At 46.8% G+C, this 126,398-nt stretch overlaps 1 protein-coding gene and 1 non-coding gene across 7 annotated transcripts; one reads left to right on the forward strand and one right to left on the reverse strand.

Annotated features, from left to right (window-relative positions):
* Positions 1-2,804: 2,804 nt before the first annotated feature.
* Positions 2,805-96,058, reverse strand: SUSD6 (sushi domain containing 6). 6 transcript variants are annotated; one of them, XM_028125052.2, is made up of 6 exons: positions 95,808-96,058; positions 53,327-53,531; positions 14,083-14,280; positions 12,947-13,085; positions 9,033-9,457; positions 2,805-6,879 (listed from the first exon to the last, which is right to left on the reverse strand). In XM_028125052.2, the coding sequence occupies exons 2-6, from the start codon at positions 53,445-53,447 to the stop codon at positions 6,854-6,856; spliced, it is 909 nt and encodes a 302-aa protein (XP_027980853.1). In that variant the 5' UTR covers positions 53,448-53,531; positions 95,808-96,058; the 3' UTR covers positions 2,805-6,853. The 6 variants fall into 6 exon arrangements, with proteins under 6 accessions (XP_027980853.1, XP_087880688.1, XP_027980934.1 ...); XM_088024562.1 differs by lacking the exon at positions 95,808-96,058 and adding an exon at positions 93,396-93,521; XM_028125133.2 differs by lacking the exon at positions 95,808-96,058 and adding an exon at positions 68,314-68,406.
* On the forward strand, positions 64,176-64,282 carry LOC114209015 (U6 spliceosomal RNA). The gene has a single exon (XR_003609219.1). It is a non-coding gene; the product is annotated as a U6 spliceosomal RNA (small nuclear RNA).
* Positions 96,059-126,398: the final 30,340 nt, after the last annotated feature.

The following is a 126,398-nucleotide window of genomic DNA, read 5'->3' on the forward strand; positions in this document are numbered from 1 at the left end:
AATCCAACACCAGGCTTTGTATAAAGTAGATTTAGATCTTTAAAAAAAAAAGTTTGTTGAATGAATGAACAAATAAATGCTTGGAGCAGGAGTGGGGATGGCCTTCCATCCCATAGACAGGCTAAGGCACCAAAAGTCCCTATGTCTTTGGAAACTTCAAGGCTTCAGGACCACCCCAGAAGTCACAGCAGCCCTCATGCGTGGTGTTTGCGTTGAGTCATAGTCCTTCCTTCACACACCCCAAATCACCCCAGACGTTCAACCCTGGCCCACAGGCTTAACCTGCAAACAGGCTGCCTTTGCTGAAGGCAGGTTACTTGCTCCTCCAGGGAAGCTGTATGTGGGGAAGTCCATCCTTGCCAAACCCTCGCAGTGCCCTGCCAGGTTGAGAGTCATCTACTACCCCAGGCTCAGGAACAGTTCAAGCTGCCCCAGATGGGCTGCTCAGGACATGCCTAGGTTGTGAAATTTTCTTTGCTGGGGGCACTGGAGTATCATGGGAAATGGGAAATGCCCAATAGCTGCTCACCTCTTGGCATGCGATGGGAGGAGGGTCCCTGAGATGTTCCTCTACCACCAGGGAGCTGACAGGAGTGAACTAGCTATGTATCTATGTATCCATCTATCATGCATTATTTAATTATACAGGAGAAATTACAGTTTTGACTTTTCATCTCAAACATGGACATCTTGAACACCCAACTTGCACAATTTTCAATATGTCTTTTTGTTATAAAGGGTAGACAAACCATACTTCCAAAACTCAGCTTCAGGAATAATGACACAAGTGTGAATCAAAACAATACCATTTTCTTCCAACTGGCATATTTAAAGAAAATGGTAATTCCCCACGCTGGTGGGGCTGTGGGAATGAGAGTATGATTTGGAACAACCTTCTCCTACATTCCTTTTCTCTCCTCCCATCCACCTGTCCCCACCTGAGGCAAAAGCACTTCAAAGCTAGCCCTCCCCGCCCAGCATTGTTCCTTCACACCGCCCCCATCTGTCTTCAAGAGAAAGGTAACAACCCCATGGGTGACCCCACGTGGACAAGGCTGCCTTCCCCAGCATTTCTTACCTGATGGGACACACTTCTGTCCATTCTCCAGCAACAAAGAAGATGTACCTATCACAGAAGGAAGCAGTTTCTCCTTTTTACGTATTTTTTTTTTCTTGTGGCGGAGCAACTCCTGCTGCTTTGTGAACTTTTTTCCGATCACGGTCTGCGTAGCTGAAATGCCTCCTCCCCCACCCCGCGCCGGTCACTCCTCAGTCTTTGGGATGCGTGTCTATCGTGTGTCCCCCAGTGAACGGTGTGTCATTTCCCTGCCATGACCTTGCTTTTCCCTCCGCTTGAAGCTCACTGGTTGGAACAGAGATTGAAAGGCAGAGGGAGGGCGGTGAGGGCCTTGGGAGGCAGGCCGAGTCTGGCTGCTGGGCTGGGAACGGCACACGGAGGAGATCACTTCCGCAGAACTGCCTGGGTTTGAGTTCAGTCTCGGCCCCGCCTCAGGCAAGTTAATCCACTTCTTTGTGCTTCAGTTTCAGTATATGCGCGCTGGAGCTCGGAGCGATAATGCACGTGCCTTGTACAGCCCGCGATGTGGCTCCGTGGGTTCACACACTCAAGAGCGCGCAGAACTCTGCCCGGTACCGGGTGAGCGCTTGCACGTAGCCGCTACTCTCACCGCAACTTTGAGAAGTTGGCGAAACGCTCGTCCCCTCGCCTCCTTGCAGCGAAGGGCAGTGATGTTTGTGCAGACTCGACCTGAGGACTGGGGCTTAGTTACTAAGGTGGAGACTCGGCGCGGATGCTCCTAAAACATTTTCCCACTTGACCCGAAGTACTAGAGAAACACACCCTGGCCATTAATTATCCCCAGAGCAACTTCAAGAGCGGCCCGATTTTTTACCCCAAGTTCGCCATCTTCCCTCTTCTCGCACCCTTACCACCTGTTGCAGCTGCTCAGATACGGTCGGCCTCTCCTACGTGGGGATGGCGTCTCCACCTCTGTGTGCTCTGCCCTCTGGTCCGAGAACTCCCTCATTTCCCCCCGCAAACCATGCCTTCCGTCTCCCCAGCTCAGAGAGGGGCTTGCTAGCTGCTCACACTGCCTTCCTCCTGAGACCGACAATTTCCTACGTGCTCTCCGGTAGTGTTTTATTGCCCTGAACATCCCTCTTAAGAGATGGGGAGAGCTTCGCCCCAGAAAAGGGGAGCTCACCAAGTCACTGTTGCTCAAAGCACTTCCAGCCACGCAGAAGATGAAGTCAAACCTCCCCACTCCTCACTCGGAGGGCCCAGAGGGCCAGGGCCACCCAGCCTCTGCTGCTACCCCCTCCTCAGCCCTGACACCCACTCCTCTTCCTCCCCCACTGCACCTGCTTTCGGCACATGTGTGGCGTCCCGCCCCTTAGCCTGGCTGTGCGGGCCCTCTGCATCCCAGCTTACTTGCCATCCATCTAAAGGATGTTTGCTGACCGACCCCCGGCATAGCTTCCCGGATCATCGAGGCATGCTGTTGGAACCATCCGCCTTCCTGGCACGGGAGAGATTCCGCACAGTCCCAGTGCAGCACAGTGGCTGCCATACTGAGGACCTCTGAGGAGACATGAATCTACTTCCACCAAGGCCTGTGCTTTCTCTTCCCCGAATGGCACACTCCCTGTCCCGTCCGCTCCTGCTAGGCACCCCACCCTAGAGCTGGCGCTTCATCCCATCATGAGCTCCCACCACATGCACTCTTTTCGATCTCGGGTTTCTGCAAAAACTTTCTGGAAGGATCACATCTCTCACAACCGCCTTCATAAGAACCTTTTTTTAATTATTTAGAAATGCAGTTATATACATAGAACAATTAAAATTAAATTAAACTTTGTACAAATATTAAAATACTATCTTCACACCCACTGCAATGTACAGGATACCAAAAAATATATATATAAAATAAAGCAAACCCAAACTGATTGAGTGACATCCTGCACAGAGTCAATGATGCATGTGTCGTTTGAAACCATTATATAGGAGTACCATTCTGCAAAGGATTCCATAGTGGTGTGATAAGAAGCCAGGGCAGGGTGTGGTGGGCTGCCATGCAACCCAAGTCCATCTCTCCTCCTGCTTGGCAATCTGAGTGCTTGGCCCCTACATGCCCTCCAGTTAGCTCTGCTGCCCGACGGAGGGGCTCAACCTGGGGGTTTTCATTCAAAATTCTATTAGGTTTTCAACTGGAGATTAAGAGGAGCTGCTTCCCAGCAAAGCTGAGCCTGCTGCCTTTCCCTGTCCAGGAAACCAGCTACTCTACCACTCGGTCCATTCTTCTGCCAAGCATAATCTCTTGCAGCCCCTCCCCGGGCACCGGGAGCGACTGGCCCTCTACTGAGAGCCAGGGCCCCAAGCAGCACCCCCCGAGAGAAGCCCCCAGCATCACTGTCCTCAGCAAGCACATCCGGAATTGCACTATAAAGCCTGTGTACCACTTCCCTTCTGGGTCCTTTATTCTCTTTAAGGAGGAAAGGCAAGGATGTAGAAGTGTTTGCAGCATATCCCATTTTCTATGTGACGGTGTTCCCTGTGAACGGAAGAGACATTGCTCTGTGGCAAGCAGGTGGTTTGAGAGCTCAGGCAGAACCAGGAGGGGAGAGGCCGAGTGCCTGTGGATCCCTGTGCCATCACTAAAGAAGCAGGAAAAGTCTACCTTTGTCTGTCTTGCCATCAGGCTTCTCCAAAGAACTTGAAAGTTGGGGGGGGGGAGTAGGAGGAAGGGATGAATGGGGAAGACAACATGAGCTTAAGTTCTGTTTGCAAATGGAGTGTTAGTAGAATGCACATTGAAATGCCATGTAAAGCCAAAAGAACTTGCAAAGTGGCTAGGATTCAGCCCATTTCACAGTTCACACCAGTGAAACAGGAACACAGCACACAAAATTCAGAAATAGCAAAACAGAGAGCCTATCTGCTAAACTAAGGCATTGAAAGGGACAGAAATCTTAAGCGATTTTCACCACATACTGGCCCTTGAAAGTCGCTGGCATGTGACTGCAAGTCACCAGGATATAAAACCTGCACTGAGTCAGCTCATGTGTGCAAAAAGACACTTTTTAGTCCTTTGGTTCGGGCCATTCTCCTGGACAAGCCCTCTGCTGGACTCCCCTAGAGGTGAGCCCTGGAAAGCCAGGCCCTGGGCGTTTCTCCCACCGGCTCTAGGCTCCTTTGGCAGCCTCCCGCCTAACGACCTGTTCCCTGCCACGGCCCTTGTCTCCCGGCCCTTGTCTTCCCCACCGGGCTCCACCGCAAGGCAGCTGTGGAGTCCCTAATCCCTTAAAAGGGACAAAGCCCAGAAGCCCTAGAAACAGCAGCACCTGGCTGATGGCTAAGAAACTGCTCCAGGGAAGTCCGAGGTGAATGGGAGGCCCAGGGGGCTCCCGGGACAGGGGCATGGGAGGGGGGGCCTCAGCAAAGCCAATGACGCAGAGGGGGGAGAGAGGGGGTAAGGGAGTGTGTGCGCACTAGGTTCCCACTTATCCAGACTTTCTTTCCTAACCAGGTAGGCAAGTCTGGGCTTGTGATCCCCAGGATGGTGTTAACGGTGGGCGAGGTGGAAGAAGGCTTCAGAAGAAAGGCTTTTCTTTTTTTTTTTTCCCCCAAGGGCTAAGCCGGTCACCTATGTGGCTGAACAAACCCAAAACAAATAGTGCAGTCTCTTAGGGGGGAAAACCCAGAGTAATGGTATAAAAAGGGGTAAGATTTTCCATTTTAAAAAATATTCTAGGCTGCAAGCCCAACAGTGAGACTTTGGATCCCTCCACCATTTGTCCCTGCTTTCTTTTCTGGAGGAAGACAAGGGCACTCCCCCGTGCGTGAAGAGGCAACTCGGGTCCATAGGGACCCCACCCTCCAGATGGGCCCAGTGCTAGCGACTGCTGGAGGCACGTCTCCAGAAATGGCCTCTTCGGAGGCCAAGGCCAGGCTCCCCAGTCATCTGCAGGTCTCTCGGAGGCTTGTGTTCCAGCATCTCCGTCACCCTGCTCCATATGGAACCAGCCGGCTCCTGGAGGGAGGAAGGGGGTTGCCCACAGGCCCAGCAGGCACTGCCCTTACCCTGAGCGAAGGAAGCCTACAGTGGTGCCAGGAGGCTGGGAAGGAGCGGGCGGTAAAGTGCGTGAGAGAGTGACGCAGGAGGCCGAAAGGAGGCCATTCCCCTAATCTTAGCGGCCGCCCACGCCTGGAGTTACCCTGTTAGGTCAGGTACTGAAAATAAACTGGGTTCTTTATTGTTCTCACCACCCCAAACAGAGCAGCCTGGGCAGGAGCAGAGGTGCCGGCAGGGTCAGCGACAAGTCTCCCAGGCCCAGTGCTTCAAAAACAAAACAGAAATAAGCATTCCTCAATGCCACATCTTTTGAGGATGGCAGTAGCCTGGCTGAGCCCTGCCACCCCAGCCTTGGCCAGCACCCACAGGTGGCAGAGCGAGAGCCCCCCCAGAAGCATCGGGGAGCGTGGAGCCCACCCCCTTCGACGGCAGGGCTTCTGGGGCCAGGCTGCTTGGCGAGCTTTCACCCACTGCAGACCAGCGAGGTGGGGTGTCGGGGGCTGTCAGCCCCTCGCCCAGGTGCCGGGGGGAGCAGGGAGTCCTGTGTCCGCTGTGACATGTGGGAGGGGGGCCGGGGAAACACAAGGAAGGAAAGCAGCGGTGCGGCGAGCAGCAGCATGCTTCTGGGCGCAGTTACTAAGGCACGTGACTGTGGTGACGAGGACCCTCAAGACCGGGGCTGGAGCCGCCTGCAGCTGCCTGGGGACTCGGTCTGTGCCTCTCAGGCTCCCCTGCGTCACCACAAACCCAGAACGGGGCAACCTGCCCTGAATGCCGGTGGCCACACGGGCATTCCGCGGCACCTCAGCAACCCTCCTGTCCCAGCGATGATTCACCTCAGGCCCTGTGGGCAGCAAGGAAGCGGAGGTTGCCAAGGATTCAGCCCAGGAGGCAGCAGGCCACTTCCCCTTACACTCCAGTGAAACAGAGAAAACTACGGCCAGGAAGGCCAATGCTGGACGTAGGAAGTGAGGACTCGCATATCAGGAAGACAACCATTATCAGCCACCTTCCTTCCCTCTCTCGGGATCTTCTCCATGCTTCTTGGGAACTCAACAGGGCCAGGAGCCAGCACCTCGGAGCCAGACAGCTGGGTGCTGGCATAGCTTTGGCATGGTTTTCCCCACATCCTCCATCTTCAGCCAAAGAAATGTGCCACCGGTGTCAACTAAGGGCAGGCCCAGGGACCCACATTCTTGCCCTAATTAGAGCCACCCTTGGATCTGCCCCTGCTAAGGGCAGCAGTGCCAGCCCTCCGAGGTAAGAGGCCAGCCCCAGCCCCAGCCCCCTGTGTGGCAGAGGCCACGGGGCAGCCACTAAGGCTTGTAGGACAGCCACAAGCCCACCTGACAGGGGAACTGGAGGGGCTGGGGGGAAGGCACAAGTAAACACAGCGGCTCTCAGGCCCGCACAGGCTGGTGGGGTCTGCCGCCAGAGAGCTGGCTGGGGGGGACCCAGAGGGCCCTGGGAAAGGAAGAGTTCAGTCCAGCGCATTCAAATATGTCCCCGACACAGATGGGAAGGCCAGGCTAGGCAAAAGGCCAGTTCCTCCAGCTGTCCAGCAGGCAGATGGCGAGACTCTTCCTCGAGCTTCCAGCAAGGCAGGCCTGGAGGCCCTCGGACATACAGAGATACACAGATACACAGGTGGCAGCTCAGGTATCCGGGTAGGGTGGCTGGAGTACAGGGCACTCAAAACCCCAGGAGAGGGCAGAAGGACAGAGAGGACCGTCGCAGAGAGGAGAGGCCCGTGACAGCGCTCATGCTTCTTTCAACAGTGGGATATCTGCAGGAAGAGAAGACAGGAAAGCACAGTGGTTACTCTGCTGGAGCTCTCTCTGCAGCACAGCTGACCCCACTTCAGGGTCCCCATGCAGGCCCTGGTCTGAAGAAATAAAATGCCTCACTCAGGGGCGCCTGAGTGGCTCACTCGGCTAAGCGTCCGACTCTTGATTTTGGCTCAGGTCATGATCTCAGGGTCATGAGATCGAGCCCCACATGGGACTCCACGCGCAACGAGGAGTCTGCTTCTTCCCCCGTCTCTCCCTCTTCCTCTGCCCCTCCCCCCACTCACGTTCTCTTTCTAAAATCAATAAATTAATTAAAAAAAAAAGCCTCACTCATACCCTTCTAACGAGTCTAAACCCCTCAGCCCTTTCTTCAGGCCTTCCTTGTTCATCTCTCCCTCTACGTTTGTGATAAAATCTGAATGTTCAGTCTAGTATTCGAATCCCCTCTGGTTCCACTACCTTGGACCTCCTCTCTGCCTTGACTCCGCTGGTCTAGTTGCTTCTCTTTCTAGCCTTAATCTCACGTTATAAGGCTGCGGAGCCCTGCTTAGGTCCCACCTCCACCTTACGGCCATCCACCAGCTGTGTGATACTGAGTAACTCACTTCCCCTCTCTGGGTCTTGGTCTCCTTTTATGTCCACCTGGTTGCCTCGAGGTCCTGACTTCCTACCGGGCCATCAGGTGCAGACGGCTCAGTCAGTCGGCAACGAGCTGGAGAAACTGTATCTTTTCTGTGCCCCTCACTCTGACATGGACCCTACAACTTCTGGTTCCATTATTTCTCAAATATAGGCCTGATCTTCCCAAATGACTGACCATCCATGCAGGCAGACAGCAGGTTTCAAATTACCTTCTATCCCCCCAGAAACCTAACTAGCACCAGGCACAAGATGGGTTCTCAAAACTGCTTGTTCAATAAACAGAACAAAGCAAGGTAGCAAGGAGAAGAAGGGAGAAGAGCAGGTGCCATCAAGGCTCCTGAGGAAAGGTAAGGGCCGAGAAGTGCACTTGGGACAGGTGTCAGTAAGTGCAGACACTTAATACATATAGCTGGCTATCCACGGGGTCACTGGCTTCCACCTTTAGACCTGGGTCAACTGTGTAGCGACCCCTTCCTAGCTCCCTATCCCACCAAAAGAAGGCATGCTGTTGATTTCAGGAAACTCCTAAATGTGATCTGCATTCAAGAATTTCCAACTTCTTTGCTTTTAGATACTCTAAGCCTCAGACATTAACTGGGTCCAGGACTCCCAGGGCACACACTGATTCCTCGCTGGCTTTCCAAGGAGCCTGGTTAGTGCAGAAGCCTCCCTGTCCAAAGCGAAACAGCTAGGTTTAGGCTGCATCCTGAACCACACTGGGGTTTCATGTAAAGATACTGTTTAAAGTGACTGGGTCAATCCCGATATTCAACTCTCCAGGCTCCAGAAAAGGCAGACAGGTCAGGAAGTGGCAATTTCCTTCTACAGCTGGCCTGCCACGGAGAACCCGAAGTCACCTGCGAGGCAGCATGGCACTGTGGGTTATAAACAGGCTTCAGAGCCAGATCCATCTGGCTTCAAATCCCAGCTCAGGCACTTACAAATGGGCAAGTGACATACGTTCTGGCCTCAGTTTCCTCATCTGTAAAGCAGGAATGGTAATAACACCTACTTCTCAGGATCACTGTGAGGTTTAACTGAGATAATGCAAGAGAACCGACTACACAGGAGTGGCACACCCCTGTTTCAAATGAAACTGCTAAATGCCCTGGAAGAGAGACCAGCTCGTTTTCTCTGTAATGTGACCCCGTACCTCCTTGTCACTCCTATCCTTTCAGGAACATAAAAATTATACAGGAGAACAGACCCCGCTCCCGCCTCCAACCAGCTGTCCTCCCTTTGATTTAGCACAGCTCTGTGGCCACAAATAGTTTTGGAAACTCCAAACTATCAAGATTCACAGACAACAGTCAAACGTCTCCTATACAGAGCCCGAAGCACCCCCCAGGAGCTCAGGGTGAGACCTTACTTTGTAGGCTAATCCCCCAGGTATTATCTTCCTTTGCCCCCCAATACCCAATTATTAGAGAGGCTCACAGTCCTTCCTCACTCCCTGCAAGGCCACCAAGTAGCAGCTCATAATTCATGCTCAGTGCAGACCACCTACCATCTGTGTAGTCCTCCGATGTGAGGGATAAAAGGCTTTGTATGTCACTGTTCTCCGAATCTGGGGCTTCTTTGTATGCCACTTGGCTGTTCCCTGAGCCGGCCACCCAGGAAGAGGTGGTTGCCTGATGCACCATCACTGTCTCTGAGCTCTGAGGGCCCCAGGCTTCACATAGTCCAGACTGGCCTGGGGCCTCCTCTCCACCTGCAGAGGAACAGGCCCCCTGGTCCTGCAACTGCTGCTCCCTTGGCCCGTTCCTCCCACTGGGCCCAGACCCTTCTGACAGCACGATCTGCACCCTGGGGTCAGCAGGTGGCACACAGTGACCAGAACTGCCATACACAGCTTCCTCATAGGACGGGAGCGCAACCTGGACTCCGTCCACCATGATGGACACCTGGTCGCCAGATATCCCCTGGTCGCGCCTGCAGCCAAAGGAGGAAAAGACAGAGGAAGAATTAAAATACACACACAAATAAATACCACAACACCAACAATACCGACCATTTTTGAGCACTTACAATGTGCCGGGCACAACACTAAGCGCTTTATCCCACTGAACCCTCACCTGAGCCCTTTCGGGTACAGATTCACCAGAAGTGCAGATGAGGCTCAGAGAAGTCAAGTAACCTGCCCAGTCACACAGCTGATCAGGGAGGAAGCTGGGATGTGAATCCAGTTCCGTCTGCCTCCAGAGACTCTGTTCTTACCCTCTGGGTACACAGGCACCCAGGCCCTCTCTCATCCTGCGCAAAAACTAGGAACCTAGAGACCTAAAAATAATGCCATCATTCAGGTAGGAAGTAAGCACAGGTAGGAAGTAAGAGCATAATGCTTGCACATATCTGTGAATATATTGTCCGAATACTTTTAGTGGATACACTCTATGGTATGTGAATTAAATCTCCATAAAGCGGTTTTTAAAAAAAAAAGGAGGGAGAAGCAGCACTGTGGTCTTGAAATGAGACACTGGAGTTGAAATCTAAGGAATTTTGTTCTTTTGACTCAGCTACTTTTTCTTAACTTAAAAAATTATATGTAAATTATAACACAAACAACACACAAAAATAGAAAAATGTACAGCTTGTTTTATCCCAAAGGTAACCGCAGTGTAACACCTACTGAGGTCAAGACAGAGAATGCTGCCGGCACCCCTGACACCCTTGTTCCTGTCGCTATGATCTCCTACTCCCTCACAGCCAAAGTAACCACTATCCCAACTTTCATGAACATCATTCCTGGGGCACCTGGGGGGCTCAGATGTTAGGCGTCTGCCTTCAGCTCAGGGTCCTGGGATCGAGCCCCGCATCGGGCTCCCTGCTCGGCGGGAAGCCTGCTTCTCCCTCTGCCACTCCCCCTGCTTGTGTTCCCTCTCTCGCTCTCTCTCTCTGTCAAATAAATAAAATCCTTAAAAAAAAAAAAAGGAAAGAAAGAAAATCATTCCTTTGCTTTCTATTTCAATAGTTTTACTGCCTAAACATGAACCCTTCAACACCACAATTGAGTTTTGCATATTTTTTATCTTGATACGAATGGGATATACAATGAATGTATGTATGTGTGTACATGTATCTGGCTTCTTTTATTCAACTTTATGTGTGTGAGATTTATTCATGCAAGCACTTTTGAGATCACTTTTTGATACACACACATACACACACACACTTTTTTTCCTGAATCATTTTGAAAGTAAGTTATCTTTTTGCTACAAAAAACATTATTTGGCACAGTCCTCCCAAGAACCTCCTCTCCTATACAACCGCAACATCATTACATCCCTGAAATTGAACAATGGTGTAAGACTGTAATACAAATTTTCCCAACTACCCCAAAAGAGATCTGTTTCAGCTGTTGTCTGTTTTCCTTGAGGATCCAATTATGGATCATGCATTGCAGTTAGTCCTATTTTATCTCCTTTCCCCTAGGACAGTCCACTATAGAGTTTCCTTCACGACACTGACATTTTTTGTAGAGTCCAGGCTGGTCATCTCCTAGAATGTCCCACAATCTGGACTGAATTGTTTCCTTGGGATAAAGATCCCAAGTCACTGTTTGCCTGGAACACTGTGTCATCTGTGCTGTGTGCCCTCAGTGCCTCACGTCAGAGACACAGAAGGTCGAGGACTGGACTGCTGTTATTAGCTCTCAAGTTCCTCATCTGTACCTGCAGATAAAATCTGTGTCGCCCAATTCAAATAGCACAGACAATGACAATGAGGATGACAGAAGTGGTACTCAGAAATGCATGGAGAGGGCGCCTGGGTGGCTCAGAGGGTTAAGTGTCTGCTTTCAGCTCAGGTCATGATCCCAGGGTCCTGAGATCGAGTCCCGCATCGGGCTCCCTGCTCTGTGGGAGGCCTGCTTCTCCCTCTGCTTCTGGCTCTCTCTCTCTGTCTCTCATGAATAAATAAATAAAATCTTTCAAAAAAAAGAAATGCATGGAGGTTTCTGGAAGGAAGGGAAACTGACAGCAAGGGAGCATAGAAAGCAGTGTGCATTCTGGTATGTGTTTAACTTGTTACTCAAAACGCTTTTTGTTTGTTTGTTTAAAACGTAGTATGTGCACACAGAAGAAAATTTAAACAGAGCCCATATTAAAAACCAAATCGTTCTTCCATTCAAATCAGGAAAAATCAGCCCATTACTTTTAACACATTTACCAGATAACTACAAGAGAAAAATACTCCCTAATTTGGATGAAATGACTAGATCAGTTTGACTTTATGTGGAAACAGCATAAGTAAACAGTCCCCTCCAGATCCTCTTTATTCTACTAATTGTTTAACGACCTTCAAAAAAATAGCTGCAACCTGCTCCCCCAAACAAAAAATAAAAAGGAGACAGAAAAATCACACCTAGTACGTCAGGATTCAACTTAGCCTGGGCCTTGTCTGTAAATTCCAGACCAGGAAGCATTTTATTTAACACAGTTTTGTTTGTTCCTCCACGCCTGTGGATGGCAACGGTGACTGATGAAGGGCTGTGAGTGCACACAAACCATTCTCAGGAGAAAGAGGGGCCGCCGGGCCAAGCCAAGCAACCACAGAGGCGGGACAGACCTGGAGCGGAGTCCCTCCTAAGGGATACACGCGGGGCCAGCCCCCAACCATCTGCTCCCCGACCCCCCCACCTCATCTACCCAGTCTGGGATGACTTGTGGCTAACGCATTCAACTGCAAAAAGGAAAGTGACAAAGGCAGGCAAAACCCCTACTTCTTCTGTTTCTAGTGCAGTACAGAGCAGTGGCTGCCGATCCTAGCTGCATCGGGGAAGTTTTTTAAGAAACACTAATGCCAGGCTTCCACTCCAAACCAAATTAATCAGAGTATCTGGGCATGGAGGTCCAGGTGCTGGTATGTGTGGTTAACTCCCAGCAGACGCCTCTATGTGCAGCAGGCCTGGGAACCAGAGGGAGAGGGCAGAGGCTCGCAAACGTGAGCCTGCATCAGAATCCCCTGGAGGACTTCAGAAACTAAGTCACTAGGCCTCAGCCCCAGAGTTTCTCATTCAGTTGGTCTGGGGTAGGGCCTGAAAATTCCCATTCCTAACAAGTCCCCGGGTGATGCTGACGCTGTTGGAACCACACTTAGAGAACCACCAATGTAGGGCAAATGACATGGCTCAGGGGCTGGACATATTTAGGTTTAAATCTCCAGGCGGTCATCCTCTAGAGGGATGACCTTGACTTAACCTTTCTGAACCTCAGCTTCCTTATCTGCAATGCTCCTGTGAGGATTAAGCTACTGTGTGCAAAGTGATAAGCACAGGGCCAGGCACATCCAGGAGTGAACACACAGGAGCGCCCCCCCACCCCGCTTCCCCTGGGCACACACACAATAGGCTGCCGGGCTCACCAGCAACCCCTGTGCTGTCAGAGGCCAGCCCCCCCAGTACCCCCCCCCCAACGGGCTCACCTGCTGTGATGGAACGACTTCAGCTTCGGCTGCAGCAGCACAAAGAGCACTACAAGGAGGAGAATGAGAGCCACGGAGCTGGCAGTGGAAGCCACTATGGACAGCGTGGGGACCCCGAGGGACGTGCGGGCATCTTTGTCTACAGAAATAAACCATTGTCAGAAGTGTGTCATACCCGGACCTGGAACACGTGAGCCCCACGGCTGATCTCGTCCAAGCTTCCTTGCCCAGTGCCACGGCCGGGGCCACCTGGAAGTCGATGTGTGGAGCAGTGTTTACATACAAGGAAAGGAGCCGTTTCCCTATCCTGTTCCCAAATCTAAAATTCACTTCAGCCCTGTGAGGGCCATCTCACTCCTAACCTCACCGACCCCTAGAGATCTGACCTGTACGAACCCCTTCTGACGCTGCCCTCAGTAGCGGGTTGGTGGACATCGGCCACTTCCCTGGCCGCGGCATTCCACCATCCGAGGTCCTGCCCATGTTTCCCCCATGTGGCAGGGAAACTGGTAAGAACCAAGCTGTAATAACCCCCTGTTCTAAGATCCTATAGCTTCAGTTGTAAATCTCAGGCCAGTCCCCAGCCTTCCCTGGGTTGCCATGGTCTTGGAGCCCGAGTGTGAAGCACAAAGACGGCTGTATGACACACGCTTTCCTGCAGGCAGTTGGATTTTCCTGTCATGCACAACAGGAGGGGGTAGGAGGGGGTGAGGGCAAGGTCTTCTGTCCAGCTGGACTGTAGCTCTATAACAAAATAGTCCATTTCCATTCAAAGAAAAATAATATAAAAGAGACACTCCAGAAGGTGTTAGGAGAACACGGTCAAAGGTCACCAGCACTTGGCTGGGCAAACAGGAGATGCTGAGCATCAAAGGGACTTTACATAGCAGAACAGATGCCTCAGTAAAGCTACCGAGCCCCTTGGTGGCTCAGCTGAATTGCAGTGGGACACGCACCAGCAACCCCAGACGTCTTGCACAAAGACCTGAAATCCCAAAGGAAGGGAGGCCGCAGGGCATCAAAGGAACTATACTGCCCCACGGCACAGGTGCTCTGGAGGAAGTGGGCACCACTGCCCGTCAGTTGAAAGGAAACAGAACCCCAGCAGCCCCCGCTTTCCCATCTGTCAGACTGACCCTCGTTGAGACGACAGCTGATCTCCATGGCTGGCTTCCACTCTCCATTCTTACAGGTCAGGTACTTGTAATCGCCCTTCAACATGTAGCCTTCGGCACACAGGTACTCAATGACGCTGCCCGCGTTCAGGGGGTCTCTGCAAGGCCGGGGGTGGCAGATGTAGCCACCATTCTCTGGCTCCGGGGGCAGGGAGCACACTGCAAAGACAGACAGTTAATGGTGCTACAGTGCTGGGGTTTTCCAGTGGGAATCCTGTCCATGACGCTGAGCAGGATGCTTCTGCAGGTCTCAACAGGTAACACAGGAGGAAGCAAGAGCCATTCCCTTGGAAAGGCTATTGGCCAAACTCTGGAAATTCAGGTTGCCAATGACAGAGGGAAGCACACTAGCCACACGGAAAATCTGGCTGCTTGCAACACTGCCCCTCTCCTCGGCACGTGCCTTGAGAGGACTGAATTCATAAGGGAGTGACAGACTCTGACAAAGTCGTGAACTCACAGAGATCTAGCACATAATACGGTTTTGATAAAACCTACTGAGACACACAATGAATCAGAGTGAAAGGTGGTAAAAATACTGTCAGCCTGGGCAGGAGACACATCAGCCCTGTTTCCAACATCAATACCAGCAAGGACTCCACTGTGTGATGAAAATGTGCCTTCATGGCCTGGCAGGGGATTTCTGATGGATTCACAGGCCCCCTCTCCAGCCCCTACCTCCTGAGTGGAGTGGTCATTGCCAGCGCTTGTCTCTATCCCATAGAAAGCCTGCATTTTTCAGGTAGGACTGTTTAGCTTTAAAAGCACCTTCACCTCCTATCTTATTTACGCTGACAGCTCCAGGAGATAGGTATCATGACTGCCCTTTGTCGATGAGGACACTGGCCCACAGAAGTTCAATGACTTGTAGCCAAGCGTAAGGCGGCATAAAGGGCAGACCTCCCTGGTGGACTCTTCTGATTCTAAGACCTGTGCCCTTTCCACCCACAGACACTGCTTCTACCCCATGAGCTGAGCGGGCCTTTGAGAAGTGTGAATGTCAAGGTTACCTCCCTTTCAAACAGGTCAGTCAGGGGATTGGCAAACGGAGCCCAACTGTGATGGGAACCCTGGTATAGATAAGTTGTAGTAATAAATCAGACGAGCAGCAAGGTCTGAGCAGCCCGAGGAGAAGGGGGACTCCGACGCCACGGCCCGCCCTTCCAATCCCGGACAGACACTGCAGGATGGACCGTGCAGTGGGCCTCGCCGTGAGAGGCGGGGCACAGCAGGGGCACGAAAGGAACTGCTGTTTGGAAGGCTGGGCTCGGGGAGAAGACACGCTGGCAGGATGGCCAGGTACCACGAACTTCAACTTTCCAAAAGCCATCCTAATACAAGAAAGATAAAAGTCTCCAAAGGACATCTGATTTTGCTGACAGATACCCTGCCCCTATCCTATCACAAGAACATCAGTATGAAAATAAGAACTGTTGGGGTTTTTTTTTGTTGTTCCACTTCTTCTAAAAGACCTGGAGTCTGATTGTGCCCTCTCCCGTTCACGGGCCTGCCCACCACTCCCTCGCATACAGATGCCCTTACAGTCTCTCACCAAATACCACTTCCCTTCAACCTGCAAACTGCTAGTAAGCAAGCTGCCAGCCAGCCAGGCGGCGGGGGAGGGGTGGGGGTCATGTCAAAAAAGAGATGACGGCTCCCTGCCTACAAGCTGCTTATTGCTGAGGTGGGGAGAAAAGACTCAATTGCAAAGATTTATTAGAAGACAATGCCAGGGTGGGTGCCCCAGGGATCCACAGGGGAGGTCTGGGCAACTTCTCTGAGACTAACAGATGAGCCCAAATAAGCCCCCTAGTCCCCTATAGGGATATGCCTTCTCCAGATTCTTCCCACGCCACCCACCTCATCCAAAGTCTTGAACAGGAGGGGACAGACCCACCGCACTCCTTTCTGGTGCCTCCTGCAACTTGGGCCAACTAGTTCAAAGAGTTGGCCAGCTGGATTTCCAAAGAAACCTCTACAAACGGCTTTACTCTTTACACTTTCCTTCTTTTGTTCAGGGCAACAAGACTGCCACAGATCCCCCAGCTCTCCTAGGACTGTGTCTAATTGGGGCATTTCCGAGGCATAATTAACGCTGAGTACTCCAGGGCAGCTCCAGAAAGCAGGCAGGACCCACTCACAGGTCCAGTGTGCTGGGAAAGATGGTCTCAGAGGAAGAGCTGCAGATTCTAAAGCCACTCCCGCTTTGCTGGTATCCCTGCCCAGAAAGCACACATCTGCATGGAATCTATGAGAGGAACCCTGGAGATCACCCAGCATTCATTTGATCAGTGAAAAAGACTGAGGTCTACAAAGAAGTGACTTGCAATTTCATTTCATTTCAATTCAACTAATATTTATTGATTATTATGTAGGAGTCATTGTGCTCTGCTCTGAAAAAGGATAAAGATAAGCACTTCAGGTACTTGGAGCTAAAGACGGCTATGACAAGTATACACATATGTTTTAAAAGTTGTTTTCTTCATGGCTTCTGGGCTTTGTGTCTTAAGGACATTTCTCTGGAGTTATAAACGTACCCTCTGAGGTGATAAACGTACTCCCCAATGTTTTCTAGAGTGGATCTTTGTTATGTAAATAATACTTTTACTGAAAAAAAAAAAAAACCATAGGATATATATACACATGATATAAAACTCAAAAAGAAGGGTGTACAGTGAAAAGTAAACCCTCTCCTGTTCCTGAGTCACTCAATTCCTCTCTTCAAAGGCACTGCACCCATTTCTTTCATATTCTTCCAAAGATACTCCACACATAGACATTCTAATACACCTCAAAGAACGTGATTAGTGCTACAAGACAGGGAGCACAAAGCAGGAGAGACCACATCTTGAGTGGGAGAGACCAGGCAAGGTTCATGAGGGGGCGGCATTTCAAGTGGGGGCTTTATCTCATCAGAAGAAGGTTTAAGCAAATGCAGAGATAGGAAAGCGCAAGTAAAGCCTAGAAAAGATCAAGCAGCCCCAGCTAGCTGGGTTGCATAATACAGTAAGGAAAATTCAGAAAAAAGTGCCGAGCAATGAAACCATCTTGCAGAGGGCCTTGACTGCCACAGAAGATGTTTGTACTATGTTCAAAGGACAAGGGGAGCTTTTGAGGGGTCTCGAGAAGGGCAGAATTACAAGAGGAGCTGAATCTGATCAAAGATGGACAGGTTGGAGGGAGCCCTAGAGTATGTCAGCAGCACAGCAATGCCAGCCTGGTGAGATAAGTGCACACGGGTTATGTTATGTTATGTTACCTAGGACGGTCAGGCAAAGGGGACAAGCTAAATACATCGGGCTCAGCGTTGCAAAGAGGTTGCCCCGGGTCCAAGGAAGTAAGGAGGCTGTAGAAATAAAAACAAAAAGGGGGGTGGGTGGGTGGAGGCAAGGTCATTTTAAGACACCAGGAACACACACACACACACAAAAATATGGCTCTGTTGCCCAAACAGCAGAGTGGGAGAGTCATGGCAAAGAGCAGGTGTTTGAGAGGACCCTCTCAGTGACGCCTGGGTTAACAAGAAAGGGAAGAACATCAGGAAGAGCAAATAATCATCCAGAGGCTTCTGGAAGCCACCCTTCTGGGCAGGAGGCTCACTTAATCTGTGCATTGGGCTCTCTCTCTGACAACCCTAGGTCCGAGAGTTTCGAGCTCTGTTCTCAACCTCAAGACGACAATGAACTCATCTGATTTGGCAAACCTGCATAATTTTAAAAAAAGAGGGAGAAAGCCAGAAGATAGAAATTTTATAGGAAAAAAATCAATTAATTCTCCTTAGCTTCCTTCTCTGCTTTCCATGATCTCCTACAGCCCCTTAGGTCTCCACTGCACGCAGGACGCAGCGAGGCAGTTCTTCAGGGGCCGCAGAGTGACTGGTGCACGGTAGTCATTCAGCGAAAGGCCATCCAACCAGCTGGGAGCGGACAGATGGGGGTAGAAGATGCAAAATAAGCTGGCTGATCCTTCCACCTCCAAGTCACTGCAGCCTAAAACCCTCAGTAGAAAACAAGAACCCTTGATCGGCCCTTCTAAATGGGTTTTGCTTTTGCTGTTTTGGGGACCAGCCTTTTAGGAGAAAGAGGCAATAAACAAAACAAACTTTGTACGATTCCGTAACAAGCAAATCAAAGGGAGCTCCAGGAAGGGGCCCAGGATCAAACTGTTCAGTTTAAAAAACTGAAGAAGCACTTGAGCCCCTGCAGAATCAGGTGTGGGGAGTAGGGAGTTCTAAGGCCAGCCTGAGGAGGGGAAAGAGACGTTTAAATACCTGGTGCATTTTTTTTAAAGATTTTTATTTATTTATTTGACAGAGAGAGATACAGCGAGAGAGGGAACACAAGCAGGGGGAGCGGGAGAGGGAGAAGCAGGCTTCCCAAGGAGCAGGGAGCCCGATGCGGGGCTCGATCCCAGGACTCCGGGACCATGACCTGAGCCGAAGGCAGACGCTTAACGACTGAGCCACCCAGGTGCCCCTACCTGGTGCGTTTTAAAAAGACTCAACAAAAGAGGTTTCTGGCTGAGTTGGTTATCAAGAAAACCATACTTCCAAACAGGGACTGAAGGCTTAAGAAACTGTCAGTGTTCACTCCCAGGTTTGAAATAATGCTTTAGACTAAATCAGAGGAGTAACATTTAGAACACAACTGAGCACAGAGAAGTGGTGTTTAATCAAGGCATCCAAAGAAAGGATGGCCAGAGAAAAGAATTCCTGGGAATTCAGGGGCCAGGAGAGAAGAAAAAGGCTCCCCCAAACCCAGCACACAAACCCAGCAGGTGCAATCACCAGGGACACCACTGGAGGCAGTACTGGAAACGTCCCTATTTGGTTGTAATTCCATCGAAGGATTCGAGCTCGCCTCTCCCCACCAGCCACCCTAGGAGGGCCATAAATGTCCATGTGACAGGACCGGGCCCACCAAAAGCTTAACAATTTAGAGAGGACAGACTCACATGCATGCAACTCTAATGTAAATCAAAGAAGGAGGTGGTAAAAGGTTAGCTTTTCTATTAGCCTGGGCTGTCCTTGTCCGAGACCTCTTATTCATCTGAGCACTGGTGGCAACTGGTGGAAGGTGAGACCCCGGGGCAAAGAAGAGAAACAGAATCAAAAAAATAAGGAGGGGGGAAGGAACAGATGGACATCACATATCTAGCACAGCACTGTCCAAGAGAAATATAATGTAGCCACACAGGTAATTTTAAATTTTCTAGTAGCCACACTGAAAAAGTAAAAGGAAACACATGAAATTAATTTTAATAATCTATTTAAGCTACTATATGTAAAATACATTAGTGATTACATCTCAACATGTAATCGATACACAAATTTATTAATGAGATATTTGATTTTTTTTTTCATTAGTAAGTCTACACTTACAGCACATCTCAAGTCAGACGAGCCACACTTCAAGCTCTCAGTAGCCATATGGGGCTTGGAGCCACTGTCCTGGACAGCACAGAATGTGGGGAAGAATCCGTGTCTGAGTGCCAGAGGAGGCCTCTGGGGATCAGAAAGCAGCGGAGAGGGTTCAGAGCCACAGCCCAGGGCAGGAGATACAAGGAAAAGCAGCAGATGTGGACAAAGGTAGCCCTGGGCACTGAGGAGCCCTGCAGGTTGCTTTAAAAGGCACAGTTGCCATGCTTTCAAAATTCCTTTTTTTTTTTTTAAAGATTTTATTTATTTATTTGACAGAGAAAGAAAGCACAAGTAGGCAGAGTGGCAGGCAGAGGGAGAGGGAGAAGCAGGCTCTTCGCTGAGCAGGGAGCCTGATGTGGGGCTCGATCCCAGGACCCTGAGCCAAAGGCAGCTACTTAACCAACTGAGCCACCCAGGCACCCCTCAAAATTCCTTCTTGATATGTGAAGGTCCAATTCCACTTCTAGCCCTCAAGGGTTAGGAGCAGAGCCAGAGAAAAAGCAAGGTAAAAACAGACAAAAAGGGTATTCAAATCTACAGTTTGGTGTTTTGGTTTGGGTTTTTTTTTTTTTTTTTTACATAAAACAAGGAAAGTAGTAATTACTGCAAATAGACAGCATATTACATGTGCCAGGCACTCTCGTGAGCTCTCTCTTAACATGAAGCAGGTACTATATTTTCTCCTAAGAACAATGAGGCTCAGCTGAGTTGAGAAATTTGCCACAAATCACACATTTGTAAATGACGATGCTGGAGTCAATAGGCACTCTGGCTCCTAGGCTCCATTCTGTGGCTCATCCCCTGATACACGAGGCCTGGAGCTTTTGGAACATCTAGCTACTCTGTATGTGAAAGGACAAGTCATACTATAGCGTGAAAAGGCTAGCTCAAATAGGAGGTGATTCTCTCATGAAAACCTCCCAAGAAAGTTGGGAGTGGACATTCCAGACAAATGTAAAGAGGCAGGAGTGGGGGGGGGGGTAGTGATCACATCTGACTACAGACAAAAGATTTCTTCTGAGGCCGCCTTTAAAAATCTCAGTATTAACATTTATTGACCAACTACTAAATGCCAAGCACCAGTCCAAGCACTTGACATGTGTAACTCATTTAAGTTTCACAAAGACCCTGTAAGAAACGTATTACTACAACATTATACAGATGCGCAAATTGAGTGAAGAGAAGTTAAGAAACTTCCTCAAGGGCACCAAGCAGGAAAGGGGCAGAGTTAGGATTTGAACCCAGGAAGGCTGACTTCCCTCTCCACGACACCAGGCAGTAACAGAGGGTCTCTGAGCCCACTTTCTCCTCCCCTACCCACATCCTGGAAAGGGAGCCCAGTGACAGACAGTCTGGGTACTGCCTGTGGACAGTGTCTCTCTGACACGAACCAGGTGACCTCTGAGGTTTCTTCTCACATTTGCAAATTTGTCTTAAGTTGGTTGAGTGGCTGGCCTCACCACCTCCTCACAGTTCCTTCATCAAAGTTCTACAGCCATGGTGGTTTTAAATAGAGGACAAGGTGTGAGGCACTTGAGGAGAAGCAGGCTGTCTGTGCAGAAACTCCCGCATCCCTCTGGGCAGATTCCTGCCTCAGCTGTGTAGTGGGAACAGGTAAACAGCAAGAGGAGTTCACTTACTCAGGGATACCCAAGAGCTGCTTCTGTCCCTGGCTCTCCCTGGCTTTCGGCCTTCCTGACCCCCCACTCAAATAGTCAAAAGTCTCAAACGGGAGGCAGTGAGAGGGAAGAGACAATTTCTCATGCCATTTGCAACCTTCCTCTTCTCTAAGACAAACCTTCCCAGCACTCAGACAGGAAGCCATTGTCCAGCTGGGATCCCTTTTCTCATGAGAACTTCCCACGCGTTGGGGGAGGGTGACTGCCACAGCTCAAGCCTTTCCCAGGGTGTGGCCCTGGGGCTGGGGTGGAGAAAGAAGGGGGAACCCACCACCCATAGTTTAGGCTGCCATACTGCTCCTCCCAGGCCCCCACCCCCATTTTCCCTGAGAGAGGCCTAGGGGAAGCCCTGCACTAGGAGACAGATGGGTAACTCAAAAGTGGGACTGGCTTCAGAGCCTGTCAGTCTTATCTTGGGTCTGGGTCCCTCCTTCCCTCCCTCCACCTCGCAGGAAAGGGGAAATGCAAGCCATGGCTTCAGAGCCAATGAGGAGGAACATCTTCACTGCACCTTGCTGCAGATCTGAAACTCCTAGCACCTGGAAGCAGCCAGCAAAGCCCTCAGTTGTTCTGAAAGAAGAAGTGCTATTTCTCTCCTCTGCCGGGACCCCTGACCTGAAAGCACATGTGTCAGCTGGAACCCCACCCATCGCTGGAGATTCAGTCCCAAGGTCACCCGCTCCAGAAAAACCATTCCAAAAAGCACTGCCAGGGAGAACAAAGCAGCACAGGGTAACGCTCACCAGCATGGGTCTAGAATGAGAGCAGGGGAGTCACACTGCCAACGGTTACCCCCCGTGTGGGCTTGGGCACATCTTCCGATTCCTCAGTTCCCTTGCTTGTAAAATAGGGATCCTAAAGTACAGGTGTCTACCTACAGGGTGGTTGTGCAGATTAATCACAAGTCCACAGGTAAAGCACCTGGTACTGGGTCTGTGACACATTAAGTGTTCAATAAACAGTAGCTTTATTATTCCTTTGTTCCCAGAATGTCTTCATTCTTCTCTATAAACTATCACCATATTGTTGGTTCTGCAACAATCACTTCCTCATAGGTCAGTCCTTTCCCCACCTGCCCACTAACCCCACCCACCCACCCGGGCCCCAGGGCAAGTATGTGTTCTGCTCATTCTTTTTATCCCCAGATCTTGGCATTGAATCTGGCGGACAGTAGATGCTTACTAGAAAACTACTCTGACTTGCAAAATTCTGCCCACATTTCAAGGTACTGTCATGTTTTTTAAACGCAAAGGGCCATATGGTTTCTGATTTGACATGAGGCAAGAGCAGGTAACAGCAGAGAGAATACCTCTGCAAGGTCCATCTCATGTTCTCTGAATCTGGTATATACCATGGAAATGTACTCCTGACCTGACAGGATCAGGGCCAGGACAGGTCAGAGCATGGTCTTGGATGTCAGCCAGATGAATTTAGGTTTGACCCAGGGGCCCGATCTGCAACCTTGTCAACTGCCTGAACTGTTTCGAGCCTTACTCCTTGACAGTCATGCCCACCCACAAGTAGTGTTTTAGAAGAATGACAAAACTGCTTACCTAAAAGATACTCGCATGATGTCTGGCACATATCAGGAACTGATAAACTTTACATTCGTTTTCACATAGCAAACTAGGCCTTGACCTCTGGTTTTTGGAATGGGTTAGGGCAAAGGCTCTGGCAAAGATAAGAAAAAAGGTTGTCGTAGGACTGTCTGGCTATCTGGAGACAGGACAGGCAGAGAACAGAGCAGGGTGGGCACTTCGTTGGGGCGGGAGGTGTCTTTCTTTGCTTCCCCCTTGCTCCAGCTCAGTAACACCAGCCCCTTTCCCTATTTGCCTTCTCAGCAGAGCAGCCTGGGCTGCTCTCTTGCCTGACAAATGGCCTCCGTATGGCCTGTTCCCCTCTTACGTCCTCCTGTTCTCGCAGCTCAGGACCCAGGGGAACAGGCTGCCAGCTGTGGCGGTACCCCCACCTCTCCCCCTCCTACTATCATGACAGCTAAAAGAAGGGCGGCCAGGAGGACCACTGGCCTTCTTCCTATTCCCTCCAGGCCCGGGTGTCACCCAGTGCAGTGACCTGCAGAGCACAGCCCCCATGACAGCGGGAGGACAGCAAAGCTAGGGAGCCGGGCCACCCCATGTGCATGAACAATGTTTCTATTCACCCCTTGACAGTGGTAGTGATGGAAGGGTTAAGGGAACGCAGATGATGTTTTCTTTTTTTTTTTCAGCAACGGCTACTTCCGGGTCTCACCTCCTTCACCCTATCATCTCACTGAGCTACACCCGTGTTTGTTCTCCCCCCTCAGAGTTCCCCACCTCTGAGAGGATGCAGGCTAGTGCTCTGGAGGAGGGCCCCCGTCTGCTGCCTAGGACACTGTCCAACTCCAGAAGGGTCACTGATAAGCAGGCGATAATTAGCAGTCTGGCTTGGAGTCTGAAGCAGGGCTGGACTCAGGCACAAAGATCAGAGTTGTGGCTTCATTTCCAACACTACTGGTAACTCCTAATGCCAAGGACAGGGCCAAGCACACACAGTAAGCCTTCAAGAAACACAAATTTAAATTTAAGACAAACAATGATTTCTGAGGGCGCCTGGGTGGCTCAGTCATTAAGCGCCTGCCTTCGGCTCGGGTCATGGTCCCGGGGTCCTGGGATCGAGCCCCGCATCGGGCTCCCTGCTCAGCTGGGAGCCTGCTTCTCCCTCTCCCACTCCCCCTGCTTGTGTTCCCTCTCTCGCTGTGCCTCTCTCTGTTAAATAAATAAATAAAATCTTAAAAAAAACACACACAACTTAATGATTTCTGTTGTCCAACAGGGTAGAGGTAGAAGAGAGGAAGAGAATGAATATACATGTATCACCAGATACCACCCTGGGCACTTTAAAGCTGCCGTCCTATTTCATTCTCCTGTACTACCAGGAAGGTGGTAGAATACTCAGTTTGCTCAGATGAAGAAACTGAAGCTTTGAAAAATTTAGTAATGGTCTGAGGTTACCTGGCTACTAAGCATTACGAGTCTGGATTCAAACTCTGGTTTGCCCTTCTCCCTCTTACAGAGAAACTCCTTGATTACAGATGCGAGCAGAAAAATTTATCCCAAGACCTACAAAGGTATGACATGGGGGTGGGGTATGACTGACAAAAGTTGCAGTGACTCCTTTCTGGAGAAGAATGTGAACAGGGGAGTTTACTTGTGCCCAGAGGACTCAGCTCATATCTCAAGTGGGCCCACATTTTTCTGGAGTAGTGGGGAAACAGGCAAGACAGTTTCCTTCACTCATCTCTAAATGCAATAAGCAAGCTATTTAGGGACTGCAGTCACCAAAACTGCAAGAGGAGAAGGTATAGAGGCATTTTCTGCTAAGAATGCAAATCTTCCTAGAAGGATGTGTGAAAGGAAGGTTGTCACTAAACACAGAACGAGGAGGTGGATTAGAATTAGACAGTGGGCTGACTTTCGGCCAGCTCCTGGAACACACAGGGTCACTGGGGCCTCTCTGCCAAAGCCCCAAATAATCAGCCTCTGCCATGTGCCACCAAACAGTGAGTCAGGCAGCAGTCTGCTTCTCTCAGGTGCTCAAAGGACACTGCTACTCACTGAGACCCTACCCAACTTCAAAAGAATGAAAGGAAATAATCGGTATAAACTCTAACTACAGATGGTGACAGAGAGCAGGTGATGAACTAATCCACCAACAAAACACCATAGTTCCCTGAAAAACACTCACCAGTAACTGAGGGGTAAAGATTTGAATGGTCTTTCTGAAGAAAGATGTGACTGGGTTTCCTCGTGACATATAAGGTGTAACTAACTGTGAGTCTGAGGTGTGAAAACTAAGGGAAATCTCACTAAAGTAGACTCAAGACGCTCGAAGGGGAGGATGGAATGGATAGCCCTACCACTCAGTGTCCATTACCAGAAGAACTATCAGTCAAAGACCCCTAGCAGAACATCTCAATGTAAAAAATCATCAATTACAGGCCCCAAAAGGGAAATATGCATATTGCATCTCCTACAAGAAACTGATTACCCCTGCAACTCGGTCAATGAGAAATCGTCATCACCGTGAACTCTTGGTTTTCTCCAATGGACTTTTGTTCAAAACAACCCCTCCCAACTTCCTCCTCCATAAAATAAAGTTCCTCTATTTTGTTTGTTGGACTTGTCTATGGTTTTGCCATAATTTGCATGTCCCAAATTGCAATTCTGTTATTCCTGAGTAAACCCATTTTTGCTGGTAAAATAACGGACTTTTATTTTTAAGGTTAACAAAGGCACACCATGAAGTAAGCCCTGTACATTCTGTGGGGGCTCAAGTCGGGTCTGACTCTACTATAAGACAGGGACAGGAAATATAAAAGGAAAAAGTTTGTTTTGGGGCGCCTGGGTGGCTCAGTCGTTAAGTGTCCGCCTTCGGCTCAGGTCATGATCCCAGGGTCCTGGGATCGAGTCCCACATCGGGCTCCCTGCTCTGCGGGAAGCCTGCTTCTCCCTCTCCCACTCCCCCTACTTGTGTTCCTGCTCTCACTATGTCTCTCTCTGTCAAATAAATAAATAAAATCTTAAAAAAAAAAAGTTTGTTTTGTTGTTGTTATTGTTATTTAGGGAGAGTGGGGGTAATAAAGCTCTTACAACCTTGGCACATGGTGACAATGGGCATATAGGTAGATGGGAATCCGCAGTTACGATCTGGATATTCTTTCTCCTCTCTTGTGGGGGATGGGATTCTCTTCTTGAAACACTGGATCTTAAACCACTCTATCTCACACGGCCACCACAGGAAAAGCAGCTTATCAAGCCTTGCTGATTTCCTTTGTACCTCCTAGAAAGGGAACTTACCACCCTGTGCTACCATCAGTTGATAAGGATAATGAGGAGTTGAACGAGATCTCCCAACGTTTTTTTGTTCTCCACTCTTCGACATTTGGGTCTTTCTAAAGTTTTGAACCAGATGGGGCCACTGCGGTCGATGGAGAGGTTGCCTGCCACAGGGGTACTCCCTTCCTCCTCCCAGGCACAGGAGGTGAATCCTTCCCAATTGCTTTTCTCTGAGGCCGTATTTAAGCCTCTTTGAAGAAACTTTAAAAACAACGGGAATCCACTAAAATCCACTGCGAGGTCAAAAGCAGGGCACATGGCTCTCAAGGTGCTTTTCCACAAGACTAGGACTTGCCTCCCCTTTGATTTAGCCTGTGTATTTACCAGCCTGGCTCTAGCATAGTGTTGAGACTCCTTGATCACTTAAACAGAGCGGCCTCAAAACAGACTAGTGAAGTCTGGGCCAGGTCAGAGTCAGCAGCAGAATCTCAACTGTGCTCTTATTAATCATGCTGAGGCTTCTGCTCCTGTCACTGGCCTCTCCTGGCCTTTGGACCCTTGACTCTGTCTGCCAAGTCATTTCTAACTGACCAGTCCAAGATTCCTGGTCAGAAGATATTGCCTATTGCAGCCTCACCCATTCTATGTGTCAGTAGTTAACTATGTCCAGATGTCACACAGGTGGAAGAGAAAATACCCTTTAACTTTTTGTCTTCCAAAAAAAAAACAAAAAACGGGTTTAATAACTGTCACCCAGAAGAGAGTGAAAAACATTTACAAGTGTTGATTCTTAATCTCCCTGGGTTTCACTTTCCTAATAGGAATTATACTTCAGTAATTTAACAAATATCTATTAAACACATACCTACCAATGTGCCAGGTTGGTGCTAGAAATTCAAGAGTAAGTAATATATGGTTCTGTTCCCGAAGACTTTAGACTCTTTGAGGACATAGATAAGGAGCCCCAACCAGGTGATAGTAAGAGTAATATTTACTCTGCTTATCTCCTAGAGTTCACGTCAGGATTACATTTACCCAGTCATTCTTTCCACAAGTTTTTACTATGTCCCAAAGCACCGTGGCAGGCAAGGGGAGAAGGAGGGTGGAAGAAATGTATAGATGAAAAAGGTACAGGCCCTACTCTCTGGGAGCTTACTGTCTAGTAAGTAACCATAATGGACACACATTAGAAATCAACATGGCATACGACAGGAAGTTCTGAAGAAGGACTTAGATTCTAATGAGGAAGAGATCAGGAAGGATGGAACAAATGGTATCAGAACTCTGACCTTTGCGGGAAGCAGGACCGTGACCATGGGATAAAGGGAGAGCGGGGAGATGACAGCACCGGCACAGGGAGAGAAGCAGAGCTGTGTGTGGGAAGCGGCAAGAGATTCCATGTTTAACAGGAGACAGCTGGACATTTAGAAAATCAGGCTGGCACCAGGACAGGGAAGACCCTGAATACAAGGCTAAGGAATGAAAAATACTGGGTTCCTTTTCCATAAAATGAGATTTTAAGGACCCTTCCCATTCTAAAATGCGAAGTCATGTTGCTAAAAATAAAACAGAAGCCTGTTCTCTAGAACTAATCCAGCGGAAGCAGCCAGCCATATAAATGTGCCTGCCTGCTGTGGAAACTATTTTTCAATGGAGCAGGGTACACTGGTGTGGTGGACTGGGGACAGGGAAGGACAGAGAGGACAACCATGTGAGTTTTCTGGTACAGATTCATCATGCTTCCTAAATTTGCCGGGGGGAGGAGGGGTGCCAGGAAAGAAATGGAGGGATTGGAGCAGAGAAAAGGAACACAAAGATGTCCTTTGGTCAATTTCTTTCCCAGCGTTCACTCGCATGGCAGCAGATGGCCTATCCACAGAGGACTGGGTCTCAGAAGGCAGCTGCTCCCAGGTTCTGGTTCTAACAGCTGGGGTTACAGGACCTCTCTGCACCGGCTGCATGCTAGAAATCAATGGGTTCCATTGTGCCTGCATGCATGCGCTCTCATGTCCAGGCTAATGCCCTACGCCTGCCTGGAACAGAGGACTGGGAAAAATAACACTACACACTTTGGAAGACAGCGCTTGCAAATTAACGGAAAGACACAATATTATAAAGTTCAATTTTATTTAAATTACCTTGACTTTGCTAGGAAACTATTGAGATGCTAATTATTTGAGAGAGAAAGGACTTCCCCATAAAAGGGTCAATGGGTCAATGAGGGGGCAGAGGGGTAAATTAAAAGCAGAGGAAAATCACAACTGCCTCTGACCCTCCTCTTCTTTCTGCCTGAAATGCACGAAGGAATCTGGCTCCACCATACCAACCAAAAAAGCAGGCAGGGTGTTTCATGTATGAGAAAAGGCGATAAAAATCCATAAAACCATGTGTGTGTACACAGAGGAGTGTAAGTGTACGATTACATAATTAGGCACATTAAAGTATTTATGCTGCTGAGACTAAAAGCCCCTACTCAAAGGCATTCCACCAAAGTTGAAAGGGGAGAAAGAAAATAGAAAATAAAGCATCTAATTGCAATCTTCCACAGAGCCAGACATCCCCAGCTGGTGCCACAGCTGAATTCTCTTAATTAACATGTTGTAATGGCAAGTATGAAAGACACTGTATGCCTACCAACTCCATGCCGTGGCCAGCCAGCCATGGGAGAAGCCTGCAACACTGCTATAATTAAAGAGATTTTTCTCCTTCTATTATAGTACCCTGGTGTGGGGTGTCGGTTATTTTTTCTTAAAAACTTAGTTGCTTCAAGCACATACGTACAACTCCACATGCAAAGACGGAGGCTGCAACTGGAGAATACGAAAAAGGTCACAGCCTAGGAGCTAGCTGGTTTACTTTTGGTGGTGGTTTTCTTCTTACCTCCCTGAACTTGGGGCTTTACCAGTTAGAGAAGGCTAGCAATGTTTGAGAAGCCCAGTATTTTAAAACAGAAGCCTACCTGACAGCTTAAAATCATAATGTATCTAAATGGAAAAGAGATGGTAGAAATTAGCATATAAATGAATACAATGCAGGGGATAAAAGCATTAATACATCAGAGAAGTAGGTCAATAGAATGGATTCCCAAGGACGGACTCTCACAGTTCTGGAAGGGCCTTGTGCACTTAAAGAGAGGGTTTCATTTTTGTATAACTCTTAGTTATTCCAGAAACTGGTTATAGGTAGTCCCCCCATTTCCCTGAAAAGGCCCCCAAAGTCAAATAATAGGTTTACGTGTATCATAAGGAAGTCATGTTCTCAAAGCCAGACAGGATTGTAAAATGCCTAATTATACTCTGCCTTTTAGATACGATCTTGGACAATGTAGTTTGTCAATTTGATACTTTATTCTTTAATTGTTTATTCGTCTTCGCAACTGAGCAGGGCTGTTGTCAGCAAGTATTCACCTGACACGAAGGATTTCCTGCTTCCGGCATGCTCACTGAATTTTCGAAATCTTTTCCTCAATTCTATCAACTTTAGAAGAACCACCCTTCTTGAAACTACCATTAGCAATGTCTTCTTTCCATTTTCAACTCCTCCTTGCGAAAGGAAGGTCCCAAACACTCAAGGCCCCGCTCCCGCATATGTGGCCGTGCAGAGGGAGTCAGCGCGCCGCTCAGAGCGAGCTGCGGGCAGGCAGGCAGCCACACCTCGAGGCCGCTCCACAGTTTCTTCCCCAACTGCTGCACAAAAGTCCAAATTCATTACACAAAGGCAACTGGGGTGTCCGTTTACAACATACCAGGGTACATGTTGTGCCGAAGACAAATGTTTAAAAGCTGGCGGCTCTGTGTTGCTTCAGAACCACCTCACAAGGCATCAAATTTGGATTCCTTGCCTCCTTGTTCCCCTGGCCCCAGAGGCCCACAATTGTTTCGGTGAACTCAGAGACAATAAATTCTGAGGTAGGCCTAGATACAAATTCAGAATGTGTCTAGGATCAAGGATCTCTGGGCCCAGCACCCCCCCGCCCCCCCACCTGCATTCTACACAGAAGCCAGGGCTGCATCCAGGGCTGCAGCCTGCACCGCACCAAGGGAAGTCACACTAGGCAGCACCTGCCACAAGCCTGTTCCTCAGGATGATAGCTCATCCTTGGTTTCCCCAGCCTCTATGCCTTGTTGATAGAAAAGGCTTGTCACACGTGCAATCAAGGAGTCGGTAGAATCTTGGCAGATGTCTCCTGCCAGACCCTGCAGTGGAGTAAGTTAGTAGAACAATGGTTCCTTCCCCAACTGGGAGCAACTTGGCCTATGGGAAATGGAATCAGTGTGCCTCACAATCTCCATGCCAGTGGGTATTGTCCTCTGGTGCTAGCCCACGTGTATTTGCAGCCCTTCTGCAGAATCAAATGAAACCATACACCCCCCAAACTGCACAAAGGTTGCAGAGCAATTGATTCTGAACTCTGGGCCTGCTGCCTTCTCCCCCCTACCCGTCTCCCTCAATCTTTCCATCTTGCCTCACCTCTCAGAGAGACAGAGAAAAACAAACATAAGGACCACTAGACTCTCCACAAATGTGGGGCAGGGCCCCTAAAAGTCAAGTCCTGGTTTAGGGAGCACCCTCTCCCCCATCTATAATGAAGTGATTACTCAGAATGGTTTTAGCAGTTTATCTACCAGCAATCCAGAGCAGAGTACCTGGGGAAAACAGGAAGAAAGCACTGGTCTTTAAAGACAGTAATATGAGGTGGCAGCTGAAGACTCAAGGCTCCAGCCAAGTGTTCCCCCCAGTATCTGTTCTGGGCCAGAGGCCCAAACCCCTAGGCAGAGAGAACCAAGGCTGGCAGTGGAACCCCAGCCTGGCAACAGGCTGGGGTGATCCTCAAAGAGGAATTGCTTGCTGCCCAGGGCTGCAAACACAATGTCTACACTGGCCATGCGGTGGGTCTGTGCCAGGGAGCTTGGGGTGGGTTGGCTGGGAGGGGCAGGCCCAGCCCAGGCCCAGCAGCTGGTATGGAAACTGTCATTCATTGCCTGACTTAAGAGAACTGGGCAGTACCTCCCTTGGCAACCATTCACTTTTCCCTCCCACTGGAAATTAATAGATCTTGGCGATAAGCATAACATGTTTATGCTTATTTGTCCTCAACTGCTACAATCTCTCAACAAAAATTTATTTTCCCAAGTTCCTTTTTTATTAAGAGCAACTACTAGATAGATACTCTATTAAGAAGAGCACATTTTGACTGGTCTTCTTTGATTTTACTTATAATCCAAAGTTACCCAAATTCCTTATTTAAAATTGTTAAGGGGGTACAGGCACAGGGGAAGATAACAGTATTTAACACTGGCAAGGGTTTTGGAAATAGCACTTTTACTGCTGATTAGGCATGAGGTGACTGGCGTCAACTGGACCTGAGCAGTAATCCCTAGTAAATCACATTCTACAATGATGCTGGAGGCTTGGAACCTGCTGCACATTATGCCTGGTCCCATGGGGCCCATCAGGGGACACTGCTTCTACACTGAGCAGGGCCTGGTTGGTCAAAGCTTTACTCAGGGTGGCACTCAACAGCTGGTCCTACTTACTCAGCCAGCAACAACCTTATGGCCTGAGTTGCTGTGCCCTGCTGGGGGAGGTGCAGAGGGCCATCGGCATAGGCCCCTGGGACCATGCTCATGAGAGCCAGAAGAAGCCTTCTACCAGGCCATTCCTCCCCCTCCAGTACCTAACAGCATGACTTCATTCCAAGAAGTATGAATAGAGTTGGGAATCCCTCCTACTGCCCACCGGGAGGCACACTCCAATTTACTCTAGTAGGCTAATCGTCCCCCCTCCCAAAAAAACAAAAACTCATATTTTTCCAATGCTTTCTTCTTAGAATCTTCGAAAGCCTGCCAATTTCTTTCTTTATGTATAAATGTTTCTGCTGGATATGCAAGGCTCTCCACAAAGGGACTCGTCCCATTTCTCCAATGCCGAGTCCCACTAGGGTACCTGCACTGGCCTTACTCACCCATGACCATGGCCTCAGATCAGCCCTCTGGCTCTTCTCAACTTCCCCTCTCCTCACTATCCACTTTCCCTCCATCAATTCAAACCCAACCTGCTGTGCATGGATGATCTTAATGCTCCCTTCTATAGGAATTTCCTTCCTCTGAGCTAAAACATCCATGGCCACACAACCTAACACACAGTTACATACCATCTCTGAGTTGGTACTGCCCCTCCAAGGTACCGTGAGCATCTCAAAAGGGCAGAGAATCTGCCTTTACCTGCCTGGGCATATTTAAGGCACTGAAAAAACACCTGATGGAGCCTGTATCTGGAATGGCTGAGACCTCTTACAACATGGATTGATTAATTGCTTTAAGAGACCCCAGCTCTTGCTTCCCTGAGAGTCTCTCCTGCCCACACCCCACTCCTGGACCCAGTCCTGGCAAACTGAGACTTCTGCCTGCAAACAGCCAGTATTCCGGCTTGCATCAAAGCTTCGAACAAAGGATTTCACAACATGCCCACCCCCTTCAGGCTCCAAAGCTCTTCAAGGGCACCCTGTTTAAACAAGAGGTGCGATATATTTTTGGGAAATGATGAAGCAACTTCCCATAAGGGAAAAGAAAAAATTCCCCAAGTGCAAAAAGGCTTCTTGGAAAACAAACAGAACAGCATTCTTGCCAGGACAGAAAGGATTTGACATCTAGGCTCTTCATGCTTGGCAAAGGAGCCTGTTGCACAGTGAACAGGAGAAACTGCAGGGAGAAAAAGGAGGCAGATCCTAATGGGCAGAGGTAGGACTCAGCACAGTGTTCAGAGCTGGAGGCTCAAGCTAATTATTCGCTTGATACGGCCTGAGGTGCCACCGGGAGCTCCCCTACCTCCTCTTTCCCTCACGTGCCTTCAACACCAAATGTGATCCTACAGTGCTGGGTGTGAATGCAACCATATTTTAGATCCACCAGAAACACCTGCTATTTGAAAACAACGTGACAGTGACACCTTTGGTGGTTGGCAAAGTCTTTTGGCAATAACTACTTTGGATGGGGGTGGGGGGTGGTGATTTTATATTTCATACATTTGGTTTGTTTATATAAGGATTGTTTTCTTACATATTCCAGAGTGCCTGGGTTTCGGGCAAGGGGGCATGGACAAACTAGGGTAGAAGGAGACCATCCCTATCATTTTGTTTGATCTGCAAGGCTTATCTAAGGTACTCTTCATATTCCACTTTTGTAACTACTACCCCTCAAACATGACTGCTCCTCAAGTAAGAAGAAAGAAAAGCATTACCCACAACGGAAACTTCTTAGGTCCATGTCCATATGAAGACCTAGTGTTTCCATAGCTAGCAACACAGCATTGGTGAGCATTCACACCTCACTCCTGTGGTATAAGCCCCTTCTCCTGAACTTGAGAATTCATATCCACCTAGCCTGTCTGCATAAATTAGAAGGCAGTGTGCAACGGAGCAAATCCTAGCTTTGCCCTTATCAGCAACATAACCCAAGGAACAATAACTCTTCCCCTTGTGCTATCTTAATTTCCCCACTTAATCTAGTGACCACTCTCTAGAACTAACAAAAGGGCTATAAACTATAAACAAATTGCCAAAGAAAGTCAACTTCTTTCAGATACAGTAACATGAAGAAGGTTCCTGCGACCTGCCAGCCTCTGCCTTGAGCTCCCCCTGCAGGGCCTTCCCAGTCTCAACCCCCCACCCCCCACCTCATACCCCCAACCCTCTTCTAGCAAGGCCACTCAGGCTGGCAGTCTTTCAAAGCAGAAGGAACCCCTTTTCTCGGTACCTTGTGGACTCCTGCCATAAAGCTCTTTCAGAAAATAAAAAGTTAATCTCCCTAATTTGCATCTCTAACAGATTTCCAGGGTTCATGAAATTTTATTTTTTAGGCTGTCCAAGGGGGAGGTAGGAGGCTGGCTGTGGCTAAATGGGAAAAATAGCACCACCCAGCATCATCTCTGAGCATAGCCCTTCTGCCAGCAGCATTAACACGTACATGCAATTCATGTACCACTTTTTAAGTATACCAGTCAATTTAAAATAAATGTCAATTTATTATATTTCAAAAAAGCAACGGCTGGGGCGCCTGGGTGGCTCAGCTGGTTAAGCGACTGCCTTCAGCTCAGGTCATGATCCCAGGGTTTTGGGATCAAGCTCCCTGCTTGGCAGGGAGTCTGCTTCTCCCTCTCCCTTTGCCATTCTGCACCTCCACCCCCCACCCGCCTCATGTGCTCTCTGGCTCTATCTCTGTGAAGTAAATAAATAAAATCCTCAAAAGAAAAAAAAGCAATGGCTGAACTGGTGGTAGGAAAAGTGAAGGACTAGGTGTTTCCATCCTCTGTTCAGTGCATCCTCTTCATGTAGGCAGGATGTGCTGGATGATTTATTAGGAAGTCTGCGGTGGCTACTTAACACAAAAGAAATCCCCTTCTCTTGCAGCTACTAAACAACTGGACTGCAAAATGACAGGGGTCAATCTTCAAAATAGAATTTATGGGGAAGGAACTTATGGGGAAGGGATGGAGACATAGCAGCTGTGCCTTAACAAAGCCACAAGTGAAACAGAGACTTAACAGAAATTAACCTCAAGTCTTCATTTTATTGGAAAGACTGAGTCAGTGGGGAGACGAAGATGAAAACAAAAGCATCCTCTCAGAATTCATACTTGTGAGTTTTGTGTGGTCTGAGAGTCAAACAGGCTCTCCTCCAACACACAAATGGAGAGCAACACTTGAGATGGAGGGAACAGCGCAAGGCACCTCGGGCACATTCTATGGTGTATTATGGGAATGACGAAGTGCAGGACAGAGCACAGGACAGGGAAGTGGCTAGAGAGAAAGCTGAAAGCACAGATGAGAATTATGTTGCTAAGGAGTATGAACCTTAATGTACGTCTTCGAGTGAGCCCTTCGAGGGTTTGACTTCTTTTGTTTTAAGAAGAGAAGGCTGGTTCTAAGTCTGAAATTTTGAGAGTTACTCTGGCAGCAGGGTAGAAGACAGACTGGTGGGGAGGGAGGTGGGGAAGGCAGTGGAGACAGAGAAACCAGTAGGAATCTGGAGAGAGACGATGAGGCCCTGGATGTTAGCAGTGTTTTCTGCTGTAAGGGGCCATCATTTACAGCCCAGACTACAGCTAACGCACCAGCTGCCGGCCCACCCACCCAGCACAGACACAAGCAGGATGAAGAGCTCTGGTGCTTCTATGCTAACACAAACTCACGTGTCTCCAGTGGACAGTGGGGGCTTTTGAAAGGAGGTATGCTTCTAGAATCCCTGTCACTGGTAAGTTCTGGTCCTCTGGGCAGCAAGCTACAATGAACTAATGAACACAAGGATCCAAAATGAAGAGTGTACACCATCTCAATGATCTGCAAAATGCTAGGAGACTCTCTTGAATGAAAGGGATCTGAAGAAGGTGCCTAAATCCCTGCCAATCCTTCCCCCATCCCCCCCCAGAAAAAAAAAAATCTCAAAAAAATTCCATTGTGAGGATCTACGTGGAAAATGTTCTATTCAACCTATGTAAATGCTTCTGAAGAGAGTGTGAAATTTAAAAACTATTCCTAGTGGCTGGGAAATGGCAGATGCCACTCACAAAAATACATTCCAAAACTTCTAGAAGAATATATAAGAGCCCATCTTTATGAAAATTGGAAACAATTTCTTAAATAAGTTTTAAAAAACCCCACCACATTCCAGAAGGGTAAAAATTATTAATAAAGTTGACATTGTAAAGAAAGCAGCAATGGTTCTCAAACTCTTTGCTTATAAGCCCCTTTACACTATTAAAAATTGAGGACCTCCCCAAAGATTTGTCTATGTGCTACATCTATCAATATATATCATAGTTGAAAATGAAACTAAAAAAAAATTGTATTGCGCATTCATAAATTCATTTTTTTAAAAGATCTTATCTATCTATTTGACAGAGAGAGCTACAGTGAGAGAGGGAACACAAGTGGGGGAGAGGGAAAAGCAGGCTTCCCGCCGAGCAGGTCCTTGATCTCAGGACCCTGGGATCACGACCCGAGCCAAAGACAGATGCTTAATGACTGAGCCACCCAGGCGCCCCCATAAATTCATTTAAAAAATAACAGCAAAAAGCATCGCAGGAATCATGTTAACACATGTCGTGTAGCCTCCAGAAACTCTACCCCACACCTATGAAAGAACGAGTACAAAAATGGCAAACAGCATCTTAGTATTACTACAGAAACAGTTTCAACCTTGTCAACCTCCTGAAAGGATCTTAAGGACCCTCGAGAACCACTGCTATAGAGAAAGTGAGGGGCCTGGCTGGCTCAGTCAATACAGCATGTGACTCTTGATCTTGGTGGTGTAAGTTTGAACCTCACGTTAATAAAATCTTAAAAAAAAAAAAAATCTACAAATTGGGACAAGGTAATCAAGGAAATACAAAATCCAAGCCACATGGGGATTTCATTTTATGTCCATCAATTGGCAAAAATTATATCTAACAATACCAGGTATTGCAAAGCACATGGAGAACTAAGAATGTTCTTATACATCAGTAGCGGTGTAAATGGACACAACTACTTTGGAGAGCCATGTGGTAATATGTAGAAAGCTGCAGTTGTGCACCTCTATTAATCCAGCAGCCCTGCTGCTAGATATATGTATGCTAAAGAAATCTTATGTACACGCTTATGACACATGTACAAGAATGCTCCTTGCAGTAGTGTTCCTAACGGTGAAAAACTGAAGTCACCTATATATCCATCAATATGAGGATGGTTACAAATATTTTGGTATATTAACACAATACAACGGCATGCTGCAGGTAAAACCCACGTATCAACATGGCTAAATCTCAAAAACAATGCTGAGTGAATGGGGTGGGGGGCCTATGGGAAATTAAAAACATACAAAACAATATTCTATACTGCTTAGGAATCCAAGTATAAATATGCAAAACCTGTATATGTAATATACAAAACACATGTAAATACACATGTAAGTATGTAAAAACATACAAACATGGTTGGAAGGATACATATGAATTTTGGACACTTCTAAAGCAAATATGGCAAAATAATACATCTGGGCATTAAGTCCCCACATATGATATTGGTCTCCATATTTTTTTAATGTTTTTAACGTTTCAAAATTTTCACTGAAACAAATGAAAATGGGATAATAGATTTAAAGTGGCTACTACCTGGAACCTACTGCACATATAAGTGTCAATACTTTTCACTATACTGTAGGTATTTTACAACATCCCCAAACTAAGGCATATATATATCATTTCTTAACAGGGTATTTTGCTAACTTGGTAACTTTTCTAATCTTCCTAACCACCTTAGGTCCCATTTGGTCCCAAAATACAGACAGAAATCCCAGGATTCACCAAGACTGCTATATCCTACGGAAGACCTGGGATTACCTTTTCCTGGGCTCTTAACGTACAGGACCCCAAATCCCAGACCTGTTTCCACCCGCTGACCCCTGACCGCCACCCCCAATCCCAACACACTCATCTGAAAGCTACGTTTCCAAATAGCACCTGCAAAAATGCTTTTTTCAACAGCCAGAGGAACATGCAGTAACCCTGAGCATGGACTTCATTTTCAAGCGACTCAGCCTCAATGGCCCCATTCCCTGTCTTCAAGTCAAGGGAGAAGCCAGACTGCCTCAGCTGCTGTTTAGAGTCAAATTACATCATTTAACCTCCACTCCTCACATTCTTCCTTACTTTATCCTAAGAGTGGGACCTCTATGACGTCCAAACCCAGGTCCCCTTCCTACAACACGGAAGGCATGAGCACGCCCTTAGGGTACAGTGTTTCTCAAAGTGTGGGCCACCCTTCCCACCTGCAACAGAACTATGGGGGCAACTGGTTAAACAGCTTCTGCCTCTAGAAGGGAAATAATGAAACAAATACGTACCCTTGGTTTCCTCTCCTCAGGGAGGGGAAATCAAGGGCTAGAAGACTTGTTTGTCTTGTGGAAAAACTCTTAAAGAATGCAGACTGGAGGGCTGCACCCCAGAACAACCACATGATTTTTTGTGGGCACAGGGTACGCAAATCAGATTTTAAAAGTACAGTAACATTGGAAAAGCATCACCCCAGCGGATGTTGGTTTCCTAAGTCTGATAAAGGGACCAAAACCTCACCATGTTCTCTCTACCCCAGAGTCTCAGGCAGCCAAATACCAACCAAACTGCCCTTCCCAGCTCTCCCTTCCCACCAGGCCCAGTGGAAGCCCCAGCTCTTCTAGGATCCTTCCTAGACAATGTCAGCATGAATTCTCTTCTTTTTAATAGCACTCAGTACCTGAATGTATTGTCTTACACCTTTCCCCTCAATTAGATGTGAGGGCCTCAGTTCCTGGCAGAGGGCCCAGTGTATATATAATAGCTTCTTAAAACTTAAGTGGCTGAAGTAATGCTAAAGACAATGGCATGGGGAAGTCAGTACTAAAACACACACACGCACACAAAACCAGTACAAAAAGTATCTGATTTACAATGGGAGGACCTGGGTTCAGATCCCAGCTTTATCCTTGACTGGCTATGAGCAGTCTGTTACTGTGAGGACACCAACATGACATAATATACAAGAAAGTGCTTTACACGTTGTCACCTGCCAACAGTGGTAAGCTCTTACAACTACTGCCACCCTTTATTTCTCTGATCTCAAGAAGTGATTTATTCCTCTTTACAGCCCACAAAGGAAAAGCACAGAAATAGGGATTGCAACCATAAAAATACAAAGAACTAAAGCCTCAGAAACCACAGCTCCCAAGGTCTGCAGGCAACCTCACCTACTTAGGCCTCTGCACCTCCACCAGGGCAGGGAGGAGGTGCCAGGGAAACTCTCAGTAACCAGAACTGGCACACCAAAGGAGGTCTACAAGGCTGAGTGATGAAAAGTTTGCATCTACTCCCTGGGATGACAGGCCACGGGGACTCCATCCTATCTGTACACCAAGAACTAAGTAAAATATCATAGGAGCAGGTGAGCAAGACTGAGGCCCCCAAGTGGTTGTGAGCCACAGTCTCGACTTCTGGAAGTACTGTCAAAGGCTGTCATTAAAATCGTCTTCAAACCACTCCTCCAGCAAATGAAAAAGCAGAGTGCGGTATCCAGCTGCCTCAGATTAAAGCAGGGCAGTCGGGGGAAATGAGAAACAGAGTCAAGATTTCCAATTACCACTAACGAGGGTTTTCAGAAGGGAGGAAATTAATGGAATCGTCAAAAGGCTGATGATTTTACTTAAAATGAATTAAATCAATCTCAATCTTTCCCTGTTTCAATGAAAACCTTGGGCTGTTCAGTTGAGCTTCCTGAAAGCTACCCAGGCAGGATCAGAGGGGCTAAGTGACAATTAGCCAAGGCTGGGAAATCTTCTGTTTGCCCCTGCAGACAGGCTGGAGAGACCGGGTCAGACAATAGTTCTGAGGCAGACGAGCTAATTCTTTCCAAGCCAGGAGTCCTTTAGCCTGCCAATACAAACAGCAGGAAATAAAGGCGGAAAATGGGGTCAAACTCAATCTGAAGAAGAGCAAATTCCCCCTAGGATGGAGAAAACATTCTGTAACTTTTAGCTACCCCAGAAAAATGGGCAAAGAGAACAGGGAAAAGGAAAAGACAGGGGAGCTCGGGAGGTGCCCCTCACACAGATGGCTTGAAGGGACTTTTGTGATCTCCTCCGGCACACCCAACCCCCACCACACTCAATACACAAACAGGGCAGGCTAGCTCTGCCAGCTTGCAGGTGAGGTAAAACGAGTACAGAGGAAGGAAAGGGGGGAGGGCAAAGGAGGACAATTATGCCAAGCTGGAAGAAGGAAGGAAGAAACTGAAGGAAAGGAAAAGAGGTACAGGGATACACGCCTCTATGCCGTCCACCCAGCAAATATTTACCCAGGCCTACCACGAGCACCAGGCCTGACAGTGGAGGACACAGAGCAACAATTCGGAGCACCCTGGAAACGAGACCGGAACAGAAAGCCTGTGAAACCTTGCAGTCAAGTGTGACGATGTGCAGTAAAGGGACTGGGACCCGCCAAGAATGCTAAGTCATTCCTCTCTGGACACAGGCTGTATGGAAGCAGCATAACGGCACAGGCCAGAGACTCTCTAGAAAGAAAAGTTACTCCAATTCCCAAACTTTTCTCTGGTTTCACTTTCGGCAAGGCAGTCTCTGGACGGGATTCTGATCAGTACTGCTTATCAACAGAAGTTTTCACACAGGTAAAACATAAAAAACAGATAACAAGTAAGCAAAAGTTCCTGACCATGGGAGGGGGAGCTGTCAGAAGAGGCATTAGAGAATCCCAGATATCAGAGCTCAAAGGACCCTGGAAAGCTAGTCCAACTCTCACATCACCACTGAGCAAAATGAGGGGCCTCCAGTCACTGCTCTGTAGAAGCAGTGCTGGTGCTGATGCCTGGGATCCCCGACTCAGGGCTCTGCTCTTCGGACCCCAGGCCTCGAGCTGTGGAAAGGCTTCCTAAATGCAGACTTCCAGAGCTCACCGCTGCCTAAGAGGGCAGAATAAGAAGTGGGTGGGGGGAGGGTGCCCAGGGTGACCTAGCCAAGAGGCTCGCCAGGTCTACCCTGCACCCCCTCCCGTGCTCTCTCTGCAGGATAGTGGGCAAGGACCAGAACCAGCCCACAGAAGGTCAGAGACAGAACTATGAGCTTCCTCCCTTATTTAACTTTTTCCCAGTTTCCAAATTACGTGGACCTGCCTGCAACATCCTGTTTCTGAACCACTTCTCCCCACAGTAGGTTCAAGACCTCTCTATCCCTCTTACCAAAAATTGCTCTGAAAAGGATCAGATGGGTTTGTTCACCCCAAGTGTAAACTGGTGGTTTCCAAAATATGGTCCCCAGATCACCAGCAGCAGCATGCAAGAACTTAGCAGAAATGCAAATTCTTGGGCCTGCTGAATCAGAAATTCTGGATGCAAGCCCAGCAATCTGGGCCCTCCAGGGGATTCTAATGCATGCTCAAATTTGAGACCCAATGGAGCATATAACCTGTAAGGTTCAACCTGTTGCTTTTCTCACAAGTATGTGACTCTTAACTGACACACCTGAATGACCTCTAGAATCTCAAGCCTAGGAGCCCAGTAGCTGCCACTGGAAGAAGGAGAAGCTTCCCAACTCAGCATATTCTTCTCTTGCTTCCAGCATTCAAGACCTTACGCAAGAAAGTACATCAACTGTCCTTTAAGGCTTGACCAGAGGCAGGAAAGCATGGGCATGGGGAGAAAGGTAACCCTGCACTGTGAACTGTAAAACAGAACCTCTTTTCACCAGCTCCCGACTAGTGAGACCTTTCAGAAGGGAGAAAGGTGGCTCAGTGGGCCTAGGCCTCTCCCTGACCGCAGCACTGACCTGGGGGTGATCTGCCCAGATGCCGTCCCGCCAAATGCAGGCTGCAGGTACTTGTTTCTGCAGTAAAACTGGCCTGGGCCAGACACTCAGGGAAGTTTCTGAAGCCCCTCCATGGGGTTTCACCCTGAGACCTACAGCAAGCACCTGCTATGTGTCCCTCGACACTCCCTGGGACACGATGGAGCAGCAAGTGAGGTTCCAGTGGTGTGTGTCAGACTCTGGCACTTCAGGTACTGCCAACCACAGCCTAAACAAAACAGAACTAAGAACCCTGCCAGCCCCCTCTCTGCTTTCCTTGTTCCAAACCTACACTGATTAGCCTTCTGCTTCTCTGGCTTATCCCAGGGCCTTATTCTCAACAGGGGCTCTGTGGTTCTTAGAGAAAAATGGATGTCAGACTTCCACATCTCTCAAAAATACTGACTATGGCAACCTTGTCTGACTGGACTGGTTGTCTGTGAAGAAAAACAACAACAAAAATTTTTTTAAATGTTTCCCTTTCTCCTTCCACCTTCTTTTATTCCCAGAAATGAGCCATCATCACATTCTGAGATCCAAGCTTTAGATTTAGACTCCATAGATTTGGGCTTCAAAGTAAAGATTTGGGGCTCTGTTGGAAACTTTAGTTTGATCTTGTATACAAAGGGGGCCACTAAATGCCAGCCTCCCACCCAGGGATAAGTGAAGGATTAACCAGTTAGTGTTAACCAAGTACTTTGAGCAATTCAGAAAAGAGATGCCAACTAAAAAAAGGAGCCTTATAATAATCCCTTCCATTAGAATAGACTTTTATTGTTTACCCAGCACTTTTACATATATTACCTCATCTAATCCTATTATTCACAATGGCCAGGGTCTGCCATTACCGCTAACAGAATTTCTAAATGCCAGGGAGAGGGACCTCGAAACCTCTGAACTGCCTAACCACAAAGAACAGAGAACAAGAGCGTGGAGAATGAGTTCCTCTGCTGAGAGCCACTCTAAAGAAACCCGAGACGTATCTCTGCTGGCAGTCACAAGAGTTCTCTACACCCCCAAACACACCAAATCACAGACGGTCCTCACCCTGACATATCCAATTACCCCAGCTCCGATCCAAGCTGAAGACTCCTGGAATGTGTCCGCACACCCCAGAAGCCAGCTGCTCCTCTCGTCTCCCGTCCTAATCAATTAGGAGCCTCCCGTGGGGTTCCGACGTAAGCCAGACTCCCGTGGGACCCTGTGCTGTGAGGCAGACTGGCTAAGGAGTCCCTGTCAGACACGCCTCCCATGGGCTGGCTGGGCACAGGCAGAGCACGAGAGGTCTGTCCTGAGTGACCCCCACCCCTCCAGCAGGCTGGAAGGGGCCTCACTTAGCCGGTCACTTCCGGTTCCCACAGGCAAACAGGGGCACAACTACCAATCTTCTCAGCCCCAACCTTTCCTACAACTTGTACCAAAACCAACACCCTCCCCCAGCCCTCTTTATTTCCCTGTTTAGACTCATTCAACCCTGAATCCATTAGCTGGTGTTTGTTTTCTCTTTTCACCCTTTGATCCTTAAGACACTCTGGCTCAGACCTTGTTTCCCTCCCTCCTACTCCCTCTCCTCTTCCTCCTCAACTGCAACAAGTGGGACAACTCAGCAGGAGAAGCACTGGCTCCATCAGCAGTGTCTCGCCTCCCAGATGCTTCCCCCAAACTGTGCTGCTGGTGATGTTCAGCCCAATCTCTGAGCTCTCAGACTAAGGCTGGACTTTATTTCTGTTTTGAAACCTCAGCTTCCAATCCTACTCCACCAGGATAGAGACCAACCCTTTATCCAGCACAGCGAGAGACACACCAGTTTAGGGGACAGAGTGTATCGGCTGGACTTCCTGGGTTTCAACAGAAGTGGCCGAGCAGGGTCCAAAGGAAGAGTCAAGGAAGCAGAGCAGACACCATACTTGACTCTCTCCCTGTCCTCCCTACACTTGCCCCCACCATGCTGTCTGTCCCTGCCACTGGTGAGGTGCCACATAACAACAATGATGGGAACACCGTGCCCCTATATGGGCACGGTGTTATCATCCCAATCTCACACACAGGAAAACCGAAGGACATCAACTTTGAGAAACTTGCTCAAAGTGATCTACATGTTAGTGGCAGAGCCAGGATTCAAACCAGCCTGTCTGGCCCCAAAGCCTGCATTCTTAACCCTACTATGCCATCTCATCTCCCCTACTCACAGGATCCTATTTACCTCCAGCTCTGGGTATAGACTTCCCTCCCTCAGAAAAGGCTACTGGGGCCCTCCCAATCCGAGTCAGGAACCCCTCTTCCGTGCATTCCCGTAGCGCAGTGACTGCCCTGACCACAGCCTGCACCACGCCGGACTGCGGCAGGCACAGCCCTGGCACGCAGCAGGAGCGTCGGCAAGGCACTGTGAGTACATCAGCGTGCCCAACCCCTAGCTCTGCGCTCCTCCCAGCACACTGCACTGCCCCTGGCTGCAGCTGCGCTCTCCCACCGGCGTACCACAAGGACCCAAGGACCAGTGAGAACATCCCCCACCATCCAGTCCAGTGCCTGGCCCCAAAAAGCCCTCCATGGTGTTATAGATCTCCTGCTGTCCTCCCTGCCCACCTTACATCAACATGTGCTTGCTAAATGACGCAATGCTGCTTACGAAAATACCAGACCCAGTATGTACCACAGCAACCCTGGCAACCTGGAGTCATTAGGTCTTGGAGCAAGTCTATAGGGTGTGTGTATCATGATCTGCAGAACAAAGGGTTCAGGCTTCCCAAAGCTGTAATTCCGAGTTTTTTTGTTTGTTTGTTTAAGATTTTATTTATTTATTTGAGAGAGAAGAGAGCGCCAGAGAGAAAGCACAAGCTGGGGGGTGGGGGGGCAGACGTACAGAGGCAGAAGCAGACTCCCCGCTGAGCAGGGAGCCCAACTCAGGGCTCAATCCCAGGATCCTGGCATCATGACCTGAGCCAAAGGCAGACGCTTCACCGACTTAGCCACCCAGGTAACCCCTTCAGTTCCCAGAAGTTTTAACAAGCTGTCCAATTCCTTCCAAAGACAGTCAAGGTTCCCAGAACCCAGACTGGAATCCTGTTCATAGGAAAATCTCTGACATCCTCAAGAGAAAGGACTAGGAGCTCCTACTAATTCCACACAAGAAATATACACAAAGCCTACTCTCCTTCCCCCAGATCCTATTAATTCTAGTAGTAAGGTGATTAGTGGTGTCTCCTAGAGGAGGTGACTTTGAATTGGATTTTGAAGGATGAAGAGAGGTTTGGGAGGAAGGGGAAGAGGCAGAATTCCGGCCACAGGAATCTAGCCACTGGAAGAACAATGAGAATAGGCTTTGAAGGTGCTAATGTTCAGGGAAAGGGGAAAAAGGAGTCCCCTTAGCCTTGACTTGAGGGATGAGTAGAGGGAATTATGGGTGGGAAAAGGGGAGCCAAACCCATTCAAGCTTTCCCTCTCCAGCCCCTCCCCAGTGTCAGGATACGTTTCAGAGCCAGCATGCATTCCTCCTCGTGATCTTTCCTGCCTCCCATCACCTAAGGGGATCCACACCCACACTGGGTTCAAAGTTCTTTACCCAGGCTGAAAGTTAGCATACTGCAATGAACTCTTCTAGGCAGCCTTCCCAGTCCCACTCCTTTCTCCTCAGAAGAGCCTCAGCACCTGCATCCCCTAAGGCATAAAGATCCGTTCACATGGTTCTTCAGTTCTCCCCAGAAAGCAGGGGGTGGAATCTTATGGGGAACCATAAATCAGTGCAGAGGCCCACAAGGTGCTGCATCTCAGAGTCGTGCACCTGACTACCTTGTCCTCACCTGCAGGACAAGCCATGATTCTGCACAATCCTGCTGGAAGGGGCCCCTAACCCCATAGAGTACCTTTCCCAGGATGTGCTTGTTGGGTCCACCTGGGATGATCACTGGCCTGATTATAGCAAAGGAGCAACTTTGTCCTTGTCTTCAAGGAGCTTATATGCAAACACATGCCAAGCACTGAGATGGAGAGACATGTACAGGACCTCAGAGATCAGGGACTGAAGGGGTCTACTGTGGAGGGAAGGGTATGAAGCAGAGAGCCACATGGCCTACTGAAGTCACCAGCTAACTTCATAGGCCATTAATCAGCAATTCTGAGCAACCATGCATGGTCATCAGGAGGTTTAGTAGGGCTGCACTGGCTCAAGACACAACTGAGTCCTTTGCAATCTGGCCTCCAAAGTAGTAAGATCAACTGGGAAGCAGAAATAACCAACGCCTCTCTCTCATCTGGTGCCACACCTCACTGTGTCATGACCAGTGCTCAGTAAACATTGCTGGGCTGTTCCTCACGCCCACTCAGTCCTCATCTGGTGGGTGATGAACTCAACAACATTCTCCTGTGCCTCCCATCATAGCCAGAGTCAACAAGGCCCAACTGTCAGAACTTGAGCCAGTGACAATAGACACACAGGTCCTGCCCTCTCCCAAGGAGACATGTGTCTACTACATGTGAAGAACTGACTGTCAGGCCCTTTCATATTTTATAAAGTGTTGCTGGTTACTCAGAATAACAAAAGCTACAGAATTATTTTATAACCCTGTTTGTACTTGGTCATAACTTCCTGAGACACATTTCCCCTCTCGGGTTGAAATGCCTAAAATACTTTTGTGAACTTAAAAAAGAAAAAAAGAAAAAAAAAAAGCTTTGCAAAGAAGAAACCTTGAAGAGAACCTGTTTATCTTCCCTGCCCTACTTCCCAGAATTCTGAATGATTAAACAATTGTACTGTAAGATTTGGTTACTGGCAGAGTTAACAAGTCACAGAAGTTAAACATAGGGAAAATCTCCATCTCAGGGGAAGCAAATGAATCTAGGTAGAAAAAGGCTCTTCAAAGAAGAAATGCTATCAAATAGAGCTAAGAAAAGTAGGAGAAGGCAAAAGGACTCCCAAATGGAGAGAAGACAAGACAGTTCTTATTTTTAACTTCAGACGTATTCTCCCAGATGTGTTTAGGAATCTTTTAAAATCTAATCCTTCAATCAACCACATCACGGTGCTAATGAAACGAAAAATGTCTTTAAAAGAGCAGACCCGGGACACCTGGCTGGCTTAGTCGGTTAAGCGTCTGCCTTCGGCTCAGGTCATGAACTCACGGTCCTGGGATCGAGTCCCAGGAGCTCAGTGAGGGGGCTGCTTCTCCCTCTGCCTCTGCTCCCCCTGCTTGTGCTTCACCCCCAACCTCGGACAAACAAATAAAAGAGCAGACTCTTGGCATTTGAAAAATGACTCCAAAAGTTCCTAACAAACAGCAGCTTTGAGGAACCCTGGCTCTGAAACAACAAGGCAGCTTCTATGAAGGGAATGGCTTACTGTGAGATTACCTAGCTGGCCCCCTTCCCCTCCCCAGCAACAACATCGAGAAGGGGCGCTGCTGCCCTTTCCTCCCTGTCTTCATAGGTAGGATGTCAACATGCACTATTTGAGAATTAGGAACTTACGAATTATGAATAACTCATGCAGTATGTATCCAACTCTACTCAGTATGTATTGGATTGAACCAAACAGAATCCAAGATATGTGGAAGAAACAAGGAGCACCTTCCTACCCTGAGTCTGTCTGAACTAAGCAGCTGTGGCATCAGAAGTGTAGGCTGTAACAAATGATGCTACAATCTCATCTTTCAACCTGGGAACTATTTCTTTGTATGCCAGGCCATGTCCTAAGTGCTTTATATATACAATGGGAGCGAGGGCTGCTCATACTCTCCACAGGCTCACACTCCTGAGTGATGCAGAGGAAAGGAACCTCCCAGAGGGTAAGAGGTGAGGAAAAGAAAACCTGCAAACCTACTAGAATAATTAAGAACTCTGAAAGCAGACTCTGGGTTTTTGTTTTGTTTTTGTTTTTTTGTTTTAAAGCACCCTGTGATCCCTTTTGCAGAAGGAGTTGGGCAGGTAAGGATAACATCCTCGCTCACAAATTATGCCAGGGTAGTGGGGCACCTTTGCTTAGAAGGTGGAATCTGTGTTGACTGAGGGCTTTAACAAAATTCAACCCACTCAGATGTTCAGTTTGGTGGACTCCTGGTTTCTGTTCCTCAAAACTTACAGTGCAAGGCCAATACCATGTGTTTGCAATGTTCTAAACATGGTACAACAATTAGCCTGAGGAGGGTAATTTCTCAACGTCTTTTCGTGATGCCACAGTTCAGCAAGGCCTATAATGACCCATCTAGCCTCCTCCCACAATCCCCAAGTCTTTTTATAGTCACAGGTAATTACACCATGGAGAGATTACATCACCTCATCAGCAGTGTTTACAACTGACAGGAAGATGCTCTGCGGATGTTTTGGGAACTACATCCTCATTTAGCAAACAATTTGCTGTGGTCCCTATTGTTCCTTTCCAAGAATAGAACCGCCTTGGCAAACCTTGTTCCTAAACTGGGAACCAAACAACCAAGGGCCATTGTAGATGAGAACAGAAACTACCACAGAGGCAAACACGGTAACCCAGTGATGACTCCTTCATCCTTTATCCAGGGGAGAAAACACAGATGGTGTCTTTATTTCTCTGTCAAAAGAATCCTCTGAAGGTTGCCCTGAGTGCTCCAATAGGGAGACAGAGAAATGGGTCCAGAGAACCTGCCACTCAGCACAGGCAGTGTGGTTCTCAGCAGACCATGGGCAGCAGAGTTAAGACAGGCTGGGCACAAATCCCAGCAAGCTTCCCCACCGACAAGTGCCTGCCTGAGTAGGTTATGTAACCTCTCTCCGCCTCAGTTTCTCATCTGTAAAATGGTTACATGACCACCCAGTGCACATCCTTTCTGAGAGCTTTAAATGGGATGATACACAGTGAGCCTGACATATAAATGATGCTCTATATGCATCAGCTTCCTGCCTGTCCTCTCCTCTCAGCTCACTGTACATTATCTCTGACCCCAGGTCCCTTCAGAGATGGCAAGGTGAGCCAGGGCCACCCCCAACATCTCCCAGCCACAGCAAAGTCAAGGGCCAAAACCGCATCATACCCCTGAGAGCCATGTTCTCAATATTTTCCATCTTCGATGAACACTAACTGCCAGACTTTCTCACTCTGCTGCATAGAAATGTAGATGGCTGCTTTCCCTGCTATTTTAAAATTGCTTTAGGTGTTTGTGTGATGTTTAACATGGCCTACAGTGTCATGGAAACACTTTAAGGGGGAAAAAAATCAGAAACAGGGGCACCTAGGTGGCTCAGCGGGTTAAACGTCTGCCTCTGGCTCGGGTCATGATCCCAGGATCCTGGGATCAAGCCCCACATCCGGCTCCTTGCTCAGCGGGAAGTGTGCTTCTCCCTCTCCCTCTGCTCCTCCCCCTCACTCATGTGCTCTCTCTCTCTCAAAATAAAATCTTAAAAAAAAAAATCAGAAACAAATAAAATACAGAGGTTTTTTTTTCAGTAAATATCCTCAGGAAAGGGAGAGAATGAACATCAAAAGCTTTTTACATGAGTCAGCAAGTGGCCGGGTTGAGACCATCACACTATGCAAACATGAGCTTTCTGGAAAGCAAAGGGGTTTCCAGAAGTAACCAATCCTTCCTCAACTGGTCAAGTCAGACACCTGGTCCCACTTCCTTATCCTCAACAGAAAAAATGACTTTGCATCTTTAGTTTTGTTTTTTTAAAGACAGCAAAAGATGTCATCTGCATAAAAATTCCTGCCCAGCATGACTCAACAGTGGGTCATGCACCAACTCTGTTGTCATTATATGGGAATTACACCGCACATTTTATGTGCCAAGTGCCCTCCAATCATTTTTATTAGTTTACACAACACCAACCTCACATCCTTAAGGACTTTGTTTCCGTTTTGAAGGAGACACAAAGAGGTCAAGTGATCTGCCTAAGGTTATAAAGCATGTTTCTTTTCTTTTGTTCTTTTCCTTTTCTTTTTTAATAAAGCAAGTTTCTTAAGATCATAGGTAAAGGCGCCTAGGTAGTTCATTCAGCCAGTTAGGCGTCGTCTGCCTTCAGCTCAGGTCATGATCCCAGGGTCTAGGATGGAGCCCCACACTGGGCTCCCTGCTCAGCAGGGAGTCTGCTTCTCCCTCTCCCTCTAACCCTCCTTGCTGCTCATGCTCTCTTTCACAAATAAATAAATATTTTTTAAAAAATCACAGGTAAAAGGAAGGAGTTGTGAGATCTGGGAGAGGCTGCTACACAGTTGGGACCCTAATTCCTCTCTAGCCCAAGAAGAGAGGCATGCTGGGTACTCCGCACATAGATTTTATCTTTATTTCTGATCTTCTGCCTGCATGGTGTGAACCAGGTGTGAAGATAAGATATGCTTCTTATTGCCACGCCCCAAAAGGAAAACCTTCAATAATTTTCTCCATCTCTGTTTAAGGAATGACCAAGAGGGAAGCCGGACCTACTGCCTCTTGAAACCGAGATGGAAAACTAAACCTCGATCATGGCACAACTCTGCACCAGAACTCTCTAGTGCCTGTTCCTACATGATTATTTTCTTCTACACCTGAGCAATTATTACCAAGACTAAGGGTGACTGTGGTATTTATAACCAGAGACGATACAGATGAATTGCCCCCCTACAAGATGCCCACTTAACTATGTCCAGTGGGATTCTCCCAGTCACAAGTGTGCATGCACACACAAGCACAATCAAGGTCTACTAGGGCCCACTGGGTAACAAAGGCTGTGTATTTTACAAGCATCTCCTTTTAAAATGCTTCTGGAGTGGGTGTTCAGGTGCAGCTACAGGAGCAGGTAATATATGCACCAAGAGGAAAAGGGGACTTTTCCTGAACTGAACTGCCTTTCCTCGACCTCAGAGTATCTGCAAGTCTTGGTTTCTTGGCAAGCCTGTCTTGCAAGCTGCTTATGGCAGGCACAGCCATACAGGTGTGCTCAGGTTTCAGGCCAAGGAGTGGGTGCCTCCTTCCCCGAGAAGCCACTTCAGAGAGGGAAACACACACAGCAACATGGTGCGCTGGATCTAAGTAATGGGACCACCCCCTCCCCTGCCTGCATCCTACTCTGTGCCAGCACACGTTTTAGAGGGAGTAGAAAAGACTTGGCGGTGGGGGGGGGGGGGGGGGGAGGGTTGCAGGGGAGGGAGGATTCTGTACAGATGGGGGAGGGGAAAAAAACTACAGAGCCAACTTTTCCATCCTGCTCTGAGCCCACACTAAAGACATACATTTTTCCACACTGGAGAATAATAATCCCTTTATCCAGCCAGTCTGAAACCATCAGTCCCTGATAATTGAATTCAGACCTTGGCTGGAAAGTTGGGAAGGTGTGGGTAGTTGGAAAATAGGGTGGGAGATTGGGGGGAGGCAGGGGTGGAGCCCATAAAAAAGGAGGGTGGCAGTAGGTGGAATGGCTTAATGAAGCTAAAGAGGCTAAAGACTTCAGAAACCAAAGGCAGATGTTCTGCCCTAATATTGCCAGGTCACACAATGGGACAGCTTCCCTAGTGGAGCCTGGGAAAAAGGCGGTCTTGGTAGTGTAGCAGGCACTAAGCCAGGTCCTGGTCCTGGCCCTAGGACCTAGGTAAGTACATGACCTCTAAAATCCTCATTCCATTCATGCACATACTTATTGAGCACCATTTGTTCTGGGCTAGGGGTAGGGTGGCAAACCTCTTGTATAAAGGGCCAAATGTTTTAAAGTCTAACTATTTTAGGCTCTGGGGGCAACAGTCTATGTCACAACTACCCAACACTGCCACTCTAACACAAACACAACCACAGACAAAATATATATGAATGAACAGTGCTATGTTCCAATAAAACTTTATTTATGGACACTGAAACGTGAACTTACAATTTTAATGTATCATGAAATATTTTGATCTTTTTTCTGATCATTTAAAAATATAAAGCCATTCTTGGCTCATGGGCCATACAGGGAGGATTTGGTCCAGGGACTGTAGCTTGCCAACTTCTGCTCTAGAGATACAGTGGTGAACAAGACAGGGTCTTGACATCCTATGGCTCTGTGACTACCACTTCTAGAGACCCCCTCTGGCTGTGGCTCCAAGCCCTGTGAACATAGCCCTGCTTCACCTGGTTGTACGTTGGTGGATTCTGGCCTTCTTTTCCTTTGGAACTTCAAACAGCCACCATGCCCACACTGTGAGGTCCCGATCATTAATGGCCTCCTTGGCTATGCTAGGAGCTCCTCACAGCCAAAGAGGTCTTAGGCTTTATGGGAAAGGTTTAAGTGTCAGAACAGGGTGAAGAGGAGACAGTAGAAGAGGAAATCTGTATGTGGGTGGTGGAGAAGGCTACAATGCAAAAACAAGTGCATAACTATTTCTTCCAGCAGTTCACTGCACCATTATCTGTATGTGTTGGGTAAGTGGGTGGTGGGAGTTGACAGAGAATGAGAGAGAGCACTGAGCTAGGGGGACTCTATACACCGCAATATACCACACTGCCCCCATCCTTCAAGATCCCTCTCCAGGGAACGCTGTCCAAAGAAAACTGCCACCTTATATATCTAATGAAGTCCGGTAGGGGCTGCATTACTGTTGAGTTCAATCATAATAGCTGAAGGGTAAATGTGGCTCAGTCCGACTCTTGATTTCAGCTCAGGTTGTGATCTCAGGGTTGTGGGATCGGGTCCCGCACCGGGCTCCCCACTCAGCACAGAGTCTGCTTGTCCCTGTCCCTCTGCTCTGTCCCCACTTGTGTGCGTGCATGCTCTCTCTCTCAAATAAATACATACATAAAATCTTTTTAAAAAATCATAATCAGGGACGCCTGGGTGGCTCAGTCGTTAAGCGTCTGCCTTCGGCTCAGGTCATGATCTCAGGGTCCTGGGATCGAGTCCCGCATCAGGCTCCCTGCTCAGCAAGGAGCCTGCTTCACCCTCTCCCACTCCCCCTGCTTGTGCTTTCTCTCTCTCTCCCTAATAAATAAATAAAATCTTAAAAAAAAAAATTTTTTTTAAATCATAATCAGTTGAGACCCCTACTGGTGCTCACAGATACAAAGGCTCTATAGAGGTTCTCTAGCATCACCCAGAGGCCTACAGTACACACCCAAATATGCCCCTTCCAAAAGAACGCCAGGTCTAGAGGACCACATGAAGAGAACCTAGAAGGGTCTTCAGAGCACTGTGGAAGGCAATAAGGATCATACAAACTCAAAAAGGCTCACGGTTGCATTTCTAGCTTCTGCTAGGGCTCTTGCAGCTCACCAGCTTCAATCAGAAAGTCCTTAGAGTCATGAAAATACAGACGGAGGGAACTGGATATGACCTTAAAGGTATCCAGGTCAACCCCTTCATTTGATAAATGGAGAAACTGAGCCATGGAATGGCTAAGTGGCTTGCCCAAGATCACGAAGTTTAGAGTGTCAGTGACCAGGTCCTGCTTTCACTAAATCACAAGACCTCAACTCTACTTATTCTGAGAGAAACATAAAAAGACAAGGAACAAACAATAAAAAGCTAACAATCATGAAGCACCTATTGTGTTAGACAATCTTCAGAACCACCCTCCCAGGTAGGTACTAGTATTATCCCATTCTGTGGCTGAGGAAATTAAGGCTTACAGAAATGAGATTTCCTCAGGTCCCAGAGCCAGCAACAGCAGCACTGGACTCAGAACACGGGCAGTCTGATTCCCAAACCTGCACCCTTGCTGCCTATCATGTTCTGAACCCTACAGCTCTATCCTACCTGGTGACTCCAGCTGTGGGGAGAGGGCCGATAACGTCATCCCCAGTATGTTCATACACACCCCTCCCTCCAGCTGGCTCAGGAGGCCCCTTACTGCCACACCCCCAGGACTGGCCCCCCGCTATTCCACAGCACAAAAGCCCACCACCCCTCTCTGCTCTCATTGCAACTGGCCGCTAGATGGGAGAGTCCCCTATCCCGGCTTTGGGATTAACAATGGTACAAGTCTTTTCCCTCCCCCACGCAGAGGCAGGCCCGAACCCACCTGAGGCAAGGCTGTCTCCAAGGAGGGTGCTTAGGATCACCAGTGGAAGGAACACTCCATGTCCCGCGGAGGCCACGGCCAACGCTGCAGTGCTCTTTGGTGCTATCCTGCCATGGCACATCTTTTATCCGTCCAAGTTATTTTAAAAAGAAAAAATTTAAAAGCCAGAAGTAAGAATTCTAAAGTCAGCCACGGGTAGATTTACCTATAAAAAAAAAACAGGACAACAAAAAAACAAAGACATAAGTGAAAACTTCAGCCATAAGTTTGTTGCAAGTAGGCACTTTGGTAAGGAAGCTATAATCACATACAAAGTTGAAAGAATTCTAGTAAATGAATTCCTGCTGCCAAGAAAGGACAGGCACGTAAGTGGCTTTTCAACGTGTATCTGGGGAAATGCCGAGGCCTGCAGCAAGCTGCCATCAGCGTCCACATCCAGGAGCCAGATCCTTGCAACAGGGCAAGGAGACAAGCGCAGGCTCACCTGGAGATCTGTTAGGCACCACAGAGCTTTCAGAAGCTGCCCAGGCTCTGCCCCACCACCTCCAAGCCTCAAACAGAGAGCAGGAGAGAGGCAGCTGTTGACAGAGTACTACACCCCTGAGTCAGGCTTTGCCTTGGCCACTTGGACTCAGAGCGAGTTCAACCGACCAAAGGAAAAAAAAATAGGGAACACGTGTCTTAAAGGGAGAAATACACCGCCTAGAGAAGGAATGCAGCAGCGGGAGCCAAGGGCCCATGGCTAGGCTTGCTCAACTGCCAGAGGCTGGATGAGCCCCTGAGGATGTGACGCTGACTGCACAGCCATGAATCTCAAAAATGGACCAATTAATCCAGGCTCACCTGACACACCTGTGACCCCAGAGGCTACACTTGTTGACGGTACCTGACACCGACTAGGGGGAGGACGGACTGTAATTGTTAACTGCCCCCGCCCCCCCGCCCCCCCACCGCCTCTAGTTCAGACTATGACTTCAGACGACTAGGAACCAGTCTTTTAAAAAAAAAAATCGGGGTCAAGACTTTTAGGGATTATTTTCTACATGCCTTCAGAGAAGTTGAAAATACATTTTGATATAGGCCTATTATATTTTGGTTAACTCATTTGATTTCATTTATCCTTGTTTATAACAGGTATTCAAATAAGATTACAGTACCTTTTTAAATTCCATACACACACCTCCTTCTCCATTAATAAGGCTTTATGTAAATAGATAAGGGAGCCTGCCATCGACAACGCTAATAAAGGGTGCCCCTTCGATTCTGCCAGAGGTATTAACCAGCCCTGCCTTCCATCTGTGTCTGAAGGCTTGACTCAGCCCTGCATCCCCTGCTAAAGAGAGTGACTGCAAACAGCAACATGAGTTGTCTCAGTATGAAGGAAAAGCAGCTATGAAGGTCTTCAATGAGCATGAGCCAGGGGTTCAAGAACAGAGCTAACCTTACTCACTACCCCCAAAGAGCTGTGACTATAGTAGTCTTCTGTCCACAGCTCTTACCCAGGCTCCAACTTGAGCCTTTAAAGCTCTAGAAAAGGGATGGTTCCTGAAGAGGTCTGGGGGTAGATTCTATAAGTGACCCAAAATAGTACACAAAACTGTGTGTGTGTAAATATGTGCAATGTGTATATATTTATGTAGTTAAGAACAGTCGAGTTAGAATGCCAAAATTCAAATCTGTTTCCTCCATTATGACCATGTGACCAAATAATTCTCTTAGCCTCAGCTTCCTCATTTGTAAAATGGGAACAATAACCATATGTCTTCATAGGTTTGATGTAAAGATCAGGATCAGACAACACTTGGCAGTGCCTGGCACTTTGCAAGTCCTCAGTAAACACGGCCTGCTATTGCTGTTGTCATTATTAATAAGGCCTGAGCTTAATAAGACCTTAGAGGTCATTAGGCTTCACCTCCTCCTTCGATAGATGCCAAAACCAAGGTCAGAAGAGGTTAAAGAATATGCCCAGTTAGCAACAGGCCCTTTGGTGCTGCCATTTTGGATTCATTCACAGCAGGTAGCTCTACCAGATAGTCATCATCCCCTCAAGGCAACAAACAGTGGATCACTGAGCATAATACCTGGTTGTGCCACATCACAGCACGTGCACAACAAATATTTCTGCAGTGAATGGATGAGGCTGGATCAGAATGGTGCCTACATGTTCTGTGCACAAGTGAAGGTAATCAGGAAAGACTACCCAGAGGAGATGATGCTGACTGCTAGTGCATATGTTTAGTGAAAAAGGAGGAAAAAAAGAAGGTACCAAATAACAAGTGGAACAGAATAATGGGAGCACAGCACTCTTGGCAGAAGCAGAGTTAAGGGCTAAGCTAAGGAATTTAAACTTTACAGTGAAAACTATGTAGAGCTTACAGGATTATAAACAGAGAAGTTACAAGACCAAATTCATTTAGGAAGATCACTCTGGCAAGGATTTTGGAGGCGGGGCAGGGGGGCACCAAGTGGTAAAGATCTTAAATTTAGTATTTTATAATTAATGTGGAGTTCTTTCAGATACATCTGTCCCCAAAATGCACACATTCTCTAACCTATCAGTTCTGCTTTTAGAACCTGTCCTCAAAAATCACATGAGCAATGATACAGATGTGAGATAGTAAGACAGTCACTGCATGCTTTGTACTGGACAAGGATTGAAGTGACACAAGTTAAACGAGGTGTCATACACACATGCAATGGAATACTATGCCCTGGTTTGAAGAGAACAAGGCAGGTCAGTCTGTACTCATATATGGAATGACTTCCAAAATTAGCACGTGAAGAAAACCATTTGTGAGTACGCATGTATTTTTAAAGGGGATACACATACACACACCCTGTATGCCCGGAAAAATCTCTGGAATGATGCACAAGAATCAGTACCTAACGATTGCCTTCAGGGAGGAGAAGTGAGTGGTTAACAGGAAAAGAACTCAATTTTCACTGTATGTGGTCCCCTTTAATCTCCTTAAGCCTTGTATCTTGTGCATGTATTACCTATTCAAATAGATAAAATTAATGTAGCAAGGTTTTCTTACAGACCGCCTGTCTCCTCCCTCAACAAACTGATTGACATTCAAATAAACCTGATTGCTTCTCCTGCCCGGAATACAGTCACTTTCAGGGCTCAGCACAGGGTCATCTCCTGGAGGAATTCTTTTCTGACACTTCACGCCAGGCCCACCTCCAGTAGGACTAAGAAGGGATTTTTACTCCCAAAGTGTCTTGAGCACCCTGCCATGACTATACCTCTCTAACAGGTTAATACATCTACATGTTTATCTGTCTCACCTCACCAGACTCAACGTTCCTTAAAGTCAGGGACTCTGAATTACTTAACAGAAAAGACAGAGAACAAATGCTTGCCAAACTCATGAATACTGTGGGGAGGAACCAATATAGTATTAGGAAGAAAATGCACACATATGACCTCCTGTTTTGTTTTAAAGAAACAACTGCTGACTCCTCCCTTACTGCTTAAGCTGCTACCTGGGCCAAAGGACCAACAATTCCACCATGAAGCCCAAGAACTGATCAAGTGCAGAACAGATGGGGGTAATGAGGATGGGAACTCTGCAAAGAAGAAAGATGAATAGAGGGTAGCCAGTGGAGTGTTTACATGCAAGGCTAGGCCAAGAGTTAGTGCTTCAGAAGTAATACAGGGATAAGGGAAGCCCTACAACCCCAGGGTATTGCTCAGAATGCGAGAACCCAGCTACTGTGGAGAAAGGGTCACCTATATACATCTCATCATTTTAAGAAGGGATCTGCTTTGAACACAGAATTAAAAAAATAAAATAAAACCTGTTCTTGAATTGTGAGTTTAGACCAAGTGAAAAGAAAAACACTTCAGAACAAATTAACTAGATATTCATTACCCCTAGAGAAACACACAAAAACTTGAAGAAGAAAGAGAAGATGGAGGAGGAGGAGGAGGAGGAGGAGGAGGAGGAGGAGGAGGAGGAGGAGGAGGAGAATCCATTTCGCTTGAGTATCCCTTTGGTACCTTTCTTCCCCAGACAGAAAGTAGATGCTGGTTGTTAGAGGTTGAGGGAGGAAGGAATACGGAGTTCACGCTTAATGAGAACAGAGTTTCGGTTTTGCCAGATGAAGAGTTCTGGAGATGGATGGATCGTGGTGACGGTTGTACAACAATGTGCATGTACTTAATGTCACTGAACTGCACACTTAAAACTGGTTAAGAAGACCAATTTCATTTTACCACAAAAAATTTTGGGAAAAAATTGTGATTAAAGAGGAGCCTGGAACTAAGCCTCATGTTCAAAGCTGGCACTCATCCACCCTCACAAGGCATGTAACATTTAAACTTACGAGGTAAGACGAGAGGAAGTGGGGCTGCAAGTCAGTCCCCTCTCTGCCACCAAACAACTGGCTGGTCATGAAGGCTCCCTGGCTTCCATTTCCACATCTAAAAAAAGGCTCGAAGTTCTCTGTCAGCTAGAGAATTCACCACAACATCCAAGCTTCTCTGCGTATAACACATCTCTTCCCCTCTAAAATATGGGGACCGGAGGAGTCGTGGAAAATCTACATTCATCCTTCTGATATTCCTTCTTGGGACTGGTGCTGCTGCCCCAAGAGTATGTGGTAAAAAGAGACCCCACGAGCTAGAATGTCAAGCCCTCAAGGTCAGCGTCTGGTCTCTCCCACCTCTGTGAACTCAGAACATTAAAAGCTAGATGACTGTGCTCTGCTGAACATCATGAACGCTCATTTCCTTCAGAATAATCCTCTATGAGGATCCATGGCTCTGATTTTGGGGAAGCCACTTACCTCACCTCTGCCTCTATAACCTTATCTATAAAATGGGGCTGTTGCTTGCTTTAACTACCTCCCTACTCTCTAGTGAGGCTCAAAAAGGACAAAATACAAAGGACAGCTCTGTAAACCGGCAAGACTTGGGTCCTTCTATCTACCGTCTTGGCCTAGGAGCCAAGGGCTATCTGAGAAACTGCCCATAAAAAAAATGATGATGAAAACATGACAGGATTCTGGAGTAAAGGGTAACCTGTAACACGAGCCCAAAGTCCACATGGTTTGCTTGCTTATTGTTGCCACAGATGCTTCCAGGTTAACCAAAGAGCCTGAGAAGATTAAGGGAGTCACCTTCAAAAATGGCTCACAGCCTAGGGAAGCAGCAGCAGCAGGTGAGGCCAGCCATGAAACAGCCAGGGCACCCTGCCCCTGAGACAGCTCAGGGCCCAGATCTCCTCAGCCCATGTGCCTGGTTGCCTTGGGGCCTACCCCTGTGGAGAATGTCACGGTCCTGTGGGAGTAGCAGGGTCATGTTACACTCTACTGAGCTCTCTCCTCTGTGGAGACAAGAGTCCTGACTCTGTCAAACTTGGCTCCCAGGTGCAAAGTGGGTTTCTCTACAGTTCTATGAGATCAGCCTCAGTCTACGTGTAATTTTCAGGACAGATTATTTCCTAAACCATGACCCCTCTCTCCGTTAGTTAAGAGAGGGAACTGGATGGGTAAAACCAACATAAATCCTTTTCTTGCTTCAGACTTAGTCCAGAAAGGGGATGGTGGTAGTGGAGAGTCTAGAACAAGAAAGTCTGCTCCTCTGATTATCCATCTTCACCAACCCCAATGCTGTTATGTGAGGGGGAAGACAGCAGTTTGTGAAACGTGACCAGAATTTAACCAGTTAATTACCTTTCGGAGTGTAAAGATAAGAAGTCCTAACTGTGAAGTCCGAAGTCCCCCAGAGGGTGTGATAAGAGAAGTGGCTACCTTGCCAGGAAGGCCTCCCTTACTGCTCCCTTTCTTCCCTTCCACGTCTCCTCCGCTTCCCTCCTGCTCACCCGGAAACAGCTGGGCCACAGCAGCAAAAGCTATCTAAACGGCAATCAGATCTTAATGCCTCCCACTCTTCCCTCCAAAATGAAAAAATGAAGTTACTTCTAGATGTCTTCAGTTTCCTTTGTTCTCCCCCGTGACTCCTTCCAATCTTGTTAACCTTTCTATCTTCCCCTTTCTTTTGTGCCACTAACATGTGAGGGCTTCAACAGGCACAAAACTCTTCTACTGGACTTGGAGATCCCTGACAGCCAGAATGTTACCTTATCCATTTCCTTTTTATCTCCAGCTCCAAAGCCCAAAAGACACAAAGTCAAACTCTTGTTAAAACTCACCTCCTAGAAATCCCAAAATAACCCTCAGCTTTCCTCATAAGCCACCTAAGCCGGAGTAGGGTAGATGTTAGAGGTTGGTTGGTTTGTTTTTAATTGCTTTGATAGTCTTTGTATCTTTGGTTTCCCCAGAACTGCTCCCCACATCCTCCTGTTGTCACACTTTACCCCTACCATACTCCTCGGGCTTCAGACAGCAGAGCAGCAGACACACTACCCCAGCCCCACCCCTAAGCCTCTCTTTTAACAGTCTCCAACATCTCTTCTAAAACCTACCAGCAGGAGGGCTGCAGCATGGACCTAAATGCACAGGACAGCTCTAAGTCCCAGCTCCACCAACCCACAGTGGACTGACCTCAGGCAAGTAAATTATTCTTCCTGGTCCTCAGGGGGTGGGCCTGGATGATCCCCAAATGCCCTTTCAGTTCTAAGGAATCTGGAATGTCTTCTAGGGAATAGGAGGGGCCCAGAAATATTTCCTCTGAAAACATAAGTCGACAAAAGTTCTAACTGGAAGGAAGAAATGTTAAATCCATCCTCTTCGTCCTGCATGAGCAGTCCTCTCCCCCTTCACCTCCCAAGACCCATCTCAGCATCCATCTCCCTCTGCACTGCAGCAAACTCAGGAAGCTCCACTTTCCCATTCAGAGCTTAATCAATCCATCAGCACATTTGTATAGGCCATCCATACACAGTGTTCCTAAAGTGCTTTCCAAAAATAACAAACTTCTAACAAAAAAAAACCCAGCCTCTGTCCGGGTGCGCGCACACGCGCACGCAGGCACACAGATCACTGCAGAGCTGGAGGAGCCCAGAAAGAAAAGCCTCAAGAGAGGAGAGAAGAACAAAACAACACAGACTCAAGACTGGACAGAAAAAAAGGAGAATGAAGGCAGAGTGGCTGGGAGCAGGAACTTGGCTCAGGCCGTAAATTTCCAACCCTGAAGGCAGGAAACCACTTCTTCTCTAGTCCCAGCTTCACCAATGACTGATGGGCTGAACTAGGACAAATCACACCGCCTCCCTGTGCCTCTGTTTCCTCATCAGTAAAATGAAACAGTTCAACTAAAGGTTTCTCAGGGAGGCTGGGATCGTGGAAAGATTCTAGCAGACTGGGCCAAAATCTCTGCTCTCCTTGGATAATATTAGTTAGGTAGTCCAGAGCAAATTATTTTCAGTTCTCATCTACAAACTGGATACCCACACTTCATTGGGTTGTTGTGAGGTGGAAATGAGATAAACGTGAAGGATACAGGATGGCGTATGGGACAGTGGGCACTCAAATTAATGTTGGCTAAGGCCCCTTCCTGCTCTAAAAGGCTGTAACTGAGCACCCACCGGATTCCCGAAGGGCACTGTTTCAGCTGGGCTAGAAACGTATGCCCTAAACTAGGCTCAAAACACAGTCAGTGAACCTCCAAGGTTCTCCCCCATGACGTTCGAAAGATATATTTTTAAAGGAACTTAGCATTCCCTCCCCCCAAGTTAAATAATTATATATGTGACTACACTAAGGCAATACTTGTGTCCAGGGGGACCTAGGAGGTTTTCCAGTCCGAACATGTTGTAGGGAAGGATGAGGCACAGAGCTTACGTGTTTGTTACATATATGTGTACACACACACACACACACACACACACACACACACTCATTACCTCATTAGGTGCCATTACCCCCATTTCACAGATAAATCAAATCCAAGGGGCCGAAATCTATTCTCCTCCTGTTTTCCCACTGCAAAGGGCTTCCTGATCTTCTGTTTTCCAAATACAAGGTCAAGTTTAGTTGCATCTCTTCTGAGAAAACTCCTCAACTCAGCCCACAAGCATGGAAGGCCTTTCTGAACCCAAAGCATTACTGCCTGGACCATGAATGGGACAACCAATCATATCCCTCCCTAGGGCCTGCTCACAGTTACTTAACTGTTATATGCTGCATTTACTGCAGGTAGTAAATTCCTGCAGAGACCACCAACTCTGCCTCGTTCTATGCCCCAAAGTGCTCGACATTTACTTGTTCACTGAAGGGGAAAAAGAGATAAACCCAAAAGACATAATTTGTGTAGGAAATACAAGAAAGCAAAGTCGCAGCAGACATAAAACAGGAGAGGAAAGGGGCATAAATCCTGAAGTAAGGGCCAGGTAGCAAAACACGTGCTTGGCAGAAGGGGCTATAATTGGCTCCTAGACCCCAGAGATATATCTATGTGTCATCACACCTCTCTGCTTGGTTCTCATCAGAGCTGAGTGGAGCAGGCTTCAATACCCACTGGGCAAATAAAGTCTGAGAAGCCGATTTGCTAAATCTGACTTCTTAGGGCTCTGTGTTTGCTGTGACTATCCTGCAATTCAGCAAATATTTACTGGCTGTCTTCAGTGCAAGGCTTGGGTGATCACAGAGATGAAGTGCGGCACACACATGAATTCCTTACTCTCAAGGAATTCACAGTCTACGTGAGAGGAATTCTATGTTTATCTATATAACACCGTGAACATGTTAGGAGGGTCCAATAAAAGGGTTGTTTGTTTGTTTGTATGAAGTGCTATGAGAATGCAGAGGAGATAGGAACAAAGACTGCTGAGTGGGACTAGGGAGAGGTGAAAGAGAAAGGTTGAACCGGACCTTGAAAATCATGCACATACCTAGTGAGCTCTCAGGAGAGATTTGCATGCATAGTGCTAATTACAAAGAAAGAAAAAGAAATGGAGAAAAGCAATTCACCAAAAGGATGGCAGAGAGAAAGGGACCAAAAAAAAAAAAAAAAAAATGGTAATTTTGTCTGCCAGACCCCACTGAATGCTGTGTCTGGTAACGAGAAATAAATATCTGTCTATATACCTTCAATCAAGATGTTTAGGTGCTAGGTTTTGGTTTCCAAAATACTCATAGCTGTGCAGGAAACACCTCCTCCATGTCAAAAATAGCAAACCCAAGAGAACGGGCTAATACACTTATATTTACTTTTTACCATCTCTGTGGAGGCTTCCCAAAGGCCCCCAAATGGGATGGTATAAACAGGTCTGTGTCACTTCCTGGTTCTCAGGCCTTCTGCTACATTCCCAGTCAGTCTGGGAAGGCTGCCTATTTAAAAATAAACTTTAAAAAACTCAACCAAACCCCAACTCTAAACCACCCTTTCCTCTACTTCATTCAATTTCACTAAAATTAAGAGGGATTGAGCAAGAAATGAGACACAAATGACCACAAAGAATGAATTCTCAGCTCAAAACAAAAATATATGCTGAATTTGGGGTCAGGAGATCTGGATTCTACTCATGTTCTGCCTCTAACTGGAAAACATGACCTTGAGCAAGCAAGATAATTCATCTTTCTGCACAACAGCTGCTTCAGCATACCTAACTCCAATGCAGTTATCCAAGCATTCTGGACCTCAGTTTCCTTATCTATAAAATAACACTAATAATAGCTATCTCATGGGTAAGTATTATACTGGGAAACGCATACAAAGCACTTAACATAACATCTGACATTTAGTGAGTCATCAAACATGCTAGGTATTCGAATTATTACCATCTATCATTATTACTATCATTATTTTCTGAATATGTAAGGGTTGAGCTAGATGACCACTCCCTTTAGAGCTTCTCTGGCTCTAAAATCCTATGATTTTAAGTCACCATCTCCTTTTTTATTTAAGGGGCTAGACAGAAAGGAAGGAAAATAAACTTGGCAAAACGTGACAGTCACACTTCCTCAGCATTTATGTCACAAACACTAGGATACAATTAGGAAATCCATCAGTGAATAAAAAGGGGCATATTACCCTCCCCAATGGAAATGTCTTCCCTATTCCTGCATTAAACCCACAGCATGTGGCAAGTTCACCCATGACATACTGCTTCTACTCCCACGAACACCAAGGACAAGGCCCTTTGGGCCAGAACATTCTGACTTCACCCACCTCTTCTTTAACTGTCAGCAGCTCCTTAGAGCAGCCCTAAAAGATAGCACAGTGGCCAATCCAATCCATTCATTTCTTTTTTTTTTTTAAGATTTTATTTATTTATTTGACAGAGAGAGTGCGAGCACAAGCAGGGGGAACAGCAGGCAGAGGGAAAAGCAGGCTCCCCGCTGAGCAAGGAGCCCGACGCAGGACTCCATCCCAGGACTCTGGGATCACGACCTGAGCCAACGGCAGATGCCCAACCAACTGAGCCACCCAGGCACCCCTAATCCATTCATTTCTAATAATGACTAATCCCTCTACAAAGTGTTCCTGTTTTAAAGAAAAAAGTGGCCTCCCCTTAATATAATATGAATGTGGCCAAAAGCAAATGCCCTTCCCAAAAGTCACAGTGAAACCATGGGTATTCAACTTTATCAAAACCAAAGTGCTAGCTAAACCATAATTAAATTCAGATGAAATTAATAAACTTTTCCTCTTATTTATTCATTTGATGTCCATGATGTGCCAAATGCTGTAGAAGATGCCAAAAACTAACAGGATGGGATGAGTGAAAAAAATAGAGAGTGGTGCCGAGGTTTTTGGCCTAAGTGAGAGGGTAAATGGTGAAAGCTACCAAAGGAGAGAAAGAACACAGGTGGACAAGCAGATTTTAGTGAAGAATGTAATCAACTGAGTTCAGGTTATTCTTGGACATGCTGAATTGTAGTTACTTCAAGGATACTCAGATAGAAAGGTCTAGCAGGCAAAACAGAAATGAGTATGGTGCTCACTTTGGCAGCACATATATTAAAACTGGAACAATCCAGAGAAGATTAGCATGGCCCCTGCATAAGAAATGAGTATGAAATTCTGCAGAGCACTTTGAGCTTGGAGTTAGCAGCCTATAAGTGATGGTTGAAATCATGCACAATAGATGGGACTCACCTAAGAGAGTTAGAGTGAGAAGAGAAGAAAGTCACGGACAGAATCCTGGGAAGAGCAATAACTTTTTAAAGGAGCATGTCAAGGAAGGAGAACCCATGAAAGACACTCCAAAAAGTACGAGGAAACCAGGCCCTGTGCATCATAAATGTTAAGGGAGGGAGAGAGACAGTGAAGGAAGATGTAGGGGGAGTTGGCAGTGAAGGTCCAGTAAGATGAAGACTGCTCTGGTCACGAGACCATTAATGACGTAATCAAGAGCAGTTTCATTTGAGTGGTGAGGGTAGATCATATTGATCTTAATATGAATTCAAAGTGAGAAAGTGGACACAATAAAGGCAAAACTATTGGGGGCAGGGGGTTGGAAAAGAAGGGAGAAGAAAGACTGGAGGGCGGCTAGAAGGAATTCATATCTTATAAGCTGTGCCTACTCAGTTAACCCAAGGATTTTAGTTAAGATTCCTGAACTGCCCAGATAGCTTGGAGAGTTGCTCTGAACTGACACTCCCACATGCTGTGGTTGGCCAAACTAGGGAGAAGCTGGGGAGGAATATCAAAAGAGCTACCTGCTTCCTTAGTGTTCAACAGCAACAAAAAACCCTCTCCATCCCATCACCCCTACCCCAAAACTGCTACATCTGTAAGATTCATGAGTGGAAAGAAACAGTCAACCTAGCAGCAGGGCCAGAAGTGACCTTTCCTCGCATCTCTCAGGCCTTAAGATTCTCAATATGGTTCCACTTCCTGCCATTTTCCTCCTTTCTACTCAAATGTCCACCTATTTTCCTCTGAGGTTCTGGTTCAGGCTCAGGATTCTAGGAGCCTGTTCTTTACCTCCATCTCCTGAAGTTTAATAGCAGCAGCCCCAATCAGGTATGCACTTAAGCCAAACAAGACACTGTCTTCTGGTTCCAAGTGTTCTCCTCCATCTTGCGTAAATTCCAAGAAGCCTCTGAATCTATAACCAAACCATGACTCTTCCTGTCCTCTCCCTCGCAAATTACCCAAACTTCCTGTAAGTTGTCAAGGTTGGACTATGAGGCCCCAAGCAAAAACAAGAAACAGGAACTTGCCTATTGTTCCTTCCCCTTTTGATTAGTCCCACGCCTCTGCCTCCACCTATACCCTCCTCCACCAAGGCCTACAAGCTCCAGTTCTAGCTCCAGTTCTAGCTCTAATCATACTTGGTTCTCCAGATGTGGGGCTCTAAATCAGGACCTGAGAAGAAAGGAATCTAATTCACAACAGATACTCCCTTAAATCTCCAAACACACACTCTAAAAGTTACCTCAAATTAGTCAAAGTTCAGGCAGAGGTACCAAACAAAGAACTTCATAAAGTCCAGGTTACATCCCAGAAGATGGTAAGAGGGATTATGATAAACACAGCAGATGAGAAAGAAACATATAAATTAATGAGGGAATCTGGTATTTCCCTCCAGACAAGGCATCTGGACCCATTCCTCACAAATATCTTTCTTAAGGAACTTACTGACTTCATTCAACACCTATATCAGGCACCTACATATTCTAGATTCTATGAAAGGTACAAGAATGGAGAAAAGCATATACCCTACAAGGGATTACAGTCTACTGGGGGAGATAAGACACATATACAAATAACTACAATATGAGGTAGAAAGTGAAAACTTTCTATATAGCCAAAACTATATATATAGGCAAAATGCTGAAGACAAAACATGGAAGTAAGCTGGATCCCAGAAGAGGGAAATGAAACTGTTACTTACAGGATCATTCAATGTGGGTTTTAAAGTTACACAAAAGGAACTTCAAATCCTGATTCTGCCTCTTGCTTCTTTTTAACTGCTGTGAGCCTCTGTTTTGTCACATATACCATGGGGGTAACAATATCTGTTTCGTAGAATTTCAGAATCCATGATTCACACATTTTTGAAGAGTTTACTACAGTATCCGGCACAGAGTCAGACTAGGTAAGGTGGAAGGGCCACGGCACAAACAGGGTTAACGCTCCTCCCCTCCCCACATAAGGCTATCTGGACCTAACTCATGCACGGGCAGCTGGGCCCCTGCTCTTTGTTCATCCATTGTGCCTATTAGTTCAGTTAGCTGCGCAGGTTAAATGGGAACCTGGTCAGGAGGTGCAAGGAGGAGACTCAAAGTGTGTGTATATGTGCCTGTTCATGTCAGGATAACATCTGGAAGCACACACCCAGCCTTCTGCTAGAAAGTGCAGCATTAAAATACAGGTAAAATTACAGACTGTACCATGTATAGCATGGTACAGAACCATGCTGTTTTTTTCGGACACAGGTGTCCGATAAATGTGTGGCAAATTGACATGACCCGATTCTGGTTGAATTCTCATAATCTGTCTCAATGGATCCATTTTTCAACAAGTGAACACAGGAGGAAAAAGACATGCAAGGTTAAAAACTGGTCTGAGGTGACAATCTGAGGGACTTCTATCTCCAGTCATGACGGAATAACAGGGACCAGATTTAGTCTCTCTCCTTAAACAATGAGAAAGCCAATTATAACATATGAAATAATAGTTTTCAGACATTCAACCACTGGCCAAAGTGGAAAAATCTCCTAAGACACAGAGCATCAGATGCAATCTTCAGAAGGATTTGGCCTTAGTAGTGGGACCATCCCAGCCCTAGACTAAAGGCTGTTCTGGACCCACCCTAACAAAGCGAGAAAACAAGCCTTGAAATGAAAGGATCGAACAAATTCCAAGTAACTGAATTGCTTCTGAGAACAAAGCCCAAAAGTACTGAAAGGAATGCAAAAAGTTCGAGCACCCAGAAAAATAAAACTCACTATATCTAGGTTCAAATAAAAAAAAAAATTAACAGGAATGCAAAGAGGCAGAAAACTATGACCATAACTAGAATAATGAAACAAGAGAAATAGTCATAAAATTGACCCAATGACAGAATTAGTGGACAAGGATGTTAAAATCTCTATTGTAAATATACTCCATGTGTTCAAGAGAGAGGGGAAGGCACGAGCATGATGACGAAAGAAATGGAAGAGATAATAAAGACCCAAATTGAACTTCTAGAAGGAAAAATACAAATATCTTAAGGAAAAATATATAGGATAGGATTAACAGATTAGACACTGTAGAAGAAGAAAATCATGAACTCGAAAACAGAGCAAAAACTATCCAAAATGATACACACACAACATCAGTCAGTGGTGGGACACTATCAGGCAGCCTTACATATATATATATATATATGTATAACATACACACACAATGTGTGTGTGTGTGTGTTGGGGTGGGGTAGTAGACACAAAATTTTCAAGAAATAATGGCAGAAAATCTTCCAATTTGATGAAAACTATAAGCCCACAGATTCAAGAGCTCATCAAACCCCAAGAAGGACAAAAAGAAAACACAAGGCACACCATAGTCAAAATCCTGAAAACGAGTGATAGAGAAAATGTTAAAAGCAGCCGCAACAGGTGGGGGTAAGCAGAGACATACTGCCTTCAAAAGAGCATAGGATTATAGCAGGTTTACTATTAGAAACAATGCAACCCAGGAGGCAATGGAGCATCATGTTGAAAGTAGTGGGAAAAACGACAGTCTGGCACTGGTTAAGGAAAAATTGACAAGAACGATGAAGTTCCTATCACTAATGCTTTTTGTGCTCTGAAGTAACATTTTCATGGAGGCCTGTGTTGAGCATAAGATGGAGAGAGGAAGTGCTCAGTGGCCTTAAAAACATTTCTAAGTACAGTATCGTATGAAGAATGAAAAGTGGTAAAGACCCTTTCTTAGGTTCACGCAGAGGGGCACTTAACCATGTTTTATACCTACATATTCAGAACATTAAAGCCTGTAGTTCTTATGTAGACTTGTATCAATACTGCTTAACACAAAGGTAAAGAGACAAGAAAGGTCTATCAGAGAATTCACCCCAGAGCAAAAGAAAATCAAGTTAGAAATAAAAAGTACATCTCATTAAGGAATGAGTTAGCCTTACCAGCACCAGGCCTGAGTAGGCGCCCTGCCTTCAGGTATACATATCTGCTGGTTAATGTGCCTGACTGGCCTCTACAGGTTCAGATGAAATGTTTTTTCAGAACGGAAGAGCGCTGCTTGAGCAGAAGTAGGTAAGAATAACTAAAGATATGAATGAGAGTTACTCAATTCTTAAGCTATGCAATCCAGCCCAGGGCAGCAAAATCTCCTCATTAAGTACCCTGGGCTGGCACCACATTCTTGAGTCCAGCCCGCACCTCTGCATCCTGGAAGGACCATTAAGGTGGCAATTTATCTGTCCCATGCATTGGCTGGTCTGGTCTCCCCACTAAACTGTACACTAAACTGTAAATGCCCTATGTAACCCTGTGACCAACATACAGTAAAAACAAACAAACAACAACAACAAAAAAAACAAAAACCCCAGCGTAGGTGCCCAAGAGGGACCCTCCTCCCCAAAATACTTGTTGCCTGAACTAGAGGTTCTAAACTGGGGGCAATTTTAGCCCCCTCCCATGGTATCTGACAACATCTAGAGGTATTTTTGATTGTTATAACTTCGGGGGAGGTGATGCTACTGACATCTAGTGGGTAAAGGCCAGGGAGGCCACTAAACATCCTATGATGTTTCACAAAGAATTAAAGAAAACAAAGAATTCGTAACAAAGAATTATTTGCCCCCAAATGTCAACAGTGCTGCAGGTGAAAACCCTGGCATAAGTGAGTGAATGCTGAGTTGTAACAGACCCCAGTAGTTCCATCTTAGTTGTGCATATAGTGTAAAATTCCCTCACACCAAGAGGCTAGAAAGCCTCTTGTCCTAACACCTGTCCCCAGAACAACACTTTGATCCTCCCATAGTCCCTAACTCGGGCCCAGAGCCCCTCAGGGGAGGTTGGGAGTTCAGACACCTGGCTTTTAACTCCAGCTCTGCCACTAGCTAATTCTGAACATGTTACAAAACTTTTCTGGGCCCGTTTCCTCCTCAGTAAAACAGAGGGACTGGAAACGATAATTTAAGAGTTCCTCCAGTTCTAAAAGTTCTATTTGAAATGCTAGGTTTGGCCTTACCTATTTACAATAAGCCAAAGTGAAAGGGGAAAGATCCACTGTCTTACTGTGAGTATGCACACCCACGATCTGAAGGACAGAGGTTCTTATATTGTGGGAACCAAACTGGGCCAAGGGGAGCTCCAGAGAAGCCAGGAACTCAGGCACGAGCAAGGGCCATGGGAAAGGGCTCTGTAAACACTGGCTGAAAGGCCAGCCCAGGCCCTCAGGTTTAAACTATGAAAGTCTTTTACTAGCCTCCCTCCTGCCCTCTGCAGATCAATCTTTTTAATCAGTGTTAAGAGGAGGAGGAGGGGGAGGAGGGCGGCTTACTATTCAAACTATGTGTCATTGAACAGCAGCACAGGCAATCAGCTGGGAGCTTATTACAAACTTGCTGGACTCTCAGCCTCCATCCCTATCTCCTGAATCACAATCTGCATTGTAATAAAATTCCGCAGGTGATTCCTATGCTTGTTAAAGTTTGAGAAGTCCCAGCTTAGGGTATGCTGCCCTTCTGTCCTCTGCACTGTCACCTCTTCACTTGGTAAAGATGACTGTAAGACTCTATCTACATTCCCCCTATCCTACCTCCTGGTGCAGCTTGTGCACATGTATACGTACACACACACACACACAGCTCAAAACCTCCAAACCCAGAGTCAAGAGTGACAGGGACAGGTTACTTACTTTCCCCTTGCCTCTTTCTTATGTCCACACAAGGCCAGAAAGAGGCAAGACTTACACAAGCAAAATTAGAGCTTTTGTAAGTGACTCAGCCCACCCCCACTGTTCAAAGATTCCCTGGGAGGAGGGACAGAAAATGGGGTGGTGAACCCAAAGGTACAAACTCTGATGGGAAGAGTCTCATCATTTACATCTGAACAGAGACCAACAGGGGTCCAAGGTTTCATTTCTAAAGTTTGTTTTTTGCTTTTTTTGCTTTTTTCTTTTTGCTGCGGCTGTCTTACATTACATAAAGATTCTTGGGGGCTCAGGCTAAAGGGCAAGGCACACACACAGAGTAAACAAAAACACAGCAAGGGTTCTCCTAGCAGAGTGGTGGGGGGCAGCAGCTGGAACAAAAGCAAGATCTCAATGACGAGTAGCGTAACAGAGCACTGGAACAGAAGACAAAATGTGGGGAAAGGGGGCTGGACTCTGCTGAGTAGTCCGCGCAGTGAAGGAGATTAGGTTGCTGCTCACCCCTCACCCTACCCACTGTCACCAGCAGCAGATGGCCCAGCCCCAGGCAGCTGGCAGCGACAGCAATCTGCGCGTGCCTGCCTGCCCCTCCCTCAGGGCCGCAGATGGGGAAGAGCAGGGCAAAGTCCAGATCCATCCCAGGTCAAAGCAACACTGAGAAAGAGCACCCCCAGGGTGGGGTGGCAACATCACTTAATGCTTTGCCACACTGAAATGAACCTATAAAACAACTCTCAGCATTATCCAAGGTTCTCCTGCACCCACACACAGCTCATCAGAAAGAGGGCTTGGTAAGGTGGGGAAAACCCAGAACCCTGAGAGCACTAGATGTGTTGGCCCAGGAGGGGTCAGTTAATCATTCAGCATTTGCGTGCACATACCACATTCCAGGCACCGCACCGGCCAACTGGGGGTGCAGTGGTGACAGCACAGGGTCTCTGTCCTCAGGAAGCACAAGGAAACAGACACTAACACAGTGGGGTAAGTGCTGAGCACAGAGGGATATGGCAGCACAGAGCAGGGGCACCCCACCAGTACAGGGGCAAACAGTGGTCTAAACTGACACTGACTGTAAGAAGGGGCACTCCAGGGAGAGGAACAGCATGTGCAAAAGCCTGGAGGCAAAAGAGAACTGGAAAGTGCAAGTTTTTCTGCCTTTTTGGCCTCTGGTCACCCTGACCAGGAGCAGACTCATGGGTCTGTGTGGGGATCCTAACACATTACTGTCTAAAGGAACCTGGGGTCTTGGGGTCATCTTGTAAAGTCCAATCTATCCATTTTAGGAGGGGAACTGAGGTCCAGAAAGGGGCCATGACTTGGCCAGGGACATGGCTTGCTGGCTGCCGAACCAGAACTCAGTTCTCCTACCTCTTCACTTAAGCAGAGTTCCCTCAAATATCCCCCAATCAGAATCCAACCACCGAGCTCCATCAGACCTAGTGCCAGCCCCAGCACTGTTCTCCACTGTGCTCTGTCCATTCGGAGTACCCAAGGCTCGGCTCATGTCCAGGCCTCTGCCAGATGAGGAAGTTCCACAGCATCAGCCTTCAGGAACTCCAGCGTGGCAGGAGCAACTCATGAAAAAGCAAGAGTGGCTACCTGCCTCTGCTGGAAAAGAGGCAGAAGGCATACACAGCAATAATCAAGGTAGGTTGTAGTTTTTGTTTGTTTGTTTTTGAGGGAAGGTTTAACAAAAATGGGCCCCCCCCTTGGAAATGAAGGAGGGTTGTTCAGAAAATTGGAGGGGACTCTCAGTCAACACAGAAACAGGAGATGAGTCTGAGTGACTGCCAAAGCAGGCAAGCTTAATTAAGACTCTCCTACCCTTTTCCCCAGGAAGCCCACCCCTCGTCTGGTTGATCATACTAAACAAGTTGTGAGAAGCAGTCATTTTAGAGAAGCTGAAGGCCTCCGTTGGCCTCGCCTTGGGGGATGGGCCAGCACCCAGGGGGCCAAGCCACTGGAACTTCAGGGCACAGCTGCCCTTAGTGTCATAACTGCCTTCAACAGCACTTGCTGTTGGAGCACTTCATAGAGCACTTGCTCTATGAAGGTCCCTCAGCCTCCAGCCTGCCACCCACCCACTCTGGATCCGTGTGTGCACCCTGGAAGTACTCATTAGCTTTGCAAGTGTAACCTGCTATAGAATCTGAATAGAAGGCACAGTTACTCAACTGCAAAGCAGAATTCCTCCTCTTCTCATAACAAAACAAAGATGCATGCCAACAACCAGCTAGCTGGTGGAAACTGTGGAAAGAGGCTAAGGGGCACTAGAGTTAAGCCCATTTACTAACCTCATCTAGATGCCTGGCAAACCTCTGCTCCAAGGCCTTAAAGCATCAGTATGATGAAAACATCCTCAAGATCAGAATTCTTGCCTATCCCAAATGCCCTTGGATACCACCTCTGACCTCATATCCAAGTACAATCCTGGCTTTGAGTACCAGTGCCAGACTTACTCAGGGGCTGAACAGCAATGTTTGGTCTAATACAACAAAGGGACCATAATGGGTACCTTGCGTCCTAAATTCCTTCATATCTGCCACAAGGAACCTCTGGGTGGAGAGGGGGGTGTATGTGTGGGGGGGGGGGATGTGCGCGCACGCGCGCCTGTGCGCACTGGGGGATAACACTGTAGCCAGACTTCCTTTTCTTTCATCCAAACAGCAACTCTTAAGAACTTGCCTTCCTGAAAGACAAATGCACTTCATTTCCAAACATCACTGACAGAACTTCTTGTTTTCTCTCTCTCTGCTTTTTAAAACAGATGAATGCTCCCCTAGGGAAAAAGCAGCTGTAAATACAGGAGAGGGTAGAAAAAGAATCCTGCTATGAGTTCCAGAGAAACCATTATACCATTGTAAAAAGCATTCTCAAAAGAACAACACACCCAATCCAAACAGAAAACACACTTCATTCAAAGTACTTCTCTCAAGTATAACCTTTGGGCAGATGATCTCTCTATAGGCAAGGCTGTTTCTTCCTCTACTCAACACCATGACCTTCATATAATGAGTTAGTGATTTTCTTCCCAGGAGACTTGGAAAGAACTAGCTCACAACTAAATGTATCTGCTACTTAGTGCCTATCATCATCATCACCATCATCGCCATTATCATCATCAAAGGGCTAAATTTCATTTCCAAACTGTTATAGAAATTTAAGCAAATATAAGCCATTGTTTTTAGGCAGACTGAGACCACAGTATTTACTAGCTGAGAACAGGATAAGAAGAAGGAATAAATCGGAAACAGGCAGCCTGGCTTCTGCACTTGTTACTTTCCAAAAAGAATACCATTTTTCAAAGGCTCAGAATTCTGAGAAATCACCCACTGGCTTATTATACCCCTCCATCCAACAGTAATGAGGCTGCCACCTCGAAACCCATTTGCCAAAAATAAAAGATCTAAAGAGGTGTTTCAGAGAAAGTTTGTGAGAAGAAAATTCAAGCTGGTTTTATTTTCATATAAGCTACAATTAAATGGCTTTGCCTTTGCAACCACACTTCCTACCTCGAATTCCAGTAAGTTTAGAAGTGCCCCATAGACTTAAACTGGATTGCAGGGAATTCAGCTGGCTAAAACTGGTCCCAGCCTACAGCCATATTAGTAACTAACCTGTTTCACAGTCCTAGATGGGTCTGAGAAATAAAAGGGGATTGAGGAGAGGGTAGGCGCAATGCTTAAAATTCTGCCGAAGTCAGAGAAGGAAGACACTGCTTTTAATTTCATGTAAGATTCTATTGTTAGAAGGGAAAATGCAACATAAGCTATAAGCCCCATCAGTGACAAAGCAAAAAAAGAAAATGCTTGTATTTGCAGAATACATTCATACCCCCAAATTTCCCAGAGAAATCAATACAAATGCCATTAACACAAATAAATCAAATCCTGAGTCCAACAGGTCTGCTCACTGTTGCCCCTAATTGTCTGGGTTTTTTTTAGCTATAAGCTTCCCTATTGGCCAGGCACCTTTCATCCTGCTTTTGGGAAGATTCACCACACAGGCATCTGGCCTCACAATTCCCCAAGAACCCTGGTAACCTTCTAGTATGAGCACATTTTCCATGTTAACCATGATTTCAAGAATCTCAGAATGAGACAAACTCTTGGGTGACAAGCCTGACCCTTCCAGGTCTTGGTTTCCAGAGCCCTAGAACTTCTCCTGGATGGTCTTTGGGCCTCCAGTCCCTATTCTGCTCCAGACCCTGCAGAATTCTGCTAGGAACTATACTCTGAAAGCACTGTCAGATCACCTTTCACCTCTAGTGGGTCACCTCTGTCTACCCCATGCAGCATCATTTCCTGTCAGTCCTTTATCTATAGCTTGCAAAATGCAAAGAAGGCAAAGGTCCCACCCAACTTCAGGGTAGCTGGGGAGGCTGCAAACCCAGACAGCAAACAATCAAGGCACACAATAAGGCAGGAGTATCTATTTCAGTATTCCATGTGGGTGCAATAAAATGCTACATCGTGAGGTATGAATAATTAGAAAATAAGGAAGAACAAGCAGTAGGTACTTGTAAGTAAAGGACAAAATAATGAAAACAAAAACCAGGAAGGGTCTGAACCAAGACAGTCAAAGAGGACCTTAAGAGGAAGGAAGGAAGGAAGGAAGGGAGGGGTGCCTGGGTGGCTCAGTCAGTTAAGCGTCCAACTCTTAGACTTTGGCACAGGTCAAGAGCTCAGGATCATGAGATGGAGCCCCGAGCCCCGTGTGGGGCTCCGGACTCAGCAGGGAGTCTGTTTCTCTTTTTTTTTTTTTTAAAGATTTTATTTATTTATTTGAGAGAGAGAGAACACGTGAGAGGGGGGAGAGTCAGAGGGAGAAGCAGACTCCCTGCTGAGCAGGGAGCCCGATGTGGGACTCGATCCCGGGACTCCAGGATCATGACCTGAGCCGAAGGCAGTCGCTTAACCAACTGAGCCACCCAGGCGCCCTGTTTCTCTCCTTTTGCCTCTCCTGCACAGGTGCATGCTCTCTAAAAATAAATAAATCTTTAAAAAAAAAAGAGAAAGGAAGGGAGGAAGGGAGGGAGGGAGGGAGGGAGATCTGACCTGAAGGGAGGGAGACCTGAAAGCTGAATAAGTATGGAGAAAGAAGGAATTTCTCAGGCCGGAAGGCTGAAGTAAGCAAGATATAAATTGGGGGGTGGAGGAGGAGGAGGTGGGGAAAAGAGAGGGGAAGAGGCCAAGAATCAGAGAAAAACAGAAAGAAAAAATCCATTTGAGATTCTCCAGGGCATGGGACAATTCTTAGGGCTTCCCTATATCTATCCCTCGCAGACTCCAGTTATTCCACAAAGTATTAAGTATTCAACTGGATACTTATAGGAAAGCCACTTAGTGCAGCCATGAAAAACAGGCAGAGAAATTCTGCTTTGATGAGTAGGCAGTAGGAGCCAATGAACGTTCTGGAGCAAGAAACACAACCTAAGCCAACTGAACAAGAATTTATTAAAAGCCTACTATGTAAGGGGCACCAGAATACTTAGTCCTTGCCCTCAAAGGGCACTGCCACCATGGAAAGGGATGGTTAATACCACCTCCCACACATGCAGGGCTTCATTCTCTTACCTAATCTCACGAGATAAGAACAATGTTCACGGGAGATGAACCTGGCAAGAAAGACTAAAGCAGCCTAAGAGGTTAGACAGATGATGAGGTCTGGTCAGGAGAGTGGTGACAAAAACCTACAGAGGTAAGAATTGGCAGGGGCTGGTTACCGACTAGAAAGGAGGGGATCAGTGAGGGGAATCATTATGACAAAGAAGTCAGAGAGCAGGAAGACTTGGGTTTCAATTCCCAGATGGTGACATTATTTCAAGCCAGGCTTTCACCCTCCTCCTGCCCGCCGAATGCTAAGGTCAATCAGCTCAGCCATTCTCCTATTTCTGGGAATGGGGGTTACACATTCCATCCCTCCCATCTGCCCACGGTCTTTCAAGCTAGTTGTGATTTCCTGTAATTCCTATTTGCAAGGAGGTGAGGGGGATCGATAAGAAGAGTTGACAATTCCTTTGTCCATCACAATGGTGATAAATATATCTCAATAGTCCTGCACTAAAATTTTACTGGCAGCTCTTATTCTGGGAAGAAGAGAAAGGGGGGAGGAAGCATTATGTTTAAAAAGCCCTGAGGCAGTGCTCTCCTTAACAATGAGTTCTCCTAGGCAGAACCTCCCTAGCTCTATTTAGTGAGAGACAGGGCTGAGACAGAGAAGCATCCACCCTGAGAGCCAGTACCAGTTCCTACAGAGAAAAGAGGCCCAAGAACCCTCAGCACCTGGCTATATGAAAAATGAGCACAAAATCAGGAGAGCAGAAGCAACATAAACCAGGCCACAAATGCCTGAACACACAGCACAGTGGAAACAAGTAGCTGGACTTCCACATAACTGCTCTGAAAGGGAGAGGACACTTGGGGACAAGGGTGTGGCCAAGTGCTTGTCCCAAAGTGGGGCTGCCCACTGTAAGGCTGAGCCACAGGAGGGCCACCTTGGTTCCCAGAAATGTGGTCCTTCTCTCCAAGACCCTGCCGGCCATTCTGCCATCCCTGACCATCCTAGACAGAAGGAGCATGGTAACAGGGGAAAGGGAAATCGCAGGTGATTTTCTCCCTCCATGACTGCTAGTACCTGCGCTTCCTAAACTTTCCTCAAGAAGTAAGTAGAACTTGAGATTTCCCAAGTTTTTTAAAAAGAAGTTAACAGGGAAAATGAATTTGAGATGTGTACTTTACAAAGGAAAAGTGCAATCTAGCCCTCTTCGCTATTAAACAAGAACAAAGGGGGGGAAAGTGCAGATTGAATGAAGAACACTTGTTGGTGAAAGCAACTTGGTGGCTTCTCTGACATTTTCTAAACAAGCACTTCCCTCCCACCTGTGACAGATTCTGACAGCTTGAGCACAGTCATCCTTCACAAAAGGCCCTCAAACAACTAAAATAAAACTAGGGTGTGACCTGAGAATATCTGTTATGGCAAAGCATTTTCCCAGTGCTCTGTTTAGGCTTCTTATGGATGGCAAAAGGCCTTTTTATAAGCCTGTGGCCTGGCTGTGTCACGGAGGAGAGGGATGTTTTGTCAATCTGAAGGAATAGTTTCTATAACTGGGGTGGTCAGACTCCCAATGACATGGACGCTCAGTACAGTAATAATAGCATCATTATTATTAACTGGCACTTGACTGCATAATCATTGTGCATGGATCTAAGCATTTTCCATCCAATATTTGATTTAATCCTCACAACAACCTTAAAAGGTAGGTATTATGATTATCTCCATTTTTAGACAAGGCACAGAGAAGTTAAATAACTTGCCCAAGGTCATTACAGTTAGCAATTCATGACACCAAGCTTACAAACTAAGCAGTCTCACCCCAAAGCACACAATCTTGGTAGAGGTTCACATTTATTCCGTATTAGATTAATGTAATTCATTTTAAATATTAAAATGATCCTGGATGTATTATGGAAGAGGAGGCAAAATTCCCATTCATTATAAAAGAAAACAGGAAGCCTTGAAGACTGTTCACGCTGCCGCTTGCAGCTCTATACCCTCTCGAGGTGGACTTGGACCAGAACCTGAGCAGAAGGAAGTTCTTTACACGTCATTCGACAGGACCCCACCCACAAAGGAACTGATTCCCTACATGTAAGGTGGGTCAGGTGATTCTAACTAAGCACACTTTGAGAAACACTGCTTTGGGGCATTCTAGAAACTTCTGAAGCTGCTGCAAATTTGGGAACTAGGTCATCAGATGTTGAAGGCTAATTCCCCTGAACTGCTAATGAGACAGGCACCGCATGTTAAAAAAGCTGTTTAAAGAGTGGAGTGGACTGAAACAGGAATTCAGAGACATTAACTCCCAGAGCTCTTTACAGACTTGCATCTAGTGGAGAGACTGCCCTCTCCACGATGTGCATATATGTTTGTTCCCAATCTTGCTGAGATAACTTGGCCAGAAGGTGCCTCAAAAATGAGCTTGATTTCTCTGGAAAATAACGGTCAAAGACAGATACACTGCGTATTAGTGTTCAAATTCAGATATCCCTAATAGAAACTTCAACAGAAAAAGGCTGAGAGGGGTGGCTCAGTGGTTAAGTGTCTGCCTTTGGCTCAGGTCATGATCCCAGGGTCCTGGGATCCAGCCCCACATCGGGCTCCCTGCTCAGCGGGAAGCCTGCTTCTCCCTCTCCCACACCCCCTGCTTGTGTTCCTGTTCTCGCTCTCTCTCTAATAAATAAATAAAATCTTAAAAAAAAAAAAAAAGCTGAGAGGGGAAGAATGTTTGTTTGTTTGTTTGTTTAATGTTTGTTCTTTAAAAGCACACAGGACTTTGTGCAACACAAAGCACGTTGCCTGGGTCTTTGCACTCATTTGTAAATTGAATAAAGATGTACTCGATTTAGGGTTGGCCTCTCTGTCTTTTAGTCTGTCAGTTACGTGCCCATCCACATATGTGAGCTCACCAATTTTGTCCTTCCTCCTTGGCTTATTTATTTCAACTGCATTACTATACGAGAAACATGGCTCCAAGTTCAGAACCGGTTTCAGTAATTTAATGAAGTTGTGTAGAAATGCTAATGATTTCTTGGGCACCAGGCTGACCTTTCCCTGCTCCTTTCTAGTCTCTGAGGGTAAGTCCTGGCTGCTGCCTCCCCTTGTGGTAGGATGCCCTCTCCTCCTGGATTTCCACAGGGTCTTAACAGAGGCTGGTTCTGCTACTTACCAGCCATGCCAATCTAGAAAGGTTTTTTTAAATCCAATTTGGCATTAAATCTCACAACCATAAAAAGGGTATAAGCAACCTACTTCAAAGTTGCTGTGAAGATTAAATAAGCTAATACAAATAAAGCACTTAGAACAGTGCCTGACATGTAGAATGCACTCCATACACGTTATCTTTTATTATGAGTCTACCTTGTAATGTTAAGAAAGATTTACATGAATCTAGAGCTTTATACTTTTCAAAGCAGTCTCAATTGATTATTGCTACAATCAGTCCTCACAACAGTCAGACAAGACGGAAAGTGTATGAGCATTTTCTGCTATAAGGAAGAACTCATTATCTCCCTAGATTTGGAGCTGGAGACCTGTCACAGTCATCTTTGTATTCCACCCCCATACATACTAGCATGAATCAATAAATTAATGTTGAATTGGACTGAATGTAGGGTTTGGCCGTGCTATCAACAGAGCAATCCTAGCCTTGTGACAAGGAGCTAGGGAACAAATTAGAATCATTATTCTAGGGAATTCCTGGCTACCCTGAACACAGAGACAAAAGGGCCACCTTTCCCAGTCCTGATTCCAACTCATCTTTGAGAAGCATCTGCAGGAGAGGGAGCAGCCAAAGGTCACTTAGAGGTAAACGGCCGAAGTGTCCATGCACAACCTCTGAGGCAGCAGAGAACCAGGATAATATAACGGGGCATTACCCAGCCCCTCCTGCTGGGCCAAATGGGGACCCATAAATGGGGCATCTCAAAGGCAGGCAATGCTGCCTTCCCTAAATGAAACGGGAGTTGCCTTTCAGTAGAGTACAGGCCAGTCAATAAACACCAGGGATTAAAAGGCTTCCTGTGGGGCCAACTGCCACCTGCCTAAATACAGAGACTATCTGGTCTCCCAGACCCTAAACAAACCCCACAGAGCATCCCTGAGGGAAAAGCTGCCATCATTCAACAGTATACGTGCCCCCCTCCCCACCAGTGATACTTTTTTTCTTTCCACTTCGGTTTATTTTTGCTCACCGACCCCTCCTTCCCAGACCTCCACCCAGGACCATCCACTCCCATGCATCCCTCCACTGCAGCTCCCACCTGGCCCTGACCTCCTCTCTCCAGGTATTTGTTCTCTGTCTCCCTCACCACCTCATCCTTCACCCCAACTTTCTAACCCACATATGTTATAGCTGCCCTGAAAAACACAGGCTTTGGAATCACTCCAGCCTTGGTTCTACCTCCAACAGAGTAATTTATAGTACTTAACTTTTTAGGGCTTTTCTGATCTAGAAAGTGAAGACAAGCCCATGAGAGTACAGCACCTAGCACAGTACCTGGCACCCAGCATGCACTCAGTACTTCCTGCCTTGTCCCACTCTCCACATTTTTCTTCTTTCTTTCCTGGGTTTCGTGACTCTGACTGTCACTGTTCATAGGTATTATATGTGCTACATACATCCAAATGTCTTAACCCAAAGGAAGGGACTCAAATGATGAAAATTTTAGTCACCAAGGTTAACCATGTAGCAGGTGCATTCTGGGACAAGGTCCCATCAGCAACCTTCAAATTACACTAGAGATAAGACTGGTTACCTTATACGTCCCCACCATAAATGGCCCATTTGGTGAAGAAAGTAACCAGAGGGGACAGAAAGACACAGAGCTGAGGGTCACTTATGGCCAGCAAAGGATAAATAAAGGCCTCCGTTGAAAATAGAGCTACCCTACAACCCACCAACTGCACTACTCCTGGAGATACAAATGTAGTGATCCAAAGGGGCACCTACACCCCAATGTTTATAGCAGCAATGCCCACAACAGCCAAACTATGGAAAGAGCCCAGATGTCCATCGACAGAAGAATGTATAAACAAGATATGGTACATGTGCATACAATGGAATATCACCTAGCCATCAAAAAAATGATATCTTGCCATTTGTAATGACGTGGATGGAACCTAGAGGGTATTATGCTAAGCGAAGTAAGTCAATCAGAGAAAGACAATTATCAAGTGATTTCACTCATATGTGGAATTTAAGAAACAAAACAGAGGACCATAGGGGAAGAGAGGGAAAAATAAAACGACAAAAACAGAGAAGGAGACAAACCATAAGAGACTTAAAAAAAAAAAAAAAAGATTTTATTTACTTATTTGTCAGAGAGAGAGAGTGAGCGAGCACAAGCAGGGGGAGCGGCAGGCAGAGGGAGAAGCAGGCTCCCCACTGAGCAAGGAGCCCAATGTGGGACTCTATCCCAGGATCCTGGGATCATGACCTGAGCCGAAGACAGATACTTAACTGACTGAGCCACCGAGGTGTCCCCCATAAGAGACTCTTAATCAAAGGAAACAAACAGGGTTGTTGGAGGAGGTAACTGGGTGATGGACATTAAGGAGGGCATGTGATATAATGAGCACTGGGTGTTATATGCAACTGATGAACCACTGACCTCTACTTCTGCAACTAATAATGCACTATATGTCAATTAATTGAATTTAAATTTAAAAAGATTTTTAAAAAGGCCTCTGTAAGGTAAGGGCAGCACTCTCACATGCAACTAAAACCCCAAAAGAAAGCTTCCCATCATTCCACATTTACATGTAAAAATGTTTAATTAATTCTGTCAGCAAGAACAGCTGCCAGTTTCACTAGAAACACCATCTGGTTCATTTCTGATAAGGCCCAGGCACAACTTCACATAGGCCAGAGACTGCCTACAATATGGTTCCCAAAAGGTGGCATCCTAGATGACAGCTCCAAGGCAGTGTGCCATTCCTCTCTCCCTGGTGCTCGGAAGCTGCTCCTGCAAGTTCACGATTAGGCCTGAAATAAACCCAGAGCTTCATTCTTTTATATGTATCTCCTTCAGATCTTCCAGGCATCACCCTGGCTAACTCAACATAGGGTCTTAAGACAAGTCACCCAGTTCCTCTGTGCCTCACTTCCTGTAACTCTGAAGTGGGCACATGCTCCACCTCACTTCCAGACACGAACCAGAACTAACTTAAGCAGGTCTGCTTTCAAAAACCAGATAAATACTACAGAAACATGGCAAACAGCCTGAACAACTTGTATTTCAGAGGGGCTTTCATAAAGTGGGTGCCAGGGTGGCTTCTCCACTGTAGAGTCTCATTTTGCAATTAGCTAAGATTAAGAGGGTCCTTTCCACAAGGTCTTTAAGCTCCTCCAAGGATCTTCCTTTTGCCAAGCCAACAGGAAGCACTTTGATGTACTTCACTAGAGGCCTTTAGGCAGCCACAAATAAGGAAAAGAAAGCAGGCTGGAAATCTAGAGCAGACTCGTCTAGAGGTGCACAGACTTGACTGGTATTAAGTATTTAAAAGTGATTGCCTCAATAGCAGGGCCCTTCAGATCCTGATGTGGAATTATACAATGTGGATGCAATACTACAGCAAGTATATATTCCAAAGAAGATGGAATACAAGGTTTGCCAGCCACCACTAAATGCAAATTTGGAAAAGGGTGTATTTGAAACACACGAAAACAACGTCAAAACTATGAAGTGTGGGGCGCCTGGGTGGCTCAGTCATTAAGCGTCTGCCTTCAGCTCAGGTCATGATCCCAGGGTCCTGGGATCCAGCCCCACGTCGGGCTCCCTGCTCCGCGGGAAGCCTGCTTCTCCCTCTCCCACTCCCCCTGCTTGTGTCCCCTCTCTTGCACTCGCTCTGTCAAATAAATATTTAAAACAAAACAAAAAAACAAACAAAACTATGAAGTGCAAGAATCTGTATACATACATATACTCCTTCCAGGCCACTAGGCAAATTTAGGTGGCTGTAACTTTTGACATTGCATTGCATTTTTTACCAGATGGTAAGTACTTCATGACCCCTATGAAGAAGGGAGAAAGGCCAATGTTGTAAAGTCTGATGAAGAGAAAACCAAAGAGGTAAGGGTGAGAAGTGTACTGTACAAACCCAAAGTGAAAAAGTGGTGGCATCAGCTCTGACCCCCTAAGTTTGGTGATGAGGATCTCTCACTTTCTGGAAACAATTCTGGGTAGAAATCACTCAGAGCCCTCTCCTCCCCCCCCACATCAAAATGTGAATATACAGAACAGGAGCCCACAGCACAAAGCTTAAAACCTATTTCCCACCAAGTCTAACTTCAGCGCAACCATTCAGTCTCACAAACAGGCAGAAGATACTTATTTATGGAGCAGGTAGGAAGTCGCAGGCAGCACCAAAGTGGTATGGAGAGAGGCCTTCCCCTAGGGAGGCTTAGCCCATCCCTGTGCAGGCCTTACAGGATGAAGGAAGGAGAGGTGAACAGACTCTGGGCTGTGAGGCTGTCGGTGTGGACTCCAGCGGGAGGGCAGTTAACAGAGAAGGCCATTTTCTGCTGCTAATTCAACATGGCCTCAAGACAAGTCACCAAACCACTCTGTGCCTCACTCTCTGTAACTCTGAAGTGGGCATTAACTCCACCTCACTTCCAGCACAGCTGTGAGGATAACAGCTGACAGAAGTTAGTATTTACTAAGCACTAACCACGTGCCAAATACCAGGCTACCCGCTTGATATGTCTGCTCCAAACCCTATATGTAGTAGATACTACTATAAACCCCCATTTTCAGTTGAAGAAACTGGGGCTTAACAAAGAGACTTACCCAAAGCCACATAAGGCAGACTGAAAATTTAACACTACAAAAGCAAGGGTCGACCATGAATTAATATCACTTCTTCCCCAAATAAACTGCCATTTGAGTACTTTTTAGTTGTCAGGCACTGTACCTGGTTTTAAAGATCCAGTTTTGGGGCACCTGGGTAGCTCAGATGGTTAAGTGTCTGCCTTCGGCTCAGGTCATGGTCCCAGAGTCCTGGGATCGAGCCCCACATCAGGCTCCCTGCTCAGTAGGAAGCCTGCTTCTCCCTCTCCCACTCCCCCTGCTTGTGTTCCCTCTCTCACTGTGTATCTCTCTGTCAAATAAATAAATAAAATCTTAAAAAAAAAAAAGATATGGCCTAAAAAGAAATAAAAATAAATATCCCGTTTTATCTGATTTTCATAATTATCCCATGAAGGGGTACTTTTAAGCTATATATGCCAAGACTCAAAAATTCAAATGACACAAAAAGAAAGTTTTAGAAATTATAATTTTCCTGTTACCCTTCAACACCCCCAAATCCTCCACAGCAAGTAATCATTAATATTTTGGTAGCTACCTTCCTGGAGACAAATACTGTTAAAAAGTACCGTCTCCATTTTACAAAGGACAAAAATGAGGGCCATAGAGGTTAAACTTAGCTCAAGGCATAGAGCTGGCAAATGGCTGAGCTGACAGTGAAAGCAGGATTGGTCTGAACCCAAGGCCTGCTATCTTCCCCTTGCCTCCCACTCAGTACCCACTTCTTAAAACAATCGCCATTTTCATTCACCAAAGGAAAGGGGGAAACTGTGCCTGGCTCACAGCCAGTCTTACTCCTCCACTTTCCCAACGACATGGAAAAACAGGGCTGTCTAAGCACACCCTGCCCCAATAACATCAGCACTGCTTTATGTTTCTCCAAATCTAAGCCGTCCTGGGTGAGATGGGACCTTCACTTCCAGCTTCCTCCCTGCCCTCACAGACGCATCTTTGCCTCTGAAAACAAGGGCAGGACACTAGGGAAGAGGCGGTCAAGCCTTGCCTACAGGAAACCCGAGATCCCCTTGTCTGCAGAAAAAGGAAGGATGTTCCTACAGGAGCCCTCACAAGTTCTCAGGCGAAGACAGTCCCCCTTTGTAAACAGTTTTTACAGAGTTGCTCAAAATCCCCATTACTGAGTCCTTAAGACCCAAAGAACTCAGAACTTCTTCTCTGGCTTACCCCCTGGCTTACCCCCAACTGGACCTTCTAATAACCCCCAAACTGCATGGATTCCTAGATACCAAGGTTTTGACCCTATGGTCTCTCCCCTCCTCCAAAAATAAAAATAAAAGCCCCTCAGACAATACAGGAATGCTTTTCTTTAGTTAGGAAATGAAAGCTGCCTTTCAAATTTTGTACACTTCCACATTTTTGTCCCAACTGTACATAAAAACATACTGACCTTGAGAGTACCTATGCTGAGATGGGGTGGGGGAAAAGGAAAGGGTTGTTGTATTGTTTTTCATGAGAAAGTTAAGATTTATCAAATCTGCAATTCCAGGAGGTTTCCTATTTCCCAGCATGTGGTACCAATGTTTGATTCAGCCCGAGCCCCGAGCTGACTCAGTGTCACTATTTACAAGCACAGTGGCTGCTAAATGTCTACCCGTTACCAAAGGCCTTGGCTTTCCCATTCGTAAAACGGGACTAAAATCTTCCTCACGGTATGATAGGACATCTTACGTGAAAGCACTTTGTAAAATGAAGAAATCTGTACTGCTATTAATATGGCTGCCCAGTGTGCAAAGTAAACACAGCGGAGACTTATATTTTTTTTAAGATTTTTTTTTTCTATTTATGTATTTGAGACAGAGAGAATGAGAGAGAGAGCACATGAGAGGGGGGAGGGTCAGAGGGAGAAGCAGACTCTCCGCCGAGAGGGGAGCCCGATGCGGGACTCGATCCAGGGACTCCTGGATCATGACCTGAGCCGAAGGTAGTCACCTAACCAACTGAGCCACCCAAGCGCCCAACACAGCGGAGACTTAAACCAGCCCTTCCAAAAACAAAAAACAAAAAACCAGCCCTTCCATCCTCGAGGGGCTTAAAAATCTATGAATGAAAAAGACAAACCAAAATAGAGAACATTTGTTAGGCTGTGTGCTGCAAAGAATCCCTGCGGGGAGATGATTAAATGGGAAAGAGCATTCAATAAATACTCGTTCAATTAATAAATGAATTCTGATGCACTGTTTGAAAAATACCTACCTTGTTGCTATTCACAGAAAGTTTTACTAACACCATAGGCTCTGAAATCTGTTCATTCTGCTGTTGCTCACATACATCCAAGAAAAGCAGTGGCATTTGTAGAGAGCTGCCCTTCTTTCAAAGATGTGATTTTTCAAAAGCATGCATAGACCTTCAAAGGAGATGACCTACACAATTACATTTTATAATTCCAGAGTAATAGAACCACCCCCAAAAGAGCTCATTTCTGGAGAACAAACAGAAACAAGCCATCCTACTACTACTTCCTTGTTTGCAACCAGATTCACAGTGGATGCTAAAAATATATTAAGTAAATAAGGCGAAACTGTAGATACACACTTGTAGGTCGGATTTAGGGCATGACTGATGCCTCCTGAGGCTTTTAAAAGATGGACAGAGTTCTAGAAACAAAAACCTGGTCCTGAAAATTAACAGGGGTAACTCTGGTATTGGATCCAAATTCTTAAGGGGCCCTGCAGTTTGGTTTTCACTAGCCTTGCTAAATCATTTGGAAGAACCTCTAGTACCCTCTCCTTGCTTCACCTCCTCCCACCTCCATGGTTTCTGGGCAGTCTTCTTTTCCTGCTATCAGTCAGAGTGAAGTTGGTGAATGTTAACCGCTTTTCATCACCCTGTTTATATCTGTTTTTCACTCAACCCAGGCCTCCCCTTCAAATGTCTGTTTTTAGAATCTCATCACTAATACCACTTTTTGATTCCTTGTCATCCACAGCTCATAACCTCAAGGTCACCTTGCCCTCTCACCCTTTTGACTTTAATCCTCTATCCCTCCTCAATCACTTATCAATCAAATAATCCAGGAGCTGAGTACGAAGTGGACAAGGCTCTCACTGACTGACCTCAGGTGACTCCCAACCTCAGCCTGGAATCTGGGCCAACACAGAGATGGCTCCCCTTAGAAGTAAAATATATGTGGCTGCGTGCTTATTGGGAGCCTTATGTGTACCAGTACTGTATTAGGTTCTTTGCCGCCTCAGCCAGTTATTAAGCCACAGAGCAATCAAGAAAAGAGAGATCACAAGTCAACATTTACCTCTAAAATTGAGGCCTAGGGAAGACAGGAAAACGTTCCCTAAAGAATTCACACTGCTGCTCCTATTTCCCTTCTCCCAATTTCTCACTGTGGAACCCATACCCACTTTTCTCTATTAAAAAAAAAAAGAAAAAGAAAGAAAAGATATTTCAGGGTCAGAAAACATTTCCACAATAAAAACTGATTGGTTAAAGAAAGCCTGTAAACAGGAATCCTCACACCAGACCAAATTCCTAGACCTACCTTACTCTGTGGGGAAAGGCAATTTGCTTTCTTGCCTGGAAGGCCAGGAGGATTCTCCAAGGATATTTTTCCAGCCCACCTCTCTTCCTGGGTGCTTGCTGGACTGGAGCACAGATGTCATTGAAAAAGTCAGAGCAACTCCTTCAGAGTATCGAACTGAAAGTCTACTTTACACAACAGATTCCTCCAATACTACTCTCAAATTAAATAACCCATGGGTATTCCCCTGGACTGTTAAAGCCATGAAGGCAAGAACTATGTCCATTTTGTTCTTTGTTTACAACTGTATACCTAACACTGACCACAGGCATTCACTAAATACTTGCCAAAGAAATGACGAGATTTACTTCCTTTTGGCTTCTGCACCAACCATCTACCTAACTCACACCAGCCTGACGTCACAGCCCAACCAGACCATCAGCTCACAAATTATTATGACTCGAAGGTAAAGGGAAAAAAAGATGGCCCAATGAACTCTTATGAAACCCAGAGCCTGTTTTTCTTGCCATCCTGCCGTGTAACATGCAAAATCCCACAGGACTGAAACCAGGAGGTAGTTGGCCTTCCCACGGCACAGTCTCCACCTGGCAGGTGGATAAGAATCAAAGACTGATAAAGGTGTGGACCAGCTAACATACCACTTGTTAATTCTCTAAAAATGTCTTCAGCAGGCCAACTGAAAAAGCACTACCCACTGAGCACAAAACTGCTCACCGGCTTTCCAGGGTGGAGAAAGCTAGCACATATGACCTCAGCCCAAGAAGCCTGGTTCCTTCCAGACTGATTAGAGACAGTTAGAGATGTGTGTTCACACTGCAGTCATGAAGGGTTTTACACTGCTAATGGGGTGGGGAGAGGGGGCAACAGCCCTCCCAGACCGCCCGTTCCTAATTATCAGGAAGTCCTACTACATCTAGGATGCCAACAGTACCTGCCACTGTCCCACCCGGGCAAGGGGGACCCAAAGGGGAAAATGACTCAGGGAACACATCCCATTGGCCAAGAGCAGGTGGTGTTTTATGAATTGCAAGGAATTCATTCACAATACAGAGATACAATAGTTAAGCAGGCCCAGCCTAAGCACAACAGCACTCATTTTAACAACAGTTCTTCCTCAGAAGAACTGAACTTAAAGACTCATTCCTCTCTGTAATTTCACTATTAGATTTGAAACCACAGTCACAGAAAGGACATGAATTTGTTCCTAACAACATGAACCACACACTGTTCTGGGCTCCAATGCCCTTTCTCTGAGACAAGCCCAGAGGAGAGAGAAGTTGATCATACAGGGGCAGAAAGAGCACTAGACTAGTGATCAGAAGCCCTGACTTCTCTCCTGGCCCTGTCACCACTCAGGGAAGTCGGCTCTGAGCATCCATTTCCCATTCTTCCTTTCTATAAAGTGAGAAGGTAGAAGGAGATCATCCCCAAAGTCCCATCCTTCCAACTCTAGCATCTAATGAGCCTAGAGTCTCTCTCACCACATACTTGGTTTGCTGTGCAAAGAAGTTTTGATAATACCTGTATATTATACTCAAGAATTTGAATCTTCAGATAAGAATTTTATTTTACCTCACTCAGCCTTTTGAGACCCCTAGCACTTGGGGTAGAACACACTCCAAAACTCTAAACTTCATCAGGGAAATTATGGCAGCATTCATACACATTTACACACACACACACACACACACACACATACACACACACACACACACACAGAGGCAGGAACTTTCTGGAAGGACTGATCCTTGGGCTTGGCTCCAGGTACAAGAGAAGGTAATACAGGTACAGGATAAGATAATTCAAGTTTCTAGATTTTGTCTGGCTTATTGGACAAAAGGCCATGTGCCTTGTGCCCCACATTTCTCTGGGGTGGAACCATCTTGATCCTCTAATAAAAAAATGAGGTGGCCTGCACACACACACACACTTTCAAGAGCTTTTGGTAGTGACCTAGGAGTAAGAAAATCAAGAGCAGCTACTGATCACAAATGCTAGTAGTTCCAATTAGGACAAGGGCAAGAGGAGGCTCTGTATTATTTCAGTAATATAGCTGGTATGGTGTGAAACCAGCCAGGAGCAGATCCCGTAGAGGAAATGACACTCCCAGCAGTACCATCTGTTCCTCTTTGTGTCTGGCATGATCTACATTTTTAACCTCAGGTGCAACTGAGGTCCACCAGTAAGAGCCCTATAAAAGCTGTTCTGAAGAGCAGTCTTTCTCAGACCTACATTTAAACCACACTCAGGACCCCTCTCCCTCCCTCATACCTTGATGGTTGGCTATCCATCCCAGCCTAAAAGAAGCCTCTAAGCAGGTGCACAGAACCCTGGCATGGAATGTTTCATAAGAAAAGGAAAAGCTTCTGAGAACTATAAACTACATTTGATAAGAAAGGCTCTGTGGGGTTCATGGTAAAGTTCACTCCATAAAACACAATGCTGCAATTTAGAACTGAGGTTTCATGCTGAAAAATCTTTTTTTTTTAAAGCAGCAGTACATGTGCACTGAATGTAGGCACTACTGCATCTGTAAACTCCCATTACTCTTTAAAGTTCAGCACCGAAGATTTGGAAACAATGCTATTGTATTCTTACACACATAATTCTTCCTTTCATTTTTTCTTTTTCTTGGTAGCATCTTTTCTTAAATCAGGGCAATATCCTCAACAACACATAATCAAAAGTTTTTGCCATAACACTGTTCTTCCCCAAACTGCATAACCAAAACGTTAACTCCAAAGTAGAAATATGGATGCAGATTTTAAAATACCTCCCTTAGAAATAAACACATATGGCTACACAAAACTTTATACATGGGTGTTGACAGCAACATTATTTTTAATAACAGAAAACAATCCAAATGTCCATTAGCTGATGAATGGATAAACAAAATATGATATATCTATACAACAGATTATTTAGCAATAAAGTGGAATAAAGTACTGATACATGCTATAATATAGATAAATCTCAACATTATGCTAAGTGAAAGAAGCCAACTTCTAAAGACCACATGTTGTATGATTCTGTTTATGTGAGATGTCCACATAGGTGAACTACAGAGAAAGAAAGTAGATTCGGGGTCGCCATGGGCTACAGAGGTTGTGAGGAACAGGGAGTGACTACTAATGGAGTTTCTTTTTGAGGTGATGAAAATGTTCTAAAATTAGAATATGGTGGGCGCCTGGGTGGCTCAGTTGGTTAAGCAACTGCCTTCAGCTCAGGTCATGATCCTTGAGTCCCGGGATCGAGTCCCGCGTCGGGCTCCCTACTCAGCGGGGAGTCTGCTTCTCCCTCTGACCCTCCCCCCTCTCATGTGCTCTCTCTCTCTTTCAAATAAATAAATAAAATAAATCTTTAAAAAAATTAGAATATGGTGAGAGCTGTTAGCTACAGCTGATCTAGTTGATGGAATATTACAAAGCCATTAAAAATAATTACAAAGGCTATATGTCATTACAGAAACATATTTATGGTATAATGCTAAATGAAAAAAATAAACCAATACAAAATTGAATGTACAGGGATTCCCAACTGAAAGCAAGCAGAGAATAAATGCAAATGATGTTTGTGGTAGCATGGTAGAATCATGATGAGTTTCTTCTCCCCCTCTATTCTCCAAACTTTCTGTAATCTTGTCCCCAATGTGTTAACAATTAAAAAAAAAAAAGTAGCCCCCCAGTCTTCCCTCAGACAGTTAGCCTAGGTTACCACTTAAAATACAAAATAAATAAAATCACCTTACTCTCTTTTTCAAGTTCCCTTTTTTAAAACTTCCACCCACTTAGTTTATTGAGATCAACTGAGAAGAGCCCAAAGAAAGAAGAATGGGATAAACAGTCCTATCCCATTCCCAGAAGCCAGTTTCATTTTACTGGCTTTGTCGGAAGCCGAAGCCTAGTCTAGCCAAAAGTCTAGCAGAGGGAGTCTACACACAGGCCAACTCCATGCTCTGATCTTACAAACTTCTGCAGGTGAAGGCAAGTCACTGCTGACAGGAGGTTGGATTTGGAAAGATGAGACTTTCCCCCTCCTTAAGAAAGGATGGTAAGAAAGGGGAGGCTGGGAAAGAGCCCCTATTTATACCTCTTCTCTGAGGTATAAATCTCCAACTACAGGAGAAAAGAATCCTGAGTCACTGAATTTTTCACCACAAAAGATCCTCTTCTGAGTAATAAAGAACTGTCAGTCACCACCTCTGCTGTCTGCAAACCCCTGAGAACCTATTACTGTCATCAGAACCCAGGCTAACTTTCCCAAAATCAAGCAATGGGGCTCTACAAAAAAAAAAAAAAAGTCTAACACTTGCACATATGTGTGGGAGGGGGGAGTACAGGGTGGGGAGAGTACATTGCTATCAGGTAATTTTAGGGATCTACTAACACTGGCAACAGTAACAGGGAACTATATCTGTTTCTGCTTGAGAAAACGCTTCAATAATATCCTGTTTCTGGAATACTGCATAAATTCTTGGCATGCAGCCTTCAGATGTTTCAAGAGTGCTATTTTCCTTTTCTGAGACAGAAGGGCCCAGGAAGGAGAATACATCAGAGGCCACATGGGAGCCTGTGAAAACTGTCCAAGTCTCACTGCAGTTGGGGCATTTTCTGCTGTTACTATACCAGCACCTTCACGGAGACTCAAGTGTCCCCAAGCCCTGACAGAAGCACAGGTGGCCTTTCACAGCCGAAGTGACCCAGCTCAGTACCACTGGAGGTCTACCAGCAGAGTGGAGACTTCCACACTCAGGTAAGAATCAGAAGATGAGAGAGCAAACAGAGGAGCCCTGCTGGTTTCTAGGCCAAAGGACTAAAAGGGAAAGAAAAAGGACACCATCACAGACACACATGAGCACAAAAAAAGGAAACATCTACAGGTGCCTGACAGGTTTTGCTGCTAAAACCTAAGCCTTTTAAGAGGTACCTCTTTCCCCAGTGCCTCTACTTTTTCAAATAAAGGTTTTACACAAAGACACTCACGAACTTACAAGCATCCAAGGGAACAATGGCTGTTGCCTTGAATCCCAGCCAGAGTGGGAGTGAACAGATCTTGATGCTCAAGGACAGTCACCCCCACACTGTCCTGGAATTGCTTCACTGGTCTCAGATTCAGAGCTGCTGCAGCTTCAAATACTCATCACAAAACCCCCAGCCCCAAACCTCAAGCTGCATCCTTCATTCCCACCGATATGAAAATAGCTCTCCCACATTATAGGCATCATTTCTCACTGCTCTAGTTTCCAAGTCTCCTGCAATGTGGCAACATAACTTAAGAATATTAATTTTTTTTAAAAACCATTCCACTAAATGAAGTCTCACTATGGTGGGATATATGGGTGACCCCTAGACTGAAGCCATCTTGAGGAGAAACTGAGAGAAAGTGTCTCTATTATCATATATGCATTTGTTCCAATGTTTACCCTTAACCCACTGTCCTAATACTCAACACTCAGGTCCGTTTTCAAATATTAAAAAAATTAGGCACTGGGCTTCTTCCTCTATTTGTTCTTTCCCCCACTGCTTAAGGGAAGATCCCTAAACAAGACTTCCTTACTGTTCAAAAAGATGGAAGAGGGAAAATGAATCCTGCTTGTCAGTTTCAACTAGGAGATCACATGTCAATTCAGGAGCTCAGTAAAATGTTTCACACATGGCAATTACACAACCACTACCATTGGACCTGCTGATATTCGGGCCTTCAAGTGGGCACTGCAGGCCTGTAAGTGGGCACTAATCCTGCTGCCTCAGTGAACTGTCTCTTGGTACATGGGTAAGTAGAGGGGGAAAACAGCACATCTACTCTCTGGTCTTCCTTCTCTGCCCACAAGCAGCTCTAAGACTTCTCCACAGTTCACTTGTTTCAGTACAGAAATGAGGAAGCTTATGTGAATAATTTTTTTAAAAATACTGTAATTCTCTGAGCCCACAGCCAGACACCAGTACAGCTGACCCTTGAACAACACAGGTTTGAACTGCACAGGTCCACTTCCATGCAGATTTTTTACAGTACAGTATTGTAAACGTAGTTTCTCTTTCTTGTGATTTTCTTAATAACATTTTCTTTTCTCTAGCTTACTTTATTGTAAGAATACAATATATAATACATGTAACATACAAAATAAGTTTTAATCAGCAGTTTATGTTATCACTAAGGCTTCCTGTCAACAGCAGGCTATTAGCAAAGTTTTGGGGGAGTCAAAAGTTATACATGGATTTTTGACTGCATCGGGGTCAGGACCCCTAACCTCGTGTTCTTTAAGAGTCAACTATAGTTACCTGGTTGTCACAACAGCTAAGAATATGGGCAAAGCGCATAAGGAATGATGTAAAACATAAAGCAAGTCTTTCTCTGGGCTATAGAAAAGCATGGAGGGAGTGAAATAATGCTTAGTAGCAATAAACCTGAAATCAGTTCTTACTTTTAAAAAACCAGGTGAATTATTACCTTTGGAGGGTGCATTTATGTGTATGGAGTGGGAGGGTAGCTGTAGAAATTGCTGCCCCAGCAACAGCAAAGGAGGAAATCCCCTGCCAGTAGATGCACCATTACATAAGAGTACAAGTTCAGTCACCACAGGATGGAGACCTGCCAGGAAACCAAACAAAGTGCTGAGGTCTCTTCTCTACCAGCCGCATCTGCAACACCTCATTCTACCTTTCTTTTCCTTTTTGCTGCCTAAATTCTGGGACTTGAGAAGGCAGGCCTCAGCAAATAAGCTGAACTACGCCGTTTGACCCTGGGTTTGGTCTCCTGGTTTAAATATTTGGCAGGGGGAGACAGCCCTACTCTGAGCACATAGGGACCTGTCCCCATCTAACTACAGGTAAGGATTTGTTTCATATGCCATTTCTACTATAGTATCCAAGTCACTCTGCGGACAAGTCCTATCCATCAGTCCTCATACCAGTAGTGTCCTCTAATTTAACTCACTGGACAGCAGCTCCTTAAGGAGCAAATGGTCACAACTTAAAATTAACAACATAAACCAAAATACACTGACTTAAAAGACTGTGAACTCCCTGACGGCATGGCTGTGTTCTGTCTTATTCATTGCAGTATCCCCAATACCTAGCACAGTGCCTGGCATACAGTCTGTATCACAGAAATACTGGGGAAAACTAATGCAACAATGAATAAACAAATGAATATTGTGCACATACCGTAAGTGTGTACCCTGGAGAGTTATGGATGCTCAAGATTTGAAAAAGAGCTTGAAGAAGTAGTGCCTTCAAAAACTTCTAGAAAGACTCCAGTTTCAATTTTACTAAATGGTAAGCAAATTAGAAGCTAACAGTATAATCTAACAGATAAAGTGTGGGCTCCACCATGAGCTATTTTTGTGACCTTGGGCAAGTTATTTGTTTGGTTTTGGTTTCAACTGAAAAAAAAAAGGAATCATAACAATATCTACCACAAAAGTCTGTTATTAAATGAGAACAATAAAGTTAAGTTCTTGGCACAAAGCTTGGTACACGGTCCTCAAGAACTGTTCCTATTATTGCTATTATTGTTGCTTTATTAAATACCTCCTTTACTGAAGGGGAAGTAGACCTACTCAAAATTTTCATTTCTGGTTGAATATGCATCTAGCTAAAAATGCAAAGCCCAGAAAATTCAGAACTCAACGCCAAGAACATGTCTATACTAGCCTCCACTAGATGGTGACAATTTGGGTGTGGAATTCCCAAAACAGAAAAGGTGTGTGTGTGTGTGTGTGCGCGTGTGTGCGCGCGCGCGTGTGTGTGCGCGCGCGCATCATTCATACGTATATTTTAAACCAGAGGAATGAAAAGAGCAAGAAATGAATTAACCACTGCAAAGACTGGAAAGACACACTTCTAGCTCTGCAGATGGAGAAAGGGGTAGTAAATGCCTACAGTTAATTGAACTGGGTAGTTTTACTGCACCTCTGTGCAGAGCACACACACGCCCAGTTAGCAAGAGCAACAAAGCCCAGCGAGCTCCCTGCCACCAACAGTACATTCTGTGGGAACAACAGTATTAGGCCTCTTGGCCAAGACATGAACTTCCCCCTAATGAGCCAGACTTGATTTTGACGCCCTTTTCGTCTTGGGTCTTACGGTGCCACCCCCACAGCACGCTAATCTCATTACAGGTAACTTTCCACTTCTGCAGCCCCCCGGGCAAACCGTGAGGGAGGGTCACACCTACACTATTATTTGGAGTCCCTAAAAACCAGGAGCAAAAAAGAAAGTCTACATATATAAACAGGAAGTGGTTTCGGTGAGTCTCAGCCAGGATAATAAGTAAAGTTTCTGAGATTAAAGAGCAGATGAGGCGCGGGGGCTCCAGAAAGCTCCAATGCTCCCACACACAGACTCCCAAGATTTATTTCCTGAGGAAATCCACCGTCGCCAAGCCACCCTGCCCCGCGCAGGGCCCGCAGCTATGGTCGGCCGAAGGGGGAAATAACAGTAATAAGAAAGGGGGCCTCCGCCTACCTTCTCTCCCGCGACCCACAAAGTCTGGTTTCAGCCCCGACTCCCGGCCAGAGAGCGCGACCCCATACGCCGGGCGAGGCCAGGCGGCGCGCCCGGGTCCCGGCCACCAGCTCCCGGCCGCAGACCGGCCGTCCGGTCCTCTTCCCGGCCTACGCACAGCCCACGCCGCTGCCCGCTCAGCCTCCCCGGCCGCCCTCCCGGCCCCGCGCGCGGCCGGCCGGGTGACAGCGGGGCCGGCGCACACAGCGGCCGATGCCGGGCGGCCGGCCGGGGCTTCCCGGCGTCCCCCCCCCCCCCGGAGGTGCGCGCCAGCCCCGCGCCCCTGACAGCCGGCCGGGCGCGCCAGTGACACAATGCCTGGCCCTGCCGCCCTCCAGCCGCGGTGACAACTCACCCCGGGAACCGCGCGGCGACCTCCGCGAGGGGGGCGCTCGAAGCTTCCGCGGCGCCGGGATCGGCTCTGCCGCCTGCGCGCGCCCGCAACCCTCTCGGGTCTAGGCGAGGCCCTGCTTGCCCTTGTCTGGCTAGCGCTGGCCGGCGCTGCAGGAGGAGGCGGCGGGAGGCGGGGGGCGAGGTTGTCGCCGGCTTAGGAGAATGGAACGCGGCGGCGGCAGCGGCTCCCGCGTCACTGGCCCAGCTGTACCGCTCGGGCGGGGTAGAAGCGCGGAGGGGGGAGGGGAAGGGGCGGGCAAGGGGCGGGGTCAGGCGCGCACGCAACAAGCGCCGGCGTCGCGCCGCCGGGACCGCCCCGCTGGGAGGCCCTGCCAGTCGACGGCTGCCAGCACGCACGCGCTGCCGGAGGGGGCCGCACGCCCCGGGGGAGGTGAGCCCGGAACCGGGACGGGGCGGGGCGGGGCGGGGCGGGGCGTGGGGGACCGCTTAAAGGGACAGTCACGCCTACTGCGCTTGAGTGGCCCCGGCCGTGGTACGGACTCGGCCTGCGCCGCGTTTGCAGTGCGCTCTCCAGTTCTTTTACTATTATTATTTTGTGGAATTTTTGGATGTTATTTGGATTATGGGATTACTATTATTTGCAAATAATTGGTTTGCTCCCCGGGTCACAGGGCGCTTTCACGCATGTTGTCTTATTAGCTCTTGACTCGCTTACCAGACCTAGGGCTGATGCAGGTTATCATCTCCCTATTAGGGAGTACTTCTCAAACAGTGTAGCGTCGATTACCAAGCTTGAAATTGCCCCAGGGGGTAGGTGCGTGTAAAAATGCAGATTTGGGATCCCGCCTCCAACCATTCTGATTCAGGAAAGCTAGGATCGGACTCAAGAATCTATTTTTAAGAAGCAAGCCGAAGTGATTTCTCAGCACATCGAAAGCACTGGACAGACCTCCAGGTTGAGAAAACTGTAGTTAAGAGCAAGGATCGGCAGAGTTGGTGCTACGACCACACCATACTCCTAACTTTATTTCCCATCCTAAGCCTTGCCTCTTTGGGCTGTTTTCCAGCATATACTATGCGAACAGTTTGTGCACTGTATCGCTACATCGTTTGTTGGTGATCTCACTGCAGCCCTGGGAGGTAAGTCCTCCGTTTGTGTGTTTACAGGGCTTGTGGCCCGTTGATGGTGATGATAGTGACTTTATCTTTGTGCCCCAGGACCTTGTACAGTGCCTATTCAGAGGTGCTCGATAAATGTTCCCGGAGCTCCCACTTGAGAATCAGTGCCAGAGTTTGTGCTTGGACCCACAGACTTCCGCCTACTGCAGCTTAGGTCAGGCAGGCCCCTCCTCCCAGATGCCCTTTGGACAGGATACCCCCCTCAGGACCTCTCACCTAACCTAGTTCTACTTGGTTCTGTAGAAAATTGCTGTGAATTAACAGGGCATGTCCTTGAGGTAGCTCAAACCAGACAAGCAGAGTGCCCCTCCCCGGCGCATGCACAGGCACCCATCCCCAAGAGAATCCTCCCCTTCTGGTCCCCACAGAACCTGTGGCTATAGCTACCTTTTCCATATGTCTGTCCTTGCCCTGCCTTCTTCCATGCCTTCCTGCTGGGCATCCTTCCTGTCCTGCTCATTTCCCCTCTCTGCTGGGGCTGCACTGCCCAGATCACCAGGGGGTTGAAAAGCAAGTATTAGGCTGGCCTGGGTCTGCATCAGAGCTCAGCAACCCTGTGTGGGCTTCAGGAACACCCCCAGGCACACCCCAGGCCCAGGAAGCATAGGAGGGAAAGCGTGGGGGAAAAATTAGAGAAGACAAATGGAGAGAAGAAAAGGTGGGCAGATTACCTACAAAGGAAGCTTGGTGTAATGGAATAGAGGTTAGGCCGGGCATCCGAGCCCCTGGCTTTGTACTGCAGTCAGTTTGGCCACTAACCAGTTCAGTGACCTCATGCAAGACCCACCACCTCTCACACTGTAAAATGGCTTCTGAGACTCATTGCAGATCTGAACTCACCTCCTAAAAATCCTCTCCTGGGCGCCCCCAGTGTCCACAGAATGAAATCCAACTCCCAAGCAAGGGCTGTGTCCAATACTCTCTACAATCTGCCCCAAGTCCCCTCCATCCTTCCACACACCCCAAATACCACCTGCGTACCTCTCACAGGCCACCTACTTTCACATCTCAGAGCTTGTGCCTACACTGTTCCCTATGCCTGGAATGTCCTCCCCACTTAACCTTTGCAAACCTTCTGGAGCTCTCCTTCCTTTCTGTGGCATTTTGGACAAGCCTCAGTTTAGCTTTTATTTCCTTCTGCTTTATATTGCAGGATCAGGGGTGAGTCTCTTTTCTCCCTTTGTAAATGCTGGCTCCCCAGCCTCTCCTCTCCTCCCATTTCCCTGCCTGCCTGAATTCCTACAGAATTCCTGCTTCAGTTCCTACAGAACTGAGCAAAAGGCTCTGTACATTCTGCTATGGGTCTTGCTCATCTTTTCTGCAACATTGGGGTGATATTTCCTGGCCCAGATTAAATATTTTTATGCCATTGAAAAGATAATTCTTAAAATGAGGGTTAAGAATAATTTAGACTTAGAGATTCTAATGTGGGAAGAACCATTTTTTTAAATTAAAAATTGTTTTAAATGTTTGGTTTTTTTAATTTGACAGCTTTGTTGAGATCCAGTTCACATACCATACAATCACAATTTAAATGTATAATTACATATTTATAGTGTATAGTTCAATGGGTTTTAGTATATTTACAGAGCTGTGCAACCATTATCACAATCAACATTTTCATGATCCCAAAAAGAAACTCTACCCATTAGCAGGCACTCCCTACACCCCTCTTACCCCACCACAACCAATAAGCTACTTTCTCCATAGATTTACCCATTCCAGACATTTCATATGAATGGTATCATATAATATGTGGTCTTCAGAATTAATTTTTTGTATCTTACAGCTACCATAATGACTTTTAAGGCCAGAACTAATTTTTTTATTTTCATTTATTTATCTAGACCCTACCTGTTCTAAAAGGATTTAAACTGGCTCTTTGAGTTGATAGTATTCCTAGGTCCTCCCAGATTTCTAGTACAAATCTTAGTACTCTAAGCCTAGGTACTGGAAGATGGCTTAGAGTTGGACCCAGGTTGGTGGTGAGTAGTCAGTCATCCCAGTTTGGGGCTGCTGGGGTCCCTGGGACTTGGGATCCCTGATGCTAAAACTAGGAGAGTTCTGGCAAACTGAGATGAGTTGGTCACTCATATGAGTCAGAGGGCATGGTTTTCTTTCTCCCTGTTCCAGGAATCCAAGTAGGAGCTACCCCCTCATCACTGCAAGGGCAGGAAGTAAAGGAGAGAAAAGGTTGGGAATTAATACTTGGTATCTGTATTGCTATCATTGTTATGTTTAACAGCAGGAAGGCAGCTACTATTTATTGAGGACCTACTATGTGCTAGGTACTTGGTAAGGACAACTTTATACATGTAGCCACTAATTTTGACAACAATCCTCCAAATTAAGTATCATTATCACCATTTTACACATGAGGAAACAGTCTCACAGAGATTTTTGTAACATCAAAAACTACCTGGGTGGTGCAGTTGGTTGAGCACCCGACTCTTGGTTTCAGCTCAGGCTGTGATCATGGGGTTGTGAGATTGAGCCCCATGTCAGGCTCTGCACTCAGTGCAGAGTCTGCTTGAGATTTTCTCTTCCTCTGCCCCTCACTCTCCTCCCCCCCAACTCTCTCTCTTTCTCTGAAATAAATAAATCTTAAAAAAAAAAAAGACAAAGCATGTATGTTGCAAAATGAGAATTCATTCTTGTTTGTTCCAAAAGTTATACTTTTCCAAATACATCATATGGCCCCTCCTACCCCCAATAAAAATAGCAAATAGTGACACAAATTGTCCTTACATATTTCTTGATCTTTCTGAAAGTGCTTTCTTGCATACCAGCTTGTGTTATCTGCATAACATCCCCATAAAATGAGACATTAATTAACCCCCTATTGAGACACCGAGCAGGTTACCAGCTTATCTGACCGCACATGGGAGTTAGCATGGGGTTTCTTGTTTTAATTCAAGATTCCTCCAGTAGTCTTCAAAGCCCTGTGACAATAAATAAGTAAACCCACCTGACCCCAGAGGATCTGGACGTATTCAAGCTATCTTCACCACAGAAAGTCAAGAGTCCAAGATGGGTGGGCCAGGCAGGGCTGAACCAGCAGAGTTGAGGGGCAGTTCCCACCCTGGGGAGAAAGATTCTGAGCTCAGGTGGTTGGTTGGTTGTCTGAATATGCAGGCCTGTGCCATCACCCTTCCTCAGATATTCAGGAGCCTATGACCCCAGACATGTCAGGAACCTGTGAGAGCCAGGCTCAGTGACCCGGGCACTGTTGGCCTCTAGTCAGGGGGCTTTGCAGAGGTCAGAGGTCAGAGCAGGGCTGCTCAGATTAGGAGTCCCTGTTCTGGGAAAAAGGACACCTGAGGCAGTGTGCACCTAATGCTGCCCAGTCAGTAAGTATAAGAGAGTGACCCAACCACCCCCCCACCCCCCCGCTTTTCTGAAGCACTGACAAATCTTTGACACTTTTATCTGGTAAAAATCAGGTAAACTGGATGAAAGTGTTGTTCCCGTTTTACACTCAAGGAAAAGCCAAGGTAGCAAAGAGAGTGTCTACCTGCTCTGTCTTCAGATAACTGTCCAGATCCCCCCTCACCAGGTTCCAGTCACCCTGTTTCCCTGTTTCTACTTTCTGCCCTTTGCCCCAGGGCTGGGCAGTGACTTTGGGAGTCAACCAGCTGGGAAGAAGGAAGGCACTGGGGGCAGCCTGTGGCCTGAGGCTCTTGCAGACAGAAACCCCACCCACATGGCTCCTGGTCATTTGACACTGCATTCCCTTGATGACTCTTCCTCAAGGCTGCCCAGGGCAGTTCATTCTCAGGTGACTTCATGGTGGATTGGCTTTGCTAGCTCTGAACTGCAGGTGGATGGAGGAATGGAAGGGCCCCCTCCTTCAGACTGTCTGAAGAGGCAGAGGCAGGGCTGTGAATTCTGACCAACTTATATCAGAATGTCTGCCAGGCACTATGCTAATGGCTTTACATACATGATTTCATGCAATCCTTGCAGGAACCTGTGAAGTAGGTATGAATCCTATTATCTCCATTTTACAGATTAGGAAACTGAGGTACAGAGAGGTAAAGATAAGGCCAAGGCCATAGTTACTAAGTATCAAAGGCCTACCTACCTCTTAGGGAATACAACCATAACTTGTACTGCAAAAGACAAATGTGATTTTTAAAGGGGTACCACAGCCCGTTACCCACAATGCTGGAACCTGCCTGGATTATCTTTCGAGAACCAACTGTAAACTTGCCAAGATTTTTGTGAGCCAGCTGTTAAACACAGGCTTTATTAAAAATTAAATTATATATGTAAAATTAAATAAATTGTGTTTGAAGTAATAAATACCAAAATGTATCACTTCCCAATTATTTTACTATATTGTATCCTTATCTAATAATGTTCCCAAGTTTATTTACATCTATTATATACGTATCATGGGAATGCTGTGTACTATGCTACTTAACATCTCTTCCCAACTCCACGTTCAATAACACCTCCTTGATAGCTTGAAATCAGACATGGTAGAATTTTTTACATCACAGAAATTAGCAAAGCTACCAATCAGACCCCACTCCCAGAACAAGTTGTTAAACATTTACCAGCCCCTGTGTCTGCAGAAGCCACCGTGTGGGAATACAGAATCCAGCATAGGTGGCCCAGGGCTAGATACACTCACCAACAAAGCCAGTAGGGTGAGTGAGGGTAGGGAGCATGTGAGGTACCTCTAGGAGACAGCCAGACCTCAGTGTGTCAGTTCCATCTGCCTCCACTGAGATTCACTATGAAGATTTCTTTCTTGCTTGCTTTCTTGCGTTCTTGCTTTCTCTCTCTTTCTTTCTTTTCTTTTCTTTTTTCTTTTTTAATTTCCCCAGGTAGAGCTGGATCTCCAGTTACCAAGGGAAAAGAAGGGGCAGGAACCTGAGAAGAAGCCTGCCTGGAAGAAGAGGCGCCAGACGACCCGAGTCCCTTGTGAATGCTGACATCTACTGGTGGGAGTGAGTATGCAGGCTTCTGCTTTGTTACCTCATGACAAGGTTCTCTCCGTCCACAAAGCACAGCCCTGGTGCTCCTCAGCACAGGGCACAGGGACTGTCCTTGTGGAACAGACAAATGGACCATGGACAGAAGCACCTGCTTCAAACCAGAGGGTTTCAATTACTACCTCAGAACCTATGCCTCCTTTGGATAGCAAGTATTATAATAGCGCTCCCTTACTACCATGAAATGAAAATCACAGATAACATAATTTGCCTACACACATAACTGCAAAAACTAAATGCACACATATGTTCACCAAAAGACATCAACACGAATGTTCACAGTACCATTATTCACACCAGCAAAAAGCTGGAAGCAACCCTAAAGCCCACCTACAGTAGAATGGATAAATACATTGTGGTATAGCCATACAGTGGAATACTATGCAGCCACAAGAAAGAACAAACTTCCAACTCACACACAACATTGACGAATCTCACAGATATGATTTTGATCGAAAGCAGCTAGACACACAAAAAAATACACACCATATGATTCCATTTATATAAAGTTCAAAGATAGGCAAAATTAATGTGCAGGGTATTAGAAGTCAGAATGGTGTTACCTTTAGGAGAAATCATGCAGGAAGGCAGCAGGAGAGGACTCCCAGGATGCTGAGAATGTTCTGTTTCTTGATCTGAGTACCGGTTACACAGGTGTGTTTGTTTTGCAAAAGTTCATAGAGTATATACTTATGATTAGTTCACTTTTTTGCAGTATGTAGTTATTCAATAAAAGGTTTACCAAGCAGGGCACGTGGGTGGCTCAGTTGGTTAAGTGACTGACTCTTGGTTTCAGCTCAGATCATGATCTCAGGATCCTGGGATCGAGCCCTGCATTGGGCTCCATGCTCAGCACAGAGTCTGCTTGGGATTCTCTCTCCCTCTCCCTGTGCCCCTCCCCCTGCTCGTGCTTTCTCTCTAAAATAAATAAATAAATATTTTTTAAAAAGTTTACCAAGCAAAATCAGTTAATTAATACAATGCTTGCACCTAGAATCACCATGACTTTGGCAACTCTAAATGCAGATGGCTCTAAGTATACAGTTTTAGAGACTCAAGTGCTTTGTGTAAGTCTTCTGAAATGGTGAGTGCTTGGTAAAATGCTGAAAAGTAAAACACACTCTTTTTGCAATTTACATGATAGTCATAATTTGGATCATTATGAACAGGTTGTTTTTCCTGCATAGACATCCAGTGGGGCGTACAAGAGCCTGTGGAGCCCAGGATGGTTCCTTGCTCTGCAGAGCTGTCCTGTCCATTGCAGACTGACTAGTGTCCCCCACCCGTGTCTGTGGAATGGGGGTGATGGCCGTATCTACCTTGTAAGGCTGTCGTGAAAATTAAATGGGTTCACTTCACTAAAGTTCTTAGAACAGAGTCTAGCATACAGTAAGCACAAAATAAGTGCTTGAGATTATTATTACCCTGACCGCCCACCCACTAAATGCCTATGGTTCTGTCAATCATTGTAACAACCCAAAACACTCTCACAGGTGTCCAAACAACCCCTACCCCACACACAGGGTGTGACCCCGCCCATCGTGAACCATGGTTTGAGACCCTACTGGACCAAAGCTTATGCAATGCCATTCACTCACTCACTCATTCATTTACTCATACCTTCACCAAGTCTGTGCTGAGGACTGCTTTGTTCCAGGCTCCACCTCCAGTTGCCACCAGGCTGAGTGGGGAGACAAAGATGTCCACAGAAGACAACAGCACACTGTGACAAATGTTTGCCCAGCCCAGCCGCAACAGATTGTCCATCTTTGGCTCTAGCCTGCTGCCGAGGGGTTTGGTCTGCCTTGTGGTTTGTTTGTTTTAATTTTTTTATTTAGTTGCCAGTGTTTGAAAATCAGATTTCACATAAAACACCCAGATGTTCTGTTTCTCTTTAAAAATCCAAAGCTCTAGAAACACTGGGACTGCATTTGTGTGTGTGGTCAGGAGCCCTGCATTTGCCACAGCCCTCACCTGACCTACATTGACTTCCTTCCCTTGAAGACCCTGGAGCTTGGGGCCACTGTCACAGATCCATCTGCTGGTAGCTATGGAGACCCTGAGGAAAACTAAAAGCTTCCAGGAGGGGCAGAGGAGTGAGCCTTGAAGGCTCAGTGGGAGGCAGTTCAAGCGGGAAAGGGCACGTGGAGGACACAGCATGTTCAAAGGTTGTGCTCTGAAAACCGTGGCGTGTGTGAGCTCGAGTCCCAAGGACGTGGAGGCACATCACAGCAGAGGGGGGCCTGGGAGCAGCTGGGAGCAGCTGGGAGCCAGGCCAGAGCTTTGAACTTCCCAGGCCTGAGACCAGACTGCTTTCTCTACATACTTGCTTGACAGAGGTACAAGTTCAATCTAAGAACGAGTGCCAAGGGTGAGGTGCTGTCAGACACTGCCCACAGAGTCTTTGCACCTGGGCTTGCCTATTACATGCCTGGGGGTTGGAGGACTTTGGGAGACGTGCAAGAACTATGAAGAAAGTGGCGGGGACAGGGTGGTCCCTGGGGCTGGCCTAATATAGTATGACTGAAGGCGGCCTGAAATATACCATTCACATTGCCTGACTCAGTGCTTCTCAGAATGTGATGGGCACACAGATCACCTGGGGATCTTGTTAAAATGCAGATTCCAATTTCGCAGGTCTGGGATGGAGCCTGAGAGTCTGCATTTCAAACAACCCACCAGGGATGCTACTCTACTAGTCTACAACCATACCTGGAGGATTCTAGTTTATGGTTTCTCAACTGTGGCACTGTTGATATTTTGGACCAGATAATTCCTTTTCCTGGGGGACTGTCCTGTACATTGTAGGATATTGAGCAGATCTGATCTCTACCCACTAGATGACTGTAGTAGCCCCCTAATTGTGACAACCAAAAATGCCTCCAGATATTGTCACATGTCTCCTGGGGGGGGAGGGGGGGACAGAACATGCCCTCAGTTGAGATCCACTGCTCTAGAGTCTACATGAACTTTTTTTTTAAAAAAAGATTTTATTTATTTGAGAGAGAGAGAATGAGATAGAGAGAGAGAGAGCATGAGAGGGTCAGAGGGAGAAGCAGACTCCCTGCTCAGCAGGGAGCGCAATGCGGGACTCGATCCTGGGACTCCAGGATCATGACCTGAGCATGTTGCCTAACCAGTTGAGCCACGCAGGCGCCCCCCCTACATGAACTTTTACAATCTAAGAGTTTATATGTTTATGGGGTTTGCTGGAATATAGAGAACCTTCAAGACACTGAGGCAGATGGGACGCCTGGGTGGCTCAGTCATTAAGCGTCTGCCTTGGGCTCAGGTCATGATCCCAGGGTCCTGGGATCAAGCCCCGCATTGGGCTCTTTGCTCTGCGGGGAGCCTGCTTCTCCCTCTCCCGCTCCCCCTGCTTGTGTTCCCTCTCCCGCTCCCCCTGCTTGTGTTCCCTCTCTCGCTGTGTCTCTCTCTGTCAAATAAATAAATAAAACCTTAAAAAAAAAAAAAAAGACACTGAGGCAGAGCAGACCATGTAATTTGTGGGGCTCGGTGCAAAATAAAAATATGGGTGCTCTTGATCAAAGAGCAGGACAAAAGTGCTGCCAAAGGCACTAGAATATAAAGCTTTTGCCTATAGAAATACTTCATCACTTTTAAACATAATAGGGATATGTTAGTAACAACATAAACTCACAAATCATAAAAAATTATTTGGGTTGTCATTATGCCATAAACAATAATACTTTATTAATGTTAGGTCTAGAATAATCCCAAGAATTTTCTGGCTTGCTTTTCTGTAAATTCATTTATTAGGTCATCAAAATGCATAATTTTAGCAACTTTATTTTCAATCTCTGTAATGGAGAGTGATGTTAGTTGCTCTTAGCAAATGCAAGATCACAAATAATTTTCAATAATTTTTAATCTTGAGGAGGAATCTTCTGCTGCTCTGTTACTGAAGCTGTTAAGAGTATTTTATGGGTTGTGACAACATTGGAAAGTATTTCTGATAAATTATTTCAAAATATAAAGTTCAGTGCATTTAGAGCTGACGACTCTTGTGGAACAACTTTTCTAAGCAGATTTAATTCTTCATACAAATCAGTTTCATGCAAGTCTGAATTTGATCTTAAATGTAAGTTTACACAATGGCCTTTTAAAGTTTCCACTAGCATTTCCTGTAACTTGTGGAGGTCATACAAGAAACTGAAAGTGACTTCGGCCATTGTGTATAATTTAAAACACCTACTTGTGAGTTCTTTCATTGTATCTTCAATTACAAGAACAGATTAATTTTGAACTCGTCTTGCTTGTTAATAACTGGTTTAGCTGAAGTTTCCTGTGAATAGAGTGTTCTTCTCCAGTTAATGCAATGATGACCTTTAAATCTTACTTCTCTTTCTAGGCCTGTGACTATTTGCTCTGCCATTTTGCAGCAGTTTTCAAAGTTTTAGATTCTAAACTCCTTGACGAACTCTAATGACTCCCTGATAGGCTCGATTGCAATGTCTATGCATATGCTTCAATTTGGTAATGACTTACTGACAAAGTTGACTGCCTGGGTGCCAGCAACCCCTGTCTGGGAGCTCCGATCCGAGAGTTCATCTTGGCACAGACACTGCCAAGGTTGGGTTCCGGGGATGCAAATGGGCCACCCGCCCAGGGTCCTTGCCCTCTTGTAGAGCTCCTCCCCCCACACCCCCCACCCCCGCAGTTGCCGCTGCTGCTGTCACTGCCCCCCGTCCAGGCCCGGGTCTGGCCTGGCCACCTTGGGGCCCAGTGGGGCTGCAGACAGTCCCAGGACGGGGAGCGTGTGCAAGGTCATGAGGCCCGTTGCTCTGTGTTTTTGCTGCGTTGCCCTGCCCTGTGCTGTCATCCAGGTACCTTATCTCATGCAGGCTCCATGGACCCACAGGATTTCGCTTACAAAACACCTGCTTACCTATTTCACAGATAAAATTATTAAGAATTTCAAGACTGAGGGGCGCCTGGGTGGCTCAGTTGGTTAAGCGACTGCCCTCGGCTCAGGTCACGATCCTGGAGTCCCGGGATCAAGTCCCACATCGGGCTCCCTGCTCAGCAGAGAGTCTGCTTCTCCTTCTCACCCTCCTCCCTCTCATGCTCTCTGTCTCTCATTCTCTCTCTCAAATAAATAAATAAAATTAAAAAAAAAAAAAAAAGAATTTCAAGACTGAGACAGAAGCAAAAGCATTAAACACCCAGGCAGGGTCCTTCTGGGCACAGGGCCTTGCTCCATGACACAGGCGGCATACCCGGGAAGCCTGCCCTGCACTGGGCAGCGATAGGCAGTGCAAGAGATGGGGCTTAGTGAGAGCAATTCCCAGGAGAACCCAGGGGCCTCTCCAAGGCAGCGGGAGGGCAAATGGAAAGGGGAGCTGAGCTCAAAGACTCAGGGCAACTGTGGGGTGGCACTGATTTTAGAATCAACACAGGCCTCCCCGGCACAGCTCAGGCTCCGTGCGGGCAGGCTGCTCTGCACCCTGGCAGGGACAGGAGTGCCTGGGCAGAGCACGTCCCAGGAGACCCGCTGGTGCCCACAGCTTCTTAGGGAGCGCCTACCGCTAACTTCCAGCAATACCCGCTCCTATCGCTGGTAACTGCACTTCCCACACTTCCTCTCTTGGCTGCTCTTCTCCAACCTTTACCGTTCTCTCCCTTCTCTGTCCTGCCCCCTTTGCAAATTTGTTTGGGGGCAGGCCCAGATCCTCCTTGGTGGTAAGAAATACTTCCAGAGAAAGATTAATTTCAGAGCAGCTAGAAAGATGAAAGCTTCTCCCAAAGGCTAAGAACAAATGGAAAAAACATGACAAAAGGAAGCCGGCCTCAAAATGCAGATACCTTTTGAAGGCTTTGGTGAAATCCAAGCCTCCAGCCTCTCAGCAGCTTGCAGGGAATGTCAGCCCAGCTTCTGAAGTCACCACCCAAGAATAAGCCGGTCGGGCTGAGATGAGCAATGGCAACAAGAGAATTTGCTCTGCTGATGGAACATCCTGGCCCCAGACACCCATTGTCAGGGATGGCTCTGGGGCTGTGGCTTCTAATAAATTACATGTGTGCACAAGGTCCTGGTAAAAGAGCGCGCGCGTTCACATTCACGACAACCCTGTGAGGCAGGAATCAGTAGCCAGCTTAGCGCTGGGTAACAGGGAGGCAGGAGTCAAGGAAGCTAGCTCTGAGCCACCCGGCCGGTGTCAGAGCCAGGTTCAAACCCCAGCCTGCCTGACTCCAAATCCCCTGTTCTTTTCTCAACGCTGTGGGAGAATGTGTCTCTGCCCCAACCCTGCCCTTGAGCAAATCAGCACAATCAGCAAAGGGTAGCTTTCATTATGTCTTTTCAAACCCCTGGGATTTGCTCTCTTCTTTGCCCTGACTCAGCTAACCGGGTACCTCGTGCAGGCAGCGGTGGCATTTCAGGCATGGGAACACGCCCGTGCCGAGAGACCTGTCCTCCAGCTGGCATACCTCTCTGATCCCTCAAATCACCTATATTCCAAAGGGGGGGTGGGCGGCAGTAAGATCAGCTCTGTCCTAGCAGCTGGGCTTTGGGTGCAAAAATGGGGTTTATGGATTTGGTGCCGATGTTATTCCTACCGTTTTTCAAAGCCTGACTCCTTTGCAAATTTCAGGCCGTAAGTTGTTCCCATTTTTAATATGGGGAGGCTGAGCGTACAGCTGGGGGAGGGAGAAATATCCATTGAGTAGCACGTGGGCGAGGTGTCAGGGAAATGTTCACGGGAACACTTGTTTCATGCCCTTTCTTTCCGTCTGAAATGACTCACTGCGATTTCAGTCTCTTGGGCACTGAGCGGGCTCCCTGGGGACCCCTGACAGCTGACCCTCGCTGGGCCTCCCCATCAGTGCAGTGTATACGGGTCTTTGTTTGGCAGTTCTGTGAGCTAGCCAAATCCCAGGCCAAGCCTGCTGCCTGCCCAGCTCTCTGAATGCTGGCGAGCCACAGGCAACATCTGCTCCAGAGGCTTAATCCAGCATTTGGAAGGGCTCCCTCCCGAAATCTCTGGCCTGGCACCACTCCCAGTCCCAGTCAGCAAAGAGCTGCAGCATTTATGTGGCTTTTCCAGCAAGGGCTTTGTATGGTCTGGGGAGCGGCTTTGATGTCCCTGGAGCGGGGAAGGGCTGAGGATGGAGGGAGGAGACACAACACTGAGAAGACAGGAAGGCCTGTACCCGCTCGCTGGGGCTCCAGACCTTCCACCCAGCACCCGAAGGCTCAAGGAGCCCACAGATGTGACTTACACACTTCAAATTCAACTTTGTTGTTGTTGTTATTTTTTTAAGATTTTATTTAATTATTTGAAAGAGAGAGGGAGAGAGCATGAGCAGGTGGTAGAGGGAGCAGCAGTGGGAGAGGGAGAAGCAGATTCCCCACCGAGCAGGGAGCCCGCCCCGACTTGGGGCTTGATCTCAGGACCCTGAGATCATGACCTGAGGCGAAGGCAGGTGCTCAACCAACCGAGCCACCCGAGTGCCCCTCAAATTCAACTTTGATACCAATCCTCAGGCAGAAATACTTGTCAGTTCTAGCAGTATACTGTGGAATTTGGAGTTAAGAGGGGTGTCTGTGAACGCACTTTTTCATCTAGTTGCAGGGCATTTAAATATTTTGTGATCGTATTCACAAAGACATTCTTTCTGCAGTACGGCCATCTGGGTTCCCCACCTCCACAGATGATTCTAGTGTGTTACTCAGTAATATGCCTTGGAAGAGGACAAGTGATGACATAGATGTTCAAAAACAATTCGTGTTTTGATGGAGGTCGTAGCAATTTTGCAGAGGAAGCCACATAATTAATGATCCAATGAATTCCAGGACCCAACAAACAACTGAACTCAGGGACCTAAGATCCCCATGGCCTCTCTGACCTCTGAGCCGTGCTACAGGTCCTCTAGCCACACACACCCCGCCCCCCCAGGCCCAGCCCCCTGCCCTTTTTCAGTGGGGCCCTCGGTAGTCTTTCTAGAAGCACTGAGTGTTCACTTTGTGAAACCATCCTAAGATCTCTTAGGTTTCTCTCCCCGCCCATCCCAAACGCACTGTCCTCTAGTCTACCTCAGGCTCCGCCCTCTGACTCTAGCCCTTCTACACATGTCCAGTCCACACCAGAGCTCCTCAAAGCCAAGGTTCTCAGCAACTCCACACCCTATCCCATCCCAACCCTCATAGGACTGGCTCTCTCAGGACATACTGGGTTCAGGAACAGGATTAGGTGAAAGCCCATCACCACTGACTGATCATTTTCTACACACCCTCAGGGGAGCCAAAGCCCCTCCTGGGCTTTTGTACCGACACCCTAGAGGCCTTATCCCTTTCTCCCTGAAACTGACATCATTGGTTGAAGAACTGAGCACCAATGAGACTCCTGAGTGCTTCTTTCTGATGGCAGGGACTCAGGCTCTAAAGGAAACTGAGGGATGGCCAGCTCACTCCTTCCTGTTGCAGATGTCCTTAACATTATCAGAACATCTTCATGAGCACCACATCAATTTTTGTGAGCACTTACGGACTTTTATGACACTTATAGGTCTTCAGGCATTTTACTGGGCCATTGCTTCAGTTAGTATTACCTTTAACAGAGATCTAACTACTGTGGCTTAAACACACTCATCAGAGCTGCCATAGCTCCAGCCATCACATTCACCTTCTGGTAGCAAAAAGAAGAGCCAGGAGAAAAGGGGGTGCCTTCTTAGAAGCCCCACTCAACTGCTTACATCTTATTGGCCACTCCTATTTGCAAGGAAGGCTAGGAAGTGGATTATTTTAGCTGGGCACACTTCTAGTCCCAATAAAGTCAATCAGAGTTCTATATTAAGCAAGATGGTAAGAACGAATATTGGATAAGAATTAGCAATCTCTGCCCTACTGCTTTTTAAATACCTTATCTTTCTTGTCACTCTTGAGCTAGATGTGTTTTGGAAATCTGAATTCCTTGGATTTTATAAAGCTGATATGGAGCCTATCTGCAAATTATATAATATCCCTACTGGTGTTTGGTCACAGCACTAGGCAGCCCACATTCACTTTTCTGTGGTGAAATGTTTAAAACTATATATGACCTCACGTTAGTCCAGGTCAGGAGTACATAACTTATGCTTTCTTTAAAATTAAGCTTACCCATAGTGAATTTACTATTTAATTGAATTTAATGTATTTATACAACTTTGCTTTAAATAGAACTTCCCCGAAGCAGACCCCTAAGCAGGAACTCTTGTGTTCTTTCAACATGGCTCTGGGCATTGTCATAGGAAGCTGAGTTCCCACAAGCCTCTTTTCCCCTATGCACTCGCTTTGGTATTGGAAAACCCATATTCTAGTTTTAGCTTCACCACTTCGAGCTGTATGACCTCGAGTGAGTTACTTAACTTCTCCAAGGAAGAAGAGCCTTGCTTTCTTCCTGAATAAAATAAGGATAAGGGTTACCAGTTTCTTATCCATAACTAAAATCCCAGAAATTCTAAAAACTGAGTTTTCCTCGAGGTTTGGCATAAAAACTGGTCAGGTTAAGTTATATACTCTAAACAGTCCAGATGATTAGAGTACTAATTTCTAATTTCTTTCTTATATAGTCCAAAGAGACTACTCTTCACCGTTATTTATATAAAATAATACATCTTTGTATTACATGTACCTGGTACAAAATTCAAAATGTACCAAAGTGAAAAGTAAAAGTAGTCTCCCACCAATTCTCAGTGACTTTTTTATGTATCTTTCCAGAGATAGCTCCTCACTTAGAAATTACCAAGTGTTTCTTTCCAGTGGTTGCCTCTGGACAATGGGATTAAAAGTGATTTCTTTTCAAAAAAAAAAAAAGAAAGAAAGAAAGTGATTCCTTTTCCTTCTGTGTTCTATTTTTATGCTGTTGTGGGTTCATGCCAACTATTTAACCCTCAGTTTTGTCTTTGGTAAAATATACAATATTTTTATAGCTATATATTGTCAAGATATATAGATCTACGTCTATAGTTATCTATCTATAGATACGATATTGTCTGTGTAGCTCATACAGATAACATGCTCATCCCAGAGCCCAGCCCAGAGCATGCACCCGATCCCTTCCCCTCCTGGTCATAGGGCAGGCTGAAACACAGCTGGGCCCAGGCTCTAAATGTCGGGCATATGCTGGTTGCTGATGGATGTTTTCCCCTGGAGATCCACCCTTGTGTAATGAGGAAGTAAGTAGTGACATGTCAGGACAGGCAGGCCTCAAAACCTTTCCAGAGTTCTTGTCCCCTCCTCCTGTCCCATTCCCCCTTCTTCTCTAGGCAAAGGAATTTGGGGTCCACATCGCTGCTTCAGGACTAGAGGCCCGGGAGGTTTCCAGGCAGATCCAGTTCTCACCTTTGTAGTGTTAAGGCAGCAAAAAATCACGTCACCGCTCTCCGGTAATCAAAAGGGATAGGACTGGCTACATAATTTGCTGGGCCCAGTGCAAATGAAAATATGGGGCCCTTGCTTAAAAATTAGTAAGAATTCTAAGATGAGGGGCCCCTGGCTGGCTCAGTCGGTGGAGCATGCGACCCTTAATCTTGGGGTTGTAAATTCAAGCCCCACGTTGGGTGTAGAGATTACATAAAAATAAAATCTTTAAAAAAAAATAGAATTCCACAATGAAAACAGAAGAGCATTAAACTAAGGGCAAGGTTATACTGAATGTGGGGCCCCATGAGGCTGCACAGGTCTCATGCCCATGCAGCTGGCCCTGGATAGGGCCAAGATAAGCTCTGTCCCCACAGGAAGGCCCTCTGTGGGCCACTCCTCTCCCTGCCATTTTGGTGAGGCTTTCATGGTATTGCCTCCTCTCCATTCCACACCTGAGGGCATTTGCAAGAAGAATCAGGCCTTGGAAGAGACTTGGGGCTCAGATTGAATCTGTGTCCACCCAGCCAGCCAGCCAGCCACATGCGTGCACAGAGTTAGCTCTTCCAGTCATCTCTGGGCTGTCTTGGAGATCTAAAACTGATGTGTGCCCAGCATCGTGTACGGAGATGTTTGAACTGAGTGTCTTCAGGTAGAACAGGCTCGTTCTCATGCGGCCATGGTCCCTCTACTCTGAATTGCCAGAACCTGCTACAGAAGATACAATTACCTGGCTGATGTCTGAACACTTTAACATTTTAAAAACTGAGAGCCTCGGGGCGCCTGGGTGGCTCAGATGGTTAAGCGTCTGCCTTTGGCTCAGGTCATGATCCCAGGGTCCTGGGATCAAGTCCCGCATCGGGCTCCCTGCTGAGCAGGGAGTCTGCTTCTCCCTCTGCCTCTCTCTCTCTGTCTCTCTCTCTCCCTTTCTCTGTCTCTCATGAATAAATAAAAAAAAATCTTAAAAAAAAAACAAACAGAGCCTCATGGGTTGCCTCAGTTGGTAAGCCATCTGACTCCCCCTGCTCAGTGGGGAGTCTGCTTGAGATTCTTTCCTTCTCCCTTTGCCCCTCCCCCTCTCTAAAATAAGTAAATAAATCTTAAAAACAAAAAAACAAACCTGAGGGCCTCAGGTCATGATATCAGGGTTGTGAGATCTAGCCCCATGTCAGGCTCCACATTGGGCATAGAGCCTGATTGGGATCCATCCCCTACTCCACCCTAGACCCTACTTTGATGAGAATAACTCTAGATTACATTAACCTTCCTGGATCACTAAACCTCTAGCCCCTGTCAGCCAGGTAGGCGTGGGCAGATCTACCATGTCCTATGTTTAGGCAGTTGTTCTGAGCCCAAGTACAGGACCTTACATGTATCCCAGTCAAGTTCTTGAAAATTAGTCTAGAATGACAGCTCTTTTAGGACCCATTAAGGTCCAGTATTCTGTTTCCGCTCCTGCCTAAGGACCCTCCCTTAGATCCTCCTTACTGAGGCTCCTTTTGACACAGATGTTACTTTTTCAAGGACACCTTCCCTGACCATTCCCTCTAAATGGCTCTGTGATCCCACTTTATTTTGGATAGCACTTCTGTGAAATTATCTTTTTAATTTTTTTAAGTAGGCTCCATGCCCAGCGTGGAGCCTAGGGTGGGGCTTGAACTCGTGACCCTGAGACCAAGACCTGAACCGAGATCAAGAGTCGGACACTTTCCCACCTGAGCTACCCAGGCACCCCTGAAATTATCTTTTTAATTTGTTGACTTCTTTATTCCCACTCTCTTCACCAGGATTTATCTCCACAAGAACAGGATTTTGTCTACCTTACCTCAAACTCTGGCTGGCACATGGAAAGAGCTCAGGAAATTTCTGTGAATGGGTGAATGAGTGAAGGAATGAATGAATGGAGTCTCTCCGTGCTGGTGAAGGGCTTTCGATGGTTTTCCAAGCCTGTCTCACCAATGCCAGCTGTGTGGTCTCGGGCATTTTAATTCCTCTAAATCTGTTTCTTCCTGTGTCACGTGTCAGCTGGCTAATGCCCACATTTTAGGGCCACCGTGAGCATTCACTAAAAAGTAAAAAGTACGTGACGAGGTGAAAAGTACCTGGCGTATAAATCCTAGCAACAATTATTTTTATTGTCTCTCTACCCAGATGAGTGTCATCTTTGATCATGCTGTCTACATCCAAGTTGGGCAGAAAGTCCTTGAATGGCACCACATTTGGGAAGTGCCGTCACCAGAGATGAACCACATGGCTATCATCTAATGGGGAACATGCTTCTCCATCCCCATCCACAAGGTGAATCCAGGATCTTACCTTCTGTTGCTAGTGTTGCCCTGATCCTCCAGCTTAATCAAGAAAAGGAAACGAAAGCGGACTGGCTCCATTTGGGTGATCTTTCATTTCCTTTTGAGGTTCACAGATCATTTTGTGGGCTGACCTCACCCAGTGCTGACGTCAAGTTCACTCTCTGCCCCAGGCTGGGCTGGGTCCTGTTGCTTGGCAACAAGACAACTGTGTGCCCTCATCAGATCCCCTGGGCTGTCCTGGGCCCTGGACTCTGGCTGTGCCAAATCAGGAAGGACAGGCTCTGGGTGTTGCCACATTGCTCTGATGGGGAGAAGCTAAGGGGTTCAGTGACACAGAGAGAGAGAAGAGAGATTGCTCCATGAGGCAGAAGGTTGTGCTCAGGAAGAGTCTGCAGCCATTTGTGATCCCCCAAAACACTGGCCAAAAAGTACCCGAGATTCTCATTATTTGGAATTTGTTCTTTAAAGACCGTTCTTCTGTAAGCATCCTTGAGCAGAAGGCAAGTGCTCCTTGAAGAAAACACATTTCTCAGCTGCTGTCTTAGGGTGACTTCCTTGGTGAGAAGGAGATTCCAGACCAGGATGTTTGGAGGAGACGCCGAGTAGAGCTTTGAGACAGGGAGCTCTGGGTGGGGTGCACACGTGGATGGGGAGAGGTGGCCCAGGGTGGGAGGATGGGAGGGTTCCGTTCTCCCCACATGCTTGGCCTGGCTAATATCTTGGCTGCAATGTCATTTCCCCCCAAGAAAGCCCTCCTATTCCCCAGACTAGGTTAGATCCCCTTGTCATTCCCTCTCCTAGTCCACACTTTCAATTCGTCGCCCTTATCCCTCGTTGCAAAGTGCACTCTTCCTCCACCCCATCCACAGACACCTCAGGTTCTGTGAGGGCATGGTCAAGCATGTCTGTTCACTACACCCCTGAGCATCTAGCCCTGGGCCTGCACACAAAAGGCACTCAAGAACATTGGGCATTGGATGAATGAATAGAGGAGGAAGAAAAGACAAACAGAACAGGGAGGGAACAGTGCAGGGCCCCTGCTGCCCCTCCTCATGTTGCCTTGGCCAGTCTGGCCTCCCTTGTCAGATACAGAGGGATTGGCTATGCAGGGAGGCTGACATTCCATTTCCCATGCCAGGCAGGGGAAGCCGGTGTTTCCCGAAGACCCACGCTGTCATTGTTCCAGCTGCATAATGAATAACAGCCATTCTTCCCCAAGGATGAAGTCATTTCCCTGGAGTCAACATAAAACCCACAGGAAAGGAAAGTAGCATTTATGGCATACCTACTATGTGCCAAGCTATTGGGTATCTTATCTGATTCTCACAACAGCTCAGCAAAGCAAGCATAATTTATTTTCTTTCTTTCTTCCTGGTTTTTTTGGGGGGGGTTTGGTGGGGGGGTTTTTTTGTTTGTTTGTTTGTTTTTACAAATAATGCAACTGAGGCTCAGAGACATTAATTTGTCATGTTCATAAAAAAAGACAGAGTTGAAATTTGGTCACGTGGTGTAGGAGGCTGTCACAGTGGGCCACACGGAGTCCTGCGTGCCGCCGGCAATGCCCACAGCGGCCTCCCTGCTCGCCTTGAAGACCAAAGGCAAGGCTGGAAGAGCCTCCCAAAAAGAAAAAGGGGGAAGTAGAATAGAGAAGCGGGACCAACTTAGCTTCCACTTATTCCTCAAATCTTTATTATTTATGTCAGGCACAGGGGCTGGGGACAAATGCCATAAAATACAGATCGTCTCAAAGAGGTCACCATCCAGTGGGTGAACCACATAAGAAAATCAGAAATTACAGTTCAGCAAGACTGATGTTATTGGATCACTTATTCTATTTTTTAATATTTGAAGTTCTCTATAATCAAGTGTTAAAAATATATATATTGTAGATCCATCCAAACGCAATGCTTGGGGCAGTGGTGAAAGCACAGTGGTGAGGTGCCCAACCCAGAATGAAGGTCTAACCAGGGAAAGCGTCACTGAGGAGGGGACATCTGAGCTGACTTGTGAGGCAAGAGGGAGTTCGTGTGGCAAAGTAGCATGGAAAAAGTACCGCAAATAGTACTTGCAGAGACGTGGAAGCATAAAACACTATGGCCTGCTTAGAGAAGTGTGGGTACAAGTCAATTCCTGTAGCCCAAATGAGGAAGGCATCGTCTTCAAGTTGCCTTGTGAAATTGTCCTTCAAGTGCACTCAGCACTCCTCTGGGTTTTAGGGATTTGGTTTGGTGTTTTCAGGCCTGGTTTCTCACTTTAGAGGGTTAGCGCCAGAGCCATGACATAAGCGGACGAGTGGCGCCACCTGGAGGTCAGACGGCGAAGTGATCATTGAGGGCCCGTCTCAAATTTGCCTTGGGTAAACAAAACAATGCTGACTCTACCCTGCTCTCTCAGAGCATCAGGGAAATCCTCTCATTTGCAGGAACAAGAGGCAAAATAAGTAAAGGGCAATGTTTCCAAAAGGAGCAGGGGAACTGAAATCCAAGTTAGAGACATAATCTATAGATGCAAAGGAAATCAACCAAAAGAAAGCGTGGATTTGCTCATCATTTCATCCAAATTTAGGAACAATAATAATAACCTGCTACTTATTGTTTACTCTGCACCAGGTACACAGGTACACTGTGCTATGTGCTGAACAGATTTCATCTCATTTAAGTCTCAGCAGCAGCCTTATTTTATTTTATTTTACATAGGCCCCACGCCCAATGTGGGGCTCAAACTCATGACCCTGAGATCAAGAGTCACATGCTCCACCAACTGAGCCAGCCAGGCCCTCCTCAGCAACAACCTTTTAAAGGAGATATTACAATACCCATTTTATCGCAAACAAATGGCAATTCAGAGAGGTTGAGTTACTCTCCTGGATCACACAGCCAGGAAATGGACAAGCTGGGATTTGGACCCAGGTTTGTAGACTCAGAAGCTTATGATCTCAACCACTGGGTTACACACCTGATGGATATAGCCATTAAACCGGTCCAAAGGGAAGCACAAGAAACAACACGTATTGGCGAGGATGTGGAGAAAAAGGAGCTCTCTTACACTGGTGGAAGAAATGCAAATTGGTGTAGCCACTGTGGAAAACAGTATGGAGGTTCCTCAAAAAGTTAAAAATAGAACTACCCTACGATCCAGTGATCACACTACTGGGTATTTACCCAAGGCATACAGAACACTAATTCAAAGAGATACGTGCACCCCTGTGTGTATAGGAGCATTATTTACAATAGCCAAGATATGGGAGCAACCCAAGTGTGTGTCAATAGCTGAACGGATCAAGAAGAGGTAGTATATATATATATATACCACGGAATATTACTCAGCCATAAAAAATGAAATCTTACCACTTGTAACAACATGGATGGAGCTAGAGAGTATCATGCTAAGTAAAACAAGTCAGTCAGAGTAAGACAAATACCACATGATTTTACTCACTTGTGGAATTTAAGAAACAAAACGAAGGAGCAAAGGAAAAAAAGGGAGAGAGAGAGAGAGAGAGAGAGAGATAAACCAAGAAACAGACTTTTAACTATAGAAGACAAACTGACAGTCACCGAGGGGAGGTGGACGGGAGATGGGGGAAATAGGGGTGGGGATTAAACTGCACTTACCATGATGAAAAATAAATTAAAATATATTTTAAAAACAGGTCTAAAGTGGAACTCATCATCTTTGCCGAAACTTGTTCCTCTTACTCTTCTATTTCCCAACTCAGCAAATCCACAATCCTCCCCCTGCATCCAGTTGTCCAAGCCGGAAACCTACGCATTTTGACCCACACTTAATATGTACCAATTTTGTTAATACCTTCTCATAAATCTCTTTAACATTTTTCTAAAAATTTTAAGACTTTTTATTTATTTGAGAGAGAAAAAAAGCACGAGTGGGGCGGGGGGCGGGCAGAGGGAGAGGGAGAAGCAGTCTCCCCGTGAGCAGGGAGCCTGATGTGGGGCTCGATCCCAGGACCCTGAGACCATGACCTGCGCTGAAGGCAGACGTTTAACCAACTGAGCCACTCAGGCCCCATCTTTGACATTTTTCTATCCTCCCTGTCCTCACTGCGGCTGCCTTAGTTCAGGCCATGGCAGTCTCGTGCCTGATTAGATGCTCTCCCAGCAGCCCTTCTCCTTCCCAGCCCTGGTGTAACTGATTCATAATCATCTCCCCACCACAGGTCCCATGCCAAAAGGGCCCTGTCTGTGTGATCTCAGTGCCTGGCAAACAATAGGCACTCAATCAATATTTGAATGAATGAAGATAGTCAGGAACCCTTGTCTCCACTGCGTCAATATTATGGGCTGAATCGTGCCCCCTCAAAGATCAGATATTGCAGTCCTAACCCCCAGTCCCTCCAAATGGGACTAGGGATGGGGCCTTGGAAGAGGTTAGAGTGGGGTCAATCAGGGAGGGCTGGTGTCCTCATAAGAGGAGGAGACTGGGTCACAGAAAGATGCCCCAAAGAGAGAAATGTCAGAAGGGACCAAGCCTGCTGACAACCTGATCTTGCACTTCCAACCTCCAGACCCGCCAGATGACAAATTTCTGTTGTGTAAGCCGCCGGTTGGTGAGATCCTGTTACAGCAGCCCTAGCGAATTAATCCAATCCAGAAAGGGAATCAGACTCGGAGAGGTTGAAAGAACTCACCTAACATTGTACAGGAATTAGTAATGCATTAACGACGTTCTGCCTTGTGATTGCTTCTTTTATGTTGTTTACCAACTCTTGTTACTGATTGAACCCTATTATTATGGAACCTCTGGAATGTTTGGGTCTTTTTGCTTGAACTGACTGGCACGCAGGGCAGGGATTCTGTCTCACCCTTCTTGGTATCCCTGGGCTTCCTAGCCCTGCTGGGTGCTTTGTAACAAGACGTTTTCAGCGCCTCTGAAGCTGTTGTTCTTGTGTGATTGATGGACACATTTGGATGGGTAAAACTGAGCCCGATGGCAAGACAAACATGCAAAAAAGGGCCACCATCTCCGGTAATGGAATATGACTCATCTCCGAATCTCTGAATATAAATATCAGGATGACAGTTTAAGAGAATAATGGTGCACAACATTTGAAGTTAGGATTGTCCATTTAAAACAAGGAATATGTAAGTGTGTGTGTGTGTGTGTGTGTGTGTGTGTGTGTGTGTGTGGCAGAGAGCACAGGGAGAGGCCTGGGGGACAGAAGCTGTGACTTCTGCCCTTGGGGCAGCGCCCCCAGTGCAGGGTAGCCCCTTTGAAATGGAAGGGGTCTAAAGAGCTAATCACAGAGGTGGCTTCATGCCAGAAACTGACAGCCCAGAGGAGAGGCAGAAAGACTGGAAACAAGGCTAGCTCCTGAACAATGGCCCACTCTTTTGAGCAGACCCATTTTGTTCATAGACAAAATGCCCTTGGGGCAGTGCCCTCCTGCGTGGTCACACTCAGGAACAAGGACACTTCTCCATTGTCATGGGGGGGAAGGTGATGGTTGGAATGAGGTATGGCCTTCTAGAAGTGAGAGAAAACCCCATCAGATTAACTGATTCCCTCTAGATTCCCTTGCCGACGCACCTCCATGGTCTAGGACACTATCCCATGGGACAGTTCTCAGACATGAGCATCACCTGCTCACCATACTTAACTCTGATGACTCATCAAAGTGGCTCAACAGCTCAAAATATCCTGACAAGGCCACTTCCCTTGTATATATGGTGAACAAAGTAGCACCAGTTAGACCCCATTCCCAACAAGATGTGGATGCATTCAGTAGGAGGGTGGAACTGCTGTGGGCCAGGCCCTAATTAGTTGTGAGCGGAAACAGACAGGGACCTGTCCTCCCACAGCGTACAAGTCCCTACCACCTACACACCAAGTTGTAACCAAGCTGGTGGTCTTTGGGTGATTCTTTTTCTACAGGTGATTTTTTTTTCCTTCTTTTTCTCCCCTGTGTTTTCTCATTTCCTACTGTGATAGACATATATCACTCTAACAAAGTACAAAATAAACACTTTATTTTTAACAAATATTACCTTTTACCTGCTGGTTTGTGTCCTAAACTTCTTCTTAAGGCTTTAGTCTCAAGAATTGGGAATGGTTACATTTTATACTGCATATTACTCAGGGTCTAATCAGGAGACAGAAACCACACACAGTAATTTAAGCCGAGGAAGCTGGTATAAGGAGGCATTAAGCTATAAAAGGAGAGTAAATACAGAGATATAAAGAGAACTCTCAAGGGTTCCCTAAAGTGGAGTTAGAGTACTCAGGAAGGTCCACTTGGAAGGGGACCCCTTGCCTCGCAGTTGGGATTCAGAGCTCACTGGGAAAGGTGTGATTGCAGGCCAGGGATGGCAGAGAAGTCTGGGGTGGAGCTGCTCCAAAAGATGCCATACAAGCAGGAAATGATCTTCAAAGGTGGACTGAGGCTGGAGAGAGGGAGTCAGGGCACCACTTGGAGCACAAGATTGGTGTGGTGTGCTGCCTCAGGAAGGCGGGGGAAGGCGCTCCCCAGGCCTGGGCTCAGGCTGCGAGCCACTGACTATTCTGGGCATGCAGCTGGAGCAGGGTGCCACAGGATGGCCCCACATACCCGCACCACTCATCAGGCAGCAGGTACAAGTAAAAGCACAAAACACAGCACAAAGGAACCAGGAAGGGACACGTGGGTGGATCAGTCAGTTAAACATCTATCTGCCTTCCGCTCAGGCCATGATCTCAGGGTCTTGGGATCGAGTCCTGCATCGGGCTCCTTGCTCGGCAGGGAGCCCGCTTCTCCCTCTGCCTGCTGTTCCCCCTTCTCGTGCTCTCGCTCTCTCTCTCTGACAAATAAATAAATAAAATCTTTAAAAAAAAAAAAAAGGAACCACGAAGAGAAGCCCCTTTCTCCTGCAATGTCCTTCCAGCTCCCTCTACTGGCAAACCTTAGCATTGTGCTTACTGTCCGGTAGAAAACGCGTACAGTCCACTATCCTCAGAGCAGGTACTGAAGAGTGAATCTGGAGGTGCAAGGCAATAAATCGATAACTGGGCACAAGCTATTTTCAGTAATTAGAACAGGAACTGGCAAACTTGTTCTGCAAAGAGTCCAAGAGTAAATATTTTAGCTTTGTGAGTCATACAGTCTCTGTGAAAACTACTCGATTCTGATATATTGTTGCACGACAGGTAGTATAGACCACATGTAAACAAATAAACATAGCTGTGTTCCGATAAAACTTTATTTACAAAAACAGCCAGTGAGTAGATCTGGTCCACAGATCATAGTTTACCAACTCTTGATTTAGAGCTTTAGATTGAATAATCTCTGTTCCGTGAATAGGGTTACACTGAGAGGAAAGGTAACAACACAAGTGCATGTGCATAGAGCTGAGGTGCCTGGTGGGGGCTGAGAAAAACGAATTTAAATGGAGACATCATGTCTACGTTCTTGGAGGGTTTTTTGTCCAAATTAAGTGAGTGCTGTGGACTGAGTGTTTGTGTCTCCTCCAACTCAAATGGTGAAATCTTAACCCCCGATGTGATGGTGTTTGGAGATTGGGCCTTTGGGAGGTAGACAGGTCATGAGGATGGAGCCCTCACGATGGGACTCATGTCCTTATAAGAAAAGACAGGAGAGAACTTGCGCTTTCTTGCTCTCTCTCTGCTGTGAGGATACAAGGGGCTGGCTATCTGCAACCTGGAAGAGGGGTCCTCCACCAAACATCATATCTACCAACACCCTGATCTCGGACCTCCCAGTCTCCATAACTGTGAGAAATGTTTGTTGTTCAAGCCACCCAGTACATGGTAATTTGGCATAGTTCCCCAGACGGCCAGCGAGCTAGGATATTAAAGGATGGAACAGGGTACTTAACAAATTATCATCTCTAAAGGCCTGTGCAAGGCAAAATAAGTCCATACTGTGGCCTCCTCTCTTGAGGAAGTTGAGGCTCAGAGGAGCTAAGAAACTTGTCTCAACTCATATAGCCTGGCGGAGCTGGCATTTGAACGAGTACTCTGCATGACTCTTAAGCCCACCTTCCTCACCATCATGTCCACTACCTCACCCACAAGGGGCAGGTGCATGTTCCCAACCTGGGCTCCTGTCTTTACGGGGTACCATAATAAACTTGGATTTAACATTTGATCTTTGGCAGGCTAGGACTCCCAACCTGAAGGAAATCAGCACTTAACCTGTTTGAAACCCATCTTCTGAAATGCCCAAGGCACTTAGAGATGAGAGGGGAGTGATATCTGGCCATTCAGTGGTGCCCCCACTGTTTGCCAAGTCAGTTCTGCTGAAGTGGCTGGCTAGAAATCAGTGTCCTATTTCAGGGTCCCCTTCCCATGCCCTCTCCTTCCATGACCTTCCCAGTTGACGAATTATTCCTTAACCAAAGGTGGAACATTTGTGAGGCTTCCCCTTAAAACTTACAGACGCTATAGCTGTTTCCTTCTTGATTTTGACCACGCCTATAAGATGAGGTTTATCAAAATGAATGGTAACTATTTTATTACTGCTTATTGACAGTACATTGGTCTAGGTACTGTGCATATATCTTTCCAGTTTGACGACAATCCTGGAAGGTAGCTATTATTGTCCCCACTCAATGACAAAGGTGACATTTACGTAGCAGACATTATTAATCTTTGAGGTAGGCAATGGAATGGGATTCTATGTAAAAAGGAGAAAACCAAGGTTTGGAGAGGTGGGCTTGCCCACTCATCTGCACCTAAATCCACATCTCTAGATACTTTACTCGTGCAAACACAAAGCATGGCATCCATTTCAGGATCAGACAGAGCCAGGTCCAAATCCCAGCCCTACCTCTTACTAGTCACCTGGCCAATTGCTCCTTTACCCTATCAAGAGCAATTCCCCATGGCATTTCTGGATGTCTTGTAAAGGCTTTTATTCTGGACCATTTCTTCCAATGAAGTGTGTACAGCAAACATTCCTGGAAGATAGAGTTTCCCTCCAAGTCAGAGAAGACTTGCTTTCTGTCTAGGATGATGAAGCTATTGTCCTCCCTCTGGGGCAAAGGTTGAACATGTTTGCTAGTAGCCCCCACTAAAAGATTAAGATTTACGAAGCTTAGTAGGGTCATTCACCTGTGACACAAACCCATTATATGTAAAATCAGGGCCCATCTCTCCATTACCCCCTGGGATTTGGGCACAAGGGGAGCCAACAGAAACATGAACCTCATGCTGTCTGCTGTGCCGGTAATACCAAACTCCTTTGTTTCTGACCATGCTTGTCTTCTGCCAACATCTAGGAACCTGGCAGGCTAACACGTTAGAATGTAAGTAGGATGAGATCCCAAGCCCTTTACAGTTCCTAACACTCTCATCTGAATGTCAAAAGCGTCAGTAATGCTCATTTTCCCACCTCCCCCTAACCTCAACCTCCTGCAGTTTGGCATCAAACCCCAGTCCCATACTGAAGCTGTTTTTGTTGTTGTCACCATGGCTTTCATGCTTGCCCTTATTGGTCCCCTTCATGGATTCCTTTTCCTTTATCAGCCTCATCAGTGCCCTTCTTGCCTCCCTTGCGGCTCCTCCTGCCCCTCCTGGGTGATCTCACTCCCTCCGCTGGTTGTAGCAACCTTGTGTATAGGGATGATGTCCTGAACTCTAGCTCCACCTGCTGACCAGCTCCACCTCACACTCAAGCGGTCCAAGAAGGAACCCCTCCTTCCCAGACCCTCCACATCACCTAACCCTCCCTCCTGGCTCCATGCTCTCACTGGGTGCACCCAGCTACCTCACTGCTCCAGGAAGTCATCTCTGACCCTTCACTGCTTCTCACACCCCCAGGGCCAAGCTATCTTTGAATATTCTTTTTCTATTTCAGGTGTACATTTCTGTACACGGCCCAGGCCAACCAGGCCCACTCCTGCTACTCTTCCCCCCTCAAGTCCTAATCTTCCCTGCGTTGGGTGACTGTAGTGTCCAGCTAACAGGGCTTCCTGCCTCCTGTTGACCCCCCTAAAGCCTTCACTCCATTGTTGCTAGCATTATGTTCCAAAAATAGAAACCCAGTCATGTCGTTTTCCTGCTTTCAATCCTTCATTTGCTCCCCACGACCTATCTGATAGCATCAAGGTGATCAACAACATAGCTCGCCATGTTCTCTAATGTCCCACCCACCTGCCAAGCTCCTCCCTCCAGTCCTCCACCCATCTTCTGTGGCCCCTCCCACTCCAAACGGGAAAAAGGTGGGGAGGAGGTATCTCAAAATAGCACTCATTAAAGGGCACTAATTGGTTCTAATGTGTGTAACCTGGGACCGGGAAGTCCTATAAATTTGCATTAAACACTAGTCACACATTTTCTGCCTGCCTCAAACCTATCTGTTCTTAGTTTTTCTTAAAAAAATAAAATCATAGTTTGGATTAGGAACCCTATTTCTATCCAATTATTCACTATCAACTTTATATGTTTCTCAGGGTCCCCTTGAGAAACAAGCCAAGCTATTCCTTCATTCTAGCCAGTTAAGGTGCTTATGGAATAGGGTTTCTCAGTGGATATATCCATCAAGTGTGTGTGTGCGTGTGTGTATATCCATCTCCAAATATATATATCTCCATATCCACCAAATACATATATATCCATCTCCCTCCAAATATATACATACATACATATATATATATACCCATCTCCCTCCAAATATATATAGATCCACCTCCCCAAATATATATATATATATATATATATATGGAGATGGATAAATCTCCATCTCCACCAAACACATATATATCCGTCTCCACCAAATATATAATGTATTTCTCTTCTTCGCCCTCTAAGCAAACAAACCCACACCCTTGAACGTCCACCAGGAGGCGCCGGGGGCGTCGCCAGACCTGCTGTACCTTCACCATTGGAGAGACCGCGAGGGATGCAGCAGCGATGGAACCCGGCTTCCTTTTTCAAGAATCAGCGTGAGCGAAGGGAGCAGAGCCGCGGGATTTTAGGGAGCCCTTGTCCCACTCCCCCTCCCGCGTGTAGGTAGCGTCTGGGATGTGTGCGGGCCCCATGGAGAGACGTTGGCCGTGGCTGCGGTGGCAGCCGGGGCTCCTACCGCGGCTGCAGCCGGCAGTAATCGGACCCCGCGGGCGCGGGGATTGAAGACGCGCAAGGGAGAGCGGCGAGCTGCGAACAAAAGCCCTCGGCGCGGGGCCCAAGCCCGGGACGTGCGGTGAGTGACCCCGCCCGGAGACCCGGGAGCGGCGGGCACTGGCGTGGCCGGGCTAACTGAATCCCCAGAGCCCACCTCGCTGGGATACCGTACGGGGACTCGGAGGGCATCCAGGGGCAGGTGTCCGAGGCTAGATCGGGGTGGATGGTGCCTTTAGCACGTTCAGACTTGGAGGGGATCGGGTGCATTTGAGAGGACACAGGCGCCTTCATCCCCAGCCAACACCGGGGGTGGGGGTAGGGGGGACCGGCATAGCTCCCAGCAAGCCCTGCCCAAAAGACAAAACAAGAATCGAACACCCCTCCCGGGGAGGCCTTTTATAATTAAGGCATTTCTTTCAGCCCTTCCATCAGCCCCGGGCCCGGGTCTCCTTTGGCAGGGAGCAATCATATAATATGCATCATGTAAATTTAATCATACAAATCACAGGGCCTCTGAGCCTAATCCCAAATAAACTTCGTCCCTAGGCAAATGGGGTCCTCGCAGCAATGCACTTTGAGGATGAACAGGCCTCTTCTTTTTTTGTTCCTGCAAAGCTGCACCCCCGGTCCCCGCCTAAGCTACAAACAAATACACTAATCCTACC

The sequence above is a fragment of the Eumetopias jubatus genome, unplaced genomic scaffold (genome assembly GCF_037043125.1).
Source record: "Eumetopias jubatus isolate StellerSeaLion01/CBP00866 unplaced genomic scaffold, mEumJub1_p1.0 scaffold_7, whole genome shotgun sequence".
Lineage (NCBI taxonomy): Eukaryota > Metazoa > Chordata > Mammalia > Carnivora > Otariidae > Eumetopias > Eumetopias jubatus.

Bases quoted from the DNA above. Each gene is read 5' to 3' on its own strand.
- SUSD6 (XM_028125052.2), bottom strand. From the start codon at position 53,447: ATGTGCCATGGCAGGATAGCACCAAAGAGCACTGCAGCGTTGGCCGTG. The intron at 13,086-14,082 runs GTCAGTCTGACA...TTATTTCTGTAG, and splicing joins CAGCTGTCGTCTCAACGAGG to ACAAAGATGCCCGCACGTCC. The intron at 6,880-9,032 runs GTAGGTGGTCTG...CTCTTCCTGCAG, and splicing joins ATCGGAGGACTACACAGATG to ATATCCCACTGTTGAAAGAA.